The sequence below is a fragment of the Nyctereutes procyonoides genome, unplaced genomic scaffold (genome assembly GCF_905146905.1).
Source record: "Nyctereutes procyonoides isolate TBG_1078 unplaced genomic scaffold, NYPRO_anot_genome, whole genome shotgun sequence".
Taxonomy (NCBI): Eukaryota; Metazoa; Chordata; class Mammalia; order Carnivora; family Canidae; genus Nyctereutes; species Nyctereutes procyonoides.
In genome coordinates this window covers 65935611-66062006 of record NW_026575126.1, presented here as the reverse complement: position 1 = coordinate 66062006, position 126396 = coordinate 65935611, and the positions used below count along the sequence as shown (strand labels likewise).

The window sequence follows — 126396 nt, the reverse complement described above, 5'->3', positions numbered from 1 at the left end:
TAACTTCAAGTGCAGATAGTTGGATCTCGCTGTTTTTAAATTTTTTTTTTTTAATTTTATTTATCTATGATAGGCACACAGTGAGAGAGAGCGAGAGAGGCAGAGACACAGGCAGAGGGAGAAGCAGGCTCCATGCACCGGGATCCCGACGTGGGATTCGATCCCGGGTCTCCAGGATCGCGCCCTGGGCCAAAGGCAGGCGCCAAACCGCTGCGCCAGCCAGGGATCCCTCTCGCTGTTTTTAAATCGTGTCTGACAGTCTCTGCTTATTAATTGGGTTGCTTAGACCACCTTACGTGTAATCTGACTATTGATATAACCAGTAAGGTTTGTAGTCTGGTTTTGTTTTCTCTTTGTACCATTGGCTTTGTTTCTTTTTTCTTCTTTTGTGAACTTCTTTCCTTTCAATGGATTGTGTATTTTTTGTGATTCTGTTTTACATCTTTTGCGGGGTCTTTAGCTCTAACACTGTTATGTTTTTATTGTTTTGGGGTTTCTGTTATGCACCTTTAATATTTTACAGTTCATCTTCAGGTAATGTACTGTTTCACTTCAACTGTAGGGAGCCTGTGGTTATTTCCATTTCTCCCCTCTTGGTCCTTATGTTGTTGTTGGATATTACTTTTTTTTTTCTTTTTTTAAGACTTACTATTGATTTTTTCATGAAAGACATACACACACACACACAGAGAGAGAGAGAGAGAGAGAGAGAGATATGGAGAAAGGCAGAGACACAGGCAGAGGGTGAAGCAGGCCCCATGCAGGGAGCCCGACTCGGGAGTGGATCCTGGGTCTCCAGGATAAGGCCCTGGACTGACGGCGGGGCTACACTGCTGAGCCACCCAGGCTTCCCGGATATTACTTTCACAGGTAGAATCAATCCCCTGGACGTTGTGATTTTTGGGTAAAGCGTTATTTTTTAAGGAATACTCAAATAACATCGTTGCCATTTCTGGTGCGCTTGGTTTCTTTATGTTTTATGTCTGCCCAGATTTAGATCTCCTGTCATTTTCCCTTCTGCGTGAAGGACATCCTTGAACACTTTAAGGCTTTCTTTTTTTTCTTTTCCAATATTTTATTTAAATTCTAGGTAGTGAACATGCAGTGCAGTATCGGTTTCAGGAGTAGAATTCAGTGATTCATCACATATATAAGACACCTGGTGCTCATCACAACAAGTGCCCTCCTTGATACTCATCCCCTATCTAGCCCCTCCCGCAATCAGCTGCCTCCATCAACCCTCAGTGTATTCTCTATCCTTAAGAGTCTTATGGTTTGTTTCCCTATCTCCCTTTTTCCCTCTTCCCGTATGTTCATCTGCTTTCTTCAGTTCCTAATATGAATGAGATCATACGGTATTTGTTTTTCTCTTACTTTGCTTAGGTTAGTATAGTGTACCTCTATCCATGTCATTGCAAATGGCAAGAGTCCATTCATTTTGATGGCTAAGTAGCATTCCGTTGTGTATATACACCGCATCTTCTTTATCCATTCACTACTCAATGGACATTTGGACTCTCTTCATAGTTTGGCTGTTGTTGATAATGCTGATATATGTCAGGTTTTCTTTTAATGATCGGCAGGGACAATTAAAGACCGCAGAACCAGGTGGTAGGTTTGAGAGTGCTTTAATGGGGAGCGCTCCCTGGTGTGGTTCCCTGAAGCCACGCCCAGGCAAACTGCAGGGGTGTTTATAAAGAGTTTTTGGCGGGAAGCTGGGGCCAGGGCGGCATTCGGGTTGGGGCAAGGGTTACAGGGTGGTGGGTGGCGGGGGGTGGGGTGGGGGTGGGGGATCTGTGTTTTGTAAGCTAAGATAGTGTAGGGCAGCAAGGCAGCTTTGGCAGGCAGATGGGGGTGGGGCGGCAAGGCGCCTTTATTGGGAGGTTGCTGGCCTCGGGTGGGCTGTTGTGACGTCCCCAGTCTCGCCAGCCCAACACTATAAACATCAGAATGTTTGAATCTGTTATTTTTGTATCCTTTGGGTAAATAGTTAGCCAGTAGTGCAATTGGTGGATCCTAGGGTAGCTCTATTTTTAACTTTTTGAGGAACCCCCATACTGTTTTCCAGCATGGCTGCACCAGTTTGCATTGCCAGCAACAGTACAAGAGGGATGTTGTTTCTTGTATGTTTAATTCGATTATGGGGTTTCTGACAGGTGTTAGGTGATATCTCATCGTGGTTTTGATATCTTTCTCCGGTGATGGGTGATGTTGAGCATCTTTTCATGTGTCTGTCTCTTCTTTGGAAAACTGTCTCTTCGTGTCTTCTGCCCATTTCTTAAGTGGACTATTTGCTTTTTGGATGTTGAGTTTGATAAGTCCTTTATAGATTTTGGAACCCTTTTTTTGGTGGTTGTTAGGATTATTTATTTATCTGAGAGAAAGAGAGAGCACAAGGGGAGGGAAGGGGCAGAGGGAGAGAGAGACTTCCCAAGGTGACTGAGCTCTGAGTACAGAGCTGGACTTGGGGCTTGATCCCAGGCCTCTGAGATCATGACCTGAGCTGAAATCAACAAATGAGCCACCCAGGGGCCCTGGAACATTTCTTGTAGTTGCTAATGAATTCTTTCAGCTCTCCTGTCCAAAAATGCTTTTTGTGTGTGTGTGTGTGTGTGTGTGTGTGTGTGTGTGTTTGTGCCTTGGTTTTGTTTCCAGGCAGCTTTGCTGGTTTTTCTCCTGTCCTTCAGACATGTTCCTCTACTGTCTTCCCGCATCTGTTTTCTTGCCTGTTTGCTATTTCTTTATTGTTTGGAACCATCATCTTGTTTCTTGCATCATTTCGTTGAGGTCATTTGAGCTGTTTCCTAACCTGCCTTCACCTGCCATCCTACAGAGGCCTAGAGCTTCCTAAATATCCATTTTAAATCCTAGATGTCTCATAAGTTATGTCTGTTTCCAAGCTGTCAGACTGTTTTTCCTCTTGGTCTCCATGTCTGCACAACCTAGTCTCTCTGCTACCCTGAGTCCATCAACTGTGTGTCCCACTTCTTAATGTTGTCCCTCTTCTAGAGCTGCTCTAATTAGATTTTAATGTCCCTTGCCCTTTTGACCTTGGTGGTTTCACTTTCTGAAAGCGCTCCATGCTTATCAGCTCATGTCATTTACTAGAGTTGCAACCCCACCGCAGCACACGCGCGCACACGCACCCACAAACACAGTTTTTCCTTTGGCTTCTCTTTCCTCAGTTGCTCACTGTCATTAGGTGCTCCTATATAGAGAGCTATATTGATATCCTAAATTTCTCGCATCACCTGGGCTATTCCAAATCCCTGTGAGCACCCCATTACTTCAATCCTTATCTGTTTAACTTCTCCGGTATCTCCTGTGATTGATCTGTCCTCAAATCTGTATCTTCCCTGACCACCTGAGTTCTGACAGACTCCTGACCATAGCCAATGTGTTGTGGAAAGAATTTGTCTGGGTCTTCTGCCTGGATCCTGGAAGAGAGCTTCTAAATCTTTGGGATTGCCTAAGTGATGGGAGTGTTTGTTATCCTGCTAGGCCTCTTGGACCAAACCTGAGTTGATGCTAAGGATAGGGGCCAGCTATGTCAGGAACACCAACAGGGTTGGGGCTTTTGAACCACTTGATATCAGCCCAATCTCTAGCGGAAGGAAGGGAGCCTGAGATTGAGTTCAGTGTATGGCCAATGATTGAATTAATCACACTCCCATAATGAAACTTCAGCAAAAATTCCGGTCACCACACTTGGGTGAGCTTCCTGACTGGTGATACACATGTATGTGCCAGGAGCATGATGCATCCTGAGGACACTGAAGTGTTCTCTGCTGCTGCCGTTGCCCAAGATGGTTTTCTCCAAAATTCAGGATTCATGTCATTAGCTCTTTCTTCTCCATGCTTATCTTATTTGACAGCTTTAGCTCCTCTTACCTTATTGTGCTTCTCAGAAAGTTCTCCAAAGCCGTCTTTTCTATGCAGCTGTTACCATTTCATCACACGCTCTTATTTTTCTTCTACCACAAAAAAAAACTGGAATTGGGGGTTGTGAAAGGGACGCCTTCTGTGATTGAATATTGAACACACAATGCTTGTGTTCCCTGCACTCCTGGATCTGCTTGCCTTGGAGCATCTCCTGGAATGCGTAATCTTGCTGAGTCATTTTGCCTTCCTTGTAAATTTCAGATTACTGTCTAGGTCCCCATAGCGCTATCTTCCTTTTCTCCCCCATTTTCTCCCTCAATATCTTCTCGTTTCCTACTTAAAGACATTAGCTGAGGGGGTGCCTGGGTGGCTCATTTGGCTAAGCACCTGCCTTCAGCGGAGGTCATGATCCTGGGGCCCTGAGATGGAGCCCCAGGTCAGGCTCCCTGCTCAGTGGGGAGTCTGTTTTTCCTTCCCCCTCCGCTCCTCCCCCTGCTTGTGTTTGCCGTCTCTCTCACCGAAATAAATAAATCTTTAAAGAAAAGAAGACACCAGCTGAAGATCCCCCTTGTCTTCAGTTTTTTCTACATGAACAATAACTGAGAGTTAGTTTTGAAAGTTAAGAAATGTGGCTGACATCTACGGAAGACTCACAGCAAATATCATCTCAATGGGGAAAACCTGAGAGCTCTTCCCCTAAGGTCAGGAACACAGAAGGTATGTCCACCCTCATCACTGCTGTTCAACACAGTACGAGAAGTCTGGGCCTCCGCAGAGAAGAAAAAGCAATAAAAAGCATCAGAATCCGCAAAGAAGAAGTCAAACGCACTTTTTGCAGATGCCATGGTACTCTACATGGAAAGCCCCAAAGATTCTACCCCAAAATTGCTAGAACTTGTATAGGAATTCAGCAAAGTGGCAGGAAATAAAAATCCATGCACAAAAACCAGCTGCATTTCTATACACTAACAATGAGACAGAAGAAAGAGAAATTAAGGAGTCTCTCCCGTTTCCAATTGCACCCCAAACCATTAGATACCTAGGAATAAACCTAACCAAAGAGGCAAAGGATCTGTACTCAGAAAACTGTAGAACACTCATGAGAGAAATTGAGGAAGATACAAAGAAATGGAAAAACGTTCTATGCTCATGGATTGTAAGAACAGATGTTGTTAAGACATCTGTGCTACCTAGGGCGGTCTATACATTCAGTGCAATCCCTGTCAAAATATCATCAACTTATTTCACAGAGTTGGAACAAATCATCCTAAAATTTGTATGGAACCAGAAAAGACCCTGAGTAGCCGCCAAAGGATTGTCAAACAGACAAACAAAACGAAAGACTGGCGGCATCACGATTTCAGACTTCAAGCTCTATTACAAAGCAATATTCAAATGACGGCATAGTACTGGCACAAAAACAGACACGTAGATCAATGGAACAGAATAGAGAATGTAGAAATGGACCTTCAACTAATCTTCGACAAAGCAGGAAAAATATCCTGTGGAAAAAAGACAGTCTCTTTAACAAACGGTGTTGTGAAAATCGGACAGCCACATGCAGAAGAATGAAAGTGGACCATTTCCTCACACCATACACAAAAATAGACTCAAAATGGATGAAAGACCTAACTGAGACAGGTGTCGATCAAAATGCTAGAGGAGAACACAGGCAGCAAACTCTGTGACGTCTGCTGCAGCAACGTCTTACGACACACGTCTCCAAAGGCAAGGGAAACGACGGCAAAAATGAACTATTGGGACTCCATGAATATTGAAAGCTTTGGCCCAGCAAAGGAAGCTGTCGAGGAAACCAAAAGATACCCAACACGATGGGAGAAGATATTTGCAAATGACGTATGAGATAAAGGGCTAGTATCCAAGATCTATAAAGAACTTATCAACCTCAATACCCAAAGAACAAATAATCCAACAAGTAATGGGGAGAAGAAACAAAAGGTGCTCAGCAATAGAGCACCTGCCTTTGGTTCAGGTCATGATTCCAGAGTCCTGGGATTAAGTCCCACATCAGGCTCCCTGCGAGGAGCCTGCTTCTCCCTCTGCCTATGTCTCTCCCTCTCTCTCTGTGTCCCTCATGAATAAATAAATAAATAAAATATTTTTAAAAATCAAATGGGCAGAAGACATGAAGAGACATTCCGCCAGAGAGGACATACAAATGGCCGACAGACACATGAGACTACGCTCCACATGCTTCGGCATCAGGGAAACAGAAATCAAAACCACAGTGAGATACCACCTCACACAAGTCAGAGTGGCTAAAATTGACGAGTCAGGAAATGATAGACGTTGGCAAGGATGTGGAGAAAGGGGGACCCTTGTACACTGTTGGTGGTAATGTAAGCTAGTGTAGCTACTCTGGAGGTTCCTCAAAAAGTTCCAAATAGACCTACCGTATGACCCGGCATTTGCACTACTGGGTATTTACTCCAAAGACACAAGTGTAGTGATCCAGAGGGGCATCTGCACCCCAATGTTCATAGCAGCAATGTCCACAGGAGCCAAACTATGGAAAGAGCCCAGATGTCTATCAACAGATGAATGGATAAACAGGACGTAGTGTGTGTGTGTGTGTGTGTGTGTGTGTGTGTGTGATGTATAATGGAATATTACTCATCCATCAGAACGTGAAGTCTTGCCATTTCCAGCAACATGAATGGAACTAGAGGCTATTCCGCTAAGCGAAATAAGTCATCGAAAGACAATTATCTTATGATTTCACTTATACATGGAATTTAGGAAACAAAGAAGAGGAGCATAGGGGAAGAGAGGAAAAAATACAACAAGACGATATCAGAGAGAGACACAAACCATAAGTGACTCTTAATCATAGGCAACAAATGGAGGGTCGCTGGAGGAGAGGGGAGTGGGGGAATAGGATGACTGTGTGACGGACATTCAGGAGGGACATTAAGGAGGGACTGGGTGTTACATGAGGCTGATAAATCACTGACCTCTACCTTTGTAACCAATAATCCATCATATGTTAATATATTGAAGTGTTTGTTTTGTAAAAGAAGAAGAATATGGAGGCCATGTCCTCTTGAAGGGAAATCAGCACTATCCACCTTAATCTAAGATAAATTCTTGGCACACAGTTGTAAATATTAAAGGAAAAGAAAAGACAAAGAAAAACGTGGCTAAATAATCACATCCCCATTAAGCGACAGTATCATTGAACAGTGAACAGATGAGACTGATGGTGATGACCACAAACATCATGAAGGTAAGAAGACATCTCTTTATTATGTTTCCCCAGGAGACACCTTGCAGTGTCCTCTTTAATAACCTAAAGTAACATACCAACATGTCATCAAGGCAAGTTAAAAAATGACACCTGGTTCTCACAGTTTAATAACGAAGACTATCAAATAAATATTTACAGTTACAAGAACATGAGGGAACTAACCCGTCTGGTTATAAGTATAACTGATGTATTATATAAGTATAATAAAAACAAAACCTATCCTGAATATGTAAACAAAGTTATAGTTATGCAGCAGCTGAAATCTCATCACAAAACTACGTTGGAATAGCATGTCTTGGAAACTATGACTATTTCAGAACTATTTAAAATAAATACATAAATAAAAACTAGAGAAACAAATATAATCTAAGGGCAACATTTTCAAAATGAACAAATGAAATTCATGACATATGTTTGGCTGTCACAATCCTTCGGGTTCTAATTTTATATTTTTGAGGTAATTTCCTCCTCCCCTGTGTCCCAGTGCATGAAAAATGGGACCTCCGACCTCTACCTCAGCAGAGATTCAAATTAAGTAATGTGCAATATTTGATGGTATCCCAGGAGGGGATGGACGTGAAAAAAAACCCTGGTTTCTTATTGTCTCTCCGTGGACTCCAATCCATGGACTCCCAGCTCCTAGGAGTACAACATGATGACTCCACTGAGCTCGTTCTGGAAGGTCCTGGGTTCTTCTAGATTATCTGTGAAAGAGACTCCTGTGTTCCTGACTTCCGACTGAAAAACCTGCGTCTCCCCGGGGCTCAGGGATCTGCAATTGAGAAAGAGGGGAAGGACATCAGATTGCAAGGAGGCACCTCTCCAGATACAGAGATTATTCACCTTCTCAGTCCATTGTAATCAGAGTTGAGACGAATTTATAAATCCACTTTATCCCTCATCATTCGTTCTAAACCCCAGTTCATTTCCAAGCTTGACTTTTGGACTTTGGTGATCCTGGCTCCAAAAACTTCTTCATGTACCTAAGAACAGGCCCAGTCATCTACTTTATAGCCAGGGCTCGCTCTAGGTGATTCTGTTCAGGGACCAAAACAAACAACCTTGAGAGAATGTTGCTTTAGACTGGACACTCGCCTTGGTCCTTTTGTGCTACTTAGAGTCTGAACTAATCACCATACCGCAAACATCACTCACACATCAACATCATGAACCATGAGTCCAGATGCCTAATCCCCCATTCTAACCCTAGATCCGGATGTTTAACCATAACACCTAGTCCTAAAGTTGGTGAGTGCTATGTGGTCTGAATGTTTGTATCCCACACGCACACCCCAAATTCATACATTGAGATCCTAACCCACAAGGTGATGGTGCTAGATGGGGCCACTGGGATGATTAGGGCATGGGTGGGGCCCTCTTGAATGGGATTGGTGCTCTGATAAAAGAGACCCCAGTGACCTAGCTCTCCCCTTCCACCATGTGAGGACACAGCCAGAAGGTGGCAATCTGCAACCCAGTAAAGGTTCTGACCAACCCAGTAAAGGTTCTGACACTCCGATCTCAGACTTGTCCCCTCCAAGTCTGTGAGAAATAAATGTCTGTTGTTCTTAAGCCATCCATCCACTCTGTAGTCCTCTGATGTAGGAGCCTAAATGGACTAACAGAGCTATAGTTCACATGAGTTGAACCCAATCTTCACTTAATCCTCTACCCAAATCTATAAGTTTATGTGTCGATCACAATAAGCCATGCTGAAACTGTTATTTCTTAAGCTTCACTTGTTCTGACAAACGTCCTTGACCAAAAACCTGAGGGGAAAGGTATAATTGAACAAAATGGGACACTGGTCCGGAAGCAGGCAGGGGACATGAAAGATGCACAGGCAATCTGGCCATAAGCAATGTGCTTGAAAGGAAATTTGGATGAAAGCATAACTAGACATAATTTCTCTTGTATCACTAGATAGGTAGACTCTTCCATCAAATATCCTACTGTTAGACGTATACGTTGTTGTAAACAAGTCCCTGTGGTTGATACCTGTGAGGGATGAAAGGCCAAAAATGAATTAGAAAGTCTGGGGATCCCCGGGTGGCTCAGCGGTTTGGCGCCTGCCTTCGGCCCAGGGCATGACCCTGGAGTCCCGGGGTCGAGTCCCACATCAGGCTCCGTGCGTGGAGCCTGCTTCTCCCTGTGCCTGTGTCTCTGCCTCTCTCTCTCTCTCTCTCTCTCTCTGTCTCTCTCTCTCTGTCTCTCTCTCTGTGTGTGTGTGTGTGTCTGTGTCTCTCATGAATAGATAAATTGTTTCTCTAAGATTTTTACTTATTTATTCATGAGAGGCACAGAGAGAGAGAGGCAGAGACCCAGGCAGAGGGAGAAGCAGGCTCCACGCAGGGAGCCCGACGCGGGACTCGATCCCGGGTCTTCAGGAGCACACCCCGGGATGCAGGCGACACTAAAGCGCTGCGCCACCGCGGCTGGCCCGCTGTGCCACCGCGGCTGCCCTGGATAATAAAATCTTAAAAAAGAAAGAAAGAAAGTGAATACACAATTTATGGAATCAATTGAAAACTTCCTCACTTTCCACAGAAAATCAACATTTCATGAAAGCTATCCTTGGGGCCCCATTGCCGTGAATGGAATTCTTTCAGCCATGCCTCTGTGACAGACCGGTTTTCCCTAGTCTGGCCCCCACACATCTCCCTGAGGTCATGCCTGTGTGTGGTTGTGAGCATGTGGCTGGGACCTGAGTCCGCGTCTGGCTGCGTGGCTGCTCGACTTTACAGTGTGTGGGAAGGCTCATGTGTGGGGCAGGGGAGAGGAGCGTGGTCTAGCAATTGGATTCCTCAGATTTCCTCAATACACAATAAGTCATGGTGCCTGGACCCGTGACATACCTCCCCTCAGGCCGATGACCTCGGGCCTCCGTGGTCCCTCTAGGGTATGAGGGTGCGATCTCGCCCCCACACCCACAGATCTGGATCGAAAGCCTGGATCTGGAAGACAAACAGATCCCTGAGAAGACAACCTCCAGGTGGATTCCCCCTCCCTCCCACTCTCCAGGCTCTAATTCTTTCTCATCCTGAATCCCATGTCCTAACATGTCCCCCCCCCCCCATTCACCCACCCCTAATCCCCACAGCCCACCCACCTCCTCGCACTCTTCCCTGGACACCCTGGTCTTCCAGCCCATGGATCGGATGAATTGCAATCGCAGTTTGTGGAACAAGGGACGCTGGGAACGGTTCTTCCCATAAAGGAATGAAAAGATGGCTTGTTTGGGGGCCTGGTTATCCTCTTCCATATCATTGGCCAGGTAGCTGGAGAAAGACATGAGGTTGCTGGTCAGGAGCAGGACAGGAAGGACCCCCCCCACCTGAGCTCAGCTTCCCAGAAAAGATGTAGTCGGCTTCCTACCCAGCGTCGTCGAGCGCCCCCCAGTCATCAGGAAGGCACGGCTGGGCAGAGACTTCTCCCGCTTTGAGGAGAAAGACAACTCACCCAGAAGCTTGAGGGCATATGCTGCTCTGTTTTCCCATCCCTGAGCCCACCCCCTTCCCTTCAGCCTGTCTGTGCACACACCTGTCGCCCTGTGGAGCAGGGGCATGTGTACAGCTCCTGCTCTATTTCTGTAGTCCTGGCTTTCCTCCCAAATGACTAATATAGGACTGGGTTCATGTAGGTGCAGTAATTCAACATGCACTTCTTGTTTCTCTCTTCCCATCGCCTCATGGTCCCTGGCACATCAGATGTACTTTATACGTGTTTGTTGAATGAATAAGTGAATGCTTTCTCTCACGGTCAGGGGCAATACTGATTACCTCGTAGACCCGACCTAACTTAAACATTTGCAAAATGTAAGGAATTGTGCTGAGTGTTTTTGAGAGCATGGTAATATTTTGACAAGACCTGCCTCAACAGGTGTCTAGTGTAACGGGATTGGGGAAGGGGGAAAGGGGCAGAAGGGGGTAGTGAATGAGAAATAACGTTAGTCCAAAATACCCATGAGACTAGAATTTTAACAGAAGTGCTACTAGGGTGCAGAAGTCAGGGAGGTTAGGGGGCCATCTGAAGATTTTGCGGTTGGAATCAATCTCGAGGAAAGGTCGTTTTCTTCAGGGAGACGTGCAAAATCACCTAGACGGGAAACACAGTATAGAAACGGAGGGAAGGGTACTTGGAAGGATGAAACACGAAGAGGGTGAACAAGTTGGATGGAGATGAGGGGGTTGGAGCTAAGCTGGAAACTCTGACCTTGACCACTAGCACCCCTAGCCCATGAGATTGTTATGGAGCGTAGAGCAGGAGACGATGCTTTGGAAAGACTTCAGGCATATAGCACCCACTGGCTTGGGACGGATTTGTAAGAAACACCAGCGGGAGCCTTTACGACAGATCTGTGCTATGTCTTGAGGCTGAATTGAGGCATTTGTGCTGGGAGTGCAGAGGAGGAAGACAGTTATGCTTGGTATTGCCACGGGAAGAAGACAGATCTCAAGGATCAGAACTGGCTGCTGCTTGAGCCTAGTTGCTTGGGGCGAGGCAGCCTCTGTTCTTTCCTTCCCTCCTCTTTGGAGAGTTTTTGTTTCCTTCTCTTCAGGGGGTCTCTTAGCTGATGTTAGGGGCATTTGTGTTTACAAAGAATAGCATAAAAAACCACTATAATCCTACTGTTTTTATACACAGAGTAAACAGCTCAAAAAAAAAAAAAAAGTAAGTAAATAAAACCCGCAAGATTTAAAGAGTTAGAAACAGGTTGAGAAAAAGAGCCGAAAGATCAGAGTCCCACTTCTACCCTCCTTCCTCCCAGGTTATTGACTACTGCTGATGGATGAGGCGAAATACTCACAGTGCCACGAAGAAATGAATTCGCTGGTACTGCCAGGAGAAGAGACCAGCGCGGCTAAAATAGGCGATGACCATGGACAAGAGATACTGGCGGAAAGAGGAGAAAAGCCGTCATAGAAGGGTCCCATCCTGGGAGAGGAAGACCAGTGAGGTGAGGGGACAGGAGGCTGGAGCAGGTGGTGCCTCTTTGACATGTTGGGTGAACCTGCTTCTTTGGTGTCAGACAGTTGGTTACAAACTGGGGAAAGCAAGGGAAGAGTTTGTGGTGCTCCCAGGATGGCTAGTTGTGCTGGTTTGAGGGCTTGTGTTTAGGACAGCCAGCTTGAGGGGGGTCTTTGATAAGCTGGAGCCAAAGGAAGCCCCCCAGGAGCAGAGAGGCAAAGGGACTTAAGGTAGCAACAGCCAGAGGGGCACAGCTGGTGCTCAGGTCCCAGGGGATCTGCAAAAGCCACGAGGTCCCCGACCAGAAGTCTTGGTAGGCATGAGGTTGGAGAGAGGGTTGAGGAGGCATTCCCCTGCCCCAGGACAGGTGTTGGAGCAAGAGTCTATCTTAGTGGAGAACAACAGTACCTTGTCGGATACTCTCAGATCTTTGTCCCAGGCCAGAAATCTTTTGATGACAGGATCCTCTGTGAAAAGAGGGCAGATGTCATGTTGGCAACTGGAATGGGGTTACTGTGGGAACCCTCTCTTTGTTCCAGAGCAAAGAGAACAGTACCTCCCCTGGGGAAGTTTCAGGATGTAGCCAAGGGTGAGGCTGATGGGCAGAGGGGAGAAAAGACCATGGACTGGCCAAGAAAAGTTGGCGGCTCCCCCGTGTCGGGTGACCCAGAGGCAGGCAGGTGTCAGCAGTGCATCTGCAGGATGGGATCTGAAGTAAATAGTGATGCTGTCTCATCATGCATGGATGTGCCACTGCAGAGACCATAACATCATCCGCTGTCATTTTCTCATTCCACAGTGGCATCGGGGTACAAAGATGGCCTGTCCTCCCCTCCCCGCCCCCGCCCCGGCCCCGCCCCCGCCCCGACACAGCGGAAGGCACTCAGACTCAAAAGGCCAGTAAGCGCTAAGATGTCTCAGGAGTGCGACCGCACCTAAGCTTTCTCATCCCTCTGTCATTTCTAAGTGTCCCCGATGAGGGGTCAGTATGGAGTCCTCCAAGGATGGAGAGAGAGAGCTCAGCGACCTGCAAAGAATTATTTTCCATTGGAAAAGCGTAGCCATTGGAAGTTTCTTGTGTTTTCAGGAAAAACGAATAAGGTTGGAGGGTGCTGTTCCTACCGAGCAGCCTGTTGAACGCCTCGTGGTGCTCAGGGAGCACTGAAGATACCCGCTGTCTCTTCAGCTTCATCTTGAGTCCCCTCAGTGTCTCCACCACCCAGATGTCGTTGGCCTCAGGGGCTGTCTCCTCGTCGGATTCGATGTCTCTCTTCCTTCCGCGGGACTGAGGCAAGGGGCAGGGGTCTACAAAGGGGGCTGAGTGAAGAAACCAGGCTACAGTACGAAGCTTCTTCTGTCTTTGGAATTCAGCCACGCTTTCCACACCCGCAAACCCAAACTCCCTCTTCATTCTCTGTAGCCTCATAGATGATTGGCCTCTCCAAAACCACCTTTCATCTTTGTCCTTCATTCATATGCATTTGCCCCCATTCATCTTTGCCACTGTTTCATACCTCCCACCACGCCCTCAAAACTCTTCCTCGTAGATCATTTCTCCCATGAGGATAATGGGATAATGTCCTCTCTTCCTTTCTCTCATCTTTGGATCTCATCACCTAACCCTCCTTCCTTGCTTCCTGGGTTTTCCTGCCAGTGGGATACCCTTGTCCCCGGCTCCCGTGCTCTCTTCTCCAATCCCTGGCTTTCTGAATCTCTCCTGTCACGTGCAGTCTAGTCAGACACACCTTCCTGGCTTCTGTACCCATTTGTACTCACTAGTCAAGCCTGTCAAGGCTTCTCCCTCCTGCTTCTCCCTCCTGCCTCCTCACCTGATGGTCCTGGGCTTTCTTCATCTACCACGGCCTCCGGGGGGTACCCTGATGTGCTAGGCTGGGGGCTCTGGCCCTCAGACTGGGCGGACGGTTGACAACTGGCCATGATTTCTCCCAAGCTCTTTGCGCCCTCCCAGGAGACTCAGACCCTCCTCTTCTCAAACTCCCCTTCTGGCTTCTGGGTGAACCCAAGCCCTGTTATCCCTTCTCTAAGCTGGGGCCAAGCTAGGAGTATGGACATGCTCTGCGAAGATGCTCTTGTCCACCTCCGTTGCCAAGAACCACGGAGTCCAGTCTTTCCAATCAGGAAGGTCAGAAGCCTCTGATGTCATGCACCATTCCAGCCTGGCAGCCATTTTGAAGGAAGACACGTGCAACTGCGAGACCGAGGTCCACTTCTGGAGTTCAGGATCAAGGCTATCTCAAGTCGCCGATCCGGCCTGCAGCCATCCTCCAAAACGGTCCTCGGGGTGTCTGGATCACTCTACTCCTCTCCAGCAGATGCGGGGCTCTCTGCATCCTTCTATTCCTGTTTCAGGGTGCAGTCTGGCAGGAGAGGGAGGAAACAGACGAGGGAAGGTAAGATCTTACAAGAGTGAAATAAGTATGTAGGGAACGTCCAGGTACATGGACTTGTTGGATTGAAAAGTTAGGTTACGTCGCTTAATTTGGCAGAGCTCTCTCACTTGTTTTACTGATGCTGTGTTGGGGATTCTGTGCTGGGGGAGCATTCATGCTCTACTCTCCGGTGTCCCTGAGCCCGGGAGGTATTTTGGGAGCCTGCTCCTAGAAAATTGTACGTGTGCTCCCACACACATCAGATGCTGTCCCCGATTTCAGAAGTCCATGGATCACCCAGAACCTGCCCCTTGATTGCAGTTAATCAGCTCTAGCTTGCATGTAAAATTTTGAGCATGTGTATTACCCTTGACCTAGGAATTTCACTACTCCTTGTGTATCGTATGAATAAAATGTTGTGACGTGCCCACAAAGGCTGAGTGGAAAAACCTCCAATTGGAGGCAGAATCTGTTTTATTGAGAAGGTGGGAAGCCCCCAGGAGCACAGATGCAGTCACAAAATAACTGACTGGCTGTCCTGTAGTATCAGGGGAAGCTTCTTCCACACCTCGTACCTCCTTCCTCTGCTTTTCACCTGGGCATCTGAGTCTTACTTGCTCCTTCCTTCTTTTGGTGATAACACAACACAACATAAAATGCAGCATTTTAATCATTGGTGAGCGTATAATTAAGTGGCCTTAAGCACATTTGCGTTGCTGTGCTGCCATCAGCAACTTCCGTCTCTAGAACTTTGTCATCTTCCCTCAAACTGGAAGTCTGCACCCATTGAACCCCCATATCAGGCTCCCTGCTCATGGGGCGCCTGCCTTCCTCTCTCCCCGCTGCTTGTGTTCTCTCTGCCACTCTCCCTCTCATTCAAACAAATGAATGAAATCTCAAAAAAAAAAAAAAAATCACACAACAACAACACCTGCCCTCTCCACTAAGTCACAGCTAGCCAGGGGCTGCTCACCCTGGCCTGTCATTCTCTAGTGAGTAATGGTTTCTGTGTTTCCCTTCTGTGACCCTTAAGACCTCGAGACGCCCTAGGAAGACGGCTTGCAGTGCTAACTCACAGAACAGAATTCTGGGATGGGGAGACGGGAAGAGGTTCTGGATACCGACTTCGAAGATCTGGTGTCTGAAGCTCAGTATTAAAGGTAAATCTTAGTCTTTGACTTTTATACTGCCCTGCACCCTGGCTGACATATACTTGGTGGGTCCCAAAGTCAGGTTAAGCTGTATCGTCTGTGGTTATCGCCTCTTTGAAACGTTCTGAAATGGTGTCTGCATACCAATTTGCCCATGTTTGTTTGCAAATCTTGTTTTGAATCAAAGATCTATCCTTCATAAGACATTTGCAGGAGGAATGTCTCTTCCTTTTCTTTGCTGCGTTGAGAGAGCAGGGTCCTAGGATTTGTTTTTTAGAAACAAGGATTGTGAAGCCCTAAAGACCGAAGCGGACCCCAGGATTCACTTCAGCTGTTTTGATTCAAATCCTGTAACCTATTCACTGTGTCCCCTTCTCTGTCTGCCCAGACTTCTGAGGATAGACAATCTGGAGGACATAAAGCAGGAGATAGAATACCTGTCTAAACGATGGGGGTGGTGGGGAGGTGGGAACGAAATGGTTTTGTTACAAAGCAGCCTGTGCCCCTAGGCAAACCCTCCCTTCTTCCAGGCCCCCATTTCTTCACCTATAAACTAAAATACTTCGATAAGATAATCTGTAAGGGGGCTCTTCCCTTACAGCATAACCAAGGCAGTGAGAAAGCCAATTTGACATGACCAGGTATACAAATGCTAGGGTTGAATTGTGTGCCCCCTCGCACCCCTACCACCCCATTCATGTGTACCACCCCCTGGTACCTCAGAATGTGATTGTATTTAGTGGTGGGATCCTTATGGAAGAAATCAAGGTAAAGTGGGGTCTGTAGAATGCTGTCCTTTATGAAGGGAAAATTAGGGGGGGGGGCGCCTGGAGGGCGCAGTTGGTTGAGCATCCAACTCGATTTTGGTCCAGCCCCTGCTCTCACGGTTGTTAGATTGAGCCCCACATCAAGCCCCAGAGAGGTCTGTTCCACACCAGAGAGGGGAGTCTGCTTCTCTCTCTCTCTCTCTCTCTCTCTGTTTCTCTCTCTCTCTCTCTCTCTCTCTCTCGCTCTCTCTCACCCCCCCTTTTCCCCTCCCGTGGCTTGCTTGTGCTCTCTCCGTAAAATGAATGCATAACTTTTTTTTTTTTAAAGGGAAAATCTGGACACAAACATCCAAGTAGAGAGAAGAGAGTGTGATGACACAGGGAGAGAAGACTGACATCTACCAGCCAGGGAGGGAGGATGCAAGAGCCCCTCCCCCACAGCACTCAGAAGGAACCAGCCCTGCCCACACCTGAATCTCAGACTCCCAGCCTCCAGAACAGTGAGAGAATGTATTTTTGTCGTGCCCACACCTGAATCTCAGACTCCCAGCCTCCAGAACAGTGAGACCATGCATTTTTGTCGTGAACGCCTGAAAGCTGCCTGGTTTGTCTTACTTTGTTACAGCTTCCCTGTAGGCAGATCCAACCAGTATTTTTGAAGAAGAGGGAATTCAGATTTGACAGTCACTTTCCTGATCCTTCTGCTGCCCCTTTCCCTAAGGCAAGACGCGTCCATGTCCAGAGGCTTCAAAGAAGAACCGGTTCTTTCACACAGATTAGAACCTTGAATGCCTCTGGCATTTCCTGGTCAAGGTGACTGTGTTCATTTTGGAAAACAAGGTGGAAAGACTTCAAGAGAAGAATGATTTACAAATCTTGAAGATGGGTGCCAGTTAGCTTAATAAAACTGATGCATTAAAGAGAGAAAAATAAACGGGAGCAAACCGAGGCGACTACTTAGGAAATTAAGGGTGGGAAAGGCTTCTTCAAAGACAGTGTCTAAGCAGATGAAAAGTATGAAGAGGAAGTGAACGATTTGAACACAGAAACAATATCCATATGACAGAAAATAAAGTAAAACATTAGGTTACAAAGATCAATGACTTGGGTCGCCTGGGTGGCTTTGCAGTTTGGTCGCTGCCTTCTGGCCAGGGCATGGTCCTGGGGTCCCGAGATCCAGATTGGCCCCCGTCGGGCTCCCCTTGGGGAGCCGGCTTCTCCCTCCACCTGTGTCTCTGCCTCTCTGTGTGCGTCTCTCATGAATGAATGAATGAATAAAGCTCGATGATAAATTGGGAGAAATATTTGTGTTTTTTCCAAATACAAAAAGAGAAAACTTTTTATTTTAAACACTAATGAATGAAGAGATCTTAAACGATATGAAAAGATGCAGGTCCGCTGCTTCTGGCCCAGACGGACACACGAGGTGAAGATTTGCCCTCCCAGGTTAAAGAAGTTTCTAGAAGGAGGAGATAGCTAAAATCTGTCATTTCATATTTTCATGTATCTGGAGTGAAGGGTGAGCCTTAAGAGTGTCCAGTTCAGTGCCCAGAGAGTATTCAGGCCGAGGTAGGGGGCTGAGGTGGTGGGGCAGCCCAGCGTGTGTCAGTTGCAGGAACGCAGTGGGATGTTCGGGGGGTGGGGGGGGCACGACAGCCAGAGTTCACAGGCAGAGAGCCAGAGTGGAGAGGTGGGAGGGCGTCCGGGTCTTCAGCTGAGCCAGGCAGTGCCCTGGGGTGGTGGGGCGGGGAGCCGGGGCTGAAGGCCAGGACCCAGGGGACTGGGGTTCTGCCTGTCTTCACCGACGTGCTCGGCGCAGCTTCTGTCCTTTACCTGCTGAATACGGAAAAGAATATGGAAGGGATGTGCCTGGCGATCTTCTAGGCTCAGGCCCAGGGGAGGTGTGATCGCCTGGCTCCAATTGCAGCATTCCTTCGGTGAGCATTCCGGCACCAGCCACACTTCGTAGCAGCAAGAGCTGGGCAAGACTGCTCCTGGCTACACTGCCACTGCCATCGGCAGCTTCGGGAGAAGCACACCCTTTGTGCGCGATTAGTTTGATGCAGCAGCTCGGCTAAGGGAAATCGGGAATGGGTTATGTGCCCGTTCATTGGTATAAAAGAGTACTTACTGTTACTTTTTCGAAGAGATTTACGGGGGGGCGGGGGGCGGCGGGAGGGGGGCCGTGGGTGGTTGGGTCGTTCAGCATCAGCCTTAGGCTCAGGTCGTGATCCCGGGCTCCTGGAATCAAGTCCTGCATCAGGCTCTCTGCCGGGGGCTTGCTTCTTCCTCTGCCTGTGTCTGTGCCCCTCTCTCTCTGTGTCTCTCATGAACAAATGCATAAAATCTAAAAAAAAAAAAAAAAAAAAAAAGACAACGAAAAAACATAAGAGCGTTACTGGGGCACCTGGGTGGCTCAGTGGTTGAGCGCCTGTCTTTGGCTCAGGTGTGATCCTGGGGTCTTGGGATGGAGTACCCCAACAGGCCCCCTACGGGAAGCCTGCTTCTCCAGTTGCCTACGTCTCTTCCCCTCTCTCTGTGTGTGTGTGTGTGTGTGTGTGTGTGTGTCTCATGAATATCAAATCTTTTAAAAAAATTAAAGCATTACCTGAGTAAACGTGTAATATACATACTTCCTCTGTTGATCTCATATGTATCTCAATATCTTTTGAAGCTAAACAATTGTATTGCCCACATTACAACCCAGGAAGGTTGTTCTTAGGGGCCTGGGAGCCATCTCTTTGACCTGTAAACCTCAAGGAGGATAGTGTCCCTCTGTGTCTCCGGGAGGGGGTAAGCATGGTCTCTAGGCATCTTGCTATGAGCTGTAAACTACCTGCTTGACAGAGAAAGGTAAGAACTTTTTTTTTCTCCTTCACACAGCGGCAACTAGGATGGACCAGCACCCCGACTACCAGGTGAATTTAGGATGAAGTATGAAAAAATGCGTAGCAGATGGTGCTGACAAGTCCTGTAGGTGTGAAACAGGTTTACCACTTAGGATGAGCACTATCGGCTGAGCTACAATGAAAGGCAAGTCTCGGGTTTCTCCTTGCCAACTTGTTAGTGGTTTGCCTGGGATGTGCGACACAGTCTGGTTTAAAGGTTATTTAACAGTAGGATGGGGGGCCTGGGTGGCTTAGCCAGGTAAGCAGCTGCCTCTTGGTTTGGACTCAGGTCCGGGTGTCAGGGTTGTGGAATGAAGCCCTCCGTGGGGCTGCAGGCTGAGCCTGGAGTCAGCTGGGGATTCTCTCCTCTTCTCCCTCTGCCCCTCCCCCTGCTCTCAGGAGAAGGAAGATTGATTTACTCATGGGAGACACAGAGAGAGGCAGAGAGGCAGGCAGAGGGAGAAGCAGGCCCCCTGCAGGGAGCCCGATGCGGGACTCCATCCTGGACCTGGGCATCACCGCCTGAGCCCAAGGCAGACGCTCAACTGCTGAGCCACCCAGGCGACCGGGAGAGTCCACTTTTAATCTCCACCACCCCGCGGCGTTGAAGAAGCAATCGGCCAGGAACACCGTTATATAATCTCTCCCCCCAAATACTGCCACATCCTTGTCCTTAGGACCTCCTCGTCAAAACATGGCATTTTAACCTAACATACATTTAATTCGTCGGACGGGCAAATTCCCAGGTATCCGGGTTCGGGTCTGTGTGTGTGTGAAATGCGGTTGTTCCACAGTCTGTACTTTGCATTCGTTGTGCAACTTGGACAAGCTACCTTTTCTATTTCCTTCTCCTCTCTTGGAGAAACCATGCGCCTGTCTTATGTCATTGCTGAGTAGTAATCGTATCCCGGTGTTTTCGTGAACCGTGTCATAGTTCAGTGACGTGCACACGTGCACCCTTCCCCGTCCTCTCCTGCTTGTGGAAGTCTCGGTGCCAAGCCGACAGACGTCAGGGCAAGGAAAGGACCAGGGATCCAGGACGCAGACACAGCCGCTCCTGGAAGCGACACGTCTCCTCGATTCCTCACGGGAGCGAAGACAACTGGGCCATTGGGCAGTAGGTCCGGATGGTCAATCCTCTGAGCACGGTGCCTCTTCCCCACCCGAGGAGGTGGAGACTTTCGAGACGTCCCCTAGCGTGTGGGCGCTTGGACTCCCGGGAAACAGAGTCCGGGGATTTGTGCCGCTCCCCCAGGGGGCTCCCGCAGGACCCGGGCCGCACGCCGGCGGCGCCGTGGTGCGCATGTGCAGCTCGGCCTGTGTGCGTGTTGGCGCAGGCGCAGTGCGGCCGCGCTGCTCTCGCTTCCTGTGCGTGCGCAGGTCCCCGCTCGCCGCGGTTCCCAGGCTTCGGCCTCCGGCGGCCGAGGATTCCCCGGGACCTGCGGGGCTGTCCGCCGTCCGGCCGGGCCGGCACCCAGCGGGCGCGGGTCCGCGCGGGCCGGGCGGAGGCGCGAGCGGGATCCCCCCAGCGCGAGCCCCGGAGCCCGCGGGCCTGGGCCGGAGGAGCCGGGCGGTCGAGTGGCGGCGGCGGCGGCGGCGGCGGCGGCGGCGGCGGCTGCGGCGGGGCCCGGGTCCGGCCGGTTTGCGGCCGCAGGACGGCGAGGCGTCGGGCGGCCGTTTGGGGCCCCGGAGGGTGGTCGGCCCGAAGTGAGTTTGCGCGCTAGTTCCAGAGCCGGCGCCCCGGGAACGGCGGCCCCGGGAGGCGCAGGAGGAGCAGCCCCCGCCCCGGATCCCTCGCGAGCCTCGGGGCAGCTCGGCGGGTCCCGACGGGGTAGGTCGTGCGCTTGCGGGCCTCCTGGCGGTTGTGGATCTTCCGGGCGGCCAGAGTGCGCGCGCGCGGGCGGGGAGGGATGGGCGCTCCCCCGGGACGCGGGACTCGTGGGGTCCCGGCTTCCCGGGGGCGCAAGGGGCTCCCGCCTCCCCTTGCCCCGTCCCCCCCTGGCTGCGCCGTCGCCCCGTCCAGCCTCCAGACGGGTCTCTAGGCGCCCAGGAGTGTGTGCGGAGCCGGCTGCGTTGTGCCCTGGGGCATCTGCCGGTGGAGCGCAGGGCCGGTGTGCCAGGAGGGCCGGGCTGCGGCTGCCTGGTTGACAGAGGGGGAGCCTGGGCCTGAGAAGGGAGGCGGCTTGTCCAGGGCGACGGGGTCCGTGGGTGGGCTTGCTCTCGGGCCTGGGCTCCTGGGCGCGCGTGCTGGCCGCCCTGTTAGTTTTCGTGATCAAAAGGTTCTTCGGTGTAGCTAGCGGACGAGCCAGTGAAGGGAGAGCATTTGAAAACAAGTGTGCCTTGGTGCACATTTACCCTATTTTAGAGACCTGGTGTTTCCTGTTCCTGTGCATACGTGATTTTCAGTAATTTGAAGAGATCAGGAACTACGTAGAGAGCACCGTGAAGAGGAGGGTTTTTTTTCAACGTGAGTTTAATGAAGGCAAACGGTTTGAAAAACCATTGAAGAGTAACCCATCGAGGGCAGCCCGGGTGGCTCAGTGGTTTCACGGGTCCTTCGGCCGAGGGTGTGATCCTGGAGATCCAGGGTGGAGTCCCACGTGGGGCTCCCTGCATGGAGCCTGCTTCTCCCTCTGCCCGTGTCTCTGCCTCTCTCTCTCTGTCTCTCTGGGTCTCTTGTGAATAAACAAATACATAAAATCTTAAAAAGGAAAAGAAAGAGTAACCCATCTGGTCACCTCGTGATACGTGGGAGGGACCCCAGTTCTGTTGTACCTTTCTCTTTTCTCACATTTTTAGCCTCTTCCGAGTGTTCACAGGGAATGAGATTTCTTTGGTGGTATTATGCAGGATGACCAGCGACTTCTATCCTTTCTTCTTCTTCCCCAGGTCCACCGTTAACAGTCTTTGGTTTTCCAAGAGCAGCAGAAAATGAACGAATCCCAGGTGAGTTTTCCTGTCTCCGTGCTTGGTTTTGTAATGCATTTCAGGAGATTTGTGTGGGTCCAGATTTTAAAATGGGAATTTGGAAATAAAAGACGTTATCACGTCAAATGCACTTCTCACCCTGTCAGATCAGCACCTGTTGTGCCCCAGATTGCGAATGCCAGAAAACCGCCAAGGAGCCGATGCCGATGCCGATGCAAGTACATGAGGGTTTATTAACAAGCTCGAGCTTGGGTCCAAGTACACCCGACACAGCGGAGCAGGGACTTGGAACCTGAGGTGGGTTACAGCTGGGTTTTTATGGGCTGGTCTAGGGGTAAGGTGGGGTCTTTCAGTAAAGCGTGGCCGTGTGAGAATCTCCAGTAAAGAGGTCTCACAAGCTCTTGCTTCCTTATTCTGATCAGGGCGTGCTTTGTGGGTTTTTGTGTAGCCGGGGGAAGGTAGAGTTCAGTACCTGGTCACAGTGGCGTGAGACGGCTACCGAAGCTACAATGACTGTACTTGTGCCAGTGGTAAGCTTGAATGGCCCGAATATTCTCAGCCTCCACACACCCAGAGTCTTTTGTCGAGTTCATGTGTGCGGAGCTACCCCTATGGGGTGGGGCTACATTCGTGACTCGGTGCCTGATAGTCCCAGGAAAGGAGCGTACCGTGCGTTACATGATTTGAATTGAGCGTAAGAGGAAACCATTTTTGTAACTTGTGGGTTTTAAAGATTTCTTAGGACTTGAGAAACTGTCTTTGTGAAACTGATGTAGTTGTGGGTAGCTTTCCTAACGATGATCATTGAATCATTGCAACCTCTGACACGTTTGTTGCTTATCTAAACCGAGGACCTGGTATGTATAATTTTTCCAGGCACCAAAATACCGTGATCCAAGGAGACATATTTTCATTGTTACCGTTTTGTCCAGGGGTAAAAGCTGAGTCGTGAGTGTAATGGCCTGCGCATCCTTCAGGTGGCTTCTGTTACTACTACTTGCCTCGGTTGTGCAGTACATAATACAGCGAGGTATTCTCTAGTAAATGTGCATTCACTGCCGTTCCCATTTCAATTCTTAGCATCTTGATTTTGTCCTCACCCCTCTCTGGAACGTATTGCTAAAGATTAGCAGTGAGCTGGGCCCCTGGGTGACTCAGGCAGCTAAGTGTCTGCCTTTGGCTCAGGTCCTGATGCTGGGGTCCTGGGATCGAACCCCGAGTTGGGCTCCCTGCTCTGTGGGTCTGCTTCTCCCTCTGTCCCTCCCCCCACTTGTGTGTGCTCTCACTCTCTTGCTCTCTCTCTCACTGTGTTGCTCACTATCAAATAATAAATAAAATCCTTTAAAAAAAGATTAGCGGTGATCTCGGTACAGTCAGATGCATCAGACATCATCCAGCTCTTACCTCCCGTGATCATTCGTCTGACGTATTACTTCCACGTGTCTTTTCTTCGTGGAGTCTCCCTTTACTTGGCTTTTAAAAAAGTTCACCTGCAGATATTTTTGCTCTTTAACTGATCAGGGGTGTTTGAAAAAGTAGGTGAGGGTAACCCGCAATACCTTTTTTTTCTCAGTGTGTGGTATCTGGTGTTCAACGTTTCGCCATCTTCTGGATGTGTTTGAGGTGGTTCTTTTCAATCAGGATACACAGAGACCACTCTCTCCAGGTGGCTAAGTCTTTTAAATCATTTACTGATGGTTTCCTTGTATGTCTCTTACGTTACTGCTTTGTAGTCTATGTTTTGAAGAAATTGGGCTTATCCTGTGTTTCCCGTAGTCTGGATTGTGTGGACCACATTGCTGTCATTCTAACTTGAAGACTTTTATCATTACCCATATGCCTTATCTAATTGGTAGTTAGCTCCGGACGTTGACCCAGTTCTGTTCAGTTCTTTTGCAAGCCTTTGCTGCCCATGACTCTTGTCCGCTTTCCCCTGGAGGCCCGTATCATCTTCCTTTGTTTTTGTGACGTTAGCATCCATTGGTTGATGTTCATTGCCAAGATCCCCCAGTTCTTTAGGGGAGACAAGATGGTGCTATGTTACTTTACCGTTTCTTTGTCTCCCAGCTAGAATACTTTCCTAAAGAACAACATCTCTTTAAATAGTTCTGTGTTTCTTACAGACAAGATTATTTTCACAATATCCAGTAGGCTCCTAAGCAACTGGGGTTTTTTTTTTTTTTTTTTTTTTTTTGATTCATTTTGTTACCATTGTGAGCTCATGGGTTTACACATATTTTAAGTATTTCAGTACATTGAAGTCGTTTCTCTCTTTGATGTCTAAGTGGTTCTGTGTTTGACCAGAGGAATCCCTACAGATGGGTTTCTGAGTCCTTTTGCAACATCCTCTATGTATTTGATAGCATTCATTTTTATTCAACATTTTATTTTGAAAAACCTTCAAACGTACACAACAGTCGCAAGGATCTTAGAGAACTCCCATGTTCCCTTTGCCCAGATACTCCAGTTTTTTACCTCTCCCCACATTTTCTTTATTAGCTCTCTCTGTGTGTTTGTGTGTGTGTGTGTGTGTGTGTGTATGTATATTTCTTACCTGAATCATTTGAGAGTGGATGTCATCTGTCATGTCCGTTTTCAGATTGTACCTGCTAAGATCAAGGATATTGATGGATGGATTGAATTCCGGAAGTGGAAGATCATTATAACAGTCTCATGTAGCCAGTCTGGCTTTCTTTTGAGACGTGTTGGCATCTGATTTCACCCTTTTACTTTCAACCTGTTTCCATCTTTAACTTCAAGTGCAGATAGTTGGATCTCGCTGTTTTTAAATTTTTTTTTTTAATTTTATTTATCTATGATAGGCACACAGTGAGAGAGAGCGAGAGAGGCAGAGACACAGGCAGAGGGAGAAGCAGGCTCCATGCACCGGGATCCCGACGTGGGATTCGATCCCGGGTCTCCAGGATCGCGCCCTGGGCCAAAGGCAGGCGCCAAACCGCTGCGCCAGCCAGGGATCCCTCTCGCTGTTTTTAAATCGTGTCTGACAGTCTCTGCTTATTAATTGGGTTGCTTAGACCACCTTACGTGTAATCTGACTATTGATATAACCAGTAAGGGTTGTAGTCTGGTTTTGTTTTCTCTTTGTACCATTGGCTTTGTTTCTTTTTTCTTCTTTTTTTTTTTATTTTTTTTTAAATTTTTTTTTAATTTACCATATTTATTTATTTTTATTTTATGATAGTCACACACACACAGAGAGAGAGAGAGAGAGAGGGAGAGAGGCAGAGACACAGGCAGAGAGAGAAGCAGGCTCCATGCACCGGGAGCCCGACGTGGGATTCGATCCGGGGTCTCCAGAATCGCGCCCTGGACCAAAGGCACGCGCCAAACCGCTGCGCCACCCAGGGATCCCTCTTTTTTCTTCTTTTGTGAACTTCTTTCCTTTCAATGGATTGTGTATTTTTTGTGATTCTGTTTTACATCTTTTGCGCGGTCTTTAGCTCTAACACTGTTATGTTTTTATTGTTTTGGGGTTTCTATTATGCACCTTTAATATTTTACAGTTCATCTTCAGGTAATGTACTGTTTCACTTCAACTGTAGGGAGCCTGTGGTTATTTCCATTTCTCCCCTCTTGGTCCTTATGTTGTTGTTGGATATTACTTTTTTTTTCTTTTTCTAAGACTTACTATTGATTTTTTCATGAAAGACATACACACACACACACACACACACACACACACAGTGAGAGAGAGAGAGAGAGAGAGATGGAGAAAGGCAGAGGGTGAAGCAGGCCCCATGCAGGGAGCCCGACTCGGGAGTGGATCCTGGGTCTCCAGGATAAGGCCCTGGACTGACGGCGGGGCTACACTGCTGAGCCACCCAGGCTTCCCGGATATTACTTTCACAGGTAGAATCAATCCCCTGGACGTTGTGATTTTTGGGTAAAGCGTTATTTTTTAAGGAATACTCAAATAACATCGTTGCCATTTCTGGTGCGCTTGGTTTCTTTATGTTTTATGTCTGCCCAGATTTAGATCTCCTGTCATTTTCCCTTCTGCGTGAAGGACATCCTTGAACACTTTAAGGCTTTCTTTTTTTTCTTTTCCAATATTTTATTTAAATTCTAGGTAGTGAACATGCAGTGCAGTATCGGTTTCAGGAGAATTCAGTGATTCATCACATATATAAGACACCTGGTGCTCATCACAACAAGTGCCCTCCTTGATACTCATCCCCTATCTAGCCCCTCCCGCAATCAGCTGCCTCCATCAACCCTCAGTGTATTCTCTATCCTTAAGAGTCTTATGGTTTGTTTCCCTATCTCCCTTTTTCCCTCTTCCCGTATGTTCATTGCTTTCTTCAGTTCCTAATATGAATGAGATCATACGGTATTTGTTTTTCTCTTACTTTGCTTAGGTTAGTATAGTGTACCTCTATCCATGTCATTGCAAATGGCAAGAGTCCATTCATTTTGATGGCTAAGTAGCATTCCGTTGTGTATATACACCGCATCTTCTTTATCCATTCACTACTCAATGGACATTTGGACTCTCTTCATAGTTTGGCTGTTGTTGATAATGCTGATATATGTCAGGTTTTCTTTTAATGATCGGCAGGGACAATTAAAGACCGCAGAACCAGGTGGTAGGTTTGAGAGTGCTTTAATGGGGAGCGCTCCCTGGTGTGGTTCCCTGAAGCCACGCCCAGGCAAACTGCAGGGGTGTTTATAAAGAGTTTTTGGTGGGAAGCTGGGGCCAGGGCGGCATTCGGGTTGGGGCAAGGGTTACAGGGTGGTGGGCGGCGGGGGGTGGGGTGGGGGTGGGGGATCTGTGTTTTGTAAGCTAAGATAGTGTAGGGCAGCAAGGCAGCTTTGGCAGGCAGATGGGGGTGGGGCGGCAAGGCGCCTTTATTGGGAGGTTGCTGGCCTCGGGTGGGCTGTTGTGACGTCCCCAGTCTCGCCAGCCCAACACTATAAACATCAGAATGTTTGAATCTGTTATTTTTGTATCCTTTGGGTAAATAGTTAGCCAGTAGTGCAATTGGTGGATCCTAGGGTAGCTCTATTTTTAACTTTTTGAGGAACCCCCATACTGTTTTCCAGCATGGCTGCACCAGTTTGCATTGCCAGCAACAGTACAAGAGGGATGTTGTTTCTTGTATGTTTAATTTGATTTTGGGGTTTCTGACAGGTGTTAGGTGATATCTCATCGTGGTTTTGATATCTTTCTCCGGTGATGGGTGATGTTGAGCATCTTTTCATGTGTCTCTTCTTTGGAAAACTGTCTCTTCGTGTCTTCTGCCCATTTCTTAAGTGGACTATTTGCTTTTTGGATGTTGAGTTTGATAAGTCCTTTATAGATTTTGGAACCCTTTTTTTGGTGGTTGTTAGGATTATTTATTTATCTGAGAGAAAGAGAGAGCAGAAGTGGAGGGAAGGGGCAGAGGGAGAGAGAGACTTCCCAAGGTGACTGAGCTCTGAGTACAGAGCTGGACTTGGGGCTTGATCCCAGGCCTCTGAGATCATGACCTGAGCTGAAATCAACAAATGAGCCACCCAGGGGCCCTGGAACATTTCTTGTAGTTGCTAATGAATTCTTTCAGCTCTCCTGTCCAAAAATGCTTTTTTTGTGTCTGTGTGTGTGTGTGTGTGTGTGTGTGTGTTTGTGCCTTGGTTTTGTTTCCAGGCAGCTTTGCTGGTTTTTCTCCTGTCCTTCAGACATGTTCCTCTACTGTCTTCCCGCATCTGTTTTCTTGCCTGTTTGCTATTTCTTTATTGTTTGGAACCATCATCTTGTTTCTTGCATCATTTCGTTGAGGTCATTTGAGCTGTTTCCTAACCTGCCTTCACCTGCCATCCTACAGAGGCCTAGAGCTTCCTAAATATCCATTTTAAATCCTAGATGTCTCATAAGTTATGTCTGTTTCCAAGCTGTCAGACTGTTTTTCCTCTTGGTCTCCATGTCTGCACAACCTAGTCTCTCTGCTACCCTGAGTCCATCAACTGTGTGTCCCACTTCTTAATGTTGTCCCTCTTCTAGAGCTGCTCTAATTAGATTTTAATGTCCCTTGCCCTTTTGACCTTGGTGGTTTCACTTTCTGAAAGCGCTCCATGCTTATCAGCTCATGTCATTTACTAGAGTTGCAACCCCACCGCAGCACACGCGCGCACACGCACCCACAAACACAGTTTTTCCTTTGGCTTCTCTTTCCTCAGTTGCTCACTGTCATTAGGTGCTCCTATATAGAGAGCTATATTGATATCCTAAATTTCTCGCATCACCTGGGCTATTCCAAATCCCTGTGAGCACCCCATTACTTCAATCCTTATCCGTTTAACTTCTCCGGTATCTCCTGTGATTGATCTGTCCTCAAATCTGTATCTTCCCTGACCACCTGAGTTCTGACAGACTCCTGACCATAGCCAATGTGTTGTGGAAAGAATTTGTCTGGGTCTTCTGCCTGGATCCTGGAAGAGAGCTTCTAAATCTTTGGGATTGCCTAAGTGATGGGAGTGTTTGTTATCCTGCTAGGCCTCTTGGACCAAACCTGAGTTGATGCTAAGGATAGGGGCCAGCTATGTCAGGAACACCAACAGGGTTGGGGCTTTTGAACCACTTGATATCAGCCCAATCTCTAGCGGAAGGAAGGGAGCCTGAGATTGAGTTCAGTGTATGGCCAATGATTGAATTAATCACACTCCCATAATGAAACTTCAGCAAAAATTCCGGTCACCACACTTGGGTGAGCTTCCTGACTGGTGATACACATGTATGTGCCAGGAGCATGATGCATCCTGAGGACACTGAAGTGTTCTCTGCTGCTGCCGTTGCCCAAGATGGTTTTCTCCAAAATTCAGGATTCATGTCATTAGCTCTTTCTTCTCCATGCTTATCTTATTTGACAGCTTTAGCTCCTCTTACCTTATTGTGCTTCTCAGAAAGTTCTCCAAAGCCGTCTTTTCTATGCAGCTGTTACCATTTCATCACACGCTCTTATTTTTCTTCTACCACAAAAAAAAACTGGAATTGGGGGTTGTGAAAGGGACGCCTTCTGTGATTGAATATTGAACACACAATGCTTGTGTTCCCTGCACTCCTGGATCTGCTTGCCTTGGAGCATCTCCTGGAATGCGTAATCTTGCTGAGTCATTTTGCCTTCCTTGTAAATTTCAGATTACTGTCTAGGTCCCCATAGCGCTATCTTCCTTTTCTCCCCCATTTTCTCCCTCAATATCTTCTCGTTTCCTACTTAAAGACATTAGCTGAGGGGGTGCCTGGGTGGCTCATTTGGCTAAGCACCTGCCTTCAGCGGAGGTCATGATCCTGGGGCCCTGAGATGGAGCCCCAGGTCAGGCTCCCTGCTCAGTGGGGAGTCTGTTTTTCCTTCCCCCTCCGCTCCTCCCCCTGCTTGTGTTTGCCGTCTCTCTCACCGAAATAAATAAATCTTTAAAGAAAAGAAGACACCAGCTGAAGATCCCCCTTGTCTTCAGTTTTTTCTACATGAACAATAACTGAGAGTTAGTTTTGAAAGTTAAGAAATGTGGCTGACATCTACGGAAGACTCACAGCAAATATCATCTCAATGGGGAAAACCTGAGAGCTCTTCCCCTAAGGTCAGGAACACAGAAGGTATGTCCACCCTCATCACTGCTGTTCAACACAGTACGAGAAGACTGGGCCTCCGCAGAGAAGAAAAAGCAATAAAAAGCATCAGAATCCGCAAAGAAGAAGTCAAACGCACTTTTTGCAGATGCCATGGTACTCTACATGGAAAGCCCCAAAGATTCTACCCCAAAATTGCTAGAACTTGTATAGGAATTCAGCAAAGTGGCAGGAAATAAAAATCCATGCACAAAAACCAGCTGCATTTCTATACACTAACAATGAGACAGAAGAAAGAGAAATTAAGGAGTCTCTCCCGTTTCCAATTGCACCCCAAACCATTAGATACCTAGGAATAAACCTAACCAAAGAGGCAAAGGATCTGTACTCAGAAAACTGTAGAACACTCATGAGAGAAATTGAGGAAGATACAAAGAAATGGAAAAACGTTCTATGCTCATGGATTGTAAGAACAGATGTTGTTAAGACATCTGTGCTACCTAGGGCGGTCTATACATTCAGTGCAATCCCTGTCAAAATATCATCAACTTATTTCACAGAGTTGGAACAAATCATCCTAAAATTTGTATGGAACCAGAAAAGACCCTGAGTAGCCGCCAAAGGATTGTCAAACAGACAAACAAAACGAAAGACTGGCGGCATCACGATTTCAGACTTCAAGCTCTATTACAAAGCAATATTCAAATGACGGCATAGTACTGGCACAAAAACAGACACGTAGATCAATGGAACAGAATAGAGAATGTAGAAATGGACCTTCAACTAATCTTCGACAAAGCAGGAAAAATATCCTGTGGAAAAAAGACAGTCTCTTTAACAAACGGTGTTGTGAAAATCGGACAGCCACATGCAGAAGAATGAAAGTGGACCATTTCCTCACACCATACACAAAAATAGACTCAAAATGGATGAAAGACCTAACTGAGACAGGTGTCGATCAAAATGCTAGAGGAGAACACAGGCAGCAAACTCTGTGACGTCTGCTGCAGCAACGTCTTACGACACACGTCTCCAAAGGCAAGGGAAACGACGGCAAAAATGAACTATTGGGACTCCATGAATATTGAAAGCTTTGGCCCAGCAAAGGAAGCTGTCGGGGAAACCAAAAGATACCCAACACGATGGGAGAAGATATTTGCAAATGACGTATGAGATAAAGGGCTAGTATCCAAGATCTATAAAGAACTTATCAACCTCAATACCCAAAGAACAAATAATCCAACAAGTAATGGGGAGAAGAAACAAAAGGTGCTCAGCAATAGAGCACCTGCCTTTGGTTCAGGTCATGATTCCAGAGTCCTGGGATTAAGTCCCACATCAGGCTCCCTGCGAGGAGCCTGCTTCTCCCTCTGCCTATGTCTCTCCCTCTCTCTCTGTGTCCCTCATGAATAAATAAATAAATAAAATATTTTTAAAAATCAAATGGGCAGAAGACATGAAGAGACATTCCGCCAGAGAGGACATGCAAATGGCCGACAGACACATGAGACTACGCTCCACATGCTTCGGCATCAGGGAAACAGAAATCAAAACCACAGTGAGATACCACCTCACACAAGTCAGAGTGGCTAAAATTGACAAGTCAGGAAATGATAGACGTTGGCAAGGATGTGGAGAAAGGGGGACCCTTGTACACTGTTGGTGGTAATGTAAGCTAGTGTAGCTACTCTGGAGGTTCCTCAAAAAGTTCCAAATAGACCTACCGTATGACCCGGCATTTGCACTACTGGGTATTTACTCCAAAGACACAAGTGTAGTGATCCAGAGGGGCATCTGCACCCCAATGTTCATAGCAGCAATGTCCACAGGAGCCAAACTATGGAAAGAGCCCAGATGTCTATCAACAGATGAATGGATAAACAGGACGTAGTGTGTGTGTGTGTGTGTGTGTGTGTGTGTGTGTGTGTGTATAATGGAATATTACTCATCCATCAGAACGTGAAGTCTTGCCATTTCCAGCAACATGAATGGAACTAGAGGCTATTCCGCTAAGCGAAATAAGTCATCGAAAGACAATTATCTTATGATTTCACTTATACATGGAATTTAGGAAACAAAGAAGAGGAGCATAGGGGAAGAGAGGAAAAAATACAACAAGACGATATCAGAGAGAGACACAAACCATAAGTGACTCTTAATCATAGGCAACAAATGGAGGGTCGCTGGAGGAGAGGGGAGTGGGGGAATAGGATGACTGTGTGACGGACATTCAGGAGGGACATTAAGGAGGGACTGGGTGTTACATGAGGCTGATAAATCACTGACCTCTACCTTTGTAACCAATAATCCATCATATGTTAGTATATTGAAGTGTTTGTTTTGTAAAAGAAGAAGAATATGGAGGCCATGTCCTCTTGAAGGGAAATCAGCACTATCCACCTTAATCTAAGATAAATTCTTGGCACACAGTTGTAAATATTAAAGGAAAAGAAAAGACAAAGAAAAACGTGGCTAAATAATCACATCCCCATTAAGCGACAGTATCATTGAACAGTGAACAGATGAGACTGATGGTGATGACCACAAACATCATGAAGGTAAGAAGACATCTCTTTATTATGTTTCCCCAGGAGACACCTTGCAGTGTCCTCTTTAATAACCTAAAGTAACATACCAACATGTCATCAAGGCAAGTTAAAAAATGACACCTGGTTCTCACAGTTTAATAACGAAGACTATCAAATAAATATTTACAGTTACAAGAACATGAGGGAACTAACCCGTCTGGTTATAAGTATAACTGATGTATTATATAAGTATAATAAAAACAAAACCTATCCTGAATATGTAAACAAAGTTATAGTTATGCAGCAGCTGAAATCTCATCACAAAACTACGTTGGAATAGCATGTCTTGGAAACTATGACTATTTCAGAACTATTTAAAATAAATACATAAATAAAAACTAGAGAAACAAATATAATCTAAGGGCAACATTTTCAAAATGAACAAATGAAATTCATGACATATGTTTGGCTGTCACAATCCTTCGGGTTCTAATTTTATATTTTTGAGGTAATTTCCTCCTCCCCTGTGTCCCAGTGCATGAAAAATGGGACCTCCGACCTCTACCTCAGCAGAGATTCAAATTAAGTAATGTGCAATATTTGATGGTATCCCAGGAGGGGATGGACGTGAAAAAAAACCCTGGTTTCTTATTGTCTCTCCGTGGACTCCAATCCATGGACTCCCAGCTCCTAGGAGTACAACATGATGACTCCACTGAGCTCGTTCTGGAAGGTCCTGGGTTCTTCTAGATTATCTGTGAAAGAGACTCCTGTGTTCCTGACTTCCGACTGAAAAACCTGCGTCTCCCCGGGGCTCAGGGATCTGCAATTGAGAAAGAGGGGAAGGACATCAGATTGCAAGGAGGCACCTCTCCAGATACAGAGATTATTCACCTTCTCAGTCCATTGTAATCAGAGTTGAGACGAATTTATAAATCCACTTTATCCCTCATCATTCGTTCTAAACCCCAGTTCATTTCCAAGCTTGACTTTTGGACTTTGGTGATCCTGGCTCCAAAAACTTCTTCATGTACCTAAGAACAGGCCCAGTCATCTACTTTATAGCCAGGGCTCGCTCTAGGTGATTCTGTTCAGGGACCAAAACAAACAACCTTGAGAGAATGTTGCTTTAGACTGGACACTCGCCTTGGTCCTTTTGTGCTACTTAGAGTCTGAACTAATCACCATACCGCAAACATCACTCACACATCAACATCATGAACCATGAGTCCAGATGCCTAATCCCCCATTCTAACCCTAGATCCGGATGTTTAACCATAACACCTAGTCCTAAAGTTGGTGAGTGCTATGTGGTCTGAATGTTTGTATCCCACACGCACACCCCAAATTCATACATTGAGATCCTAACCCACAAGGTGATGGTGCTAGATGGGGCCACTGGGATGATTAGGGCATGGGTGGGGCCCTCTTGAATGGGATTGGTGCTCTGATAAAAGAGACCCCAGTGACCTAGCTCTCCCCTTCCACCATGTGAGGACACAGCCAGAAGGTGGCAGTCTGCAACCCAGTAAAGGTTCTGACCAACCCAGTAAAGGTTCTGACACTCCGATCTCAGACTTGTCCCCTCCAAGTCTGTGAGAAATAAATGTCTGTTGTTCTTAAGCCATCCATCCACTCTGTAGTCCTCTGATGTAGGAGCCTAAATGGACTAACAGAGCTATAGTTCACATGAGTTGAACCCAATCTTCACTTAATCCTCTACCCAAATCTATAAGTTTATGTGTCGATCACAATAAGCCATGCTGAAACTGTTATTTCTTAAGCTTCACTTGTTCTGACAAACGTCCTTGACCAAAAACCTGAGGGGAAAGGTATAATTGAACAAAATGGGACACTGGTCCGGAAGCAGGCAGGGGACATGAAAGATGCACAGGCAATCTGGCCATAAGCAATGTGCTTGAAAGGAAATTTGGATGAAAGCATAACTAGACATAATTTCTCTTGTATCACTAGATAGGTAGACTCTTCCATCAAATATCCTACTGTTAGACGTATACGTTGTTGTAAACAAGTCCCTGTGGTTGATACCTGTGAGGGATGAAAGGCCAAAAATGAATTAGAAAGTCTGGGGATCCCCGGGTGGCTCAGCGGTTTGGCGCCTGCCTTCGGCCCAGGGCATGACCCTGGAGTCCCGGGGTCGAGTCCCACATCAGGCTCCGTGCGTGGAGCCTGCTTCTCCCTGTGCCTGTGTCTCTGCCTCTCTCTCTCTCTCTCTCTCTCTCTCTCTGTCTCTCTCTCTCTGTCTCTCTCTCTGTGTGTGTGTGTGTGTCTGTGTCTCTCATGAATAGATAAATTGTTTCTCTAAGATTTTTACTTATTTATTCATGAGAGGCACAGAGAGAGAGAGGCAGAGACCCAGGCAGAGGGAGAAGCAGGCTCCACGCAGGGAGCCCGACGCGGGACTCGATCCCGGGTCTTCAGGAGCACACCCCGGGATGCAGGCGACACTAAAGCGCTGCGCCACCGCGGCTGGCCCGCTGTGCCACCGCGGCTGCCCTGGATAATAAAATCTTAAAAAAGAAAGAAAGAAAGTGAATACACAATTTATGGAATCAATTGAAAACTTCCTCACTTTCCACAGAAAATCAACATTTCATGAAAGCTATCCTTGGGGCCCCATTGCCGTGAATGGCATTCTTTCAGCCATGCCTCTGTGACAGACCGGTTTTCCCTAGTCTGGCCCCCACACATCTCCCTGAGGTCATGCCTGTGTGTGGTTGTGAGCATGTGGCTGGGACCTGAGTCCGCGTCTGGCTGCGTGGCTGCTCGACTTTACAGTGTGTGGGAAGGCTCATGTGTGGGGCAGGGGAGAGGAGCGTGGTCTAGCAATTGGATTCCTCAGATTTCCTCAATACACAATAAGTCATGGTGCCTGGACCCGTGACATACCTCCCCTCAGGCCGATGACCTCGGGCCTCCGTGGTCCCTCTAGGGTATGAGGGTGCGATCTCGCCCCCACACCCACAGATCTGGATCGAAAGCCTGGATCTGGAAGACAAACAGATCCCTGAGAAGACAACCTCCAGGTGGATTCCCCCTCCCTCCCACTCTCCAGGCTCTAATTCTTTCTCATCCTGAATCCCATGTCCTAACATGCCCCCCCCCCCATTCACCCACCCCTAATCCCCACAGCCCACCCACCTCCTCGCACTCTTCCCTGGACACCCTGGTCTTCCAGCCCATGGATCGGATGAATTGCAATCGCAGTTTGTGGAACAAGGGACGCTGGGAACGGTTCTTCCCATAAAGGAATGAAAAGATGGCTTGTTTGGGGGCCTGGTTATCCTCTTCCATATCATTGGCCAGGTAGCTGGAGAAAGACATGAGGTTGCTGGTCAGGAGCAGGACAGGAAGGACCCCCCCCACCTGAGCTCAGCTTCCCAGAAAAGATGTAGTCGGCTTCCTACCCAGCGTCGTCGAGCGCCCCCCAGTCATCAGGAAGGCACGGCTGGGCAGAGACTTCTCCCGCTTTGAGGAGAAAGACAACTCACCCAGAAGCTTGAGGGCATATGCTGCTCTGTTTTCCCATCCCTGAGCCCACCCCCTTCCCTTCAGCCTGTCTGTGCACACACCTGTCGCCCTGTGGAGCAGGGGCATGTGTACAGCTCCTGCTCTATTTCTGTAGTCCTGGCTTTCCTCCCAAATGACTAATATAGGACTGGGTTCATGTAGGTGCAGTAATTCAACATGCACTTCTTGTTTCTCTCTTCCCATCGCCTCATGGTCCCTGGCACATCAGATGTACTTTATACGTGTTTGTTGAATGAATAAGTGAATGCTTTCTCTCACGGTCAGGGGCAATACTGATTACCTCGTAGACCCGACCTAACTTAAACATTTGCAAAATGTAAGGAATTGTGCTGAGTGTTTTTGAGAGCATGGTAATATTTTGACAAGACCTGCCTCAACAGGTGTCTAGTGTAACGGGATTGGGGAAGGGGGAAAGGGGCAGAAGGGGGTAGTGAATGAGAAATAACGTTAGTCCAAAATACCCATGAGACTAGAATTTTAACAGAAGTGCTACTAGGGTGCAGAAGTCAGGGAGGTTAGGGGGCCATCTGAAGATTTTGCGGTTGGAATCAATCTCGAGGAAAGGTCGTTTTCTTCAGGGAGACGTGCAAAATCACCTAGACGGGAAACACAGTATAGAAACGGAGGGAAGGGTACTTGGAAGGATGAAACACGAAGAGGGTGAACAAGTTGGATGGAGATGAGGGGGTTGGAGCTAAGCTGGAAACTCTGACCTTGACCACTAGCACCCCTAGCCCATGAGATTGTTATGGAGCGTAGAGCAGGAGACGATGCTTTGGAAAGACTTCAGGCATATAGCACCCACTGGCTTGGGACGGATTTGTAAGAAACACCAGCGGGAGCCTTTACGACAGATCTGTGCTATGTCTTGAGGCTGAATTGAGGCATTTGTGCTGGGAGTGCAGAGGAGGAAGACAGTTATGCTTGGTATTGCCACGGGAAGAAGACAGATCTCAAGGATCAGAACTGGCTGCTGCTTGAGCCTAGTTGCTTGGGGCGAGGCAGCCTCTGTTCTTTCCTTCCCTCCTCTTTGGAGAGTTTTTGTTTCCTTCTCTTCAGGGGGTCTCTTAGCTGATGTTAGGGGCATTTGTGTTTACAAAGAATAGCATAAAAAACCACTATAATCCTACTGTTTTTATACACAGAGTAAACAGCTCAAAAAAAAAAAAAAAGTAAGTAAATAAAACCCGCAAGATTTAAAGAGTTAGAAACAGGTTGAGAAAAAGAGCCGAAAGATCAGAGTCCCACTTCTACCCTCCTTCCTCCCAGGTTATTGACTACTGCTGATGGATGAGGCGAAATACTCACAGTGCCACGAAGAAATGAATTCGCTGGTACTGCCAGGAGAAGAGACCAGCGCGGCTAAAATAGGCGATGACCATGGACAAGAGATACTGGCGGAAAGAGGAGAAAAGCCGTCATAGAAGGGTCCCATCCTGGGAGAGGAAGACCAGTGAGGTGAGGGGACAGGAGGCTGGAGCAGGTGGTGCCTCTTTGACATGTTGGGTGAACCTGCTTCTTTGGTGTCAGACAGTTGGTTACAAACTGGGGAAAGCAAGGGAAGAGTTTGTGGTGCTCCCAGGATGGCTAGTTGTGCTGGTTTGAGGGCTTGTGTTTAGGACAGCCAGCTTGAGGGGGGTCTTTGATAAGCTGGAGCCAAAGGAAGCCCCCCAGGAGCAGAGAGGCAAAGGGACTTAAGGTAGCAACAGCCAGAGGGGCACAGCTGGTGCTCAGGTCCCAGGGGATCTGCAAAAGCCACGAGGTCCCCGACCAGAAGTCTTGGTAGGCATGAGGTTGGAGAGAGGGTTGAGGAGGCATTCCCCTGCCCCAGGACAGGTGTTGGAGCAAGAGTCTATCTTAGTGGAGAACAACAATACCTTGTCGGATACTCTCAGATCTTTGTCCCAGGCCAGAAATCTTTTGATGACAGGATCCTCTGTGAAAAGAGGGCAGATGTCATGTTGGCAACTGGAATGGGGTTACTGTGGGAACCCTCTCTTTGTTCCAGAGCAAAGAGAACAGTACCTCCCCTGGGGAAGTTTCAGGATGTAGCCAAGGGTGAGGCTGATGGGCAGAGGGGAGAAAAGACCATGGACTGGCCAAGAAAAGTTGGCGGCTCCCCCGTGTCGGGTGACCCAGAGGCAGGCAGGTGTCAGCAGTGCATCTGCAGGATGGGATCTGAAGTAAATAGTGATGCTGTCTCATCATGCATGGATGTGCCACTGCAGAGACCATAACATCATCCGCTGTCATTTTCTCATTCCACAGTGGCATCGGGGTACAAAGATGGCCTGTCCTCCCCTCCCCGCCCCCGCCCCCGGCCCCGCCCCCGCCCCGACACAGCGGAAGGCACTCAGACTCAAAAGGCCAGTAAGCGCTAAGATGTCTCAGGAGTGCGACCGCACCTAAGCTTTCTCATCCCTCTGTCATTTCTAAGTGTCCCCGATGAGGGGTCAGTATGGAGTCCTCCAAGGATGGAGAGAGAGAGCTCAGCGACCTGCAAAGAATTATTTTCCATTGGAAAAGCGTAGCCATTGGAAGTTTCTTGTGTTTTCAGGAAAAACGAATAAGGTTGGAGGGTGCTGTTCCTACCGAGCAGCCTGTTGAACGCCTCGTGGTGCTCAGGGAGCACTGAAGATACCCGCTGTCTCTTCAGCTTCATCTTGAGTCCCCTCAGTGTCTCCACCACCCAGATGTCGTTGGCCTCAGGGGCTGTCTCCTCGTCGGATTCGATGTCTCTCTTCCTTCCGCGGGACTGAGGCAAGGGGCAGGGGTCTACAAAGGGGGCTGAGTGAAGAAACCAGGCTACAGTACGAAGCTTCTTCTGTCTTTGGAATTCAGCCACGCTTTCCACACCCGCAAACCCAAACTCCCTCTTCATTCTCTGTAGCCTCATAGATGATTGGCCTCTCCAAAACCACCTTTCATCTTTGTCCTTCATTCATATGCATTTGCCCCCATTCATCTTTGCCACTGTTTCATACCTCCCACCACGCCCTCAAAACTCTTCCTCGTAGATCATTTCTCCCATGAGGATAATGGGATAATGTCCTCTCTTCCTTTCTCTCATCTTTGGATCTCATCACCTAACCCTCCTTCCTTGCTTCCTGGGTTTTCCTGCCAGTGGGATACCCTTGTCCCCGGCTCCCGTGCTCTCTTCTCCAATCCCTGGCTTTCTGAATCTCTCCTGTCACGTGCAGTCTAGTCAGACACACCTTCCTGGCTTCTGTACCCATTTGTACTCACTAGTCAAGCCTGTCAAGGCTTCTCCCTCCTGCTTCTCCCTCCTGCCTCCTCACCTGATGGTCCTGGGCTTTCTTCATCTACCACGGCCTCCGGGGGGTACCCTGATGTGCTAGGCTGGGGGCTCTGGCCCTCAGACTGGGCGGACGGTTGACAACTGGCCATGATTTCTCCCAAGCTCTTTGCGCCCTCCCAGGAGACTCAGACCCTCCTCTTCTCAAACTCCCCTTCTGGCTTCTGGGTGAACCCAAGCCCTGTTATCCCTTCTCTAAGCTGGGGCCAAGCTAGGAGTATGGACATGCTCTGCGAAGATGCTCTTGTCCACCTCCGTTGCCAAGAACCACGGAGTCCAGTCTTTCCAATCAGGAAGGTCAGAAGCCTCTGATGTCATGCACCATTCCAGCCTGGCAGCCATTTTGAAGGAAGACACGTGCAACTGCGAGACCGAGGTCCACTTCTGGAGTTCAGGATCAAGGCTATCTCAAGTCGCCGATCCGGCCTGCAGCCATCCTCCAAAACGGTCCTCGGGGTGTCTGGATCACTCTACTCCTCTCCAGCAGATGCGGGGCTCTCTGCATCCTTCTATTCCTGTTTCAGGGTGCAGTCTGGCAGGAGAGGGAGGAAACAGACGAGGGAAGGTAAGATCTTACAAGAGTGAAATAAGTATGTAGGGAACGTCCAGGTACATGGACTTGTTGGATTGAAAAGTTAGGTTACGTCGCTTAATTTGGCAGAGCTCTCTCACTTGTTTTACTGATGCTGTGTTGGGGATTCTGTGCTGGGGGAGCATTCATGCTCTACTCTCCGGTGTCCCTGAGCCCGGGAGGTATTTTGGGAGCCTGCTCCTAGAAAATTGTACGTGTGCTCCCACACACATCAGATGCTGTCCCCGATTTCAGAAGTCCATGGATCACCCAGAACCTGCCCCTTGATTGCAGTTAATCAGCTCTAGCTTGCATGTAAAATTTTGAGCATGTGTATTACCCTTGACCTAGGAATTTCACTACTCCTTGTGTATCGTATGAATAAAATGTTGTGACGTGCCCACAAAGGCTGAGTGGAAAAACCTCCAATTGGAGGCAGAATCTGTTTTATTGAGAAGGTGGGAAGCCCCCAGGAGCACAGATGCAGTCACAAAATAACTGACTGGCTGTCCTGTAGTATCAGGGGAAGCTTCTTCCACACCTCGTACCTCCTTCCTCTGCTTTTCACCTGGGCATCTGAGTCTTACTTGCTCCTTCCTTCTTTTGGTGATAACACAACACAACATAAAATGCAGCATTTTAATCATTGGTGAGCGTATAATTAAGTGGCCTTAAGCACATTTGCGTTGCTGTGCTGCCATCAGCAACTTCCGTCTCTAGAACTTTGTCATCTTCCCTCAAACTGGAAGTCTGCACCCATTGAACCCCCATATCAGGCTCCCTGCTCATGGGGCGCCTGCCTTCCTCTCTCCCCGCTGCTTGTGTTCTCTCTGCCACTCTCCCTCTCATTCAAATAAATGAATGAAATCTCAAAAAAAAAAAAAAAATCACACAACAACAACACCTGCCCTCTCCACTAAGTCACAGCTAGCCAGGGGCTGCTCACCCTGGCCTGTCATTCTCTAGTGAGTAATGGTTTCTGTGTTTCCCTTCTGTGACCCTTAAGACCTCGAGACGCCCTAGGAAGACGGCTTGCAGTGCTAACTCACAGAACAGAATTCTGGGATGGGGAGACGGGAAGAGGTTCTGGATACCGACTTCGAAGATCTGGTGTCTGAAGCTCAGTATTAAAGGTAAATCTTAGTCTTTGACTTTTATACTGCCCTGCACCCTGGCTGACATATACTTGGTGGGTCCCAAAGTCAGGTTAAGCTGTATCGTCTGTGGTTATCGCCTCTTTGAAACGTTCTGAAATGGTGTCTCCATACCAATTTGCCCATGTTTGTTTGCAAATCTTGTTTTGAATCAAAGATCTATCCTTCATAAGACATTTGCAGGAGGAATGTCTCTTCCTTTTCTTTGCTGCGTTGAGAGAGCAGGGTCCTAGGATTTGTTTTTTAGAAACAAGGATTGTGAAGCCCTAAAGACCGAAGCGGACCCCAGGATTCACTTCAGCTGTTTTGATTCAAATCCTGTAACCTATTCACTGTGTCCCCTTCTCTGTCTGCCCAGACTTCTGAGGATAGACAATCTGGAGGACATAAAGCAGGAGATAGAATACCTGTCTAAACGATGGGGGTGGTGGGGAGGTGGGAACGAAATGGTTTTGTTACAAAGCAGCCTGTGCCCCTAGGCAAACCCTCCCTTCTTCCAGGCCCCCATTTCTTCACCTATAAACTAAAATACTTCGATAAGATAATCTGTAAGGGGGCTCTTCCCTTACAGCATAACCAAGGCAGTGAGAAAGCCAATTTGACATGACCAGGTATACAAATGCTAGGGTTGAATTGTGTGCCCCCTCGCACCCCTACCACCCCATTCATGTGTACCACCCCCTGGTACCTCAGAATGTGATTGTATTTAGTGGTGGGATCCTTATGGAAGAAATCAAGGTAAAGTGGGGTCTGTAGAATGCTGTCCTTTATGAAGGGAAAATTAGGGGGGGGGGCGCCTTGGGGGCGCAGTTGGTTGAGCATCCAACTCGATTTTGGTCCAGCCCCTGCTCTCACGGTTGTTAGATTGAGCCCCACATCAAGCCCCAGAGAGGTCTGTTCCACACCAGAGAGGGGAGTCTTCTTCTCTCTCTCTCTCTCTCTCTCTCTCTCTCTCTCTCTCTCTCTATTCTCTCTCTCTCTCTCGCTCTCTCTCACCCCCCCTTTCCCCTCCCGTGGCTTGCTTGTGCTCTCTCCGTAAAATGAATGCATAACTTTTTTTTTTTTAAAGGGAAAATCTGGACACAAACATCCAAGTAGAGAGAAGAGAGTGTGATGACACAGGGAGAGAAGACTGACATCTACCAGCCAGGGAGGGAGGATGCAAGAGCCCCTCCCCCACAGCACTCAGAAGGAACCAGCCCTGCCCACACCTGAATCTCAGACTCCCAGCCTCCAGAACAGTGAGAGAATGTATTTTTGTCGTGCCCACACCTGAATCTCAGACTCCCAGCCTCCAGAACAGTGAGACCATGCATTTTTGTCGTGAACGCCTGAAAGCTGCCTGGTTTGTCTTACTTTGTTACAGCTTCCCTGTAGGCAGATCCAACCAGTATTTTTGAAGAAGAGGGAATTCAGATTTGACAGTCACTTTCCTGATCCTTCTGCTGCCCCTTTCCCTAAGGCAAGACGCGTCCATGTCCAGAGGCTTCAAAGAAGAACCGGTTCTTTCACACAGATTAGAACCTTGAATGCCTCTGGCATTTCCTGGTCAAGGTGACTGTGTTCATTTTGGAAAACAAGGTGGAAAGACTTCAAGAGAAGAATGATTTACAAATCTTGAAGATGGGTGCCAGTTAGCTTAATAAAACTGATGCATTAAAGAGAGAAAAATAAACGGGAGCAAACCGAGGCGACTACTTAGGAAATTAAGGGTGGGAAAGGCTTCTTCAAAGACAGTGTCTAAGCAGATGAAAAGTATGAAGAGGAAGTGAACGATTTGAACACAGAAACAATATCCATATGACAGAAAATAAAGTAAAACATTAGGTTACAAAGATCAATGACTTGGGTCGCCTGGGTGGCTTTGCAGTTTGGTCGCTGCCTTCTGGCCAGGGCATGGTCCTGGGGTCCCGAGATCCAGATTGGCCCCCGTCGGGCTCCCCTTGGGGAGCCGGCTTCTCCCTCCACCTGTGTCTCTGCCTCTCTGTGTGCGTCTCTCATGAATGAATGAATGAATAAAGCTCGATGATAAATTGGGAGAAATATTTGTGTTTTTTCCAAACACAAAAAGAGAAAACTTTTTATTTTAAACACTAATGAATGAAGAGATCTTAAACGATATGAAAAGATGCAGGTCCGCTGCTTCTGGCCCAGACGGACACACGAGGTGAAGATTTGCCCTCCCAGGTTAAAGAAGTTTCTAGAAGGAGGAGATAGCTAAAATCTGTCATTTCATATTTTCATGTATCTGGAGTGAAGGGTGAGCCTTAAGAGTGTCCAGTTCAGTGCCCAGAGAGTATTCAGGCCGAGGTAGGGGGCTGAGGTGGTGGGGCAGCCCAGCGTGTGTCAGTTGCAGGAACGCAGTGGGATGTTCGGGGGGTGGGGGGGGCACGACAGCCAGAGTTCACAGGCAGAGAGCCAGAGTGGAGAGGTGGGAGGGCGTCCGGGTCTTCAGCTGAGCCAGGCAGTGCCCTGGGGTGGTGGGGCGGGGAGCCGGGGCTGAAGGCCAGGACCCAGGGGACTGGGGTTCTGCCTGTCTTCACCGACGTGCTCGGCGCAGCTTCTGTCCTTTACCTGCTGAATACGGAAAAGAATATGGAAGGGATGTGCCTGGCGATCTTCTAGGCTCAGGCCCAGGGGAGGTGTGATCGCCTGGCTCCAATTGCAGCATTCCTTCGGTGAGCATTCCGGCACCAGCCACACTTCGTAGCAGCAAGAGCTGGGCAAGACTGCTCCTGGCTACACTGCCACTGCCATCGGCAGCTTCGGGAGAAGCACACCCTTTGTGCGCGATTAGTTTGATGCAGCAGCTCGGCTAAGGGAAATCGGGAATGGGTTATGTGCCCGTTCATTGGTATAAAAGAGTACTTACTGTTACTTTTTCGAAGAGATTTACGGGGGGGCGGGGGGCGGCGGGAGGGGGGCCGTGGGTGGTTGGGTCGTTCAGCATCAGCCTTAGGCTCAGGTCGTGATCCCGGGCTCCTGGAATCAAGTCCTGCATCAGGCTCTCTGCCGGGGGCTTGCTTCTTCCTCTGCCTGTGTCTGTGCCTCTCTCTCTCTGTGTCTCTCATGAACAAATGCATAAAATCTAAAAAAAAAAAAAAAAAAAAAAAGACAACGAAAAAACATAAGAGCGTTACTGGGGCACCTGGGTGGCTCAGTGGTTGAGCGCCTGTCTTTGGCTCAGGTGTGATCCTGGGGTCTTGGGATGGAGTACCCCAACAGGCCCCCTACGGGAAGCCTGCTTCTCCAGTTGCCTACGTCTCTTCCCCTCTCTCTGTGTGTGTGTGTGTGTGTGTGTGTGTGTCTCATGAATATCAAATCTTTTAAAAAAATAGATTCGAGTAAACGTGTAATATACATACTTCCTCTGTTGATCTCATATGTATCTCAATATCTTTTGAAGCTAAACAATTGTATTGCCCACATTACAACCCAGGAAGGTTGTTCTTAGGGGCCTGGGAGCCATCTCTTTGACCTGTAAACCTCAAGGAGGATAGTGTCCCTCTGTGTCTCCGGGAGGGGGTAAGCATGGTCTCTAGGCATCTTGCTATGAGCTGTAAACTACCTGCTTGACAGAGAAAGGTAAGAACTTTTTTTTTCTCCTTCACACAGCGGCAACTAGGATGGACCAGCACCCCGACTACCAGGTGAATTTAGGATGAAGTATGAAAAAATGCGTAGCAGATGGTGCTGACAAGTCCTGTAGGTGTGAAACAGGTTTACCACTTAGGATGAGCACTATCGGCTGAGCTACAATGAAAGGCAAGTCTCGGGTTTCTCCTTGCCAACTTGTTAGTGGTTTGCCTGGGATGTGCGACACAGTCTGGTTTAAAGGTTATTTAACAGTAGGATGGGGGGCCTGGGTGGCTTAGCCAGGTAAGCAGCTGCCTCTTGGTTTGGACTCAGGTCCGGGTGTCAGGGTTGTGGAATGAAGCCCTCCGTGGGGCTGCAGGCTGAGCCTGGAGTCAGCTGGGGATTCTCTCCTCTTCTCCCTCTGCCCCTCCCCCTGCTCTCAGGAGAAGGAAGATTGATTTACTCATGGGAGACACAGAGAGAGGCAGAGAGGCAGGCAGAGGGAGAAGCAGGCCCCCTGCAGGGAGCCCGATGCGGGACTCCATCCTGGACCTGGGCATCACCGCCTGAGCCCAAGGCAGACGCTCAACTGCTGAGCCACCCAGGCGACCGGGAGAGTCCACTTTTAATCTCCACCACCCCGCGGCGTTGAAGAAGCAATCGGCCAGGAACACCGTTATATAATCTCTCCCCCCAAATACTGCCACATCCTTGTCCTTAGGACCTCCTCGTCAAAACATGGCATTTTAACCTAACATACATTTAATTCGTCGGACGGGCAAATTCCCAGGTATCCGGGTTCGGGTCTGTGTGTGTGTGAAATGCGGTTGTTCCACAGTCTGTACTTTGCATTCGTTGTGCAACTTGGACAAGCTACCTTTTCTATTTCCTTCTCCTCTCTTGGAGAAACCATGCGCCTGTCTTATGTCATTGCTGAGTAGTAATCGTATCCCGGTGTTTTCGTGAACCGTGTCATAGTTCAGTGACGTGCACACGTGCACCCTTCCCCGTCCTCTCCTGCTTGTGGAAGTCTCGGTGCCAAGCCGACAGACGTCAGGGCAAGGAAAGGACCAGGGATCCAGGACGCAGACACAGCCGCTCCTGGAAGCGACACGTCTCCTCGATTCCTCACGGGAGCGAAGACAACTGGGCCATTGGGCAGTAGGTCCGGATGGTCAATCCTCTGAGCACGGTGCCTCTTCCCCACCCGAGGAGGTGGAGACTTTCGAGACGTCCCCTAGCGTGTGGGCGCTTGGACTCCCGGGAAACAGAGTCCGGGGATTTGTGCCGCTCCCCCAGGGGGCTCCCGCAGGACCCGGGCCGCACGCCGGCGGCGCCGTGGTGCGCATGTGCAGCTCGGCCTGTGTGCGTGTTGGCGCAGGCGCAGTGCGGCCGCGCTGCTCTCGCTTCCTGTGCGTGCGCAGGTCCCCGCTCGCCGCGGTTCCCAGGCTTCGGCCTCCGGCGGCCGAGGATTCCCCGGGACCTGCGGGGCTGTCCGCCGTCCGGCCGGGCCGGCACCCAGCGGGCGCGGGTCCGCGCGGGCCGGGCGGAGGCGCGAGCGGGATCCCCCCAGCGCGAGCCCCGGAGCCCGCGGGCCTGGGCCGGAGGAGCCGGGCGGTCGAGTGGCGGCGGCGGCGGCGGCGGCGGCGGCGGCGGCTGCGGCGGGGCCCGGGTCCGGCCGGTTTGCGGCCGCAGGACGGCGAGGCGTCGGGCGGCCGTTTGGGGCCCCGGAGGGTGGTCGGCCCGAAGTGAGTTTGCGCGCTAGTTCCAGAGCCGGCGCCCCGGGAACGGCGGCCCCGGGAGGCGCAGGAGGAGCAGCCCCCGCCCCGGATCCCTCGCGAGCCTCGGGGCAGCTCGGCGGGTCCCGACGGGGTAGGTCGTGCGCTTGCGGGCCTCCTGGCGGTTGTGGATCTTCCGGGCGGCCAGAGTGCGCGCGCGCGGGCGGGGAGGGATGGGCGCTCCCCCGGGACGCGGGACTCGTGGGGTCCCGGCTTCCCGGGGGCGCAAGGGGCTCCCGCCTCCCCTTGCCCCGTCCCCCCCTGGCTGCGCCGTCGCCCCGTCCAGCCTCCAGACGGGTCTCTAGGCGCCCAGGAGTGTGTGCGGAGCCGGCTGCGTTGTGCCCTGGGGCATCTGCCGGTGGAGCGCAGGGCCGGTGTGCCAGGAGGGCCGGGCTGCGGCTGCCTGGTTGACAGAGGGGGAGCCTGGGCCTGAGAAGGGAGGCGGCTTGTCCAGGGCGACGGGGTCCGTGGGTGGGCTTGCTCTCGGGCCTGGGCTCCTGGGCGCGCGTGCTGGCCGCCCTGTTAGTTTTCGTGATCAAAAGGTTCTTCGGTGTAGCTAGCGGAGGAGCCAGTGAAGGGAGAGCATTTGAAAACAAGTGTGCCTTGGTGCACATTTACCCTATTTTAGAGACCTGGTGTTTCCTGTTCCTGTGCATACGTGATTTTCAGTAATTTGAAGAGATCAGGAACTACGTAGAGAGCACCGTGAAGAGGAGGGTTTTTTTTCGACGTGAGTTTAATGAAGGCAAACGGTTTGAAAAACCATTGAAGAGTAACCCATCGAGGGCAGCCCGGGTGGCTCAGTGGTTTCACGGGTCCTTCGGCCGAGGGTGTGATCCTGGAGATCCAGGGTGGAGTCCCACGTGGGGCTCCCTGCATGGAGCCTGCTTCTCCCTCTGCCCGTGTCTCTGCCTCTCTCTCTCTGTCTCTCTGGGTCTCTTGTGAATAAACAAATACATAAAATCTTAAAAAGGAAAAGAAAGAGTAACCCATCTGGTCACCTCGTGATACGTGGGAGGGACCCCAATTCTGTTGTACCTTTCTCTTTTCTCACATTTTTAGCCTCTTCCGAGTGTTCACAGGGAATGAGATTTCTTTGGTGGTATTATGCAGGATGACCAGCGACTTCTATCCTTTCTTCTTCTTCCCCAGGTCCACCGTTAACAGTCTTTGGTTTTCCAAGAGCAGCAGAAAATGAACGAATCCCAGGTGAGTTTTCCTGTCTCCGTGCTTGGTTTTGTAATGCATTTCAGGAGATTTGTGTGGGTCCAGATTTTAAAATGGGAATTTGGAAATAGAAAATGTTATCATGTAAAATGCACTTCTCACCCTCTCAGATTAGCACCCAGAGTCTTTTGTGGATGGAATTCATGTGTGCAGAGCTATGGGGTAGGGCTACATACGTGACTCATGTGCCTGGTTGTCAGAGAAAAGGAGGGTATCGTGCCTTATGTGATTTCAATTGATTATAATAGGAAACCATTTTTTAACTTGTTGGCTTTAAAGGTTTCTTAGGACTTGTGAAACTGTCTTTGTGAAATTGATGTAGTTGCTGGTAGCTTTCCTAATGATCATCATTAAATCATTGCAACTTAGTACATGTTTTTTGCTTATCTAAACCGAGGACCAGGTATGTATAATTTTTCCAGGCACCAAAATACCGTGATCCAAGGAGACATATTTTCATTGTTACTGTTTTGTCCAGGGGTAAAAGCTGAGTCGTGAGTGTAATGGCCTGCGCATCCTTCAGGTGGCTTCTGTTACTACTACTTGCCTCGGTTGTGCAGTACATAATACAGCGAGGTATTCTCTAGTAAATGTGCATTCACTGCCGTTCCCATTTCAATTCTTAGCATCTTGATTTTGTCCTCACCCCTCTCTGGAACGTATTGCTAAAGATTAGCAGTGAGCTGGGCCCCTGGGTGACTCAGGCAGCTAAGTGTCTGCCTTTGGCTCAGTTCCTGATGCTGGGGTCCTGGGATCGAACCCCAAGTTGAGCTCCCTGCTTTGTGGGTCTGCTTCTCCCTCTGTCCCTCGCCCCACTTGTGTGTTCTCTCACTCTCTTGCTCTCTCTCTCACTGTGTTGCTCACTATCAAATAATAAATAAAATCTTTCAAAAAAAAGATTAGCGGTGATCACGGTACAGTCAGATGCATCAGACATCATCCAGCTCTTACCTCCCGTGATCACTCAATCTGATGTATTACTTCCACGTTTCTTTTCTTCATGGAGTCTCCCTTTTCTTGGCTTTTAAAAAAGTTCACCTGCACATATTTTTGCTCTTTAACGGTTGATCAGGGGTGTTGAAAAAGTGGGTGAGGGTAACCTGCAATACCTTTTTTTCTCAGTATGTAATATCTGGTGTTCAAAGTTTCGCCATCTTCTGGATGTGTTTGAAGTGGTTCTTTTCTTTTTTTTTTTTTTTAATTTTTATTTATTTATGATAGGCACACAGTGAGAGAGAGAGGCAGAGACACAGGCAGAGGGAGAAGCAGGCTCTATGCAGCGCGAGCCCGACGTGGGATTCGATCCTGGATCTCCAGGATCGTGCCCTGGGACAAAGGGAGGCGCTAAACCGCTGCGCCACCCAGGGATTCCGAGGTGGTTCTTTTCAATCAGGATACACAGAGACCACTCTTTCCAGGTGGCTAAGTCTTTTAAATCATTTACTGATGGTTTCCTTGTGTGTGTTATGTTACTGCTTTGTAATCTATGGTTTGAAGAAAATGAGCTTATCCTTTGTTTCCCGTAGTCTGGATTGTGTGGACCACATTGCTGTCATTCTAACTCGAGGAATTTTTTTCATTACCCACACGCCTTATATAATTGGTAGTTAGCTCTCGACGTTGACCCAGTTCTGTTCAGTTCTTTTGCAAGCCTTTGCTGCCCATGACTCTTGTCCGCTTTCCCCTGGAGGCCCGTATCATCTTCCTTTGTTTTTGTGACGTTAGCATCCATTGGTTGATGTTCATTGCCAAGATCCCCCAGTTCTTTAGGGGAGACAAGATGGTGCTATGTTACTTTACCATTTCTTTGTTTCCCAGCTGGAATACTTTCCTAAAGAACAACATCTCTTTAAATAGTTCTGTGGTTCTTACAGACAAGATTATTTTCACAATATCCTGTGGGCTCCTAAGCAACTGGGATTTTTCTTTGTTTCATTTTGTTACCATTGTGAGCTCATGGGTTTACACATATTTTAAGTATTTCAGTACATTGAAGTCGTTTCTCTCTTTGATGTCTAAGTGGTTCTGTGTTTGACCAGAGGAATCCCTACAGATGGGTTTCTGAGTCCTTTTGCAACATCCTCTATGTATTTGATAGCATTCATTTTTATTCAACATTTTATTTTGAAAAACCTTCAAACGTACACAACAGTCGCAAGGATCTTAGAGAACTCCCATGTTCCCTTTGCCCAGATACTACAGTTTTTTTTACCTCTCCCCACATTTGCTTTTTTTTTTTTTTTAATTTTTTTTAATTTTTATTTATTTATGATAGAGAGAGAGGCAGAGACACAGGCAGAGGGAGAAGCAGGCTCCATGCACCGGGAGCCCGACGTGGGATTCGATTCCGGGTCCCCAGGATCGCGCCCTGGGCCAAAGGCAGCTGCTAAACCGCTGTGCCACCCAGGGATCCCCCACATTTGCTTTATTAGCTGTGTGTGTGTGTATATATATATATATATTCTTATCTGAATCATTTGAGAGCAGATGTCATCTGTCATGTCCCTCTTCAGATTGTACCTGCTAAAATCAAGGATATTGATTGATGGATGAATTCTGGACGTGGTATATTATTATAACATTGTCATGTAGCCAGTCTGGCTTTCTTTGAGACGTGTTGCTTGTGATTTCACCCTTCGATTTTAGCCTATTTCCATCCTTTTTTTTTTAAATTTATTTATTTATGATAGAGAGATCGAGAGAGAGGCAGAGACACAGGCAGAGGGAGAAGCTGGCTCCATGCAGTGAACCCGACGTGGGACTCGATCCCGGGACTCCAGAATCGTGCCCTGGGCCAAAGGCAAGCGCCTAACCACTGAGCCACCCAGGGATCTCCCCTATTTTCATCTTTATATTTGAAGTGCAGTTAGTTGGATTTTGGTGTTTAAATCCAGTCTAACAGTTTCTGCTTATTAATTGGGTTGCTTAGATCACCTTATATGTAATCTGATTATTGATATAACCAGTTAGGTTGTAGTCTGGTTTTGCTTTCTCTTTGTACTATTGGTTTCTTTTCTTTTTTTTTTTTTTTATGATAGTCACAGAGAGAGATAGAGAGAGAGAGAGAGAGAGAGGCAGAGACATAGGCAAAGGGAGAAGCAGGCTCCATGCACCGGGAGCCTGATGTGGGATTCGATTCCGAGTCTCCAGGATTGCTCCCTGGGCTAAAGGCAGGCGCCAAACCGCTGCGCCACCCAGGGATTCCTTGTTTCTTTTTTCTTTTGTGAACTTCTTTCCTTTGAATGTATTGTGTATTTTTTTTTATTCTATTTTACATCTTTTGCGGGATCATTAGCTCTAACACTGTTAATGTTTTTATAGGTTTGGGTTTTGTAATATGCAGCTTTAATATTTTATGTTTTATCTTCAGGTAATGTACTGTTTCACTTCAACTATAGGGAGCTTGTTGTTATTTCCATTTCTCCCCTCTTGGTCCTTATGTTCTTGTTTGATATTACTTTTACAGGTAGAATGAATCCCCGAAGACGTTGTGATTTTTAGGTAAAGAGTTATATTTGTAAAGAATAAGAAAATAACATTGTTACGATTTCTGGTACTCTTGGTTTCTTTATGTTTTATGTCTATCCAGGTTTAGATCTGTGATTCTCCTTCTGCCTGATGGACTTTCTTGAACACTCTCGGGATTTTTTGTGTTTGTTTTTGTTTTTTTCCTAATTTTTATTTAAATTTTAGTTAGGGGAAATGTAGTGCAATATTGGTTTCAGGAGAATTCAGTCATTAGCCACATATATGAGACACGTGGTGCTCATCAAACATGCGTTCCTTGATACTCATTCCCCCTTCTAGCCCCTCCCCCACCCACATCCCTCCATCAACCCTCAGTGTGTTCTCAATCCTTAAGAATCTTCTCGGTTTGGGTAGCCTCGATGGCTCGGGTTTAGAGCGGCCTTCAGCGCAGGGCCTGATCCTGGAGGCCCTGGATCAAGTCCCGCGTCGGGCTCCCTGCATGGAGCTTGCTTCTGTCTCTGTCTCTCTCTCTCTGTCTGCGTCTCTCCTGAATAAATAAATAAAATCTTTTAGAATAAAAAAAGAATCTTATGGTTTGTGTCCCTCTTTTTCCCCCTTCCCATATATTCATCTGCTTTCTTAAATTCCAATATGAATGAGATCATACTGTATTTGTTTTTCTCTGACTTACTTTACTTAGGATAGTATACTGTACTTCCATCCATGTTATTGCAAATGGCAAGAGTCCATTCATTTTGATGCCTAAGTAGTTCATTGTGTATATACACCATTTCTTCTTTATCCATTCACTACTCAATGGACATTTGGACTCTCTTCATAGTTTGGCTGGTGTTGATAATGCTGATATTAAACATCAGAATGTTTGAATCTGTATTTTTATATCCTTTGGGTAAATTCTTAGCCAGTAGTGCAATTGGTGGATCCTAGGGTAACTCTATTTTTAACTTTTTGAGGAACCTCCATACTGTTTTCCAGAATGGCTGTACCAGTTTGCATTCCCACCAAGAGTAGAAGAGGGATGTTGTTTCTTGAATTTTTATTTGGCCTTTCTGACAGCTGTGAGGTGATATCTCATCATGGTTTTGATTTATATTCTCTGGTGATGAGTGATGTTGAGCATCTTTTCATGTGACTGTCTTCTTTGGATATCTTCTTTGAAAGAATGCCGGATGTCTTCTTTGGAAAAATGTCTCTTCACGTCTCTGCCCATTTCTTAACTGGACTATTTGTTTTTTGCGTGTTAAGTTTGGTAAGTTCTTTATAGATTTTAGAACACTTTTTTTAAGCATTATTTATTTATTTGGGAGGAAGAGAGAGTAAGAGTGGAGGGGAGGGGCAGAAGGAGAGAGAAGTCCCAAGGGGACTCAGCTCTGAGTACAGAGCTGGACTTGGGGCTTGATCCCAGGCCTCTGAGATCATGACCTGAGCTGAAATCAACAAATGAGCCACCCAGGGGCCCTGGAACATTTCTTGTAGTTGCTAATGAAGTCTTTCAGCTCTCATATCGGAAAATGCTTTTTTTTTTTTTTGTCTTGGTTTTGTTTCAAGGGAGGTTTGCTGGTTTTTCTCCTATTCTTCAGATATGTTCCTCTACTGTGTTCTCACATCATTTCTAAGAGAAATGTGACATCATTCTCTCACCTTCTTTCCTCTCTATGTGGTTTTTGTCTTTGTCTTTGTCTTTGTTTTTCCTCTAGCTGCTTTTCTCTTTATTCCTGGTTTTGAGCAATGTGATTGTGTTAATGTCTTGGTATTGTTTTCTTTATGTCTGTGTTTGGGGATCATTGAACTTCTTGGATCCGTGTGTTTATGATTTTCATCAACTTTGGGAAATTTTTTACCACATTTCTTCAAATATTCCCCCCGCCTCTATCTGTCCTTCAGTGATTCCTCTTACTTGTGTGTTTCACTGCTCGAAGTTGTCCCACAACCCATTGACACTCTTCCTTCTCTTTGAATTCCTTTTTCTGTATGTGTTTCATTTTACATAAGCTTTTGTTGCTATGCTTCTTGTTCACTGATGTTTTTTTCCGTGCTGTGCTAATCTAGTGCAGTGTAATTTTCATTTCAGACACTGTAGTCTTTATGTGTAGAAGTTTGATTTGAGTCTTTTTTTTTTATGTCTTCCCTCTTCCTATTCAAATGTTTTGAACATGAGGAATACAGTTGTAAACTATTTTAAAGTTCTCTACCACTTGTAACATCCACATCTGTTCTAGGCCCATTTCAGTAGATGAATGATTTTCTGTATGGCTGGTTATTTCCTGTGTGTTTACCCTGTTTGTCAATCCTCCCTTCCTCTGTCATAGTTCTCCCTCCCTGCTCCAGGGCTGGAAATCCTCTTAGCAGTAACAACAGGCCTCCTCTTGTTTATCTCCCATCTTTGATTCCTGTCCTTCGTTGCTTCAAGATCCATGTCTTAAAAGCCAGTGTTTCGTATGTTTTGTTTTTCAGTGTTCTTTCAGGAGGCAGGGTAAATCTGCTCCTTGTTCATCTTGGTTGGAAGCAGTCCTGACTCCTATATTTTGAGTCATAGTTAGAAACCTTTTCCCACCTCTGGGTTATAGGGAAATTTCACCTATTTTTTTTTCTGTGTGGTTTAATATTTTATATTTAGATTAGTGATTCACTTGGACTTTTTTCTTAGATAGTATAAGGCATGGATTAGTTTGGTCCATGCCCAAATGACTGTAGTTGCTCTAACAGTGTTTATTAAAAATCAGTTCTGTGGATTGTTATATTGTATTATGATATCGCGCATTCTCATGATATGTCATGTAATAACACAAGTCTATTTCTAGATTTTGTGCTCTATTCCATTGACCCATCTCCATCCATATGCCAATACCAAACGCTTTTAATCATGAAGGTTGTGTTTTTTAAGTCTGGTAGGGGTTAGGCCTCCTAAACAGCTTCTTTTTTTTTTTGGCGATTTTCCTAGTTCTTGATCCCCCCCCCCCCCCATATGAACTTTAGTGCTAGCTCACCTAGTTCCAGGAAAAAAGCTTTTTGGTATTTTTGTTGGGATCACATATCTATAAAATAATTGAGAGTAGGGTGATTTACATATTTGTATTATTGAGTTGACCTGTCCAGGAACAAGGAGCATCATTTTATTTGTTTTTTGGGGTTTTTTTTTTAATTTTTATTTATTTATGACAGTCACACAGATAGAGGCAGAGACACAGGCAGAGGGAGAAGCAGGCTCCATACACCGGGAGCCCGATGTGGGATTCGATCCCGGGTCTCCAGGATCGCGCCCTGGGCCAAAGGCAGGCGCTAAACCGCTGTGCCACCCAGGAATCCCGTTTGTTTTTTTTTTTCCATTTTATTTGTTTAAGTGTGCTTCTGTGTCTTTCAGGAGTGTTTTTAAAATGTTCCTAGGATAGATTTGGTACATTTCTTTCTTTCTTTTTTTTTTTTTTAAGATTTTATTTATTCATGAGACAGAGAGAGAGAGAGAGAGAGATGCAGAGACACAGGCAGAGGGAGAAGCAGGCTCCATGCAGCCTGACATGGGACTCGATCCCAGGTCTCCAGGATCACGCCCCGGGCCGAAGGCAGGCGCCAAACTGCTGAGCCATCCAGGGATCCCCTGGTACATTTCTTATTAACAGTTTTATCTTTTCTGTTACTCCATAAACTGTGTGCATGTTTGAATTATGTCTTAGTCTAATAATGTAACAAAGGCTGTTGGGTTTTGTGGGGTTTTTTTAATGATTTTCTTTTTCTTCCTTGTGTTTAAGTGAGCTCTACATCTAACATGAGGCGAAAACTTACGACCCCAAGATCAAGAGTCTTATGCTCTTCCAGCTGAGCCAGCCAGGCTGTTGCTTTATATGTGTTGATTTTTGTATTCTCTTACCTAATAATATTCTTTTATTGAGTTGGTTTTGTTGTTGATTCTCTGAGTTTTCTGGATATAGTATATCACCTGCAAATAGAAATGGTTTTATTCTTTCTCTATTGATTAGTATGCCTCTAATTGTTTTTTCCAGCTGGAGATAGTGAGCATTTTGTCCTGTTCCAGGTCTTGCTGGGAATGCTTCTAGTGTTTTTCCATTAAGTAAAACTCTGACTTTAGAACTGAGAGGACTGCATAAATATACCTGAGCATATAACCTAACATATATATGTGCTTGCATGTGATTGAAATGTCTATGTGTATCATTCATACTATGCGTTTTAGGTAGGATATAAGAGTGTGTGTGTATACATATATTCGTGCTAGTGAAGTATCCATTCCTGTTTTCTTGAAGGTTTTTTTTAAATCACGTATGTATTTTGAATATTGTCAAAGGTTTTTTCAGCATCTTTGTGGAGGTAAAAGTATTTTCTTAGCTGTATTAGAATGGCATATATCTTGAACATTTTGAGGGAAGTGTTTCCTTTGATAATAAATTGCCTTGCTTTCCTGAAAGTGTCTAATGTTCATGGGCTGAAATGATAGCTTGGGTTGCTGTGCAATTCTGGGTCAAAATCTTTTTTCTTTCACAAGTCATGGCCAGTTGTCCAAGGGTTTTTTTTCAGGTGAGAAGTAGAATGGGTTACCAGGGTTGTTTTTTTTTAACTACCATGGCAGTTACAGGGGTGTTTTTTTCCCCACCTGTAACTTTTTAGAAGTTTTTCCTTTATTTTTTGGTTTTGGGCATTTTATGAGGAAATTTCTAGATCTGTATTTCCCCCCCAATATTCTTGTTTGCAAATTGGATGGCCCCTTGTGAAGTGAAGGCTTATGCTATGCTTCAGCTCAGGTATCATTTACCATTCTGCCTTTGATTCTTTGTGTCCATCCTTCTTGTTTTCTCTTTCTGAAAACTTGAACCTCTCACATCTGGCATTTGTATCTCAAGCTCTTTTTCCATCATTTCAATTTCTTGTTATCTGAGAGATTTCCTAAATTGCATATTCTATGTCTAATTTGTTATTTAAGCCTCTTGGGAGTTTTAAAAAATTCAGTAATTTATTTTTTTTTTAATTTTTATTTATTTATGATAGTCACACACACACAGAGAGAGAGAGAGAGAGAGAGGCAGAGACACAGGCAGAGGGAGAAGCAGGCTCCATGCACCGGGAGCCCGACGTGGGATTCGATCCCGGGTCTCCAGGATCGCGCCCTGGGCCAAAGGCAGGCGCCAAACCGCTGCGCCACCCAGGGATCCCAAAATTCAGTAATTTAATTTAAATTATTTAATCTTTAATTTCTAAGTAATCTTTGCTGACTGCTTTTGGGAGAATGTTCTCCTTTTATGGAAGAAGTATCCTTAATTTATTGAAAAATGTAAATCGTTAGAAAAAATGTAAGTTGTTTTCTTTTTTTTTTTTGTAAGTTGTTTTCTTTATGAAATTCTATCATTGTTGAGCTGCTCATCTTGATGCTTATCTTTTATTTACACTGTTTTCCTCAATTAGCTGATGATTCTTGATTTTTTTCAGTTTTTGAGAGAAAAATTACTACCAGCTAACATGAATATACTCAAATAATGACCCCTTTTTGCTCTTTTCTTTATGGAGGGGATGACTGCAGAGCTCTGGAAGTTAATGGATTAGGGAAATATATTTATTTATTTATTTTTTTTTAATTTTTTTTTAATTTTTATTTATTTATGATAGTCACATAGAATGAGAGAGAGAGAGGCAGAGACACAGGCAGAGGGAGAAGCAGGCTCCATGCACCGGGAGCCCGACGTGGGATTCGATCCCGGGTCTCCAGGATCGCGCCCTGGGCCAAAGGCAGGCGCCAAACCGCTGCGCCACCCAGGGATCCCAGGGAAATATATTTAGATAGACATCACTTCAGTTTTTTTCTTCCATTTTTTTATTGTAAATTACACATTATGTAAAGTTTACTATTTTAACTATTTTACAACATACAGTTCATGGCATTAAGTACATTCACATTGTTGTGCAACCATCACCACCATCAATATGGAAAACGTTCTCATCTTGCAAAACTGGAACTCTGTCTCCATTAAATAATTAACTTCCCACCCTGCCTCGCCTCGCCCCTGGCAACCATTGTACTTTATGTAGCTATGATTATGACTGCTCTAAGTACCTCACCTAAATGGAATCATGTAGTATTTGTCTTTTTGTAACTGGTTTATTTCACTGAGCATTATGTAGCCGGTGCTAGAATCTTCTTCCTTCTTAAGGCTGGATTTTACTCCATTGTACATAAAGACCACATGTTACTTGTCTCTTGATATGTTGATGGACACTTGGATTACTTTTGCATTTTGGCTGTTGTGAATAATGCTGCAACAAGCATGGGTGTATAAATACGTTTGAGACCCTGCTTTCAGTTCTTTTAAGTATATACCCAAAAGTGGAATTGCTGGATCATATGGTAATTTTATCTTTAATTTTTGAGGAGCTCTCATGCCTACAGTGGCTGCATCAGTTTGCATTCCACCAACAGTGTACGAGGGTTCTAATTTCTCCATCATGTGTTATTTCCTGGCTTTCTGGTATTAGACATCTTAAGAGATGGCAGGTGGTAACTCATTGTGGCTTTGATTTGCATTTCCCTCATGACTAGTGATGTGGAGGATTTTCCCACATGCTTATTGGACACCCATGTGTTGTCTTTGAGAAATGTCTGTTCAAGTCTTTTGCCCATTTTGAATCATGTAGGTATCTGTTGTTGGGCTTTAGGAGTTCTCTCTATATTGTGGTATGAGTCCGTTACCAAATACACAGTTGGCAGATATTTTTCCCATTTTCTAGGTTATCTTTTTCTTCTGTGGATTGTGTCTCCTTAGACACAGAATCTGTAGGCACCACCCCTGTTTTGAACTGGTCAAAAGTTGGGAGACACGGTTAAGTCAGTTGAGTCACTTTCTTCTGAGTGTAGTTCTCTGAGAGCTGCCTTCAGGAAGATCACCCATGTTCAACACAGATGGAGTTAATGTGTGTGTCCTGGTTTGCCCAAGACACTCTTGGATTGCACCCATATTCCTTCCGGTTTAACATTTATCACAGACTGAAGTCTATTTGGCCAGTGAATGTGTGACTACCACCTCCATGTGGAGGCCTGAAGTATGTTGCACTCTTCCATGTGTATGGCCACGGTGTCCACGGCCAGAGAGGTTTTCACAGCCAACACTCATCTGGCCGCTCTGGGTACCAAAAATGGAGCTGCTCGGGCTCCTCAGGTGCTCCTGTGGTTAATTGCTCTTCACCTCGGCTGCCAGCAGGGACTCTGGGCCCTCTTGATGGGCCTGGGATTCTCAAGGGCAGCCTGCAGTCCACTCTTGCTGGCGCCCAGTGTGTGCTGAGTGTAAAGCCCTGCCTTCAGCAGCTCTGGGTTTTCGTCTTCACCTCAACTCCTTGTGTCAGGAGTCTCCTCAGAGAAATTCCTGCCCAGGGAACAGCCTTCGTGTTCCAAGATTCTTCGTGTTCCAATTTATTCAAATTGGACTTTTAGGGGGTTTGGTTTTGTTTTGGCAGCAGGGAGGTAACTGTGCAGTTTATGCTCCTGAATGAGAATCATGTACTGTCGGAGAGCTGCCCCTAAGAAAGGGTCCCGCCGCCCTCTTCCTCCTACCAGCCTCTTCAGTGTCGCTGCTGCCACTGTTCCTGCCATTGGTATGTTCACACCTCTGCATCTTCTTTCCCCCTCAGTCCTATAGCAGGCCAGCACCCCCATCAAAGGTGGCTGAAGAGAAGGTCCAGGGATCAAATGCCTATTTATCCATGTGGTGTTTCCTTGCCAGACCAGAAGCTTACTGAGGGCAGGAATGCTATTTTATTCATCTTAATGTCCCCCAGAACTCAGTTCAGTTGCAAAACTCTGGAACTGAACCAACAAGGTTTTCTGGTTTGGGGGTTTGGTTTTTTAGGGGTCATGTGAAAACCAAGAGGCAGTGTGTTTCCACTGTGGTTTGTTTTCATTCCAGGGTCTAACATACAGTCAGGTTTTCAATGTTTACAGGTGGCTTTATCAGCGAACTTGGTAAGCTCCTATGCACGCACACCTCTTCCATGTTACTATTTCCAACGCAATGCCATTACAGGGGCCAGTGTCGTTCAGGGACGTGGCTGTGGACTTCACCCAGGAGGAGTGGCAGCAGCTGGAGCCCGATGAGAAGACCACCTACAGGGATGTGATGCTGGAGAACTACAGCCATCTTGTCTCCGTGGGTGAGAAGAGCTTGCTGTCTGGGTTGCTGCCCCCGGGGTGGGGTATGAGGGGCAACTGCCAATTTAATGATTTTTCCCTCAGGTTTGAAGAAATAAGTGATAGGACCTTTTCACTCCTTTTGGGCACCAGATAGGGTATTTGTATGTTTGCCTCCATTGAAGCATTCTGACTTTGCAAAGGTGCGAAACCAGCCCATTTTATCCTGTAGCCTCTAGGCCTCTGGGACAGGATCTCAGACTCAGAGTGCCCAGCAGCCCATCTGAGTCTGCCTTTGTTTCTCACAGGGTATGACAGCACCAAACCGAAAGTGATCCTCAAATTGGAACAGGGAGAGGAGCCATGGGTAGCTGAAGGTGAACTGCCATGTCAGAGTCATCTGGGTAAGTTAGCATGGTATTGTTGTGAACATGGTCACCCCGAGCCTCTGCCTCTCGTGCTTCAGCAACACATACCAGGGCACAGGCAGCACGTTGCTCCCTCCAGTGCAGCAGGCAGGCTGTTCTCCTGATTTTACATTTGATGTACACCTGAAGGCATTTTCCGTGCCAGCTAATGCCAAGGATCCAGTCACTTCCTCCTGCATCCTTAGTAACTCACCTACTCATGAGAGCACAGAATTTGGTTGTTTGCAGGCATTCAGAAGTCTAAGAGAAAAATGAACTTGAGGCTTTCTCATTCGTTCTTTGTCTTCCATTTTCTTTCTTCTTTGCTGTGAAGTGCCTCAGGCTGGTTTTCTGCCTGTTTTCACTCCCTTCTCTGTGCCAGGTACCACTCAGATACCAAAACCTTTCCCCTCCCTGAGCTGGTGAGGGTGGAGGGCGGCCACTGCCCTGCCATGGGTGCATCTGTGTGCCCTTGGGCAGTGATGAGTACAGGCCTCTAAGTCAGTCCTCCCGTGGTGATGATGTTAAAAACTGGCCCCCCGTGCTTCGGAGCCCAAATATAACTTGAAGACAGTTGGGGATAAAGAGGAATAAGAGCTTTGTTGCTGGGACGGCTGGGTGGCTCAGCGGTTGAGCGTCTGCCTTTGGCTTAGGGTGTAATCCCGGTTCCTGGATCAAGTCCCACATCGGGCTCCCTGTGAGGAGACTACCTCTCCCTCTGCCTATGTCTCCGCTTCTCTCTCTCTCTCTCTGTCTCTCATGAAAAAATAAAAATCTTTTAAAAAATAATAATAAAGAGCTTGTTGCTTTGTCAGGCAGAGGAGGCTGCAGCAGGATGTGGCCTTCACAAACTGCGAGGAAGGGGTTTGGGGTGGGGGGTTATAGGGAAATAGAGGATCTAGCCGGTTTCACAGGAATTGTCTATATGCTGCCAGCCTTGGCAGTTGTTTTCAGGGTGGAGCCAGGTCCTGAGACCACAAGCTAAGAAGGATGGTGAGGAAGGTTTGCAGGAGTGAGAGAAAAGTGTACTTTAAAATCCAGCTTTGGGATGCCTGGGTGGCTCAGCAGTTGAGCCCCTTCCTTTTGGCCCAGGGCATGATCCTGGAGTCCTGGGATCAAGTTCCACATCAGGCTCCCTGCCCGGACTCTGCTTCTCCCTCTGCCTGTGTCTCTGCCTCTCTCTCTCTGTGTCACTCATGAATAAATAAATAAAATCTTTTACAAAATTAAAAAATAAAATCCAGCTTTGCTGCAGCATCGGTGCAACCATCTTGATTTTTGTTCAGCTTTGTGTTTTAAGCGGTTTCGGTGTGCCAGAGCGGCAGTGAGTGAGGCCTTCCTCTTTTCCCCCTGCATTCCTTTGTGTTCCCACGCCTGCAGCCACCAGGGATATGCAGGGAGTGTTCACTCATAAGTGAGGTTAGCCCCCAGGACCCCGTTGGCCATTCTTTTTTGAAAAGTTCTGAGTGTATTGATCCTCATGAAAAATCCTCACAATCCCTTCAGATAAAGTCACTGCAGAGTCATTCTGTCTTCCAGTCTCAGGCTCACCATTTGCCAGCAGTCCCCCTGACTTTCCTTCGTCCTGCTCTTGTGTTCCTCTCAGTCTTTCCTTTTTTTTCTTGTCATGTATAAGCCATGTCTTGTGAGTCTGTATTTGGTTCCCTTTTTTTGGTATAATCCAAGGAATCCTAGATCATGCCAAAGCCTGTTGTCTTGCCACCACCAGAATTTCCTATTCCAAATAAAAAGCTGACGCGTTGCTGTGGTCTTGTACGTTGTGGCTAGTTGTTCCCAAATTACCGTGGCCTTCCTGGGACGAAGAACATCAGTGATCATTTGTGTCTCCTGAAGTTGTCTCTCGGTTGTGAACTTCCTGGATGGCATGGTTCGTGGGTCATTCATGATGACCTCTGAGCTTCAAACAACTAATAGAGGAAAGGAGCCTGTTTTCTGTTCTTTAGTTTTCTTCAGGTCCCTTAAAAAGGTTGCTGTTTCTTATCTTTTGTGAAATGCTTTAAAAAGTTCCTTTGTATTCTTAATTTCTTCTGACATCAGCGTAAAGGATATTTTCTCATACCTGGATTACAGTGAATCCTAGTTGGAAATTGCAAAGGCTGTTCATCTTAAATATCCACTTGATTTAACACTGGGCTGACAGGATGAGCCTGTCTTTCTTCTGTGTCTTCTGAAATAGAATTTATATTCTCTTCTCAGGTCCCACCCAATATGATGCGATGTTGCCCATCAAAATTCATGTCCTGTTACCCAGACTCTTGTTAAATCCCATTTTGTCTAGATTTCAAGACTATCATAGTCCCTCCACATGCACTTTTCTTACCCAAATTGATTTCTTTCCTTCTTTTTTTGTAGTTATAAAGAGATAACAATATATACTTGAAATTAATATAACACTGTATGTTAATTATATTTGAATTTGAAAAATAAATTTAAAAAATTTAAAAACCTACCCCAAAAGAAATATCAAGGCTCAGAAAAACACAGATGCATAACAAAATTTACCATTTTAACATTTTTAAGCATACAGTTCAAAGATAATTAACTATATTCACATTATTGTGCAATAGAACCTCTAGAACTTTACCCTTAAAAGTTCACCTCTAAAAAAAAAAAGTTCACCTCTTATTTAAGCTTTCCTTAATTACTCATTCACCACATTTGTCTCTTCCTTCTCTTGATCCCCATTCCACAGTTACCACAAAAGTTAGATATGATTGTGTATTTGTTACTTGAGCCTTTCTCTACCTGAATTAAAGTCTCCCAAAGAGTAAGGATCTTTTCACTCTGCTTTGATATGTGACATATTGAAGGCATTCTGTAGATTTTTCACAGACTGAAAACCTAGGGATGAAAGCCCTTTATTACTGATCGGTTGAGATAATTTATCCTCAACTGGGGATTTGATAAAATGGGGATGATGGGGATGCCTGGGTGGCTCAGCAGTTGAGTGTCTGCCTTCAGCTCAGGGCGTGATCCAGACTATCCAGGGTCTGGGGATCTGGGGATCGAATCATGCATTGGGCTCCCTGCAGGGAGCCTGCTTCTCCCTCTGCCTATGTCTCTGCCTCTCTCTCTGTCCCTCATGAATAAATAAATAAAATCTTAAAAAAAAAAAAAAACAGGGTTAAGGTGGTACCTGAAAGCACCCCATTTGATCAGTTAGGAAGTACTTTAGCTTCTAACCACAGAGTCCAGGAAAACTAGGAAATGTAGCCATACCCTCCTCAGATACCGGGTTTAGTTAGGAAAGGGGAACATGGCTGCCTGGATTGTTCAGATGGAGCTTTCATATAGAGTACTTACTTTCAAGTATGTGTTACATGCAATTTTGTAATCATGCTATTTTAAAAATTAATGGAAGTTAAATGGGTAAGAAGTGATTTGATAAATATTTTAAAGCTTCCCCTGAACTATAAACAGATGTTAAGTATAGCCACTGCTGGAAGCCATATTGGTGAATAAGAGCATGAGTACAGGTTTGGAAATAAATGGGCATAGCCTGGCTTCCTGGAGCAGAAGGTATTTTGGAAGATTGGTGAAATGATAGTTTGAATATATTTGTGAGTCCAGGTAATGAAAAATCTTACTGGTAAATGATAACTTCTGGGGTTTTTTTGTTGTTGTTTTTGTTTTTGTTTTTTTGTTTTCCTGTTGGTATTTGGAACTTTGGGGCCCAGGAGTAGTGTAAATTTCTGAGCACAGAACAGTTGGTGTTGCACTGATTGTGGGTGAAGACAGCTAACAGTAACTCTGAGGCTCCAAAAATTTGTGAGAGACATAGAAATAACAGTTAATCCTGTAGAGGCAGCTTTAGAAATCTGTGATTTAAGGTTTTACACTAAACAAAATCTGCACCTATGGGAACTCTTGCTGGTTTTCAGGACTCAGTTTTATTCAGTGATGTGACTGATATGAAATTTAAGTCAACAAATTGAAAGAAAATCGATGGTGTTTGTTTTGTATCATATACTGTTCTGAGAGATTTACATGCACTCAGTTGGTCCTTTCCCAGTGCTGTATTTTGGGCACATTTCAGCTGTGTGAAGCTGCAGCACTGTTAAATAACTTGCTCAAGACCCAGCCAGTAGTACGTTGGAGGTGGATCTGAATCGAGGTAGCCTCATCTCTGCTCTTTTAGCCACCTACTCTGTTGTGCAAACAGGTGCAGTTAGGGTTGAGTCAGCCATGGGAACACTTCTGAGAGCTGATGCTAGTGGCTTGGTCTCTTGTCATCTGGTCCCATCTTACATTTCCTTTGGATATTTATATGCCTAGATATCTGCTTCCAGGTAAATGTGAACAAGGACAAAAAAAAAAAAAAAAAAAAAAAAAATGTGAACAAGGACTGGGGAGTTGGAGCCCTGGTTGTAGGATTATCTCTAAAGATGAGGAGATAGGAATTTGTAAAATGTATATTTGGATTTATGTGCAGAATAGAAAGACAGATTTTGAAGGGTGTGGGCCAGTGAGGATGTCATCATAGTAATCTTAGTACGAAGTAGTACTTTACAATGTAATATAATTGCTATCTCTTACTGCCAGTGTAATCCATTCTTGGATGTTTTCTTTGAACATTCATGCATGAATTGCTCTTGCTCTCTCGCTGAACTGACGTAGTCAAGAGACCTCCCATTTCTGCCTTAATCTGTGCTCTTACAGTGATGTTGCCCTCTGCTCACCAGTTCTTGGGTTTATTTCACCTTTTCTACCAGTTTTGAACATGTTTGTGAAGTAACAAAGGTACTTGTGTTCAGTGTGAATTTACTATCCCTTTTTTTCTCTAGTGCTGAGTCCTGTCCCCCGTCATCCATTCCCTGTGCCTACCCCACCCCACTCCCATGTGTGTGGGGGGATCTGTCTTATGTGACAAATCAAGGGGAAAGGGGGTCTGTATACTTGTGATGATTTTTATTTGTGGAGATTGGCTGTAAAGCCAGAGTCAGCTCCACAGTAGGGCACTTGAGTAACACTCCCATCTGATACCTGTGTGTTCAGATTCTCAAGATTTGTTTAATTGTATTCCTTTGTAGAAGTCTGGAAGGTTGATGACCTGATAGAGAGAATCCCAGGAAATGAAGAAGAACATTCAAGGCAAGCTATTTCTGTCAATGACAAAACCCTGATTGAAGAGAGAGAGAATGTATTTGATAAAACATATAATGTGGAAACAAGCCTTGTTCCTTCAAGCATAATATCTCATACTTGTGTCTCATGTGGAAAGAATTTAGAATCTACTTCAGAATTAATTATTAGTGATGGAAGCTATGCAAGAAAGAAACCTGATGAGTGTAGTGAATGCGGGAAGATGTACCATGGAGGGAAACCCTATGAATGTAATCAAAATGGGGAAAGCTATTCTCAAAATGAAGAAAGTATTCTTCAGAAAATTAATATTTTGGAGAAACCCTTTGAATATAATGAATGCATGGAAGCCTTAGACAATGAAGCTGTTTTCCTTGCTCATAAGAGAGCTTATATAGGGGAAAAGCCCTATGAATGGAATGACTCTGGGTCAGACTTCATCCAGATGTCAAGTTTTAATGTATACCAGAGATCACAGATGGAATTGAAGCCCTTTGAATGCAGCGAATGTGGAAAATCCTTCTGTAAAAAGTCAAAATTAATCATACATCAAAGGGCCCATACAGGAGAGAAACCTTATGAATGTAATGTTTGTGGGAAATCCTTCAGTCAAAAGGGGACTCTCACTGTCCATCGGAGATCACACTTAGAGGAGAAGCCCTATAAATGTAACGAATGTGGGAAAACCTTCTGTCAGAAGTTACATCTCACCCAACACTTGAGAACTCATTCAGGTGAGAAGCCCTACGAATGTAATGAATGTGGGAAAACCTTCTGCCAGAAGACCCATCTCACCCTACACCAGAGGAATCATTCAGGAGAAAGACCCTATCCTTGTAACGAATGTGGGAAATCCTTTTCCCGCAAGTCTGCCCTCAGTGACCATCAAAGAACGCATACAGGAGAGAAACTTTACAAATGTAATGAATGTGGGAAATCCTACTACCGAAAATCTACCCTCATTACACATCAGAGGACACACACAGGAGAGAAACCCTATCAGTGCAGTGAATGTGGGAAGTTCTTCTCTCGGGTGTCATACCTCACTATACATTACAGAAGTCACTTAGAAGAGAAACCCTATGAATGTAACGAGTGTGGGAAAACCTTCAATTTAAATTCAGCCTTCATTAGACATCGGAAGGTACACACAGATGAGAAACCCCACGAATGTAGTGAATGCGGGAAGCTCTCTCAGTTCTCCTATCTCACTGACCATCCTACAGCTCCTTTGGGAGACAAACCCTATGAATGTAATGAGTGTGGGAAAATCTTCCTTGACAGTTCAACCTTCAATGGGCACCAGTCGCTTCCAAAAGGGGAGAAATCCTATGAATGTAACATCTGTGGAAAATTATTTTCTGAGTTGTCTTACTACACAATACATTACAGAAGTCATTCTGAAGAGAAACCCTATGGGTGCAGTGAATGTGGGAAAACCTTCTCCCATAATTCATCCCTCTTCAGACATCAAAGAGTGCACACAGGCGAGAAGCCCTATGAGTGTTACGAATGTGGGAAGTTCTTCTCTCAGAAGTCCTATCTTACCATCCACCACCGAATCCATTCAGGAGAGAAGCCCTATGAATGTAGTAAATGTGGGAAAGTCTTCTCTCGGATGTCAAACCTCACTGTACACTATAGAAGCCATTCAGGAGAGAAGCCCTATGAATGTAATGAATGTGGAAAAGTCTTTTCTCAGAAGTCATACCTCACTGTACACTATAGGACTCATTCAGGAGAGAAACCCTATGAATGTAATGAGTGTGGGAAAAAATTCCACCACAGGTCAGCCTTCAATAGCCATCAGAGAATTCACAGGAGAGGTAATGTAAATGTACTGGATGTAGAGAATCTCCTGTGAAGCCAAAACCCTCTGAGTTTGACGAAATCTAATAGGGAGTTGGATGTCATTGAGAGTTAGTATTTCTGAATGGGGAAAACCATTTAGGCATTAGATTCATCACCACCTGATTTCTCACAGAAAGGAATCCCTAGGAATGCAAGAAGAAGCAAAGCCTTCTGCAAGGTCCTACAACCCATTGGGCACAAGATAATTTATACAGGAGTGAAACATGATGAATATTTAATATTTATTTTGGAATTCAAATTGTATTTACATATCAGGGAATCATACCAAGGCAAGATCTGTCAGAGTGATGAATGTGGAAAAACATATTGTCTTGGAAATTGTTATACTAAAAGCCATATTTCTGATGTAAATTCCACTGTTTATAGGAAAACTATCAGAAGCTATCAGCTCTGAATAAACCATTATATAAAATGAAGTTTTGGAATCATCAGGAGCTTAAAATGAGGACGGTAGCATTAAACACATATATGGCAGTTTCTATCATGTTTTAAAAATATGGTCTAACAGTAATTCTATGCAAATTTGGGGTTGAATTTTTGGGAAAAGGCAGTATTCTAATTTGAGTCTTAAGTTGGCAAAGTGTACTAATACAGGCTATATGTTTTTGGTGAGACATTTGCTAGATACCGGATAATTAAATACATAATTTTCTATTGGGAGGCATTGACAAATGAGTTTTTAGTGAATGCCCCATCAATAAAACCTAAGCTGTGGGTTTTGTAGTGTTTTCAACTACATTTGAGCAAAAAATATTTTTAAAACACTATTTTCATAAACTATGCATAGATGACTTGGAGTTAAGTCTGGGTCAGTAGAAGGCAGCATCCACATTGTTATCTGTAGAATACACACAGCTCTCATGCCACTCCACTTATCTAATCAATAGGTTTAAGTGCACAGTATGCCAATACAATGTCTTTCAGAAACGTCATCTCTCCTTTTATTTGACATGAATATTATGTCATGTTTTTGTGTGCACTGCCCCTCATTCCCAGTATTTTGGAACAAATACAAGTTTCTAGCAGTGTCCTTAACTCAGTGTCCTTTCTCCCCTTATTCCTCTCTGGAAGAGTTTGTCCACCATTTCCTCACATGACAGATTCATCTGAACCAATCATGATAATTCCACTCCAGTTGCCAGTAATTGTTTATATGGTCACATGACTCAGTTCTGGGCCAAGGAATGTAAGGGTCATTTAAAAATCAAAAATTAATCACTGGACTACATCACATGGAAGCAAGTAATCTAAGATGCAAAGAAGTCATGTGATAAAGTTAACATCCATTTGTGTTCCTCATAAGCTATGAATTTGAAAAGAACTTCTCTACTTGGATGAAAAGTATTTAAAACTACAAGCACCAGCATATCTAATACTAAAATATTGAAAGTTTTCTCCAGGTTGCAAAAATGAAAAAAAGATTAAAAAGGGTATCTCCTGTCACTAATTATATTCAGTATTCTGCAGAAGGACCTAGCCAGGAGAATAAGGGAAGGAAAATAGTTAAACAGTAAGGATTAGAAAGAAGTAAAACTTTTATTTTCATTTGACATGATTTTGTACATTGAAAGTTTTGAGGAATGCACAGATAGTTAGAATTAATAAATTTAGCAAGGTCCCTACATACAAGCTTATGCAAAAATAGTTTTTTAGTATACCAGCAGTGAACATAAAAAAATGAACATCTTAAAAGCAATGCCACTTACAGTAGCATCAGAATCCTCAAGTGCCTCGAGGGAAAATGACCTAACACCATGTTTTTAAGAATCGTGTCCAGAAAAATAATTCGCAGAACTCAAGAGAGACATATCTAGTTCATGGACTCCAGCACGGTCTTAAAAAGATACCAATTTTCCCCAAAATTAATTCATATGTTCAGAGCAATCTTAAAAGTCTTAGTAAGTTAATCAAAAGTAAGCTAACTCTAAAATTCAAATGAAAATTCAGAAGACCAGTAATAGTCCAGGCTATTTTCTGGAATAGGTGGAGTGAAAACTTACATTGCCAGATATCAAGGAAGGCCTGTCCTAAAGCTGCAGAAGTTATAATTGTGTGGTATTGGTGCAGAGATACATTGACTATTGGGACAGAATAAAGATTCCAGAAACACCCATATATAATACAGTCACTTGGTTTTTGATGAAGATGATAATGCAGTGTAATGGGAAAGGTACTGTTTAATAGAAAAAATGGATTGAGATGGATTACAGATCTGAATATGGCATGTAAAATAAAGCTTTCAGAAGAAAACTTAGGCTGTATGTAATCTTATAGAAAGGAAATTTTTCTTAAGACCCCCCCCCATCACTAAACTATAAAATAAAACCAGTTAGTTTGGATATATTAATTTTTTGGAACTTATGTTTGTCAAAAGGACCCCCATTAAGAAAGCACATAGGCAAGAAATGGGGAGAAGGTACTTGCAACTCATGTATCTGACAGCAGACTTGAGTGTAGAGGAGGAGTTGGTGATCATTTTTGGAAGGGGCCAGATAGTAAGTACTTGGGGCTTGTGAGCTAGGTAGTCTCTGTGAACATGTCTGTGTTTCAATAAAACTTTATTCACCAACACAGGCAACAGTCTGGATTTGGCCCAAAGGCCACAGTTTCCAGCCCTGGATCTAAAAATTGAAAAAGAACAATTACAAACCAACAAGAAACAAATAGAAAATGGGCAAAAGATTGGGACATCCACTTAACAAAAGAGAATATCCAGATGGCCAGTAAACACAAAAAGGTATGTTATTTTTGTTAGTAATCAGGGAAATGCAAATTTAAAACACTATGTGGTACTACCACCTGCCCACTGATACGGTTAAAATGAAAATCATGAAAAAGAAGTTTTGGCAAGGATGTAAGCAGCAGGAAGCCTATTCTACTGGAGGTATTGCCAACTAGTTTGACCATTTTGGAAAGCTGGCACTTTGAACGTGCATATACCCTTTTAACACAAACCTAGCAGATAGGTGCACATATATCAACCAAGGGACATGCTAGAATATTCATGGCGTAAAACTGCACAGACCAGAATTCTCCGAAGGCATGCATGCTGTAGAATGAATGAACCTAAGTGGTATGTTTCATTGCAGAAGACTACATACAGAGTGTTGAGAACAAGTGGACCGTAAGTATTTGCAGTGATAGCTCAGTTTCACAGAGACAAATGACGGGAGCCAGACACAGAAGCATCCACACTGCATGACTCTGTAACATATAAGAGGAGAAAAACTTGTCTTTACAGTTAGAAATCAGGATAGCAGCCAGCTGTGGAGAAGACTGAAAGAGGGTATTTATCTGGTGCTGGTAATACTGTTCCTAAATCTGGGTGCTGAATATCTGAGTGTTCTGTACACTTAAGATATGTCTTTTTCTGCATGTATATTTTAAAATCCTGCATCATTTTGTGCAGGAACTATTCTTTAGAGTAGTTTTAATGGCAACTACAGATATTTCCTTCACTGTGACCTTAAAACTTAATATAAAGTATATTTTAAGTAAAATATTTGAAAAGGTGACAGGGCCATTACATATTTTGTCATCCTATCCTTTTGCATATATAAATGGGTCTGAACTGCCTCTTCCAATAAAGAACTAATGTGTGTAAACATTTTACATTCTCTCAAATGATTTTTCACATTCTGAATTTGGGATGCGCCTTCTGCATTACCGTCATAGAGAGGACTTGCTTGGAGGTAAATACAGTAATAATGAGGTCTTTGAATCGATGGGGAGTAGTACTTCTGTTTCCTTTTGGCAAATGTGAGATACTCCAATAACAGCACAGGTGTTTGTGAAAGAATCAGCCCAAACTTTGTGTCATAAAGAGCGCGGGGTGGGGTAGGGTGGGAAGACTGCTGGCTGAGCTCAGGGGCACAGCAAGGGCAAAGGACCACGGGATGGAGTGGACTGTGTGCACATGATTTGATTTCCTCTTTCTCATACTAGGCAAAGCTTGAAGTTTAAACAAATTAATGACTTGCTAAAGGAGCAGATTGGGGCTTGGTGGTATGCTCCCCCACACCAGCTGCCTGTTTGTTCTCTCCATCTGCTAGGCTTAACCACTAGGCATGTTAAGGAGAGTCAGGCACAGCCATGGCTCCCCTTCCATACCAGCCTGAGCCTGCCTCTTTCATCATGGGGTTGCCTCCTCCATCCCCATATTTACTACTGCTCAACTTGGCATCAGTAAACTTTTCAGATTTTCCCCCCTTTAAAGTCTCTTAAATACGCCAGATGTTAATGCTAGACCTCTTATACTTGAGGGTGAAACGACCCGCTGCTCTTCACTGCATCCTAAATAATGCCCAGTTCAGTGGTCCATCCAACTGAGTCCTTTAAAGAGAGGGAATGTGTGACCCATCGCACAACAGCGTTACAGTATTCCCCAAATTAAATTATTCAAAGGCTATGAAGAAGTACAACAAATACGTAATCCCCTATCCCCTGCCCAGTCACCACTGAGGTAATCACGACAAAAAAAAAAAAAAAAAAAAAGTCGCCTTTCACGTTTAAGAAATCAGATTGCTGTAGTGCCTTTCAAATTGGGGAGCTAGTTGAATTGTTCACTTGTGAGCTGAGTATGGAGTGAAAATAATGCTGAGAAATCCTCCAAGGGAAGACAGGACAGTGGTCTCTCAATGGAAGAACATGTGGCCCCTGGACAGCAGAGAAACAGGTGCAAATATGGCATCTGCCAGGCACAGCTCCAGAACTGTATTCACACAACCAGCTGACTTGAACAGGAAAGCCAATGCTTAGCTCAGTACCACCAGACCAACCCTCAGCCTAGCAGGACTGGGGAGTAGATGGAACACACATGCAAGATGCAGCACCCTGATGCCATACCTCCCAAAACTAAGCTTTCCCGGCAACAGAAGAAATTTGGCTTATTTTAGTGGTTGGAAAGGAAGGAGAATCCTTTTGCAGCATGATTGTCTGGTCGGCTGGACAAACAGGAAGTCCACACCAGCTTTGCCAGCTTTGGGGCACTGGGAAACAGTGTGAGTGGCTTTTCCTGCGGGCAAGATTGCAAGAAAAGGAGCTCTAGCAAAATCTGAGACTTCCGCCACTGAAAAGGAACAGATTGAACACCTCCGCTGGATAAACATCCTCAAAGAAAGTGTATTGGTAATGTGAGGTAGGGATGGAAAAGAGGTGAAATGTTGAATATGAACAGAGAAGATTCAGTAGTTCAGGTGAGCTGGTGGTTGATAGCTGAGAGGTACTGCGTGGCAAGCAGTGTTTGCAGAGCACCTCAACCAGAATCAAGAAAATGTGCTGAGGAAGGGGTACAGATGGAGGTTTCCGCAAGATGACAGGAGTCCCCGAACTGGGTGCAGAGGGGGAACTACTTGAGGGGGGGGGTACTTACTTTCATATATTTGGCAAAAAACCAAAATGACCTTAAAAGAACAGCTGGTGCTCAAAACAGAAAAGATAAAAAAATCAAAGGATGTAAGGATACTGAAGATAAAATTTTGCAAGGCAATCACTCAGAATAATTTCTCATCTTCCGTTTTTGACTGTTGTGAAGTTAATAAAAACCAGATTTGCCCTTCTGACTAAACTGAAAAATTGGACAAATTAAAGTCCAGCATTGGGACAGTGGGCACAGGACGGTTATCCGCAGGGGCGCCCAGCGCGCTCCCTAGACATCTTCCGAGCCACAGTGTGAGGAAAGGCACCCCAAGCCGCTGGGCGGGCTTCGCAAGCGGAACACAGGAGAGCCCCCAAACACCTGTGACTCCAGGGCCTCGCTCTACAGGTAGAGGTGTGGCTCTGGCCTAGGGCGTGGCCTGCTGTGATCGGGGCGTGGTCAGGGACAGAGGCTTGTCTCGACTCCAGGGGGTGTGGCTAAAGGATGTGGGTGTGGTTATACCTTGAGGGTGTGGCCATAGTAGGACGATTGGGTGGTGTGTAACAGCGAGTGGGGCGTGGCTGTCCTGGGGGCGTGATCTTTGGAGGTTGGGTGTAACAATACGTGGGGGCGTGTCCAGGGGCGGGGCTCGGGGCGGGGCGTGGTCGGTAGTGGGGCGGGGCTGCGGTTGCAGAAGGCGTCCGAAGCTTCAGGGGCCGCTCGGACGAGAAACGTCTGGATCTAACAGCACTTGGGGATCCGGCGGCCAGCGACCGGCTGTGGGCGGAAACGAGGGCGGCGGGAAGACAAGCAGGCCTGCGGGCAGGTGAGGAATGTTGGAGGCTCGGGCGTGAGGGCCGGGCCCCCGGGGCGGTGGGCCTGGCGTCGGTAAGGGGGAGGGGACAGAAGGGGGTGAAGGGGGGATTGGGCGGAGTGGGAGGCGGACAGAGGGCAGAGCCTCTGATCACCCGTCCCTCGCCGCCTCTCCAGCCGCCCTGCCTGCCGGGCCATGTGGCACCCGCTGGTCCTGATGCTGCTGCTGTTCCCTGCCGTCTCCATCCCCAGCGCCACTGCCGCTCCCATCCCGGATGCCAGGAGCCAGGACAGCCTGCAGATCGTGCTCCAAGGTTGCAACTGCTTCTTGGGGGTCTGGGGAGTGGAAGGAGAGAAGAAGGGCGGAGCAGACAGCAAGAGAAGTCAGAGGAACAGAGGAAGGGGGAGAGAGATGAGAGAGGGGGTCTGAGGGACAGAAATACGATCATATAACAGGACAGACGAAGGGCAGGGATGAGGAAGCGGGACGGAATAGAGACAAGAGACCGAGATAAACACAGGGGACAAAATGGAAGTGTGGTCCGGCTGGTTTGACCCCTAGGGTCAAAGGGTGGACAGGGAAGGGGGTGGAGGGACAAAGAGCCCAGCCTGGAGGGAACTTGCTGTGAGACAGGGACAGCTTCCCCTCCGCCCCAGGGGCTTAGATGCCTCCCCAGGAACTGCCACCACACAGAGGAGCAGTAGCACCAGAAAGCCCCTCCTGGAGCTCAACCTGTTCTCCTTCACCAGGTGCTCAAGCTGGAGGAAACAGAGCGCCCTGGGCATTCCCAAATCGAGTCCCTCACTCTGGCTGTCCTCCTGGGTTATGAGGTGGCTGCTGTGGTGGTGCAGCCCCAAAGCCCAGGAAGCTGGCCTGTAGTTCTGTGAGAAGCCTCCATGGCTACAGGCCATCTACAAGAGGCTTCTTAAAGGGGGCCCACCTGGAAGGGAGACCTGGGTCCTCCCTCAGCTCAAACAGCCCACCCCCAAGACCTACTTCAGGCTAATCAGCAGCTGTCGGGGCTGGGGGTGGGCACCAAGGCGGGGGACAGACATGTATCTTTACCAGCCCCCATCCTCAGCTCCATGTAGAAATAAAGTTTCTTACAGCCAGCTGTGCTATTTCTTTCACAGCCAGTCCCCATCACCTAGCCAACCAAAAATAATTTCTTCTATCTAATTTACAAGCTCCACTGGCAGCAACATGGTGTGTGATGCTTACCAGAGAGTGTGGCTCACATTTAGTTCTCAAAAACATTTTGTTGACAAGAATAGATGTACACAGTTGAGTCCACTGTGTGCTGTCTGGATGGACCCCCTTCTCTGATGCTCCAGCCCCAAGCTCCAACTTCAATATTGCCTAAAGTGGTGATCACATTGGACTGTTTAAAAATATTAGAGTCCTATTTTCCTAATGATGAAATTGAAGATAACACATGTTGATGGGTCAGTGAAAAGAAATAGGTCATTCATCATGGGGGACCTCTACCCCTTTCAGAGGTGAAGAAGCACTATTTGTTAAATTAAGTTGTGAGGTTAAAGTGATGACATATTCCTCTTTGGTTCTGTGTTCTGGTGTCTGTGTGTCTGGGCCTATGGCAACATGGGCATGGGCAACTATATACTCCAGCCTGTGAGGGTAGGTCCCTGCTTGATCCAAGCCAGAGGAGCTGGCCCACAGTGGCACCTACCTTTAGTAGATGGTGGAGCCAAATAAACGTGGGGACATAGAGAAAACGGGCAGGCAGGGGGCTGAGCTGGAGGCCAAAGAGGTCAAGACTGCTGATGGAGTGGGCCTGGCATAAGGCCAGATGGGTGGATCAGGTGGCAATTATAAACTGGGCTCGGGGGCACCAGTTAAGCATCTGGCTCCTGATCTCAGCTCAGATCTTGATCTCAGGGTCGTGAGTTACAGCCTCACATTGGGCTCCATGCTGGATGTGGAGCCTATTGAAAAACAAAAACTGGGCCCAGGCAGGGCTCAGGGTGCAGAGCTGGTGGGGGAACAGCTGTATAAGGACCCATGTGAGCATACCTGATGGAGATATCAACCAGCAAGAAATGGCTCCCTAGGGAACCCTGGGTGGCGCAGCGGTTTAGCCCCTGCCTTTGGCCCAGGGCGCAATCCTGGAGACCCGGGATCGAATCCCACGTCGGGCTCCCGATGCATGGAGCCTGCTTCTCCCTCTGCCTATGTCTCTGCCTCTCTCTCTCTCTCTCTGTGACTATCATAAATAAATAAAAATTAAAAAAAAGAAAAGAAATGGCTCCCTAATGGTGCAGGGGGAGCCTGCAGGATGGTTGCTGTGCCCTATTTTCAAGCCACAGTGTGACTCAGGTTGCTCTTCGGGTTGTCTCTCAGACCTCAGGCTGATGGAACCATCCAATCAAATGGCAGCTGCTTCTGCTAACAAATTCCTGTCCAGTGTCAGCAGGGCCTGGTATTGGGACCCTTTATATCCTTGGAGCCTGTGCCTCAAATCTCCAGACAGGTGGGTCCAGCTGCTGGTTCAGTCTCTGTGCTAGGGCTTTGCTCATCCTCTTCCACTGCCTGGACTGCCATTGCTTCTCCTCACCTCAACCATTAAGATGAAAAAGCATGAGACATCATTACAGAGCCCATAGAAGATATTATGAACATTCTATGCCAGTAAGTTTGAAAATCTGGATAAAACAGCTTTCTAGAAAACACAACTTAATGAAACTGACACAAGAAATGGAATCTACGGTTTAAAATCTTCCCATTAAAAAATCTACAGGCTCAGCTCATCTCAGTAACAAATCCTTAACACTTTAGAAAAATATTAATGGCAACCTTACATAAACTCCTCAGGGAATAGAAACTGTGTGTGTGTGGAAACCAGAATAGAATAGCCTTGTTGCAAAACCTGAAACATAAATTTTGAGAAAGGAACAATTTCAGTTCTATATCTCTCAAAAACACAGGTGCAAAGATCTTAAGGTATTAGAATGAATCACCATCCTAAGACAAGTGTAGGAATGGTGACTTAATTAGGTAGAAAAACTCAGCCATAAGTTGCTGACCATGAGCTCTGTGTGTGCGCATGCATGCATGCTTTCAAGAGGAAGGAGAAGCAAGTTTGGGGTTTGGTCAAGAGCAGAGAAATGGCTTTCCAAGAGGGGAGGGTAAACTCAGGTCCTCCCATGGTATTGGGATCTGTGGGCTGGCTGCTGCACATAGCCTGAGTTCATCTCTCCTAAGAGTCCTGGGCTCTGGGCACATTGGTTCTGACCTGGGGTTAGGGCAGGCTCCAGGCTCAGGTTCCCTCTTGGGCTGAGACTTGAAGGTGGAGGCTTGAGGGCCAGAACGCAGGAATGCTGGAAACAGCTAGCACATTCTGTGTGGCAACAACCTCAATGTATGTTGGGGTTGGGGGGAGTGGGCAGGGAGCAGCTCACTACAGCAGCCAGTTCATCCTGATGACATAACTCCTGTTCACATCCAAACCCATGCCTAGAAATTCTGTGGGTAGTGAAGGGCAAGGGGTCCCTGAAGCCACACAGGAAGAACCTGCTCCCAGGATCCTTCATTTTGGCAAAATTAGGAACTGAGATAAAGGTCTTGGGGGAAGAAGGGGACCCCCTTCTCACTGATGTCATGGACCAGCCCCAAGACAGAGATGGAGACAGAGGTTCAGACACAGGACATTGTCAGGAAAACCCCTGTGTCACCCCCAGGTCAGTCTGCCCTGTAGAGAATTTCAGAGCCCCTGTAGGGATGGATTGGGCCAGGGGCTGAAGGGAGTAGCTGGTGCCCCCTACTGTACCACTTAGGGCTTTGGGAAGCATGGGGAAGAATTGCGAGCCCAAGGAGGCCCCTCTAGTTGGAGAAGATTCATGCCTCAGGAGTAAAACAGACTGACCTTTTTCCCTCTGGGGCATGTAACCACTCTAGAGAATCAGGGTAAGGTGCAGTGTGGGGGGTGGGTGTGCAATGCAGAACAAGAGTGCAAGGAAAGACACATGGCTCCTGTCCTCCCCCAGAAGAGTCTGCTGCAATGTGACTGGTCCCCCTCAAAATCTGAGTCTCCGTTTCCCCAGCTGTAAAATGAAAACAGGAGTGGCACCTCCCCACAAGAGGGGTACTCCCATCCTCTTAGGCTGTCACTTTTGGTCAGAAATGTGGAGCCTGAGCTCGTAAAAAAGTTTCTGAACAACTCTTGGTCATCAATGGCTTGGCATCTATTGATCACAGGACCAAACTACTGGCTTAAGTTGTTTACATCTCCTCTGTGGTCTAGCTCTTGAAAGTGCACAAAAATCATAATATCCTAATATCTTTGTTTCCCTTCTTGCCTGGTCAAAAACATCTCCTGGTTTCTCCCCATGCTAAGAATGAAGGCTTGGTCCCACTTTCTGTCTCTCCCTCTCTCCCTGTTCCTGCACATGTTGAAGCTTCATGTGGTCAGCCCTGCATGGCACGATGTGCCTCTGTCTTGGGGGAGCTTGTCCTTTCAGCAAATGCCCTCCTTCCTTTACCTGGGAGGACAGTGCTCCCTCTCTATGCCAATAGAATCTCTGACCCAAGGGGCTCCACTAGAAAAATATGAAATTTTTTGAAATTCCAATTTAGAGGGACAAGTACCAAATTTCCTTTCCAGAAAGTTACACTACTGTCAACTGTGTGTGAAAAAGCTTGTTTCCTCTCATCTTTGTCAGCTCTTGATTCAGAAACTTTAAACATTTTTTGGCCAATATTTTTGCAAAACCAAAATATTCTATTTCAATTTGTTTTCCGTTTATTGATTCAAGAGTACACCTGCGGAGAACAGGCACTTCCATAATGTAAGAATGAGGATCTCTGAAAATCTTCTGTTTCATAAAAGCAAAAAAAAAACATTAATGAAAACAATTGTCATAATCAACTTTTCCAGAACTTTAGAAATTGACCAAAGGCTCACAACAATTTGGGGAGGCTTTATTTAAGAAAAATGGCTGAATATAAGAACAGTGAACTTTGGGGCATTTACATTTGCCCTATTTCCATCCTCTCTCTCCAGCTCTGGTGTAGTCTTGAAAACTAGCAACCTCTGAAACACAGCAGCAGTGCAAAGCAGCATCCTAGCAGCCACGGGAGGGGCTGAATGGGCTGAAGCTCCTCAGAAGCCCCACCCTCAGGGAATTGTCAAAACTCAGTCTGTATGGCAGCTCCCTAGAAAACCGCTCCCCAGTAAAACCCTCTCCCCAGGGCATTTGTCAAAACCAATTAATGGACTTTTAATCACATTGTAGCTATCTGGGGTGATGATATCAATTGAGTCAAACATGAGGCTGGCCAAGAACTTAAAAGGAAAATTTGGTGGGACACCTGGGTGGCTTGGTGGTTGAGCCTTTGGCTCAGGGTATGATCCCAGGGTCCTGGGATCCCAGGGTCCTGGGATCGAGTCCCACATCGGGATTCCTGCATGGAGCCTGCTTCTCCCTCTGCCTATGTCTCTGCCTCTGTGTGTGTGTGTGTGTGTGTGTCTCTCTCTCTCATGAATAAATATATTTTTAAAAATTGGGGGGATGAGAAGCTCTGACTTATTGCCCCTTGCCTAGGAGGCCATGCACATGCCCAGGAAGTACCATGGACAACATTAGTCTCTTTCTGGCCTTAAGACTCTGGGCAAGTGAGAAATAAAGGCTAGGGCAGAGCTGTTGGTTGCTGGGACAGTGAGGGTGGCCCCACACACAAGGGACCCCTTGGCAAAGCCTGGGAGACTTACCGGTTTAAGGCATGTATGGAAAGCTCTGTCCAACTGTTAGCTGAAAGCTAGGATAACTGAGCAAAGGCTTCACACAACAAAGAATACAGACTTTACAGAATTAATCAAAATCAAATAAATAATAAATAGCCCAACAAAGAGCAAAACTTCTGAGAAGTGGGAAGAGAATCTCATTACCACATTTTGTTATTTAAGACACCCAGTTTTACATAAAAAGAGAGAAGATACATGCAAAGAAACAAAAGCTGGCCTATACACATAAAATAAAAAAACATTCAATAGATACTGGTCCTGATAAATCCCAGATGTTTGGTGGATTTAGATGAAGACCTCAAATAAACTATTACAAATATGTTTAAGTAAATTATAAAATCTGTGTTGATGGGTTTATAAGATATAATTGTTATGACAACAATTGCACTACAGGGGAAAAGAAAACATAGGTATAGTGGAAGAGTGTTTTTGTATACTATTGATGTTAGGTTAGTATTAGTCCAAGCTAAGTTGTTTTAAATTAAGATATTAAATCAGAACACAAGAAATAACAAGTGTTGGTGAGGGTGTGGAGAAAAAGCAACCCCTGTGTACTATTGTTGGGAATGCAAATTGATGCAACTACTGTGGAAAACAGTTTGAAGATTCCTCAAAAAATTAAAAATAGGGATTCCTGGGTGGCGCAGCGGTTTGGCGCCTGCCTTTGGCCCAGGGTGCGATCCTGGAGACCCAGGATCGAATCCCACGTCGGGCTCCCGGTGTATGGAGCCTGCTTCTCCCTCTGCCTGTGTCTCTGCCTCTCTCTCTCTCTCTGTGACTATCATAAATAAATAAAAAAAATTTTTAAAAAAATTAAAAATATAAATACCACTCTCTTTAACAAATGGGAAAATCGGACAGCCACATGCAGAAGAATGAAAGTGGACCATTTCCTTACACCATACACAAAAAATAGACTCAAAATGGATGAAAGACCTAAATGTGAGACAGGAATCCATCAAAATCCTAGAGAACACAGGCAGCAACCTTTGTGACCTTGGCTGCAGCAATTCTTACTAGATATGTTTCCAAAGGCAAAGGAAACAAAGGCAAAAATGAACTATGGGGACTTCGTGAATACAAAAAGCTTTTGCCCAGCAAAGGAAACAGTCGAGGGATGCCCGGGTGGCTCAGCGGTTTGGTGCCTGCCTTCAGCCCAGGGTGTGATCCTGGAGACATGGGATCGAGTCCCACGTTAGGCTCCCTGCATGGAGCCTGCTTCTCTCTTTCTGCCTCTCTGTCTGCCTGTGTCTCTGCCTCTCTCTCTGTATCTCTCATGAATAAATAAATAAAATCTTTATTAAAAAAAAGGAAATAGTCAACAAAACCAAAAGATAACGCAATGGGAGAAAATATTTGCAAATGACATATCAAATAAAGGGCTAGTATCCAAGATCTATAAAAAGCTTATCAAACTTAACACCCAAAGAACAGGGCAGCCCGGTGGCTTAGTGGCTCAGCGGTTTAGTGCCGCCTTCTGCCCAGGGTGTGATCCTGGAGACCCGGGATCGAGACCCACTTCGGGTTCCCTGCATGGAGCCTGCTTCTCCCTCTGCTTGTGTCTCTGCCTCTCTTTCTCTCTCTCTGTCTCTCTCTCCCTCTCTCTCCCCCCTAATAAATAAATTTAACATCTTTAAAAAAAACAAAACACCCAAAGAACAAATAATTCATCTCAGGAAATGGGTAGAAGACATGAACAGATATTTCTCCAAAGAGATACAAATGGCCAACAGACACATGAAAAAAAAATGTTCCACATCACTCAGCATCAGGGAAATACAAATCAAAACCACAGTGAGATACCACCTCACACAAGTCAGAATGGCTAAAATTGACAAGTCAGGAAATGATAGACGTTGGTGAGGATGCAGAGACAGAGAAATCCTCATACATAGTTGGTGGCAATGTAAGCTGGTGCAGCCACTCTGGAAAACAGTATGGAGGTTCCTCAAAAAGTTGCAAATAGAGCTACTCTATGATCCAGCATTGCACTACCGGGTATTTACCCCAAAGATACAAATATAGTGATTCAAAGGGGCATCTGCACCCCAATGTTCATAACAGCAATGTCCACAAGAGCCAAACTATGGAAAGAGCCCAGATGAAAAAAAAAGGAAAGAAAAAAAAAAGATCCCAGATGTCCATCAACAGATGAATGGATAAAGAAGATGTGGCATATATTTTATGGAATGGAATTCCTTATAATGGAATACTACGCAGCCATAAAAAATGAAATCTTGCCATTAAGCAAGATCAGAGAAAGGCAATTATCATATGATCTGACTCATTAGTGGAATTTAAGAAATAAAAGAGAGAGGGGCAGCCCGGGTGGCTCAGCCGTTTGGCGCCGCCTTCAGCCTGGGGTGTGATACTGGAGACCCGGGATCAAGTCCCGCGTCGGGCTCCCTGCATGGAGCCTGCTTCTCCCTCTGCCTGTGTCTTTGCCTCTCTCTCTCTGTGTCTCTCATGAATAAATAAATAACATCCTTAAAAAAAAGAAACAAAAGAGAGGATCATAGAGAAAGAGAAGAAAAAATAAAACACAATGAAATCATCGAGGGAGACATACCATAAGAGACTCTTAATCATAGGAAATAAACAGGGTCACTGGAGGGGAGGGAGGTGGGGGTACAGGGTAACTGGGTGACGGGCATTCAGGAGAGCACGGGATGTAATGAGCACTGGGCATTTTATAAGACCGATGAATCACTGACCTTTCTATCTCTAAAACCAATAATACCTTACATGTTAATTAATTGAATATAATTTTTTTAAAAAGAAATACCACATGATCCAGTAATTTCACTACTGGGTATTTACCCAAAGAATATGAAAACACTAATTCAAAAAGATATATGCACACTTTTGTTTTTTGCAGCAGTATTTACAAGAGCCAATAAATGGAAAAAAACAGTGTCCACCCATAGATAGATGGATAAAAGAAGATGAAATCTTATAAATGACAAGATTGCATATGGAAAGATTTCATGGATTTTGCAATGGCAAAATTCATAGATCTTGAATCTGACAACATGGAGGGACCTAAAGGATATAATGCTAAGTAAAATAAGTCAGAGGAAGACATATACCATCTGATTTCACTCATATGTAGAATTTAAGAAATGAACAAACAAGCAAAGATAAAAGACAAGCAAAAACCAGACTCTTAAATACAGAAAACAAACTGGTGGTTGCTGGAGGGAAAGCGTTAGGAGGGTGGGTGAAATAGATAAAGAGGATTAAGAGTATATTTATCCTGAGCTCTGAATAATATATATAGAATTGTTGAATCATTGTATTATATACCTAAAACTAATATAAAACCATATGTTAATTATAATTTAATAAAAAATAAAATATAGGGATACCTGGGTGGCTCAGTGTTTGAGTGTCTGCCTTTGGCTCAGGGCATAATCCCAGGGTCCCGGGATCGAGTTCCGCGTTGGGCTTCTGGCATGGAGCCTGCTTGTCCCTCTGCCTGTGTCTCTACCTCTCTCTCTCTCTGTGTCTATCATAAGTAAATAAAAAATAAATCTTAAAAAAAAATAAGTGGAGTGACTAGACCAATAGCAGACAAAATAGGCTTTGTGACAAAAAAAAAGTTACTAGAGATGAAGAATATTTTATAATGATAAAAGAACTTATCCCGCAGGGATGTATACAATTATAAACATATGTACATCTAACAACAGAGCCCTGAAATATCTGGAAAAACCGGTCAAAGAAGAAATAAAAAACGAAATAAGTATTTTTAATTGAATGAAAAAGGTTTAAGAAACCATGTACAAAATTTTGTGGGATGTGGTTAAAACAGTGTCTAGAGGGGAATAGCAATAAATGTCTATGCTGGGAAAGAACAAAGGTCTAAAGCTAATGATGCCAGCTTCCATCTTATTGTACTAGAAAAAGCAGCTCAGATTCACCAGAAGGAAGAAAAAAATCAATAAATAGAAAATATAATAGAGAAAAAATAGTAGAGAAAGTTGATGAAATTAAAATTTGATCCTTTGAGAAGATCAATAAAAATAGCCTAGATAGATTAATTAGGAAAAGAGAGAAGCACAATTGATCACTGTCCAGAGACAGAGACAACCAAAACAGAGATCCTACAGATACTTAAATATGTGAACAATTTTATGTCAATAGATCCAGCAATTCAGATCCACTGGACAAATTATTCGATTGTTTTTGGTGAGAAGAGTCAGGGACATTGAGAGCAACATCAATAGTCAATTTCAAAACCAGGCAAGTGACTTTGAGTGGTTTTCCTTGTCTCAGTGAGTTGACAGCTATTACTAATACCTCACAGGTCGTTCATCTATTTGAGAAGCCAATGCCAGGTTTGAAAGGATTTAAGAATTAGTCCTGATGGCCCTCAAGAAGCAACTACAGGTGAAAATACCTTCAAAGATCAAATTCAGATGAGCAAATGAAGCTCACAGTTAGCTTTCAAAAAACATCTGCTGATAAAGAGGCAATTAATAACCACAGACTCTAAATACCTTATATTTTCACAAGCTTTGTACATTCATCAAATGAGGTCTTTTTCTGGTCAATAGGTAGTTTTCTCAGCATCGGTTGCTGTGCATTGTAGAAGATTCACTGCTTGATTTCTTTTAGCTTTTGTACATCCAGAGATTTTTATTTATTTTTATTTTTTTTTAAACTCAATAGTTTTTTTTTTTTTTAATTTATGATAGTCACACACAGTGAGAGAGAGAGAGGCAGGCTCCATGCACCGGAAGCCCGATGTGGGGATTCAATCCCGGGTCTCCAGGATCGCGCCCTGGGCCAAAGGCAGGCACCAAACCTCTGCGCCACCCAGGGATCCCCGATCCAGAGATTTTTAAATGTCTCCTTACTTGAAAGATATTTTCACTGGGTACAGACTTTTTTTTCCTTTTTAGTCCTTTAAAGCTCTTCTTCCACTGTCTTCAGGCTTGCTGACAGGAAGCTGGTGATCATTCCTACATTTACTCCTCTGTATAGAATGCGCCTTTTTTATTTAGATTTTTTTATACTTTCTTTTTGCCACTGATTTTAAGCTGTTTCACTGTTTTCTTCAGTTTCTTGTGTTTAGAGTTTGTGGAGCTTCTTGGATATATGGATTTGGTTTTCATTAAAATTGGGAGTTTGGGGATCATTATTTCTTCAAATGTTTTTCTGCATCCTCCTTTTCAGATTCCACTTATACATTTATAACATTGCTTGACTTGTCCCACAACTTGCTGATTCTTTTTTTTTTTTTCTGTCTGTATTTAATTTTGGATGGTTTCCATTGCAATGTCTTCCAGTTCACTAATCTCTCCTGCATTGTCCACATGATGTTATTTTTTCATTTGGACATGGCTGTTTTCTCCTCAATATGGTTGATGGTCACCCTTTTTGTACACTCCACCTCTGTCCTTGACATGACCAATCTTTCTTCTAGCTTCCAGAACATGTGGAATACGGTTGTGATAACCCTCCCACTCAATCTGTCATCTGTGTCATTTCTGGATTGGTTCCGATTGATTTTTCACTTCATGATGGGTCATATTTTCTTGCTTCTGTGCATTCCAAATAAGTTAAAAAAAGATTTTATTTATTTATTCATGAAAGACACACAGAGAGAGAGGCAGAGTCATAGGCAGAAGGAGAAGCTAGCTCCCTGTGGGGAGCCCAGTGCGGGACTTGATCTCACGACCCCGGGATCACGCTCTGAGCCAGAGGCAGATGCACAACCACTAAGCCACCCAGGTGTCCCCCAAGTAAATTGTTGTTGTTATTATTATTATAGATCGCATGTTACAGAAAGATAGTTTGTTATTCTCCACAGCTGATCTCTCAGGATTTCCTGGTGAATCTACAAACAAGTGAAATCATTTTCTCTGATACCATTCATCAGACCGCTAAGGACAGACTATTCTGATCCCATGGTAGTTCGTAGCTAATCGGTGCCCCCTCCAAAATGTTCAAACAAGATTCACTGTTCTCAGACTGTCTGGAGTATTTACTCATTCCTTTCCCTCTCTCTCTTTTTTAAATTTAAGTCTTCCTTTTTTGTTGTTATTGGTTATTTAAGACTCAGTCCATGGTTTTGATCTCCATGGTTTATACAACATGCAGATAGTTCACTGTATGTCTATATGTCTTTAATCTTTTTCTTTGACACCAGACACAAAAGAATATGTACTTTAGGATTCAAAAATAAGCAAAACTAATGAAGGCGCTAAAAAAAATAATATTACTTTCCCTTAGGGAAGAGGGAAGACAATGGTGGGATGGGAAGTGAGGAGGGTCTCTGGAAGCCTGGCAATGTTTTTATACTTCATGAAAATTCAGTTGTACCATTTTTTTGTGTCGTTTCCTGCAAGTCTTATCATGTCAATTATGCTTTTTTAAATTTTTTTTATTTTTAAATATTTATTTATTTATTTATGATAGAGAGAGAGGCAGAGACACAGGAGGAGGGAGAAGCAGGCTCCATGCCGGGAACCCGATGCAGGACTCGATCCCGGGACTCCAGGATCACGCCCTGGGCCAAAGGCAGGTGCCAAACCGTTGAGCCACCCAGGGATCCCCTATGCTTTTGTTTTAAATGATGACTAATATCTGGTAAAACAAATAAACATTGGATTCCTACCCCACGTCTTTACAGGGTAAATTGCATATCAATTAAGCATGTGATTTTTTTGTTTTGTTTTTTCTTAATTGTTTAAAAAGAATCAAATCACAAATGTTTGAGAAGAAAAGGTGGAGAACTAATTTTTATTTTAAGAGTGTTTCGAGCATGATGTGCAATGCAGAAACTACAAAAAAAAATATGATGAATCTGACTACAGTGAAACGAAACAATTCTCCACAGCGAAACCCACCATAAACATCAGAAGATGCCTAGCGAACCAGGAAAGAGATTTATAATTCCTACTACAGGCAAAGTTGAATTCCTTTAATATGTATATTAAAAATGGCTTATAATCAATAAGAAGCTAGGAACCACAGGCAAATAGAAAAAAATGGGAAAGAATATAAGTAAGTGAACAGTGCAAGAAAATACAAACGTGTTTTAAAATAGGAAAAGGTCAACCTCACTCACAGAGAAATATAAATTAAAATTATGCTGAGACACCCATCTCTACCAAATCAATGACAAACAATGTGACAGCATTGTGTTGGTGGAGATATGGAGGAGGAGCAGGTGTTTTCATATATTCCAGATGGGAGCAGTTAGTGCTATAATAAGGACGGAAAGTAACATGTCAATAACTAACAAAATAAGACAATTTAAAATGCACAAACCTGAGGTGCCTGGGTGGGTCAGTTGGCTAAGCATCTGCCTTCAGCTCAGGTCACGATCTAGGGGTCCAGGCTTGAGCCCTGCATTGAGCTCTCTGCTCAGCAGGGAGCCTGCTTCTCCCTCTCCCTCTGTTCCTACCCGCTGCTCCTGCTCTCTCTCTCAAGTAAATAACCTTTTTTAAAAAATGCGCACACTGATTGACCCTAATTGCGCACATGCCAAATACCATGTAGACAAGGATATTTATTACAGTATTGGTTGTAATGGCCAAAGATAAAAAATCATCTAAATATCCTTCAGCAGGGACTTGTTCAATAAGTGGTGACATCTAGTAGTGCCTGCGTGGCTCAGTCGGTTAAATATCTCTGGTTTCAGCTCAGGTCATGATCTCAGGGTCCTGAGATTGAGCCAACCCCCCTTGGGCTCTGCGCTCAGCAGGGAGTCTGCTTGAAGATTCTCTCTCTCTCTCTGCTCCTCCACCCCCCTCCCACCTCACTTGGGCTCTCTCTCTAAAACAAATCTTAGTTTTAGAAAGTAGCAAATTAACACACACGTGTGCCTATCCCATATGTACCCAGAATATCTCTGTAAGGAGGAACGGACCTGATAAAAGCTGTTGCCTCTGGGTGAGTTTAGAGGCAGGGTTCTTGGGGCAGACCATTCTTTTACAACCTTTGAATTTTGAACCAGGTATTTCATATTTTATTTTATTTATTTATTTTTTATATTTCATATTTTAAAAAGTTAACAAAATTAATGCCTAGAATAGTCAAGAAGACTGTGTAGCAAATGGAAAACATGTATAATTCAATGTTAAATGAGAACAGCAGGATACAAATTTGTGTACTTTGCCAAGTCCTGGTTGTCTCTACAAATGGGCAGTGAGAACACGACAGGTCTGTGTTGTTGGGTTTTGTTGCTCGGCACTTTGGGGTATTTTTCAGTGGTGGTGGTGGTGAAGGTGCCTCCTCCATCCACTCCACCTGTCGCCCCATTCCAAGATTTCCAGACTGCTGGCCACCCATTAGTCCAAACTTTGGGGAAAAGTGGAGAAATCAGGCACATTCCTCTTTGCTCTCCAAGGAGCTTTGTGCTACTCTTGCCCCCATCCCAGTTTACCTCCAGCCCCCGCTGCGGCGGCTCCAGCTCTTCGGGGAGGTGGCCTCCATCCCTTGGCCCAGAAGTTTCAGAGTCTCGCAGGACACCCCAGTTCAGATTTCCCAAGTCGTTCTCCCCACTCATCCCTCAGCTCCCAGCCTTCTGAGACCGCCAGGCTCCTCAGGCACTGCTGGGTCTGGGGCGAAGATCACTAACGAGACCCTGGGGCTTTGGATGAAGCCAGACCCCTAAGTGGGCCCAGGGAAACCTATTAAGTAACTTTTCTTACTGCAAGCATCCCTGGGATCATGGGAGAAGAGGGGGAAATGGTGTGGTGCAGTTGGACTGTTCCCCACTTTCTGCAAAGTCCTCCTACAGCCTACTGCTGTTTTATCATTTGCATCCAGAGAGGAACTGCTGTTTGATCTGGGCTGTGAGGGGTGAGTAGCATTCCAGGTGGGGAAGGGCACTCTGATAGGAAGAAGTATGCAAGGTCAGGGAGGAGCCCAAGACGGTGGCACGTCCAGGCTGCTATGTGGCTTGTGGGAAAGGCACGGGCAGGAGATGGGGCAACCAGCAAGGCCTCCATGTCATGATGGCCGGAACTTGCACTTCTTCCACCCAGGATTTGGGTCACCTGCTCAGGCCAGACTAGATCTCTCCCCTCCCAGTGTCACTGCTGAGACACCTATTTCCTCTGGGGCAGCAGGGTGAGCAAGGTGCCCGTCCAGCTGAGGAGCCAAGGATTTAATTCAGGCTGCAATTTGGGGCCTGGTGGCCCCGAGTCTGGGAATGGGGGGCTGTTGCCAGCAAAGGGAAGTTGGAATTGATGTCAGTGACCTTGGACAACTTTCCAGGAGGCCTTGGAGGAAGAGCTGCAGTGTGGGTGGGGGTGGGGGGATCTGAAGGAAAGGAACAGAGCCCAGGCCCTTGAAGGCTTCGGGGTCTTGGCATCAGGACACATAGGCCAGGTGACATTGGTCTGCCACCTGCCTCTGCCACCCTGGCCTCTGCACATCCCTCTCCTCTCTGCCACTCGCTGCCTGGTCTCTCTGGAGATCTTGGGCCGGGGCAGAATGTGAGTGACACACGAGGAGCAGGAAGCACACGGCAGGACTCAGCAGCGCGTGTCAGCGATACGTTCCCCAGCAGTTCCTGTGTGCAGGGAGGGCTGTGTGCCTTCTGGACGTTACACGTGTCCACCTTCACTACAGTCCTGTGGGGCTGAGGAGGCTGCTGGGGTTGCACGAGGTTAAAACTCTATGCTGTCTGTGCTGGTTGGTGAAGCAGCTGAGACGGAACAGGTGTGTGTGAACCCCAAGGTGCCACTGAGCCATTGTGACTCCAAGAGAAACAGGGATGGACTCCTGCTGGGGGCGGAACTACAACATCACCTCCTGAGGCATTCCCAGGGCCACAGGGCCTGCGACTCCCATCAACGGGGACAGGCGAGGAGTCAGTCCCACAGGGAAGTTGGGGCTTGGGCCCCAACATCACAGACAAACTGGAAACCACAGCTCCTCACTCAACCCCGGGCATCCCTGTTATCTGAGGCCACCCCAGGGCTGGGCGGGTGATGCAGAAGGCACCCCACCATGCCGCACACACTGCACATATGTGTGGGAAAGAACACACACACACACACACACACACACAGGATGGCTAGGAAGAGCTGTTTTGATATGTACCCTGGCCTGAGGCTCTTCGAAGATCCATAAATTGACAACAGCAGGCCTAGTCTAACGCCTCCCTTGCTGACCTAGTGTTCTAGATTAAGATAGTGCCCTTCAGACTCCTTGAATGGGCTCCTAAAACATCAAAACATCTTTAAAAAATGGTTTACCTTGGGCATATGAACATTGCCACAGACACAGCTTTCGGTAAAACCTTACAGTATCGGAACTTTGAGAAACTGAAGATTGTCTGGGTCCAACTTCATCTCATGGGTGAGGAAAGAGGCTGACACACTGTGGCCCCCTCGCCATCACCCAGCCATGGCCAAGGATGGGGTTCACAGTCCACGGTGCGGTGGCTGTAGGTGTGGGCTGTGTAGACGTGGGCTGGAGGCCCCCGCAAACAGCCTTCTGGGAGGAGAGGGAGCCCTGGTCACACGGAGGATCAGCTCAAGGACGGTGGGGTATGCACACCAGCACCAGCACGGGCCCAGGAGGGCGATGGATGGGCTTTGATGGACATCCACCTTGGGGTGACACGTGCGACAGCAACTCGGTCTAGCCAGTTGAGGCCCCTCAGGTAAGGTGAGCTTGCATAAGGCCTCCAAGGGGTCCAGTTTTAAGGATTAGGTGTAAGAAGAGAAAGATGAGAAGAATGTGTCTCTTAGTTGAGCAAATTAAGGGAATAGCAGCACCTTTGGTGGTGGGGTGGCAGGTGAACAGGACCCCCGGTAATTCTGAGGGGGGCACTGGCCTTGAAGATGACCAGGAACGTGGACTCCCTCTCAGGTCGACAGCAACTCTAATGACAAATGCTGAGGAGCACTTTAGGGGAGGAACCCGCAGAAGGTGGGAACAACTGTCTGTCGTGAAGGGACATCACAGGGACACAGGAGGCAGACATTTGCTGAGAAACGGGGATTAATTCCCTCGCTAAATCAGTGAACAACAAACACGACTCATATCTTCAATTCGAGGAGACCGAGTTTCATGGTGTTGCCATGACAACCGTGGGATGAGTGGATGACACCGAAGCTGCCTGGGGGGGCAGGGGTCCTCACCCAGACATAGCCTGTGACTTCAGCCCAGCTCTTGACTGTAGGTGATGTGGGGACTGCAGGGCGTCCCAGGAAGCACCCCCCTCACCACGTGCAGGGACAGGTCTGCTCAGGACATGCGAGTCACGCATCCACCCAGAACCCCGTGGTGCCAGCGTGCAGCAGGGTGGGAGCCCCAAGTCACACGACGAAGGGCGGAAGAAGTGTGTGAGCTGGGCCAAGGACTTGGGGCCAAACCTCGTCGGCAAAGAAGGAAGGGAGAGTTAAGTGAAAAATTGTCATCTGCTGTTTGGAGTGTCGCTGATGTTGGCGGCGCTGGAGACTGTAGGGCCAGCTGGGGTCCCCCGTGATCTCTGGGGGGAGAGAAACCTGGAGAGGTGAGAGAAAAGGGAAGCGATCCTGGAGGTGTGGGGTGCAGGAGGGGGGTTCCTCCACAGTGACTTCTTTTTCTTTAAGATTTTATTTGAGAGAGAGAGCGCAATCCGGGGCAGAGGGAGAAGGAAAAGCAGACTCCACGCTGCACAGGGAGCCCGACACAGCTCGGTCCCAGGACCCTGAGATCATGACCCGAGCGAAGGCAGCCGCTTCTCAGCCGGAGCCACCCAGGTGCCCCCACCGTGACTTCTGACTTTGGACTTGGGCGCGAGGCTACCTCCAATCACAGAAGGTTGAGGAAGTTTCCCAGAGAAATGATTCATTACTTAGGGACAGGTGGAGTCGGAAGTGTTGGCAGGATGTGCAGGTGGCAATGCTGTCCTAAGAGAAGAGGGGGGGCCCGTCGGGGGTCGGGCTGCCCGGCGCAGCTTAGGCCGCGGGCGTGCGTGCTGTTGTTCACGGAGGCTGCGTAACATGGAGCAGGGGCACACCTTCCCCTGGGATGGAGTCAGAACCGAGGGGCCCAGGATTACCATGGGGGTGTCCTGAGTCCAGCTCGGGGGAGAGCTAGAACACGTAAGTCAAACAAAGGACAGTGAAGGACAGTGGCCAGGACCGGTGAGGACGGGAGGGCGCGCGGCCTATCCACCGAGAGCGGGGGGTGCCATTTCCCCAGGGACAGGCCCCTGTGGGCGGGGCGCTCTGGTGCTGCCCGGGCCCCTCACCTGGGAGCTCCGTCCCAGGAACAACCATCTCCATACCCCGAACCGGCCACTCAGGAAAGAGCCTGTTCCTTCGGAACTCGGAGCCCTCGGGCCACTGTCCACTCAGGTGAGGCCCGTTCCTGACCTTCCTCCCCGAGGGCTGGCTCCTCGGCTGCCGGCTCGGGATGCTGGGAGCGCCTGGGGCTCAGCCGTTAGGCCTCTGCCTTCCGCTCAGGTCACGTCCCAGGGTCCTGGGATTGAGCCCCACACCGGGCTCCCTGCTCAGCGGGAGCTTCTCCCTCTCCCTCTGCCTGCTGCTCCCCTTGCTTGCACTCTCTCTCTGTGTTAAATAAAATCTTTAAAAAAAAAAAAAAAGGACGCTGGGCAGAGCTGGGGGCTGGGTGGGCAGGTGTGCAGAAGACATCTGGGTGCCTGGACGAGTGCGGGGCATGAAGGTGGGGGAGAGCAGACGGCGGCGGCTCCAGACCTCTGAATCCCTGGAGGACATTCCTGGAGTTCACCGGGCGCTGGCGTCCCTGGTGCGGGGCGAGTGACGGCCCTGTGTTTTCGGGAAGCGTCACCGCGAGCCCCCTCTCTGGCCTGGACGCCTGTCCTCCCGCAGGTCCCGACATGAGCTCCTGGCCCGCGTCCAACTGGACGGCCCCAGCCGAGTTCGTGATCCTGGGTTTCTCCGGGTGGCCCCAGGGGCTGCGGCTGCTGCTCTTCGCCTTCCTGCTGCCGCTCTACCTGGCCACGCTGGCGGGAAACCTGCTCATCCTGGGCCTGGCTGTGGCGGAGCCTGCCCTGCACACCCCCATGTACTTCTTCCTGGGAGCGCTGTCCGCCGTGGAGGTGGCCTACACGCTGGTGCTGACCCCGCGCATGCTCGCCGGCTTCCTGCTGCCGCCCGCCGGCCTGGCCGTGGCCCGCTCCACGTGCGCCGCGCAGATGGGCCTCTTTGTGGCGCTGGGGGGCGCCGAGTGCCTGCTGCTGGCCGCCATGGCCCTGGACCGCTACCTGGCCATCTGCCGCCCCCTCTACTACCCCCAGCTCATGAGCACGGGGCTCTGCTGGGGCCTTCTGGCCTCCTGCTGTGCCGGGGGCTCAATCCTGGCCTTGGGGCTCACCACGGCCATTTTCCAGCTGCCCTTCTGCCAGGGGGGCTTAGTGAACCACGTCTTCTGTGACCTCCCGGCGGTGCTGCTGCTGGCCTGTGGGGACCGGCAGCTGCAGGAGCGGGTGCTGCTGGCAGCTTGCCTGCTGCTGCTGGTGCTGCCTCTGGCCCTGATCCTGCTTTCCTATACCAGGGTGCTGGTGGTCATCCTGGGCGTTGGGGGGTCTGCAGGCCGCCGCAAGGCGTTCAACACGGTGGCGTCGCATCTCACGGTGGCCGTGCTGCACTACGGCTGCGCCACGGCCATGTACGCCAGACCCCTGAGCAGCCGCTCCCTGGAGGAGGACAAGCTGGTCTCGCTCATCTACATCAACCTCACACCACTGCTCTACCCGGCCATCTACACGCTGCGGAATCGCGATGTGCAGGGTGCCCTGCAGCGGGTGCTCAGCGGCAGGACGCCAGGGACCGTCCACCAGGCTGATGGCAACTAACACCATGCCAGGCGGCGTCTGTCCTGAAGTCTCCCTCACTGAGGGGGAGCCTCACCATTCCGGAGCCATCTGCGGCACCTACTGGACATATGCCCGAGTACAGCCTATGAGGACTCCAGAGGACTCCAGAGTCGGACCACAGCCTCATTCTTTGGTTTCTATGACCAATCCAAGCTCAACAGTTCCTGTTGATGGCTGTGCACTGTAGGATGTTCAGCAGCCCCTGTCTCCACCCAGTAGATACCAGCAGCGCACCACTGATCCCCCTCGGTGATCAAAAATGTCATCAGAGATTGCCAAACATCACCCAAGGGGCAAAATCAGCCCTGGTTAAGAACAACTTCTCTGAACTCTGGCTACACAGTATCTTTTGAAGAGAAATGAGTACTACTGCACAAGAAGTTTATGGCTGAGTTATTTATAGTAGACCAAATCTGAAAACAATCCAAATGTCCATGAACATGGAATAGACCCAAAGATGGGGCACCTGGGTGGTTGTTCAGTTGTTTAAGTGTCTGCTGATCTCGGCTCGGGTCATGATGTCAGTGTCATGAGTTCAAGCCCCACACTGGGCTCCATGCTGGGCATGGAGCGTATTTTTTAAAAAGAGGGGTTACCTGGGTGGCTCAGTCAGTTTAGTGTCTGTCTATTGATTTTGACTCAGGTCATGATCTCAGGGTCGTGAGATCAAGCCCCCCATCAGGCTCCACACTGGGTATGGAGTCTGCTTAAGAGTCTTTCTCTCTCCCCTCACCCTGTCCTTCCCTCCCCATTCTCTCTCTTTCTCAAAAAAAAAAAAAAAGGTTGGGGGGCGTCTGGGTGGCTCAGTCAGTTAAACGTCAGCCTTTGGCTCAGGTTGTGATCCCGGGATCCTGGGATATAGCCCTATATTGGGCTCCCTGATCAGTGGAGAGCTTACTTCTCCCTCTGCCCTCCCCTCTTCCTGCTTGTGCTCTCTCTCCAATAAATGAAATCTTAAAAAAAAGAATATAAGGGCACCCGGGTGGCTCAGTGGTTGAGCATCTGCCTTTGGCTCAAGGCATGACCCCAGGTCCTGGGATCGAGTCCCACATCAGACTCCCCGCAAAGAGCCTGCTTCTCTCTCTGCCTATGTCTCTGCCTCCCTCTGTGTGTCTCTCATGAATAAGAAAGTCTTAAAAAAAAAAAGACACAAACAACTTGTGGCATATTTGTGCAGCAGAATTCTACACAGCAATGAGAAAGAATGAAGTCTTCCTGCTAGCAGACACAGACCTAATACCCAGTATAAGAAATGAGACACAGAGTACACACCTAGTGCTTCCCAGCACATAAGGGTGGATGACAGAATCTCTGTGCTGGTTGATATGACCTGGGGGAAGGGTCTGGGTTGGCCCAGGCACTGGGAGATCGGGCACTGGAGCAGTTCTATATTCTGACCTGGCTGCTAATGACATGGGTATACATGTGTTCGAATCTTCATGAAGATGCTGGCTTCAGATCTGTGCACTTCGTTGTATGTAACATAAACTATAGCTGGGTTCAACTGTTCGCCAAGTCAGGCAAGCCTTTGCTCATGCTTTATGCCCCTGCTGTGCCCACTCTTTTCCTCTTGTTCCACCTATGAAAATGCCTTCCTTCCCTCAGTGACAACTACTGTGACTCCAAAATAAAATTTCAGCACCAGCTTCACTTCCCACTCACCTACTCATGCCCCCCACAAAACTATAGTTTGAGCTCTTTAAAGCCAGATCTCACACCCTATTCTTCTAGTTTGAGATCTGTGAACTTGGGAGGTTCTTAATAAATATCTGATGGGAGAAGTAAACCATAGGCAAAGCTCCTGGGTTGTCTGGGGCTCTCACATATGGGCTACGGCATAGCTCTTGAGTCCAACCAAGGAAAAGAATCTATAAGACAGAGTCCTCTTCTGGGGTCTGTCCTCAGAGTGTCAGAGCTGGCTGAAAACCTTAACCCCAGATTGTCGGGTCCGACTTAGCAATCAATGCAAGGAGCCCTGGAAGCAGCAGGCTAGTACCTTGGCATAGTAACAGAAAACTTGGTAGACCTGATTGCACCAGGGTCAGAGTCCCAGATTCTGTGGGAGGGAACTTTGCCTGAAAACATTCCCTGTAGACTCCATTTAGACACTCCAAGTCTGAGAAGCAGAACCAGTGCAAGCAGAGTCTGCTTGTTGGCTAGAGAAATAGCCTAACCCTGCCTGTTGGCTGGAGAAATAGCATACCTATGGAGGCTGGTTTGGAGCCTGGGGAGAACGGAATCTGCAGGCCACATGGAGGTTCAAGAATGGGGTTATCAACAGCCTCAGGTGACTCATGACAGGGTCTCTGTCCCTCTGTCTTCCCATGCCACCTGCTTTCTCACCTCTGTGCCTCCCTCAGGCGGGTCCTAGAAGGAGAACAGGATGTCCTCTTGTGCACAGGAAGTTCTGGCTGAAAGGCACATGTGCCACCCCCCGCTCCCCCGAAGCCTCCAGGTATGAGAAGGTCTTGTATTTTTAAGGGATCTGTGGCCCTCTGTGGTTGTGTGCTGTGCTGATTTTGCTCTAATTCATCTCCTGAGTTGGGGGTAGGCTCAGAGGGGAGGGGTCCACCAGGGATCCTATGATGCAGGCTGCACCTGCATCATTAGGGTGGGAGCCACAACTAAGGAGCTGTTTACATTTGATTAGCTTGCAGACCTCCCTCAGGCAAAAGCAGAAGCAGGTGTGGTGGATTGGGAGCCTTTGTCACCTTTCTAAGGAGGGGACAGGCCGCCCCTGCATCTGTGGGTAGTATCCCTAGGTCCCCGGGGCCTGGTGAACGGTTGCACACAGTGGGCCTCTGGCCACATCTCTGGGGCGGTATGAACAACTCAGCATCCAGCAAACTCTAACCCCTCCTGCTGTAATAAAATCTTTTAGAATACTGCACGAGTCTGGAGACACGTAGTTTCAAGTTTGGGGTTCTTTTTTCATCTATTTATTGAGATACAATAGACATGTAATGTGACATTAGTTTCAGGTATACAACACAATGATTTGATAGATGCATATATTGTAAAATGATCACCAAAGTGCAGTTAACATCATCATCTCACTTTTACCACATTTCTTCCCCTTCTGATGAGAACTTTTAAGATTTACCCTCTTAGCAGCTTTCAAATATGAGATCGTTTCTCAGTTTCAGATTCTCTATTCCCCACTGATCTGACCTTCAGACTATTACTGGAAAGATCTGCAGTGGATGTCCCCCATGGCCACTTCCCTCTCCACGGTGTCTCGTTCGGCCTCCCCAGGATGGGAGTGGACTTGCACCAGCGTGATGGTGACAGGTCATGGGCTGAACCCCCGGGCCCTCAGCCCTGATGCACCGGTGCTCTGCAGGCTGACCAGTCCAGGACCACTTCTGTGGGCTTTTCCTTCCACAAGGAGCTTGCTAACTCGCTCAGGCCTTGTAGATGGTACTTGGACTGTTTGCATCACGCCACTAGATCCTGTGCCACCACGTGCTAGGGTGAGGTCCACAATATCCCACAGGGTCGAAGGACAAGGTGTGACAGCAGTAAGGTGAAGAGCAACAGAGGAACCGCAGGCCCCGGCTGCATTTACCTTTGGAGGGAGAGCTGTGTCTTCCCTGAGCAAGAGGCCCCTATGGCATGAGGCAGGACTAGGAGGCCCGGTACCACCTGTGAGCACAGCTGTCAGGGAAGGGGAGTCTCTGTCCTCAAGGGCACACAGGGCCCTCTTTCGTAGCCCACACTTGGGCGGAGTTGCCACTCCTGTCCTGGCCAGGACCTAAGAGCCTTGGCCGGGTAGGTGCTCAGGTGGGGAAGCACACTCCAAGTCCCACACCTGCTGAGGGAACTCACCCTCTGGGGGCATTAACAGGTGGAAGATAAACCCACAGCATCTTCAACCAGCCCCTATGGTAATACTCTGAAGTCCAGGACTTCGGTTGCTTTTTTTCTAGCTCGCCCTTTGGGATGGGAAGGAGCAGCACTCTGCATGGGCAGTAGCCCTGTGGGGCCCCCAGATGGAACTACCCACCTGGGGGAGCCAGGGAGCCAGCCAGTTGCTGCTAAAAGGCATTCACCCCAGTCAGCTGCATGACACTATCATCCATTCCTGCGGCCTGTTGTGAGGACTTTGTTAAACAAGTGTGTGTTAACAGGATCACAGGTGCTGGTGGTCAGCGGGTTCAACAACAGGCCACAACAGAAACTGAGACAGAGTTTATTATTCACGGGGTCCTGGGGGGGGGGGAGTACACAACAGGCCTCAAGGGGCCACACGAGGACGTCAAGGCAGAAAGCAGAGAGAGACTGGACCCGCAGCACATGTCTTTATCAGGGTCCCCGGGCTAGGACCACACTGGTCAATTCAAACCAGAAAAGCAGGGTTTAGGTAAGCTCCACAGGGGTCTTGGCTAAGGAGCACATAAGGCGGACAGGTGCTGATAAGCAGGGGAGACGGCACTCAGGAGCATGGGGGGAAAAGCCACATGGGGATCTGACATTCGTTTGCGGCTCTGGGGCTGCCATCTGGGGGCCACCATGAGTCAGGTCCCCACAGACTGCTCAGCCAGACCACGCAGGTGCGGAGCAGTGATACTATCAAGTAGCTCAGCAGCTCTCGACAGGTGTGTGTCTACCACACAGATTTACGGCTCATCCACCTGGGCACATACTGTGCCACCTGAATCGAGTGCACGTCTTGTCAGACTCGAGCCGTGTTTTCTCTGAATACTTTTCTTCCTCTATTTTGTCTTTTGGGAACTCCTGCTTGCTCTTCTCACTTTAAGTGCCTCTCTGTAGACTGAATCCTATGACTTTGCTTTGCTCTACTTTTCTATTCCTTCTCTCTGCAGCTGAGTATTGTGACGTTCACATCGCAACGCCAGTACTCATTTCTACACTCTGTGGGGTCCCCTTTCCAAAGAAACCCATTATCTGTCTTTGTGCCTTGCTTTCACGTGGTTTCAACTTTTTGTTTTTAATCATTTGTGAAGGGAGCTATTGTTATAGAGGTTCATGTGTTTTTATGACCCTAAAAACCTGGATGTTATTTTGTTCATGTGTTCGCTGACTCCCGCGGCAGCCCGGTTCCTCATATTTTGTAGTTTTGGATTATGAACTCATGTTGGGTTTGTCCATCAGAATCCTGGTGGACATGGGTTGAGGGTGTCTCCCTCTAAAAGGTATTTTGTTTGCTTCTGTCATTTGTTCCAAAGACAGGGCCAATTTCTCTATTCACTGGTCAGTCTTAAAACTGGGACAGGAGTAGGGTGAATTCCAAACTCTGACTCACATGGGGTGCTGGTCAGGGCTGATGAGTCATCAGGGCAAATCTTCCCCCATCGGAGCCCATGGAGAGAAAGACAAGCTTCCCACCCAAGTGAGATTTTGCTGCTAGTCCACCCTTTTCCTGTACGGAGCGACTTCTGAAATCTCTGAATTTGTAAGTTACTTCAGTACCCACTGTCTGCCTCGCATGCCCCAAGGCCTTGCTTCATGTCCTCCTTTGGTCTTGAACACCCAAGCTTTGGGGTCAACCAAGTTACACCCACAGGGCAGCTCCAGCTTCAGCCCCTAAACTTAATCTTTGGCTCTCAGTTCAGTTCAGCTCTCTGGTACCTGGTAACGCCATTCTTGCCAGCTGAACTATGTATTTATTTATTTATTTATTTATTTATTTTATTTATTTATTTTTAATAAATTTACTTTTATTGGTGGTCAATTTGAACTATGCATTTAAAAGAATGTTATCTATTATTGGTCATTTCTGATAAAATGGCTTTCACCTTGGGTGGTCTGATATATTGCCAGAAAAGGGAGTTCTAACCTTACACATTTAATATGAAACCTAATTGTGAACTAGGTGATGGAGAGGTGATGAGGAGATGTCATGAACTTGCTGGTTTCCAGATCCGGGGGTAGGGGGCCCTGTAATGCTTGCCAGCAAACAAACAAACAAACAAAAAAAAATAAATGAGATGTTGGTATGGTGTCTGGACTCCTGGTTTAAGAATAAACTCCTACTTTTCTAGGTATAATGTACATTATGAAGACAAAAAGGTGTGATTTAGGGGAGTCCGACAGCTGTCATTCTGTATATTCCGGTGTGTGTGCCCACAGGCTCACACTTATGTTTAATTAGCGATGCAGTTTAAAAATAAATCACATTCTTTCTATGCAGCATGTTCAGGGACGTAAGCCCTCTATGTGCCCTGGGACTGTTCTGATGTTTATTAGATCTGTTGTCTTAATGATTTAAATTTATTCATGGACTTCAAAGCTCATTAGCCACAGGTAATTCAGATAGATTTTATAATGAGGCATATCTTATAAAAATATAACACTCTAGAGCATCATTACCCTTCTGTTAGTTGTAAGAGATGGTCTCTTCTTAATTCTCCACAGACTGGAAGAATTTCACCTCGGTATGAATCTCTGCACACAGTGGCACTGGACTCCCTGCTGAAAGGTTTTCCACACTCAGAACATCCAGGGGTTTATATTCCCAGGTGGGCTGGGACTCGGGACAAAGCCCGCACTCTCCCTTCACCCATACAGTTTCTCCCTGGTGTGGATTCTGTGGTGGCGAATGAGGTTCGCCTTCTGGGAGAAGGTCTTCCCACACTCTGAGCACTCGTACGGCTTCTTGCCCATATGAGTTCTCTTGTGGATGATAAGGCAGGAGTTCTGCGAGAAGGCTTTCCCACACTCGCTGCACTTGTAGGGCTTCTCCCCTGTGTGAGTCCTCTGATGCAGGATGAGGTGAGACTTCTGGAAGAAGGCTTTCCCACACTCGCCACAGCCATAGGGCTTCTCGCCGGTGTGAATGCGGTAGTGGATGATGAGGCACGACTTTCGCGAGAAAGACTTCCCGCACTCTTTGCAGCCGTAGGGCTTCTCCCCCGTGTGGGACCGGTGGTGCTCAATGAGACGGGACTTATGGGAGAAGATCTTCTCACACTCGGAGCACTTGTAGGGCTTCCCTCCGGCAAGCACTGCGACTGGCACCGATATGCTTATCTTCTGGGGCAGTGTCTTCCCACCACCGCTGTCCCCCCCGGGTTTCTCTTTGGTATGATTTCCCCGGCGTTTGGGGAGGCAAACCTCCTTCTTGCAGCTGAGGCCCTGTGCACCAGGTGCAGAGGGCTGCTCACCCCCATGAACCCTCCGGTGCACAATGAGTTCCGGTTCACAGGAGAAGCCTTTCCCACACTGGGGACACCTGTGGGCTTTCTCGGCACTGCCAGCACCCTGGTGGGCACGAAGGGCCTGGTCACGGCTGAGGGCATTCCGGCACCTGTCACACTCACGTGGCTGTACTCCAGAAGGGGGTGTTTCGAGCTTAGAGTACAGAAATAAGTTCCCCTGTCCATCACACTCAAATCTCCTTCTGGCGAGGTAGGCATTAGGGCTAACGGCTACATTACATGGCAAACTCATTCCACATGAGTCACAGGTATGGGCCGGCTGCTTTGAGGGAGCCTGGTTTGTGTCCTGAAAGACTGTTTTTTCAATTGTGCTACATCCGTGATACCCTTTCTTGGCTAGTTCTTGCTTGTCAAGGATTGCAATGTGCCTCAGAAGTTTGTCTTGGTGTCCCTGGGGTCTACCTACTTGGCGGTCAGCTTGCAGAATTTCTTCTAGGGAAAAAAAATAATGCCACAAACTTGTTAATCTTTCCAGGACCACGTCACAGAACTAAATTATTTCAGAAAAAGGAGTAAGATTAACTTTGTGGTTTCAGACCTAACTGCCGAGATTCAATCATCACCGTCATGAACGTACAACAAACACATCCTAGTCCCTTGGCTTTTTTTTTTTTTTTAGAAGATATACTTATTTATTCTAGAGAGAAAGTGAGAGCAAGTGAGCATGAGTGGGAGGGACAGAGGCAGAGGGAGAGAGAATCCCAAGCAGACTCTGTGCCAAGCACAGAGCTCAGTATGGGACTCGATCTCAACCCTGAGATCACAACCCAAGCTGAATCAATAGTTGGATGCCCAACCGACTGAGCCACTTAAGCACACCATCCCTTGGCTTTTGAAAGGAAAAACTGGGATACTGGAAATAGGGATAAAACAGACAATAAATATAAGCAGCTTTGCTATTAATAAGTTTGACACAGTCATTTGGGAAGAAGGTGAAGACACAAGTAAAAGGGAGTACAAGAGAAGCCAGTGGGCATGTTGGTGTTCATGTCACCGTGACACCTACTGAGGTTATTAAATGTTGGATTATGTATCCTGTGCTGAGATACTCATTTGCTTTGATTTTCATTTACATTTTATTTTTTTTTAATTTTTATTTATTTATGATAGTCACACACAGAGAGAGAGGCAGAGACACAGGCAGAGGGAGAAGCAGGCTCCATGCACCGGGGGCCCGATGTGGGATTCGATCCCGGGTCTCCAGGATCGCGCCCTGGGCCAAAGGCAGGCGCTAAACCACTGCGCCACCCAGGGATCCCTTCATTTACATTTTAAACCACAAACTGTACCTGCTGTTTCACCTCTGACACCCACACCCAAAGCCACCATGGAGCTCCTTGGTTTAAAAATGCTGAAGTTCCTTGAGTCATACTGCTGAATTCCTAAGGGACAAAATCAATGCCTACTAATCTTCCCCACCAGGATGCTCCCAGTGGGGACCCGGCAGCAGGGTATTTTTAAAGCTCCACAGGTGATTCTGGTGTGCACCCCTGATTAGTAACATCTTCCCTGAACAAATGCTTGATAAAAGACCCTTGTGGAAGGAAGGGGCTGTTAGTCAATGTCTACCATGTGTGTCTCACAGAATAAGGACAAATAAGATAAAAGCTCTTCTCCTCATGGGATTATACTGGGATGGGGATAAAGGAGTTTCATTTATGACCTATTAAGCAAAATGGGGCCATATTCCATAGTTTTGAAAGAAGACAAATTTAAAGTCATATAAAAGGGAGAAACTAGTTTTTAAGGCATTTCACAGTATAAGAAACGATCACTAAAATAAAATGAGTGGCACAAAGAAGTTATTTTAAAATAGGGGCCATCTACAAGTCCATGAAAACATGAGGAAGTCTGTTTCATAACCATTGGGGAAAGTGTAACTGAAGCTTCTAGAGAAAAACTGAGCAAGGCAGGTCTCAGATGGGAACGGTGGGGTTGAATAAAAGAGTAAATAAAAACAGGATAGGTCTTTCTCTTAAACCCAGGGAAAGAACAACAATCATGTATGGATGTGTGATATGTGTAGGTAGCAAGAGTTATGTAGGGCATCTCAAGGTCTTGGGCCAATGGTCTGCAGCTGCTGGCAAACACCCAAGGCTTTTAAGAATAGTTGCCCGAAACAAAAACATATCCGAAGTTCTGCTCTATGACCAACCAGATGTCACTGCCCACCCTGTAAGCTGCTGCTCTCTCACCTTGAAAGCTCCATCTGAGGATTTCCTCCTCTTCCATCCATGGTTCTTGCCCTTGCTCCAACCTGGAGATCACAGCTGGTTTGGAGACTTGACATCCTGTTAATGAGAAATATCCCTGCTTATGAGGATTTGTGCTGAGCCACTAGGGCCATCTAAGGAAGTAGAAGGTTCAGGTGGCACAATAAACATTTACATCTTGGCTGAAGAACAGGCATTTCACTTGGAAGGTAAATTCACAAATAATGCAGGTGAGATGAGAGCCAGACTTGTTGACCACTGAAACCCATGGCCAAATATGCTTAGTACATAAGGGGTTTTGCATAACTGAGAAGAGAAAGGAACTCAGACAGAATCGGGAGACACAGGAAGCTTTTCTCACCCACGGAGACCAGGTGGCTGTAGTTCTCCAGCATCACGTCCCGGTACAGCATCCTCTGTGTAGGGTCGAGCTGTTGCCATTCCTTTCGGGTGAAGCCCACAGCCACATCTCTGAACGACAACGACCCCTGAAACAACACAGTCTTGATTAATCTGGAATGCTCAACACAGAGTACCAAAGGTGTAGAGGTGATGGATCTTAGCACCTTTGATGTCAGGTTTCCCCATGTTAAGTGGAAGCTTAGCACGCCCCTAACTCTATTACATTTTGTGGAAGAGAAAAAAAAAAAGATCATTAGAAAAGATCTCACTTCTGGATCTCTATTTATTCATTCACTCTTTCATTCAGTGTGTAAGCATCTATTGAAGATTTGGTATGGTAATGGCATTCGGCCTGGTGGTTGGGGTTGAAAGCTGAAAGTGACATTTCTCCTATTCTGAAGGCATTCGGAGGCTGGTGGAGCAAGGTAAACAGAAGACTTCCATATGGTATGATTACACCAGAAGCTTCTGGAAGTATATTAAGGACAGAACAGACACAAAGACAGTAGTCAAATTCAATGTCCTGATATCAAGTTAAGCTTCTTTGGAGGGTGCCTTTGAGCAGAATCATAAAAAGTCAATAGTGTGTCCTGATGTCTGAAGGATATTTCCTATCAAGAGGCATGGCATGAGCAAAGGTAAGGAGTCACCAGTCAAAATTCTGGTAGGAATTGCAAATACTTGGGAATGACAATGTAGAATATAATGTGTGTGTGTATGAGAGTGCGTGTGCGCACACAGATCACAAAACAAACAGTTTTTCTCCTATAAGGCAATGGGGATTTAAGTATGGTATTTAAGGAGGGGAGCTACAAAAGATGATCTGATGTAGAAAAAGGTAGGGAGGGCAGCCCCAGTGGCTCAGTGGTTTAGTGCCACCTTCAGTCCAGGGCGTGATCCTGGGGACCCGGGATCGAGTCCCATGTTGGGCTCCCTGCATAGAGCCTGCTCCTCCCTCTGCTGCATCTCTGCCTCTCTCTCTCTCTCTCTCTCTCTCCCCCTGTGTGTGTGTGTCTCTCATGAATAAATAAATAAAATCTTAAAAAAAAAAAGGGTAAAGGGCAGCCCCAGTGGCTCAGCGGTTTAGTGCCGCCTGCAGCAGGAGGTGTGATCCTGGAGACCAGGGATCAAGTCCCACGTCGGGCTCCCTGCATGGAGCCTGCTTCTCCCTCTGCCTGTCTCTCTCTCTCTCTCTCTCTCTCTCTCTCTCACTCTCACTCTCTCTGTGTCTCTCGTGAATAAATAAAGATCTCTTAAAAAAAAAAGGCCAAGAAGAGATAAAAAAAATAATTTTTTAAAAAAAGGTAGGGAATGACTGGGAGGGAGTGAATAACTACAATTATAATCAATGACATGAGATATGATCAAAATTAAGGTAGCAACAAGAGGAAAACAGAGAAAGGATTCCACAAACACAGAACAGAGCTTGGCTCTCCTTCCCCTTCTCCTTCATCTTCTCTCTCTGGATGGATTAAGGACCAAAACAACAAATTAATTTGTACTGTAGTAATGCTATAACAGCATGTAAATCATTAACATAAGTATGGAATTTAAATGGCAAAAGTATAAGAATAACAATAACCATAGATTTATTCATCGAAACACTATAAAAGCAAGTAAAATCTGACATAAATAACAAAGTATGAATGTGTAAGAAGTAAAGTGTAGAGTTGCCATATGCAATTGAAGTTAAGTTGTTATCAGGCTAAAACAGACTGCTAGAACTATAAAATATTCAATGCAAGCCTCATGGTAACCACAAAAAATCTATAATAGATACACAAATATAAAAAAGAAAGAATCAAAACATTATCACTATAAGAGATCCAAACCACAATAAAGACAAGAGAGGAAGAGAGAAGAACAAAGAAACTACAGAACAGAAAACAATGAACAAAGTGGCAATGGTAAGTCTTTACCTACCAGTAATTACTTTAATATAAATAAACTCAACTCCCTAAATTAAAACATAGAGTGAGTTGAATGGGTAAAAAAAAAAAAAAAAAAAAAGACCGAAGTATATGCTTTCTACAAGAGACTCACTTTAGACTTCAGGACACATACTGGGTAAAAGTGAAAAGGTGAAGAAAGATATTCCAAGTCATGCAATGGTAATCAAAAGAGAGCTGGTCTAGCTATACTTTTATCAGACAAAAATAGCCTTTAGGTCAAAAGCTGTCACAATAGACAAAGAAAGAAAAACAATAGACACAGAAAGTCCTTATATAAGGGTCCACTCAACAGGAAGGTATAACAATTTTAAATACATATGCACCCAACATCAAAGGGCCTAAATATATAAAGCAAACACTGACAAATCACAAGGGAGAAACAAAGTATTACAATATTAGTAAGAGACTTAAATAGCCCACTCTCAATAAAGGACAGATAATGCAGACAAAAAAATCAACAAGAAAACAGTAGAAAGGAACAATACTATAGACTAAATAGCCCTAAAAGATAATTATGGAACATTCTACCCAATAGCAGCAGAATACTCATTCTTGTCAAGAGCAGCACACAGAATGTTCTCCAGGATGAATCACAGGCCGTCAGAAAACAAGTCTTAACAAAATTAAGACTGAAATCAGTCCAAGTATCTTTTCCAATGACAATGAAATGAAACTAGAAATCAATAATAGAAATAAAAGGGGAAAATTTTTAAATATCGATAATTAACACATCCTTAAATACTAGTGAGTCACAGAAAAAATTAAAAAGGAAATTATAAAATATCTTAAGACAGATGAAAACAGACCAAACTTATGGGATGCAGCAAAAGCAATACTAAGGGAAGTTTATAGAAATGAATAGCTACATTAAAAAAAGATCCCTGGGTGGCTCAGCAGTTTAGCTCCTGCCTTTGGCCTAGGGCGTGGTCCTGGAGCCCCAGGATCAAGTCCCGTATCAGGCTCTCTGCATGGAGCCTGCTTCTCTCTCTGCCTGTGTCTCTGCCTCTCTCTCTCTCTCTCTCTCTCTCTCTCTCTCTCTCTCTCCCTCTCTGTGTATCTCTCATGAATAAATGAATAAAATCTTAAAAAAAAAAAAAGGAAGAAAAGAAAAAAGAGGGATGCCTGAGTGTCTCAGTGGTTGAGTGTTTGCCTTTGGCTCAGGGTGTGATCTCGAGGTCTAGGGATCAAGTCCCGCCATCATGCTCCCTGCGAGGAATCTGCTTCTCCTTCCACCTATGTCTCTGCCTCTCTCTGTGAGTCTCTCATGGATAAATAAAATCTTAAAAAAGAAAAAAGACCGCAAATAAACAATCTAACTTTGCACCTCTGGAAAAAAGAACAAACTACACCCCAAATTGGCAGAAGAAATTAAAAAAGATTAGAGCAGAAATAAATGAAATGGAGAACAGAAAAATAATAGAAAAAATAAACAAAACCAAAACTTGTTTTTTTGAAATGATAAACAAAACTGACAAACCCCTAGCTAGACTAAGAAAAAGAGAAGACTGGAATAAATAATATCAGAAATGAAAGAGGAGACATTATAGTTGATGCCACAGAAATAAAAAGGAACATTAAGATAGACAATTCTGTGCCAACTAATTGGACAACCTAGAAGAAATGAATACAATTCTAAAAAAAACTACAAGCTACCAATACTGAATGAAGAAGATACAGAAAGTCTGAGCATACCAGTAACAGATAAGAGAATGAACAAGTAACTAAAAATTCCTAAAAAAGAAAATCCCAGGAACTTTATAGGTGAATTCTACCAAAAATTTAAACAATAATATCAATCCTTCTTAAATTCTTCTAAAAAAAAAAAAACAGATTTATTTTATGAGGCCAGCATCGTTCTGATACCAAAACTAAGACATCACACAAAAAGAAAACTATAGGCCAATATCCCTGATAAACACAGACACAAAAATCCTTAACAAAATATTAGCACATCAAATTCAACAGCACGGTAAAAGACACCATGACCAAATAGGATTTATCCCTAGGATGCAAGCATGGTTCGACACACGAAAATCCATGAGACACTACATTAATAGAATAAATGATAAAATAAAAAATCAGCTCAACAGCTGCATAAAAAGCATCATTTCACAAACGTCAACACCTTTTCACAATTAAAAGCTCTCAGCAAACTAAGAATAGAAAGAACTTAACATGATAAAGGCCATTTATGAAAAGCCCACAGTTGGGACACCTGGGTGGCTCAGCGGTTGAGCATCTGCCTTTCACTCAGGGTATGATCCTGGAGTCCCAGGATCGAGTCCCACATTGGGCTCCCTACATGGAGCCTGCCTCTCCCTCTACATGTCTCTGCCTCTCTCCTTTTGTCTCTCATGAATAAATAAATAAAATCTTAAAAAAAAAAAAAAGAAAAGAAAAGCCCACAGTTAACATCATACTTAGTGGTAGAAAGCTTTCCCTCTAAGACCTGAAGAAGGCAAGGATGCCCGTTCTTGCCTCTCCTATTCAACACAATACTGGAAGTCTGGCCAGAGCAATCTGTCAAGAAAAATAAATAAAAGGCATCCAAATCAGGAAGGAAGAAGTAAATGTATCTCTGCTCGAAGTTGATGTGATCTTACTGAATCTTACTGAAGTGGGTCTCAAAGATAGATCTGCATTCTCATGCTCCTTGTAGCCTTATTCACAGTAGCTTAGAGATGGAAACTGCCTAAGTGTCCATCAGTGGATGGACGGACGATGTGTACACATGCTATTAGCCATGAGAAATATCAACCACAAGAAAGAGGGAAATCCCTTCATTTTGGACAACACGGATGAATGTGGAGGACGTTATGCTGAATGTAATAAGTTGGACATAGGAGGGCAGATACTGTATGATTCCATTTTTATAAAGACTCTAAAATGGCTAAATTCCTAGAACCAGGGCATAGCATGGTGGGTACTGGGTGTTGTGAGGGGCAGGGAAGTGGGGAGGTGCTGATTAGGGATACAATGTTTATTATGGAAGATGAGTAAGGTCTGAAGATCTACTGTACAGCATAGTGTCTAGAGTTAACCATCCTGCATCGCATGCTCAAAAATTTGCTGAGAGGGCATATCTTATGTTAAATGCTCCTACCACAAAAAGAAAAAGAGTACATATATTTTAAAAGGGTGCTGGAAGAAACTTTTGCAGGTGATGGATTTAAGTCTGTGATGATGGTTTCATGGCTGTACACTTATCTCTGAACTCATCAAACTGGGGAGCCTGGGTGGTTCAGTCCATTAAGCGTCTGCCTTCAGCTCAGGTCATGATCCCAGGGTCATGGGATCAAGTCCTGCATCAGAAGAGAGCCTGCTTCTCCCTTTCCTTCTGCCTCTCCCCTCACTGGTGCTCTCTTGCTCTTCCTCTCTCTCTTGAATAAAAAAATAAAATCTTAAAAAAAAAAAGACAACTCATCAAGTTGTGCATACAGTTTTGGATGTCAATCATACCTCAATAAGGTGGTTTAAAAAATAGAATTTTCTAGTCATCTTTAAGTAATAAAGAAAATGAATTTTTAGTAAGATCTTAGTCTAACATATCTAGAATATTATTTCAATATACAATTATTTTTAAATTACTGATATACTTTTCATTCTTTTTTTATACCATATATTCAAAATCTGGTGGGTGTTTTTCACATTACAGTACATCTCAATTCAGACACCATATTTCCAACTTCACTTTCATGAAATGTAGTCCTATAAAAACAATAAAATTGTGTTTGATGGGAAAGTAGTTTACTCTGGTTCTGTTTCAAAATTTAAGTGGACGGGTGCCTGTGTGGCACCGTTGGTTAAGTGTCCAACTCGTGGTTTCAGCTCATGTCTGATCTTGGGGTTGTGGGATCAAGCCCCACATCGGTTCGGCACTCCACACCCAGCATGGAGTCTGCTTGGGTTTCTTTCTCCCTTTCCCTTTCCCTCAGATAAACAAATAAATCCTTAAAAAATAATAATAAGGGGTGACTGGGTGATGGGTACTGAGGGGGGCACTTGGCAGGATGACCACTGGGTGTTATGCTAAATGTTGGCAAATTGAACTCCAGGAAAAAAATAAATAAAACAAAATTTAAGTGTAAATGAAAAATTCAGGTCCCCAGCCCTACTGGCCACTCTTTGGGTGCTTGGTATCCACCTGTGGCCGCTGGCTACCATACTGGACAGTGCAGGTCTGGACAGAAGTACTGCTGGGTTCCTTGGCTGCGGTTATGTGTCGGGCAGATAAAGCTACGGTACAGTTCAATCACCGAGGTCTCCACTCTAGATCTGCCTATCTGTCTGTCCACATTCCACACATCCTAACTTCATCGCCTAAAAGATGTGAGATCCCCGGCAAATAACTTAGTATCTCCAACCTCTATTTGTCCATCTGTAAAATGGGAGAAGGGGTTAATAACACCTATCTCACAAGTTCATTTGTGAAATAACATATGGAAAACACAGAGACCAGCGTGTAAGCGCTCAACAGGTAGAGCTTTATAACTTTTATTATCAATATTTGTTTGCCAATTGCCCTGAGGGGCAGGCTGCAGTGAGACCTAGTTTCTTATAAAACAACAGCTTCCCCAAAAGGCACAGATGAAACCTCCAGCCCTAGCACAGGTCTGACAGCCTCAAGATGCAGCCGGCTCTGTCTTCTGAGAAGGCCGTGGAGCTGCTGCTTCATTTCCAACCCTCTCATACTGGTCCTATACCCAGATGTTTCTGGTGTCAAACATCCAGATGGTCTCCGCTCTTTAGGAACATATACTCTCATTAAAAAACAGGTTCCCCAAGCCAGAACCTGAGACCCCATGAAGGTCTTTCTTCCTCGAGTGGACAACTACGATGTTTGCCCGCAAGGCCTCGGCTTCCTCCAGGGCTAGCAATCTCCCTCTAGCACCCTGAGCAAGTGCTGCTCCTGGGGGCACCCCACCGCAGCCCCAGCCTCTCCGCCTTAGACATGGACAAAGCTGGGCCAATCTGAATCTCTCCCAAAGACCGTGCAAACTGGCTCTACAAGAGGGAACTTGGTCCATTTCTCTGGCAGAACTGGTAACTTTGGGGTGTGAGCCACACCGATGACACTGGTATGAGAAGGAAGTCACAGAAACAGAGGGAAGGGACCGGAAAGATTCCAGGTGACACCTGAGTTCCTAGCTGTGACTGTCTGAGTCCCAGCTGCACACCTGCTCCTCCCAGTCCAGGTACTGCCTAGATTTGGGGTTTGCCCTAAAGCAGTTCTAGCTGGGTTCCTGGCCTCCTGTAATGTGACGGATGCTGACCAACACACTTGCCGTTCATGCGCTCATGGGCCTAGGGCAAAGAGAGGGGCCCTTAAGGACTAATTTGAGGATGCAGACGGGCTGGGAGCAAACATCATTGAAGATCACAATGACCCCATGAGAAAGGAGGGCAAGGGCAGATGTCTGAGGTCAAAGTCGTGAAGAGGCTTGGACCCCAGAAGAGGCCAGGAGCGCTCCGATCATCTTCCCCCCATGCTCCTGCCAAAGACTGAAACTGAGTTGTTTGCTCTCCATCTGTGTCAGAACACTATGATGAAAAATAATTTGCAGGACGTGCTACTTGTTCCTTCCTGTGCACAACAGGCCAATCTGACATCGCAAGGCTGTTAGGGGAGAACTGAGTATTTTTGATTCCTTGGGCAACCGCAACCACAGCTTTGTGCACTGACGTTAAGACCCACCGTTTTTATGGGGGAAAAGAGTCACAGGAGACCTGCCAGCACATCTGCCTCAGTGTTGTCCTTACTCAGGACCCCGCCTGCTAACTCATGTGCCAGGGCCCATCACTAAGCCCCTAAATACCAAAGAACCATTATTTCCTCTGACAAGTTGACATGCTTGTCCAAAGCAGACAACACAAGTCATATATTGGACAGAATCTGTCTTTATATAAAGTGTCAGACACAAGTTTACAGGGCAACTCATTACACCAGCAGCTTCGTGGGCATCCCTCCATCTACCCACTTCCCATCTTCAGTGATCCTGGGTCCTGTTTGCATTGTTTTTATTGGATGTGTTCTTATAAGCTCCCCAAAACCCCTGGTAAGGCAGAGTGCAGGATAATATAAATGCCATGGGATGCCTGGGGGCGTGCTCAGTCGGTTAAGTGCCAGACCCTTCATTTTGGCTCAGGTCATGATCTCAGGGTCCTGGGATCGAGCACCAAGCTGGACTCCCCACTCAGGGGGGGAGTCTGCTTCCCTTCTCTATCCTTCTGCCCTTCCTCCTGCTTATGCTCTCTCTAATAAATAAATCTTTAAAAATGCCACACTCACCTGGCACATGGTCCTTCCCTTGTGGGCTGGGAAAAGCAGATACCTAAGGAAGCAGAGATCGGGGTAGGGAGAGGAAACAATGTGAGAGGCCAAACTCACCCCCAGCCTCTGAATCTGTTGCTGCCACCCCCACCTCCAGGCACGAGGGAGTGACAGGCTTCCCCCAGGGACCCACCATCACACAACGCTCTTGCCTTGGCATGTGATGAGGACCCAACCTTGTGAGGGTTCAATATGGGTTTTTCTTTTCTACTTAATCCACATATGTATCTGTGTCTTCATCACCAGTATGCAAGTTACTAACCCTTCCCCTCATTCCCCAGAAATTTAATTAATAGAAATTTACTCTGAAGAAACAGTCATGACTTTAGACATAGAGCTAGCCACCAAGATATTTATTACATTTTGTTAAAACTCTGAAAAAAGACAGACAGAAAATAACTGAATATCCAACAGAGGAGGACCAGTTAAATAAACACACTACCTCTCCAAGGGAAATGAACTGTTATGTAGCTAATGGAAATAAAATATTAGAAAACTGAGTGATAGCATACTGATCACTGAAAAACATGGCTAAAAACCATTTGATCCCCCACACACAGACGTGAACACACACACTCATGCAGAACAATCTCTGAAACAATGAAGGACAAAAAGCTAGCAGCAGTTCGCTCTGGGTAGTTGGGTTATAACCACTTTCAAATGCTTTCTTTGTCCTTAGGTGAATTTCCTAACTTTTTCTCTGACAAACAAGCACTTCATATATAAAAGTTATTTTTAAAAAATATCCATCATGTGCTAAGCTTCTAACCCAAAGCTTGTCACCGGTTGGGCCCCTGGCAGACATTGAGGACAACTCACAGGAAAATATAAAAATGTGTTCCTTAAGGCAGAGTCGATTTGAATGGAGTTTAGCTCTGGCAGGCAAGGCGTGGATGCCCTCCGGCCCATCCCGGACCTGCTGGGTTCCGAGTGCTTCTCTGCGGTGTGTCCACGGTCATTGTTAGTAAGAACCGCCCTGGCTGCCCTGTGCGGACCTCTGCCCGGGAAGTGGTCCCGGTCTGGCTCTGCCACTTACCAAATATGGGACAAGATCTGATGGCTTCTCCTGAGCCCTCCTCCTTTCCTCATTTTGCCAGGGAACAGGAACACGAAGGTTTAGGAGCAAATATACTGTGGCTGGAAGCATCAACTGGACCCCACACCTATCTCTCTCCTGAACACACACGAGGTTGGTCTTAGGTATGTTCCTACTCAGGACAGAGACACACGGGAGTTGGGTCCAGGAAGTCTGCAGAGACACTAAAACTCTAGAATTACAGAAACTCCATAAAGAATTGAGGGTGTGTTTTTTTTTTTAAATTGGAGACTACCTAAGTGTTTAAAAATAAGAGATTAGTTAATCAATGTTGATACAATTAAAGCATGCCATGCTATGAATCCATTTAAACTATCACACAAATAATCATATAACATGGAAATAGCTTCTGGCTATATCAATAAGGGGGAGAATGAAGGTATGTAATCCATAAGCACATGATTTCACAGATGGGTAACAGGTAGGTGGATGGGCTTTTCCCAGGTGCCTGGAGTTTTAGCTAAATTCCCAAGCACCCCAAATTCTCCGGGGGAGCTGCTGGATCCAACCTAACAGATGCCTCCCTTTAGAGAAGGAAGGGTGGAAGGAGAGGTGTCTACTGAAGGTTTTGCTTCTGTCCCATGCCAAGAGGGGTGGTGGCAAGAGAACCAGAGGGAGCCTGCAAAAAGAGGATGTGTGCCTGGCTGCAGAAACTCTCGGGCATGTGGTGGTTCGACAGAGTGGGGAACAAGCGCTCCGGGGGGGCAGATCTGTGTATGCAAGAGCCCAGCAGTAGGAGGCAGCCTTGAAGCCAAGGAACTCCTAAGGTAGAGGCTGGCAGAGGGCCACCCTGGTGGCCAGGAGAGGAGAGGGAGTAGGAATGGGAGCGGCCTGCATAGAGTGCATGTGTTGGAATCAGGGTGTGAGGGTTTCCGGTGCAGCGAGGTTGGGGGGGGGGGCGGGCCTGTGTGGAGGGCAGGAAGGTAGGTGGGCATGAACTCTACAGCAAGGATATGCCGCGAGCAGGCTGCCTGCCGGGCACCAAGAGCCAGCCCTGAGAAGCTGTACCAAGGAGCCAGGAGCCAGCCACCAAGGTCTGTCAGAGAGCCCCTGCCTGTGTCACAGGCTCTGCACCCCCAAAAAGTCATCAGGTGGCCTCCTGTGTGGTAGAATGTGGAGCTACCAAAAAGCACCAAGCAAGGAAATGTTGGTGGTCCTTTTCTTCATTTCTCCTCCTCCTGCCCCTCTACCCCCACCATGGAGAAAGAAGCTGGCCGATGAGAGGGTTAAGGAGTCGCAGAGACAGAAGAGATTGCAGGCCCTCCATCTGGGGATAAAGACCTGCAGCCCCCCAGGGAGAGAGGAAAGCTTGAAACTGGACCTGGACGGAAACATGAGCTGTTCACTAGACCACTGGCAGCAAAGAGAGACGGTTCTTTATCATAGCTTCTAGGAACTGAACCGCTCGGGGTTACCTGACCAATCACCCCGTCAAGGACATATTCTGGCTTGAACTTTGTCCCCCAAGAAGAAATGTCAGGGATCCTAGCCCTCAGGATCTCCGAATGTGGCCTTGTTTAGAAAGAGTCTGTAAATGATTGTGAGGGCGGGCCCCAACCCAACCCAGTATGACTAGCGTCCTTGTGAAAAGGGGATATTGGGGCCCAGGGCCTCACACAGGACGAATGTCAGGGAAGATGAAGTCAGATGCACCAAGGACTGACAGCAAACTCCCAGAAGCTGGGGAGAGCCTGGAGCAGGTGCCCCATCCTGGTCTCAGAAGGAACTGGCCCCCGCTGACACCTGCACCTCTGGCCTTCTGGCCTCTGGAGTGGAGAAAGATTACAGATGTAATCTCTGTGCTTCCAGCCACCCCAGGGTGTGGCACTTTGTCAGGGCGGCCCCGGGAAATGAGGACAGGAAGGCAGATTCCCCAGCATGGGTCCATGAGGACACTCAACTCTGCTTCCTGCCAGTGTACATCAATGTCAGCACGTGGGATGGGTTTTTGTAAAAACATATAAAGAAAAAATTCTGTACAAAACACACAGAATGTTAACAACGTGACCTTTGCATGGTAGGACCTGCTTGTTTTGACATAGTGGCATTTTCGATTTTTTTTTTAGACAATAAACATGTGCTCACTGTTCAATATTGAAATAGTTCATAAAAATATACATATATCATCTTACTGGGTTTTCTCTCCAGGACCGCCTATCAGAGTCCTTCCCCTGGAGGAGAGGAAATCCGTGGGAGGGTCTGAATGGGTGGAGGTGGGAAGGGGCGGGTTTTAGCGATGACCCGAGGCGCACGGGAGGAAGCCCCCGCCTGGTGTCGGGAGCCCTGGGCGCTAGTGCTGGCTCGGCCTCTACTGAGCTGGGTGGCTCTGAACACCTCTCTCACGCGCATTTTCTTTCGTCTTTAACATGTGAAGGAAAAATGAAATACTCTTAGGTTAAGAAAGCAACTTCTATGCCTTGACTACATGAGGAGGGTCTATAATCTCGCAAGTGCTGGAGTGTGGGGCAGGAGAGGGGAGCGAGGAGGCGGGACAGAGGGACAGTGAATGCACCGCATGTAGAGAGATCCGGGCGGGATAGGGGGCAGGGAGCTGCTCTCTCCTCCCGGAGTCATGGGGATCCCTTCCCTCGTTCCTGCTTCTCACACCCTAAAGCAGGGGATCCCCTCTCCTAGTAAACCTTCCCCTAAACCAAATCCTAGATGATCCCCTGATACGATGGCATCCCCCAAATTCACAGTCAGCAAGCAGGTCCCCAGCTGTTTTAGGGACGCTTTTCTGGGGGCGTGGATCTCCAGCTTCAGTGCTAAGGTACAAGGTGGACCTCAGAGAGGGAGCCTTGCTTCCAAAGTAGACTGCTGCTCCAGTGGGTCACCTTTACAAGAATTATCCTACCAGCGGGGGCGTTTGGGGCTTGAGGTCTGGCAAAGCTCTGCTCTCCTGCTGAGAACTTACCCGTGGGCTGGAGGCTCAGCTCCTGCTTCCAGACCGTCTGGGGGTAGGAAGGAGCTGGAATGTGCAGACAGGACTGAGCCGTCTTGTCCCAGCCTGATACTACGCCTTTGCAAGATATTAAGAACACCTGTAAATAAAAAGACAGTATGGTGAGACTCATGTGAAAACATCAGCAGGACATTTACCTCTGACTGGGAGCAGAGAGAGTGGAAACACAGAAGGACCCCATGCCACCCCGTGGGAAGAGCTGAGAGAAACCTCAGCGGACAGCAAGCCAGAAATCAGGGGCCTTGGGCTTCAAACCTCCGGACCTGGAACCCCCCTTCCCCCAGCCCTCTGTGAGCCTGGGACAGACTCTCTACCCAGAGTCCCTGGGAAGAGGCCTGTCTTCCCATACTTTGATTCTGGCCCTGGGAGATCTGAGCAGAGCCCCAGCCAGCCATGTGCCCCCGCTGTACTGAGCTGCCAGGTGACAACGGGTGCTGCTTTAAATCACTGAATTTGTGGTAATCTGGTACACAGCCCTGCCGCTGGCTTGGTGCTAAAGGAAGGCTTAGGGCTGGGCCACAGTCCACAGAGACTCCCTGGGTAGCGAAGGTCTGGAGTGGAATGGCTGCTATTGGGGGAAACACAGGAAAGCCCCATCCTTCCAGAAACTTCTCTTCTGAGAAACAAAGCCTTATACTGCCACCAAGGGAAAGGCAACAAAACCTGTTGCTCCCAGAGCATAGGTAAGACCTATGGCTCCTGGCAGAGAAAAGGGAGAAAAAAACCCTCTCCCATGGGAAGGGAGAGGTATATGTTCTAGGTTCAGAGTCTCCAGGCCTCCTACCGCATGGGGGAGGGGCAGCATCTCTGACAAGCACCTCCTGCCCCCCCACTCAGGGACCCAGGGCCCAGGCAGCACTGAAGAATAAGCAAGAGCATCAGCGCATCAGCACTAGGAGAAGGTCGCAGTGGGGGAACAGTAACCAGCCTGCGCCACCCACCCCCCCCACCCCACCCCCCCCACCCCCGCCAAGCACAGAGCTGCAGGAGAAATGTGGGGCCAGCAGGGCCTGACAGTAACCAGAGCAACAGTAAATGCCAGCCCTGTCAACTCTTGACCACTCACGTTGCATGCAACCTCCAGCCTCCCAGCCCCACACACAGCCTCCAGCCTCCCAGCCCCACACACAGCGACACTGGAGCAGAGGTCTCTACTCCTACACACAATGCCCGGCATTCATTTAAAAAAGAAAAAAGATATGAGACATACAAATAGCAAGAAAGAACAATCCATCGTAGGGACAAATGCAAGGCGGCAGAAGCCAACTCCATCTCAGGTCTGTGCACAACAACACATGTACAGGATGCCTTTGTAGCTCAAACACACGTGAAACAAGCACACGTGCAAACAGGAACCTGACAAATCCCTTACCATAGTGAAAAGGTTCTAGTGAATGTTTTCAGAAACAAAGATTCCAGATACAAAAAATAAATAGAAAGTATTCAACATCTGAATGACAACTTAAAAGCTAGACCTACGGGATCAGTCAGAAGAATGTACTCGATAATCAGAGAATATACATTCTTTTTAAGCACATCTGGGTTGGTTATAAAAATTGACTCCACTTTAAAAGAAAAAAAAAAGGGCAGCCCCGGTGGCGCAGTGGTTTAGTGCCGCCTGCGGCCCAGGGCGTGATCCTGGAGACCCTGGATCAAGTCCCACGTCGGGCTCTCTGTGTGATGCCTGCTTCTCCCTCTGCCTGTGTCTCTGCCTCTCTCTCTGTCTCTATGAATAAATAACTAAAATCTTAAAAAAAAATTGACTCCAAAAAGCTAAGAATAAACCTCAACATATATGTTAAAAATCAACATTGCATGGATGCCACTCTACCAAAAAGCAATACAACTGGAAAATAATAAGAATGCAGATTTATTCACAACAACGACTGCAAAAATATTACATATCAAAACTGGGGCCTAATTACACACACTTAAAAAATTACAGTCCTAAGATCTGCATTAGAAAAAAAGGAAAATTAATGACACTTATTGCAGGAAACTAGCACAGAAAAAAAGCAAACCCAAAAGACATAAACCAGTGTGAGCAGAGATTTTAAAAGAAGAAATCAAAGAAAGACCAGAACAGGTTTAAGGAAAAAAAAATCCTGCTACAAATGTATTACCTGAATCTAATCATGGCGAGACATTAGACAAATCTACATTGAGGAACGTTCCACAAAATAACTGGCCTGGACTCCTCTAAAATATCACTCTATTGAAGACAATGAAAGATTTGGGAACTGTTCCAGAGAAAAGATGACAAAGGGATGTGGGAGGAAGAAAAGCAATGCATGATCTGAGATCTCCCGAGCTAGAAAGGGTCTTCCTGAGACAACAGGTGAAATCTAAGTAAGATCCGTGGACAATCGTATTGCATCAATACTAATTTCCTAGTTTTGCTCATTATCCTGTGGCTGTGTGACAGAATGGCCCTGTTTTGGGGAAATGTACACAAAGTATTAACACACATGTATATATGGAGGAGAGAGGGAAAGAAGGAGAAAGCAAGTTGTATATGAATGAGCCAATGATGGCAATGGCCTCTGTGGAGTGGCTCTTAGCAGGCTGAGACCAGGAGCTCAAAAAGACTGGCAGCACCAAACTCAAATGTTAACACATGCAGTTGTGTTAAAGATCACCCAAATATACACAGATTTTTAGTCATTTAGAACCTGACTGCTTTGCCTACCCCATGCAACTGTACCCAGCATCTGGTAGCCATAGATAAAATACACCATGTGGCTATAGAGACCCTTAGCACCTCTGACCCAGAGATACTCAGAGGTATGCTTGTCCTCCTCCCTCCTGGGAAGCAGCACCTGGGCCTCAGCCTCTGGATGGTCTCATGCTGTGAGGGATCTCTACCAAACATGCATGCTTAAATGAAGCTTGCATGGGCTCCTGGTCATAAGGGCATATCTTTTTCTCTTTTTATTTAATTGGCCTTGAAATCGCTTAAGCCCCCTAGACAAATGTGGTAAAATGTTCATATTCCAGAAATTTAGATAAAAAGTGTTCAGAAATCCTCTATACTGTTCTACCACTGTGACGTTTAAGTCTGAAAGTTGTGCCCAAATAAAAAATTGCCAAGAAAAAACTACAATCAATTCTCTGAAAAGATTAGAACTCATAAAGTAACTGGTTTGTATTTAAAACTGGTAAAATAGACAAAGTGCAGGCACCATTGATCAAGAAAACAAGAGAAGCCAAAGATGTAATTTTTAGACATGACAAAAGACAATTTCAGATATAGCAGAGATTTTTTTTCAGTTATGAGATCACTATAGGCAATTTAATGCTATAAATCTGAAATTAAACTGGACAATTTCCTAGAAAAATATGAAGTCCAAAAATTGACAAAGCAACAGAGAACTGGGGGGAAAAAACATTAAACATTCAATAAAATGGATTGGTACTCAAAAATACACCCATCAAGGAAACACCAGGCCCAGTCAAAATCTATTCAAGATTTTTGCCATGTGCATAAGCCATAAATGGATTTGTCTCTGGAATATATGAAAAAAATACTAAAAATAAATAAGAAAAGGACAAAGCAAAATAAATACAGGCAAAGGTAACGAACACACAAAACACACAATATATTGTTTATGACCACATCTAGTAAGTAAATAGCATGTAAGAATAAAGCAATCTCAGGTGTTGTTACCCAGAGAGGAAGGGAACTGGAACGAAGAGTGATATTAAGAGCTCCAATGGTAAAAAAAAAAAAAAAAAAAAAAAAAAAGCTGGTATTCATAAGGTTTTAGTTCTTAAGAAAATCCGAAGCAAACAAATTTAACATTTGCTCAGTATAAACAATGATTACAGAAACTTTTCTTCTTTTTTTTTTCACTTTGCTTTACTTTTGAGATCTTTTCCACGTCACTACTTAAACATAGCAAAGAAGGATCACGGGTTGTAGTAGAAGAAAACCTAACTCAAGACGACCCAAGTTCAAGTCATAATGGAAACAACTGAAATGCCTTATCAAGACTTAAAACTATAGTACAGCTTTCACTTCCCCTACCATACCCCAGCTCAAGTGTGTCCTATCTGCAACAAAAAAGCCTGGAAGAAAGACAAATCCACCTCTATCTCTGTATCACTTGGCATCCTCATTGTGGCCCATCTCTCCATTGAGTGTGGGGAAAGAACAGTCTACACTGAACCGGGTCTACCCCATCCCTTCCTCCACAGTCAGCAAGGGGATGCACTCACACAGCCCCACCTTCTCTCACTCACCCTTGCCAGCACTGGCACAGCTTCACAAACCTGAGATACATCCCCCTATTCACTTTTCCCATGAACTTAACTGAGTTCCCAGCAACCCTACTCACTGCTGGAATATTAACAGCAAAAGACAAATTTCACCATGCCACTGCCTTGCCTGAAATACTTATGGCGCTAATAGGATCCAGTCCGTACCCGCTAGCCCAGCTTGATGTGCTCCCTGAAACCACCTCCAGCCTCACCACACACCCCACCCAGGCTCTTCCATGGTGCAAAACCCAGCAGTACCCACACGTTTCATGCCTATTACCTTTACATAGGCTCTTCCTTACCCCTTATCCTTTTGCCCCCTTTCACCTAGGGAGACCTTATTTTAAGTGTGATTTTCAGTCATGGCTCCCCCAGAAGGAACTGACCTCCTGCCTGGGTGTCCGTTCATCCAGTAGGGATGACTATCAGAGCACCTACACCTTGGTGGTCCTGGGACTGACACCTCCATAGGGCTCTAGCCAAGGAGGGTGCTTCCCCAGTGCCTGACCCAGACACTCAACAAATGTTTGTCGGATGAAGACCGACACCGAAGATCCATGAAATACCAATCATTCCACATCCTCCCTTCCTTGCCCTCATAGCTCAGAGCCTACCGTTAGCTGCGATGTGGGGTCCGAAGGTGTGATGGAGGGTGGGAAAGAAAGGGGGGCCCTTCTCCCTCCTCGGCCACAGGAGGCCCGGGCGCGCCAGCAGAGCTCAGGGACCTGGATGGGCAGAGAAGCTCCAGGTCAAGGGACAGAAACAAATCCACTGTCAGGAAAGAGGGGTGACCATTCGTGGGCAGAGGTGGCCCTCAGCTCACCCGGGCCAAGGCTGTCACTGGGTCCACCGCGCTAAGCCCGTTGCGGACTGTGGGCTCCGACAAGACTGGGCTGCGGGACGACAGAAAAGCAGTGAGACGAGCCTGCCCACGGCCCCCGCCCCAAACCAGACAGGAACCCCGACCCTCCCCAGCAGACGTCAGACGGAGCCGCCCACCGGACCCCCGAGCACAGCACCCCTCCCAGCGTCCGCCAGCTCTGCAGCCGTGGCTCTGCCACACGTGCCCTCTCTACGCTCGGGCGGAGGGAATCGCCAGGCCTAGATGCAGCGGGGGCCTCAGAACCGGCCGGGTCCGAGGCACCGACCACCGCAACCCCAGCCCGGGGTCCGGAAGTGCGCAGACCGCTCTCGGAGACCTCCAGACACAGCCGAGACGCCCCTGGACTGGACGGAACTACAATTCCCGGGAGCCTCCGCGGTGAGATACTTCCGGCTGGCGGTGCAGGCGTTTCCGGCCACGGGGTGGCAGGTATGGGCGAGTGGGCACCGCGCAGTGGGTGCCCGGTGGACCTGTGCGCTGTGAGCGAATGCACCCTGTCCCACGTTGTTGCCAGCGGCAGTCTGGGTCTGGGCTGTGCACAGCCCGGCACCCTGTTGAAGGATGGGTTATCGCTGTCCACTCGGCCACCCATTTAGACGCCAACCTGGGCTTGTCTGCACGCCTCCTCCCAGAAAGTCTACTGCTACCTGAGGGGTTCCATGTAGGGCACTTGATTTTGTAAAATACAAAACAAAACAAAACACCAAAAACCTCCTATCCTTCAGTCCTTATTACAGTCCCGAAATAGGTATCATTATCCCCATTTCACAGATGAGGAATCAGAGGCAGCAGTTCTCAATATTTTCACTCTGGGGGAACCCTTGAAATAATTCTCAGGTCTCAAGGAACTCTCAGCCTAAATATTAATGTCTCCCGCTCACGGTAATCATGAAGTTATACAAGTGAGATACTGAACATACAGGTGGACCACGGCCAGGCCACATGTCGAGCTGGGACTCTGGCCTACCACCCCTGCAAGCTGCCCAGAACCTGCCTCATCCACAGTCAACAGACTGTGAAGCCAGACCCGGAGCTCCAGCAACAATCCAGGAAGATGAACAGTCACCTCTATAACAGCCCCAAACCACCCGGACCCTCCCTATCCATAGCTGACAGCCTTCCTATGGTTTGTCCTCATCTCAAACTCAGGACCAACCACAGACAAAACCGATTAACACCCCTAACCCATCACATGGGATGCCCCACCTCCAGGTCGCCTGCCTAAGGCTTCCTCCTGTCCCTCCTATCATCAGCCTCCAGGGAAGGCATTTTTGGAAGCCTGCCTTTTGTCCCCACTGTGAAACTTTCCCATTCCCCTGCCTGCCTTTGAGTTTCTGCCAAAACGCCAGTCAGTAACAGTCACTGATTCCTCCAACAGAGCAAGCTCTGAATAAATAGCCTTTGCCTGTTCTCATCTGGTTAGTTTATTTTCAGAGATATAATTAATTGTCAATATTTTCGTATAGATTCTGTTTATTCTGGCCAGCAACTCTTTTGTGTGGGATTCCCCTCATCCTTGGCCGTTGAACATTTTTATTCAAAACCACAAAGTAAGTGAAGGTAAAAGAATGTTAAAGCTTAAAATTATGCTTTTCATACACTAGTAGCATTTATACTGCTTAAGTTATGAAAGCTTAATGCTTTGGGATATTCTATGTTGTTACAAAATAGTGCCAACAAATTGTATTTATTTTATAAGGTCGCTGGAATTGAGAGGCACCTTGGTAGCTCAGTGGTTGAGTGTCTGCCTTCAGCTCAGGGCATGATCCCAGAGTCCTGGGATGAAATCCCCCATCAAGCTCCCTGCAGGGAGCCTGCTTCTCCCTTTGCCTATGTCTCTGCCTCTCTCTGGGTGTCTTTCATGAATAAATACAATCTTTTAAAAAAACCAAACAAAAAAACAAGGCTGCTGGAATTGCCTATAGAGTTGGACCAACCAAGTATGACATTGGTCTAAAATATTGTTTACGACATACATGTATTGTGTGTGAGAGAGAGGTTAGGGCAAAGAACTTTATTGTGTGATTTTAAAATATATATATATATTAAAATTATCTAAAGTTAAACTATTAATATATTCAAATAGTAAGTTTCATATCAGTGAATTAATTTTGCATATTGGATACAGCTTATAAGAACTTTTGGAATATATTGTTAGATTCAGTTTATGCTTTTTGAAAAACAAAACAAAACAAAACCAATCCTATTGTTTTGTAACATGAGGTTGCTTCTTTTTTGTTTCTACTTCCTGTTCAGGCTTGGGCATCAGGGATTTGAGTCCTTTGCAGATTCAGCAAAGCTTTATAGCTTTTGTTCTACAGAAAGTTACAAAGAGTAGAAATTATCCTGTTAAAAAAAACATTCAGGAAGATCCATTTACGAACCTTCTGAGTGTAGAAACTTTTATAGGATTATTCTTTGAGGGTTTCATGTCTTTTGTTCTTTACTTCCTGTTAAACTGATTTTGGTAATGCGTATTTTTTCCAAATTGTTTTTTAATTCAGTATTTTCAAGTTTTTTACTAAGTTTTTTTACTAAGCCTATTACTTTAAATTACTTGAAATTTTTAGAGCATTTTCCCAGAATTGGTATCTCTTTTGTATTGATTAGCACAACCGGAGATTTATCACTTGTTTTTTTTTTCTCCAAAGACAAAGCTTTAGGTTTGTTTATGAATTCCATTTTTTCTTTTCTTCTCTGATGAGAGAGGAAATAAGTCTTAGAGTTATCTTCTACTATCAAGATTACAAGGAAACTACTTTCAAATAAATGGGAGCAGAGGCACCTGGGTGGCTAAGCTTCTGACTCCTGATTTTGATTGGGGTGGTGGTCTTGGGGTCATGAGATGGGAGCTCCACCTCGGGTTCTGTGCTGAGCACAGGGTCTGCTTAAGGTTCTCTCTCTCTCTCTGCCTCTCCTCTCTCTCTTAAATAAATAAATAAATAAATAAATAAATAAATAAATAAATAAATAAAATCTTTTTAAAAATAATAAAATAGAGACACCTGGGTGGCTCAGTGGTTGAGTCTGCCTTTGGCTCAGGGCGTGATCTCAGGGTCCCAGGATCGAGTTCTGCATTAGGCTCCCTGCATGGAGTCTTGTTCTCCCTCTGCCTGTGTCTCTGCTTCTCTATGTCTCTCATGAATAAATAAAATCTTTAAAAAAATAAAATAAAAAATAAAAATAATAAAATAAATGGGAGCATTCCATTCAGGAGTATCCCAATGCTAATTACAAAGGAGAACTAAAAATGGATGGAGCTACATTATTTTTTTAAAGATTTTATTTATTTATTCATGAGAGACACAGAGACAGAGGCAGAAACATTGGCAGAGGGAGAAGCAGGCTCCGGCAGGGAACCCAATGCAGGACTCAGTCCCAGGACCCAGGCCAGGATCACGACTGAACCAAAGGCAAATGCTCAACCACTGAGCCATTCAGGGGTCCCTGGAGCTACATTATCTAGGATGTGGATAAAACTGCTGTAAATAGAGCTGCTAAAAGAACAGCACCTTAACAAAATCATAGATGACTTTTTTTTTTCTCATGAACCCCTTTGGGCAGCTCCAAAGGAGTTAGAAAACTGAGTTCCTTCTAGATTACTCCTATCCTCTGAGATGGCCAACACCACATCTGTCCCTCACCCAGCAGTAAGAAGGAAAAGGAAGTACATAGAATGACCTTTCTTTTAGGGTACAATCCAAAAGAGGCACAGGTCACTTCTGTGCACATCCCATTGTACAGATGTAAATCATATGACCACTCCTGTCTACAGAGAAGACTGGGAAATGAAGTCTTTATTCAAGGAGGGCAATGTTCCCAGCTAAAAATTGAGGATTTATTACTTTAGAAGCAGAGAACAGATATTGGGAGATAATGAGCAGTCTCTGCCATAGGAGATAAGAGAGCATGCAGGATGTCACAGAGAATGCCAGCCAAACAAGTGAAGCAGATTGTGATATTAACCATGAGTCTCCCCCCCACCTCATAGAGTTAGACTGTAGATAGTGTTGAATTTTATTTGTTTTCTCCATTTCACCAGAGGACAAAATTTAATCTTCTAGGGATGGGATTGAAAATGATAAGCAGTAATAGCTAGCCAGATATGCTGGATAGAGCTGGAGACAAGGGGATCTAACTGCTCTGATTATAGATTTTCATGTTTTTCAATTTATTTGAAGAGCATAAGAAGTGTGTGCTGTAACAAACCAAACAATACACATAGAGAGAGAAAGCTGACACCCCTGCCCCCATATTCCCAAATAACAAATGTAAATAGCCTAGTACTTATTCTTCCATATAATCTCTTGCCTCTGTGTAATCATATAAAACCATACAAAGGCCATTCACATTTAATATGGTTATTAATATGTTTGGGTTTAAATCTCTCATCTTGCTATTTGGTTTCTATTTGTCTTACTTGCTTTTTATCCTTTCCATATTTCCCTGCCTTTTTTTAGATAGATTTTTTTTTTTAATGATTCCTGTTTAGTCCATTGGCTGTTAGAACAGAATATCATAGACTAGGAGGCTTATAAACAGCAGACAATTATTTCTCCTAGTTTTGGAGACTTGGAAGTCCAACACAAAGGTGGTGACAGATTCAGTGTCTAGGGAAGACCTGTTTACAGGTTTATAGACTCAGGTCTTCTCACTGTGTCTTTACATGGTGGGAATTGGGAGGGAGCTCTCTGGGTTAGGGTTAGGGTTATAAGGCACAAATTCCACTTATGACAGCTCTGCCCTCATGACCTCCCAAAGACCTCACATCCTAATACAATCACATTGAGGGTTAGATTTCAACAAAGGAATTTGAGCAGTGCGGGTGCGGGGGGACACACACGTTCAGTCTATAGTGTAGAGACCACTCTTAGGCAATAGTCTTGAGCAATGGGAATGTGAGTAAGGCACAAGGGCCCACAGTGACCAGCAGGCACAGTGTAAACAGACCCAGCGGGCAACCTGCCTTGAAGTAGTTGTAGGCCCTAGCTGACCAATTTGCTAACTTGCAACGAGGCCCAGGTATCAAAAAAGGGAAATTCCATATATTCCCAAACCTCCTCACTCCCCCCATTAACTCTAGCCCTCCCCTACCTATCTCCTGGCAGATAACCTGCCCTCTGCTGTCCTGCCCTCTGCTCCCTTACAGAAAATTCAATAAATTTCTCTCTCCTTGGTTCTGCCTCAGGTGAATCCTTCTACCACCGAATCATTATCGCCCCACATATAACAATTACACTTTATCTTTTTGTCGGCTTGTTAGCTCTAACTCTTAATTTTATTTTTATTATTAAAAAAATTTTTAGTAGTTGGTTTCAATTCACAGTATCCATTTTAACTTCTCATGATCTACCTTCCAGTGATATTATAGGACATCATATCTAGCATTCTCTGGCACTCTGTGCCAACTACTTTGGTCTCCCTGGGCTCTTAGTTCTAGCTCCTCAACTCAGGGAGTCCACTGGGATTCATCCAGATTACTCTCTTTGTACCTAACCCTGAAAACTCTCCCAGGCCTGGGGCAACCCCTCATTTATTCACCACCTTCAGGAAACACTGTTCACTGCCTGGTGTCCAATGTCTCCCAAGTAATTGTTTCATATATTTTGGTTAGTTTTTTGTTTTTTGATTTTTTTTCAGATGGAAGGGTAAATCTGATTTCTGTTACACTATCTTCACTGGAAACAGAAGTTTACCTTCAGTTTTGAAAGATATTTTCCCTGGATATAGAAGGAACGATTGTCCAACAGTTTTATTTTTTCTGTCACCACTTAAAAAAATGTCATTTTACTTTCTTCTGACTTGCTGGATTTATTCTTCTGCATAGAAGTTGGCTTTATTCTTTCTCTGTGTGTAATATTTTTGTAGTTCCATATTAAGAATTTTAGAAAAGAAACAGCAAACTAAACAAAGCAATTAGAAAGACAATGGTCATAAGATTGGAGGAATAAACTGATAAAATAAAAAAAAAAGAGAGAGAGAGTAAAAAAATCCAAAAGACCTCATTGTGAGAAACAGAACTATATCACTTTGAGAAGATATAGAAAATCTTCATGATTTTCAGCTGCCTCAGTCAATAGAGTGTGTGACTCTTGATCTCGGGGTCATGAGTTCAAGGCCCACTTTGGGCATGGAGATTACTTAAAAAATAAAAATAAATTAAAAAATATAGAGTATCTTCACAATTTTAGAAGGAGGGAAGTGATTTCCTAAGAAAAACACAAAAAGCATTAACTATAAAGGAATAGATTGGTAAGATTGCATCAAGAGTAACGACACCATAAAGAGGATGAATGAATCAGCCATAGCACAGGAGAAGATATTATACACATACCTTACAAAGATAGACTCAGCTGAAGAATTAAGAATTCCTAGAAATCATCAAGAAAAAAAAAAAGATGATGCAACAGGAAGAAGTCATCATTAAAAAACTTGAACAGATATTTTCCAGAAGAGAAAATCCAATGAGCGTTTAAGGATATGAAAAGGTGTTCAACATTAGTAATGATCAAGGAAAAGCAAACTACACACCACCAGGTTGGCCCTGGCAGCATCAAAGATGAGCAAGGCCATAAAACCATTGGAACACTCATTACTGGTCAGAATGGATATTGATACAACTCCATGGGGCAACACTTTATTATTCTGTAGTAAAGATGGCATGAATGTACACCATGTCCCAGCAATTTTACTTTTAAACACATACCATTGAGGAAGTTTCTCAACCCCAGCACTGTTGACATTTGGGGCCAAAGAATTCTTTATTGTAGGGGTGCTAGTCCTGTGCATTGTAGGATGTTAGCAGCACCCAGATGCCAGCAGCACCCTCCACATTTATGACTGCCAAAAACATCTCCGGACATGGCCA

The 126396-nt window shown here is 46.2% G+C and overlaps 5 protein-coding genes and 1 long non-coding RNA gene across 16 annotated transcripts; 4 read left to right on the top strand and 2 right to left on the bottom strand.

Moving 5' to 3' along the window:
• Window positions 1–11795: 11795 nt before the first annotated feature.
• LOC129519236 (uncharacterized) lies at window positions 11796–17728 on the top strand. Its single transcript, XR_008666381.1, has 4 exons — window positions 11796–12107; window positions 13206–14529; window positions 15542–15668; window positions 16755–17728. It is a non-coding gene; the product is annotated as an uncharacterized LOC129519236 (long non-coding RNA).
• Window positions 17729–19320: 1592 nt separating this feature from the next.
• Window positions 19321–25300, top strand: LOC129519876 (spidroin-2-like). Its single transcript, XM_055340702.1, has 5 exons — window positions 19321–19344; window positions 20512–21145; window positions 22204–22260; window positions 22389–22539; window positions 25065–25300. Exons 1-4 carry the CDS (start codon window positions 19321–19323, stop codon window positions 22466–22468), a joined length of 795 nt encoding a protein of 264 aa, XP_055196677.1. The 3' UTR covers window positions 22469–22539; window positions 25065–25300.
• Window positions 25301–27837: 2537 nt separating this feature from the next.
• On the bottom strand, window positions 27838–39767 carry LOC129519235 (speedy protein E4-like). Its single transcript, XM_055339588.1, has 6 exons — window positions 39186–39767; window positions 38479–38673; window positions 37764–37822; window positions 37195–37280; window positions 35497–35665; window positions 27838–35343 (listed from the first exon to the last, which is right to left on the bottom strand). Exons 1-6 carry the CDS (start codon window positions 39292–39294, stop codon window positions 35284–35286), a joined length of 678 nt encoding a protein of 225 aa, XP_055195563.1. The 5' UTR covers window positions 39295–39767; the 3' UTR covers window positions 27838–35283.
• Window positions 39768–46240: 6473 nt separating this feature from the next.
• Window positions 46241–70113, top strand: RBAK (RB associated KRAB zinc finger). 5 transcript variants are annotated; one of them, XM_055339578.1, is made up of 6 exons: window positions 46241–46375; window positions 46910–47011; window positions 47434–47490; window positions 59016–59142; window positions 59428–59523; window positions 64578–70113. In XM_055339578.1, the coding sequence occupies exons 3-6, from the start codon at window positions 47476–47478 to the stop codon at window positions 66491–66493; spliced, it is 2154 nt and encodes a 717-aa protein (XP_055195553.1). In that variant the 5' UTR covers window positions 46241–46375; window positions 46910–47011; window positions 47434–47475; the 3' UTR covers window positions 66494–70113. The 5 variants fall into 5 exon arrangements, with proteins under 5 accessions (XP_055195553.1, XP_055195551.1, XP_055195552.1 ...); XM_055339576.1 differs by lacking the exon at window positions 46910–47011; XM_055339577.1 differs by lacking the exon at window positions 46241–46375 and having other exon boundaries at window positions 46383–47011.
• Window positions 70114–91068: 20955 nt separating this feature from the next.
• LOC129519875 (olfactory receptor 10AC1-like) lies at window positions 91069–92227 on the top strand. The gene is made up of 2 exons (XM_055340701.1): window positions 91069–91165; window positions 91242–92227. Exons 1-2 carry the CDS (start codon window positions 91069–91071, stop codon window positions 92225–92227), a joined length of 1083 nt encoding a protein of 360 aa, XP_055196676.1.
• Window positions 92228–98516: 6289 nt separating this feature from the next.
• LOC129519234 (zinc finger protein 300-like) lies at window positions 98517–119860 on the bottom strand. Of its 7 annotated transcripts, none has more exons than XM_055339581.1 (9): window positions 119645–119860; window positions 119469–119538; window positions 119260–119370; window positions 114338–114464; window positions 111364–113782; window positions 110286–110328; window positions 102004–102130; window positions 101625–101720; window positions 98517–99861 (listed from the first exon to the last, which is right to left on the bottom strand). In XM_055339581.1, the coding sequence occupies exons 5-9, from the start codon at window positions 111414–111416 to the stop codon at window positions 98768–98770; spliced, it is 1413 nt and encodes a 470-aa protein (XP_055195556.1). In that variant the 5' UTR covers window positions 111417–113782; window positions 114338–114464; window positions 119260–119370; window positions 119469–119538; window positions 119645–119860; the 3' UTR covers window positions 98517–98767. The 7 variants fall into 7 exon arrangements, with proteins under 7 accessions (XP_055195556.1, XP_055195557.1, XP_055195560.1 ...); XM_055339582.1 differs by having other exon boundaries at window positions 119650–119860; XM_055339585.1 differs by lacking the exon at window positions 119645–119860 and having other exon boundaries at window positions 111364–111587; window positions 113556–113782; window positions 119469–119615.
• Window positions 119861–126396: the final 6536 nt, after the last annotated feature.

What these genes read in the sequence shown, in the direction of transcription:
- LOC129519876 (XM_055340702.1), top strand. Translation starts at nt 19,321, where the DNA reads ATGGACCAGCACCCCGACTACCAG. An exon ending in ACCAGCACCCCGACTACCAG is followed by an intron (nt 19,345 to 20,511) that starts GTGAATTTAGGA and finishes GACGTCCCCTAG; the next exon opens with CGTGTGGGCGCTTGGACTCC. An exon ending in GCTCGGCGGGTCCCGACGGG is followed by an intron (nt 21,146 to 22,203) that starts GTAGGTCGTGCG and finishes CTTCTTCCCCAG; the next exon opens with GTCCACCGTTAACAGTCTTT.
- LOC129519234 (XM_055339581.1), bottom strand. Translation starts at nt 111,416, where the DNA reads ATGAGGAAAGGAGGAGGGCTCAGGAGAAGCCATCAGATCTTGTCCCAT. An exon ending in CAGCCACCTGGTCTCCGTGG is followed by an intron (nt 101,721 to 102,003) that starts GTGAGAAAAGCT and finishes TCTCATTAACAG; the next exon opens with GATGTCAAGTCTCCAAACCA. An exon ending in CCTCAGATGGAGCTTTCAAG is followed by an intron (nt 99,862 to 101,624) that starts GTGAGAGAGCAG and finishes TTTTTTCCCTAG; the next exon opens with AAGAAATTCTGCAAGCTGAC.
- LOC129519875 (XM_055340701.1), top strand. Translation starts at nt 91,069, where the DNA reads ATGAAGGTGGGGGAGAGCAGACGGCGGCGGCTCCAGACCTCTGAATCC. An exon ending in GCTGGCGTCCCTGGTGCGGG is followed by an intron (nt 91,166 to 91,241) that starts GCGAGTGACGGC and finishes GTCCTCCCGCAG; the next exon opens with GTCCCGACATGAGCTCCTGG.
- RBAK (XM_055339575.1), top strand. Translation starts at nt 58,965, where the DNA reads ATGCACGCACACCTCTTCCATGTTACTATTTCCAACGCAATGCCATTA. An exon ending in CAGCCATCTTGTCTCCGTGG is followed by an intron (nt 59,143 to 59,427) that starts GTGAGAAGAGCT and finishes TGTTTCTCACAG; the next exon opens with GGTATGACAGCACCAAACCG. An exon ending in GCCATGTCAGAGTCATCTGG is followed by an intron (nt 59,524 to 64,577) that starts GTAAGTTAGCAT and finishes ATTCCTTTGTAG; the next exon opens with AAGTCTGGAAGGTTGATGAC.
- LOC129519235 (XM_055339588.1), bottom strand. Translation starts at nt 39,294, where the DNA reads ATGGCCAGTTGTCAACCGTCCGCCCAGTCTGAGGGCCAGAGCCCCCAG. An exon ending in AGAAAGCCCAGGACCATCAG is followed by an intron (nt 38,674 to 39,185) that starts GTGAGGAGGCAG and finishes TTCTTCACTCAG; the next exon opens with CCCCCTTTGTAGACCCCTGC. An exon ending in ATTCATTTCTTCGTGGCACT is followed by an intron (nt 35,666 to 37,194) that starts GTGAGTATTTCG and finishes GTCTTTCTCCAG; the next exon opens with CTACCTGGCCAATGATATGG.